Here is a 144,179-nt window from a genome sequence, read left to right as displayed (position 1 = left end):
ACGATCATTTCATTGTAAAGATTTGAGAAATAAATGGATATCTAATCTATCCTGCACCATCAGGCAGAGTCAATTTTACCCTAACTATTCCAGAATTAAGAATATGCAGTGCAAGAGAATCCACAGCTGCAGCTGGCATCCTCTTCCACAGCGTCACCACCATAAACAAAAACTTCCGCAGTTCCTTCTCTTTTGCTTTGAACTGGTGCTTATTTGTAAAATTCCCTTATTGAGTTTTTCAGCAAAATGAGACTGCAGCTGTGCCAGCAGATGGCACCAGCCTCCCACTACAGTTCCTGCTTTTGCTCCTGTGAGAATCAAGAGGTGGCTGTAGTAAGGTATCATTTACAAGACCTTGAAATGTGCTGAATCAAGATTTTCTGGGGGAAGTAAGCTCTACTTCATCAAACACTGCATGACAGAGCCGTAAACACCTGACTTTCCCCTTCTTCACTGGCAAGGTAGACCAGGGCCTGTACTGTACAGACTTTGGCACTTTTCCTACAGTTTTATGGCAGACTGCAGATGCTTCATAGCTAATACTTCTCAAAAACCGGCATAAAACAATAGGGACTCTTCAGCAAAGAAAATAACAGCCTCTTCGTGATCATCTAATCACATTATTTGGGCAGCATCAGAAAAGCTTTGAGCTTCAACGGACTGGTTTTATTTTCCAAGTGCAGCAGGACCTACAATGATAGGACTACAGAGTACTCTGTCTGGTGCAAAGTGTGGTTGTCTCCTTCCAGCTGGAGCTGAGTCATGGTTTAAGCTTAATTTCTTCAGCAAAGCAGTCCTAATGGTGATTCATATTCTTCTGAGAAACCCCAGATCCTTTGTTTGGAGCTGGACATCTAGAATCCTTAGTGAGCGCAATACCTTACCTGAGAATGCTTATTCCCCTTCCAGTATTTTGTCTCCAGCAATGGTGTAAAATACTCCAGAGTATGGAAACTGGAGTTTTAAACATGTTTATTCTTGTATGCAGAACTATCTTTAAGGTTTTCAATATTGGTTTGCTGGAACAAATATTAAAAAAAAAAAAAAAGACGACAACTCTTTTGAGTTACTTTCTCAATGCAATACTGTTCAGTTAATCAGGAAGTGTGCTCATTTGGGACATCTTCCAAGGAATCATTCTGAGCCCAAACTTAGTAACAATGACTGCTGTTTATAGAACTCTTGGTTTGTTGTCCTTTGATCTTGTTATTTTCATCTGAGAAGCTCTAAGCATTTAATTAATGTGAAATAACCTTCAGTGCTGCTTTCCAAAGTAGACATTATTATCCCTGGTTCACTGTGCCACACAGTGCTAACAGAAGAAGTGGGCTCATTCTGTGATTTAGTCACCACATTGAAATTAGGACAGTTATGTTCCATTACTAGTTTCACTACAGGCTGCACAGAATTCAGTCTTACGGGCGCATTTCCTCAGCTGGGAAAGGTGGGAATTGAGCTCCCATGCTTATTTAAGTCAGATCATCCAGGCCTGGGTAGTCTCTTTCTATCTGCACATATAGTACTTAAGACATCAGGATACGACCTCAGCCAAGGCTCTTAAGTGTAGTGCAATGCCAGTAAAAGCATAAAAAGTTGCTTACAGCATAAAGGCCTCAGGCTACAAAGGCAAGTAACTTAAGATTTATTAAATGCCAGAATGAGGTTTGCCTGTGCAACAAGCACAGCCTGCAGCGCCTGGATCTTCTGTTGTGAGGCAGTCCTGCTGAGGCTGTGGCTGGAGCCTGCCTTTTGCAGATGAAATCTTGGCAGAACAGAGTTGCTAAAATCTTCAAACAGTGTTGGCAACTTTCAATAATTGTATGAAGTCTTAGAGAGGGTGGGATCAGTGAAGTAGTTATGAATGAGAGCTACTCCCCAGTCTCCTGTGGATTTGCAGTAGATGGCTACCTCACAGCCTGCTCTTAAGAGATGCTCCCTTTCCTTTCATTACAGATACCTGTATTTTTATAAGCACACAGTGGACCTGCTGATAGAGCATGGAATTGTTTGCACTGAGGAGGTGCCTCTTCCTGAGGTCTCCACGGCTATTTCCCACCTCTGGCAAGAGCTTTCTGAAGAAAGGAGAGACAGCATCTTGCAGTACTGTAGCCAGAGAGATTTCCTCATGGATCCTGAGGCCGCTTGCCAAGAGCCAGCGTGCAATGAAGGTAGTGTGAGGGACAGCGGAGGTAACAGTGAGGAAGCCAGTGGTTCCTTGGTCTCCACACCAGAGGAAGTAAGTGCTCAGTAACATACAAGTCTTCAGATGCTAATTGGCTCTGCAGCTTTTAATTGGAAACATACAGTTGTTGTAATTAAGCTTTCCCAAGGCCACTTGAATGCATAAGTGCAGACAATAAGCAGTCTTTGAGTAAATGTCTGCACCCAGTTCTCTCACGGTAAGATACACAGCAAGCTATTGGAGTGCAGTGATATTAATCCTGCTAGTTTCCACTGACCTGTAGAGTTTCTGTGCTAAGTAACAATTACATTTGCTCTAACTTGCTCCAGGCGGGAGGGAGCAAGAACAAGAATTACACAGTTACTGTGCTCTGCAAACTCTCTGAGGAGCACAGATGAGCTAAATGCAGAAGGAATACCCAGTTTGCCAAGGCCTGCTGTGTTTTGGGTTGGGTGTTTTTTGTCAAAGCACTTGACAGCAAAGAGAAAGTATTTGTAGACCAGTTCCAGTGGTACAGAGCTAATGCCTGCCTGAGCCATGCACGTCTGCACAGCCAAGAAGTCAGCGACTGAGCAGACCAGGGCATTTGTTGAAACAAAATGAAATAACAGCCAACTCTTTTAAAACTGTTCCTGGAGCACTGATTATGTAAGTAACTAGCTGCTCAAAGTTGTGTAATTTTACTAGCTGCAAGGGAGGGAGAGATATCCACCTTTGGCATATAAGTAAATTGCATTAACAAGTTCTTTTTGAGTCACAGGACACAACTCATATTACTAACCTTCTTAGGAAATGTCGTGGGGATGCTGCATGTACTGTACTTTCTGGCACAGGAAATGTCTGAACTGCATTATGGCAGAGTGAACTAATGAGCTTATCAGTCTGTCAAAGGGAGCATCCAAACTCCCCTGTAAGCCAGGTCGCACACTGGGATCGGATTTAGGGAAGCTAGCTGGTACAGCTGAGATCTCTAGCCATGAACAGCAGCCCACAGTCGTCTCTAAAGTACTGATACAATTAATGTTTTTTACTAATTTTCTGGGGACATGTAATGTTAAGTCTGTTCCTGTCCCCACAAAACCCTCTTGGTTTACTCTGGCAGTAAAGGTACATGTTAAATGGAAAGAAAGAATATCATGCTTTTAAAAACTTCATTATTAGAAATTATGCCATAGGTAAAACTTTTAGGTGGCTTGATATGTTGACATCTGAAGTGTTTTCTCTGATAGGTAATGTTTGAAGATGCATTTGATGTTGCTGCTGGTTTCCTTGACAGAAGCGAGACTCAGGGAATGTCTAGCCAGAGGTAACTTAAAAACTCACCCCTTTTGATAGACAAAGTAAGTTAATAGCCCACTGTCGATACTCCCTAGCAAGTTTGCTGTGGAGTAAGGCAATAGCCTAGCTTCCTTTTTTTGTGCCTGATTTTTAGTCAATGGTTAGAATAGCAGCCTCCAGTGACTGTGCTCACAATAATATTGTCTCTCAAGGTGCAAAAGTGAAATGATTATTAGGTACTTATGGCAGAATCAGTAAGAATCACTTACTAAGACCACTCCATCACTTCAGGATAACTGGGGTCCTTCTGATTTTCTTCACCATTCTGCATAGCTTTCCATCTTTTCAAATTACAATACTTGTAATGTTTTTCCATTCCTCTCTCTCACTTACCAGGTCTATGAGGACCATAAGGTATTCCCTGGATAAGGCAGCTGACCATAAACTGTACTTTCATTTAATGAGATAAAAACGATCATTTTTTAACATTGTCTCCATTGCCTTTTCAAGTACCCTAATTCAATCACAAGGAGGTGATCAAGCTAAACTGTCATTGACCTGAACAGTAACACAGAGAAACACAAGATCTATTAAATAATAACATGTCTTGGCTCTGCAGGTCAGATGAGTTACCAAAACGAGAAAGCTGGCACTGCCTTTGATTTTTCCCAATAGACTAAAGAAAGAAAAGGGTTGCTTTCCTCAAAAGGAAAATCACATGATTCATCTTTTATTCATTCCTGCTACATTAGGATTGTTTCTCTTTGCAAGTAGTGTTTTTAATATTTTTTAAATTCCATTTTCTACTTATTTTTCAGTATTTAGAGAGTTCTTTAGTGTGAATTTTTTTCTCTTTCACCGCCATTCCACCTTGCACTTCCAGAACAGAATGAATGGAAATAAGATAGTTTTGACTGTTGATCAGAATATCCTTGAATACATAATAAAGCTTAACAAATATGTACCCATTAAATAACATTTATTAGGTCAGAATTGCTGTTTGCTTTTAAAATAAGATTAAGTATTATTTAATACTGCAATGTATTGCCATCATCTTTGCAATCTGTTTTAGGTCCCACATTAGATTAGTATTTCAGTAGTCAACATTTGCCCTATTCCCCTCCTTCCCTATCACTCTGTGCCTTGTAATTCTGGACAGAGGTATGATGGCAGAACTTTGTAAAATCCCAGGGAGAATATAGAGGTTAAGTCCAGAATTAATATCTTAGGTTTTTTGCCAGAGTTACCTGTTACCTGAGTGCAAACCTGCTAGAGATAGCTAATGTATCATTTCATGACCCCGTGTTACTTGAAAATTTCACAGAAATCAAAGCTTTTCCTCTGAACAACCTTACAAAATACACTACCAAATAACCGTTGTTGCTCTCTGTTACAATGGATATATACTTTTCCCCAAAGCACTGTTACTATAGCTGTCATGTATCAGTGGATCTTTGTTGTGTTACTGGTTTCTTGTATTGCTGTTCTCTGTTCTTACATATCTTCCTTGCATTTGTTGGACAATATCTTGTCAATATGCCCACTTCTGCTCCTCCCTGTCTCGCTTGGCTATTGTCTTTGATATCAGAATCATCTTGAAAACAATTTGATTCTTTTTAAATTTATAAATAAAATGTGGATGAGAGAAATCAAGTAGGAGGAGGAATGAGGGAACAGGAAATTAAATATAGTGTCTGGTTCCATTTTCAGTTCAGCATTTGCAAGCTGCACTTCTGAAAATCCAGAGGATCACCACAGACTCTATCTGCAGATCACTGACTTCCTAAAAAGCGTCTTCTTTGCTAATACACAGTTTTGCCAGGTAAGGTTTGCCAAAGGGTTCCTTATAGAAGGAGGAATGCATTTCTGTCATTGTCAGACAGAGATTTCTGTTCTCTGTGCTTCTGATCATATTGTCCAGAATTGTTGCAAACGAGAACTTGTGATTCATCACTTCAGATGTGTCATTCCAAAAGGTCACTGGGGTTGCCTTTGTTAAAGTGTGTTATTATTGCTTCTAATATTATTCAAAATGGCAAATGACATGAGGAATTTTCTGTTTGTTTGTTTGTATGAAAGTTCCTTGTGGAAAAGCTTGAGTGATCTCATCTGAGCAGGCGAAGCTTACTTCGCAGTTCTCCATTAACCCCCAGCCGTTTCATTCTGAGCTCAGTGGGACCACCTTCTGCTTTTCTGGGTGCCACGTTCCCTACCCTGAGCCCTCTGTTGGCAGGCCTTAGGAATAGGGTACCGTTGCAGGTTCACTGAGCCAGAAGTCATTGTGTTTGCAGTGTTTTTCCTTCCCTTCTTGCCCTCCTGCCAAAGAAGTGGCTCAGAGCTTGCATGTGGGTAGAGGACCAAAAGGGAGATACCCTTCAGCCAGAGCATGCTTGCTTGGGCTCAGAGTCAATTGTACCTCCACAGTAGCCACTGTTTTGCTATTTTTTATTGCCTAGCTTCCACCTGGTCTCTGTTACTTGAGCAGATGCTCCTTCCAAGGAAATAGAGTGTTTGTGACGAGCAGTAATTGGGACAGAAAACAAAGCAGAAACTACTGTTGCACGACTATCTGAATCTATCACATAGTGACTGCTGCGTGCCATTTGGTCCCCCCATCTCAGGGAGACAGTAGCACTAGAGGAGGTGTGGAAAATGGCAGCAGGCACAGCAAAAGGCATTAAACAGGAGATATTAAAGTAGGACTCTTCCACAAAAAGACTGACGGTACCACGAAAGAATTTTGGTCCTAAATGGTGTGGATTTGGTACACAGAATGATTACTCATTGCGTCTAACACCAGAAGAACTAGAAAGCACCCAAAGAAATGAAACAAACAACATTCTTAAAAGTACTTGAACATGCAAAATACCAGATTTAACTCATGGGGCATCAATCCATTGACAATTCCTAAATCTGAAGGTCCAGATACAATTTCCAGCTCAGAAGGTCCTCACAGCACAGTTTGCCATAATGCGAGAGCATATACTGTGGAACAGAGCACACTGCATGCACAGTTCTTGCACTTTTTGTCTAAACATCCACTCCTGGCTGTTGTCAGAGACCAGGCACTGATCTACACAGCCCTTTGGTCTGTGAATAGCTATGCTCTGTGTAAGAGCAGAGCTGTTCCTCTGTTTATCTAAATGACCATGAACTGAGCACGCTGAGAAGAGAAAGAAAAGCATTAGCCAGGATACAGTATTTTCCGGTTTTAAATTTCTTTTGTGAATGTCATGCCTGGCTGCATTAGGTGGTCCCATTTTGTCCTTCTGCTTGGCGCTGCATTGCTATACGTGAGCCCAAGTACATCTCACAGCTCCCAGATGAGATGGTATGAGAAGAGGTGGTGCTTCTTTCAGACTTTGAAGAGGGACATTTGAAATAAGACTAGGAGAATGGGAATGATGGGAAGATGGGCAGCAAAAGAAGCTGAAGTAGTGCAAATTGGCAGTTGACTGAGTTCTGTGGATCCAAAAGGAAATAAAAGGTTGTGCGTACTTCTTTTATGCAAGAACTTTGAGTTCTCTGTGATAAGACAATAAAAAGGGAGTTTGAGCAGAAATCACCCAGGCTAGAGAGTACTGATAATGTGAAGGTCACAATCTGTTTTGGTTTAGATAACTGCAGTACAGCACATCTACAGAGTCCTGCCAACAGGAAAAAAAAATATGACTGACAAGAATTTTTTGTTTTGAGAGCAGAAATTCAGCTCCATCTCAAAGCAAACAGATTGAGGCAGTTATGGAAGTGGTTGTAGAGCAGGGATAGGAGATGTTCCAGAGCTTGAAACACACCAACTCAAGCATCAGAGAGCTCAGTATAGGCTACATATCTTACCCCAGAAATTGGGCTACTCAGAAATTGGGCTATCAGAGCACCAGAGACTCTGGACTTGAAAGGGAAGGGAGGCCTTCCTGCTTTCCTTATGGGTGTGTCTGAACCCCTGCAGACCATTCCCCTTCCCTTGATGTAGTACCTATGCCGGTGCTACACTAGCCCAGGAGTTTGGGCAGTGCTGGGATAAAGTATCCCGAGGATAAAGTGATGTCCTGGTGTGCTGTGTGCACACCTTGTAGAAGATACAGAGGTGGTTAGCAAGTACAGTACAAAGGTAAGTCATGCTATGTGCACCTGACTGAAATACAAAAGGCAGCCTATGGTCGCCTTTCCTTTCCTCTGCAGAGCTGATGAGGTGTTGGGTTTTATTGCTGGTCATTACATGCCAGTGCTGTGTTACACCATTTCTGGTTAACTGTCCAGGTGCAAAGTACTATTGTTGGATTGTGAACCTTCACCATTTTGGAGTCACAGTGCAGCTCTGTGATCACTGAGCGCAGCTCCTCCTGAGCTGCTGCCCTGGCTCTTGAGGCTGCCAGGGGCAGGCACCTCACTGGTATAAAATGCTTGAGAAAGACTTACACAAGAGGAGGGAGGAAATCATTTGGACAAGGAAAGGGAGGGCTTTTCAAAGGACAGTGACCCAAAAATGAGAACAGGAGCATGCTTCCATGGTACAAGGTAGGGAAATATTTCAGAGCATGAGATTAGTTAACCAAGCTTGTCATTTTTCATGAGCTGTTGTCTTAAGGTCACATCATAAGAGATGCTTAGCAGCAAAGGCAGTAAAGAATTTAGACTGAGGTCCAAAGATTTTACAGTACCTAAGTGAAAGTCAGTGGGTTTTTCCCTAAATAGCATTGAGCCCCTTTGCATCTTCAAAGGCACACTTTCTTTTAAAAGCATGGATTTTAGATGAGTCACTTGAAAAGCAAGTGGGATTTAGTGCTCCTTAAGCTATACATTTTTTTAAACAGCACCTATTTTTAAAAGCAGTCTTGCCCTAAAGAGTCTTGCATCAATGCAGAAGGTGGACTAGATGGACTGCAGGCATGAACACTTTCATCTCCTAGACTTTGATTTCTCAAGAGCCACTTACTCTCTGTAAGCTGGTGAAAGAGAAGACCATTTCCTTCTGTTGCTAAAAGAGCAGCAATGCCTGAAGTCAGTAGAAGGACTCAAGGAAGCGCTTATCTTCAGAGCCTGTTAATGTGACCCACTTGATACCACAGTCAGTAACAGCTGTCTAAATGATGTGAATAGACACAGGGTGGAGCCCTTTGATTTTAGAAATAAATTGGTTGAAAATTTGAGCTTCGTCAGGCACCTCAGGCACTTGACAAGTGCTGATTGCTGATTCAGAGAGGAAGTAGGGCTCATGGCACATTAGCTGGCATATGTCAGCGCTTGACCAACCCACTGTATATTTGAAATACAATTGACTCCTGTGGTTTTTAATCCTGCTTGACTTTGTGGGGGCTTTCAGGAAGAAGATCTTCAGTTCGATTATGAGACTGTGATGCTGAGGTGCACTGAGACCTTCGATGATGAAGATTTCTAAACAGTATCTCTGTTTGCTAATGCTTTGCTAAGCATTGCTGAGTACACCAGGCACGTGAAGAGACTGCAGCTCTTTCAGTGAAGCATCTCTCAGAGCAGAGTGTGGAGACACTGTGTTAGTGGTTTGTTACCGTTGACTTCCCATTCCCTCATCAGTACTTCTTGATACATCAGTTGAGTAATTTATACCTTTAAAAGTTACAGGGTTTAGATATTTATAAAATATTAATAAATACTTTTGTCTATTGCTTGTTGATGTTTAACCTCACTTCACAAGTAAACTGAAGCATGCACAGTTAAGTGACCTTGCCTAGCATAAGCTGTGGAAGAGCTGCAGAGAGGTCACGTCAGTGACAGCCTGCACACCCCCATAGGGTGCAGGTCTCAAACTGCAACCTGAAAAATATCAAATTGCCCCACACCCTGGCAGCGATTACTTTTCCAGTGAAATTCTTCAGTTTGGGCTGACAAGGGAAGAGGGATTTCCTCACAGAGCGTGAGATGAGGTTTTTCTATCACTTTTTGAGGACAGCAGCAGTGGCCACCCACTGCCAAATCACCCAGAGAAGTGCAAACACACTAATACACTTTGGATTATGTACTTTTGCAAAGTGTGTAAAGCTGAGTGATCAGCCCTGTGCTCTTCTGCTACATCTCATTCTTTGATGAGCAGTGCTGCTCAGATAGTGTCATGGAATTAAAAATGCTGTGGCGATTAATAAAATTCTTCACAACTTGGTACTATCATTAGAGGCTCCCTACAGACTTGGACAAATTGTTTTGACAGTGGCTGTGCTAAGGTCATGCTAACAGCCATCACAGCCAGAAAGGCTAAAAGTTTTACTTCAAAATCTAAACTGAAGCTGGCATGCCCAAGTAGCCATCAGTCTACAGCAGCCAGGCTTTTAGGCTGAATCCAAGAGGGCTGAGCTGTGGCTGAGCACTGCCTTGGTGCATAAGAGCATGATACATGCAGCTGTATTCAAGCAAACAGATGTGGAGCCTAGTACTGAAGTACAAGGGGAGAATAATTCCTCCAGAGTGCCTTCTGTCCCTGTGGTTGAGGCTGTGGTAGCACTCCCCAGGGGATGTTTGCCAGCCTGCTGTGTTTGGAAGTGGGGGTGGAGGGTCCTAACTGCAGATCCTGTTTGGGTTTAAGAGCCCCTCTGAGTTCTCCAGGGTGCAGCCTTGCCTTTCCCTGGCCTTTCTAGTGTGCTTGAGGTGTACAGGCTTTCATTGCTTTGAGGCTATAAGCAATGCTGGCTCTCCCTTCTCTCCCTCTCATTCCAAAATGCCAAATATTTGAATCCCCTGGGCAGTCTGGGCTTTGGGATGCGTGCTGGTTGAAATACGTGTACAGACTTTACAGGGGATCCAAGGTCAAATCATTCTTTTCTTTAGCTAGTACAAGAAAGATATATGTACCTACAATAATAAGTGAGTGTTTACATTAGTTGCTTTGCCCGTGTTTTCTTATCTTTGTGTAGTTTGGGCGGGAAATAGGTTAGTTTTTCTCAGTATTGAGGATACTTTTTCTACAAGCTTTTAGCTGTAGAAATGGCACAGACTTCTGTCATCTCCAGTTCCATTTGCCACACAACTTTCAGTCAGGTTTGTTACATTAATGATTCTTTCACCACATCCATTTTAATCACTGCATCAGCTGAGGTCAAACTTGGCAATACTGGCACACCGTAGGACAGCCATGTAGGTAGATAATGTTCAAGGGTTAACAACCTTTTTTTTATTAGCCCTTCATAGCCACCATTTTGAAGGTCAGTCCAGGACAGAAGTTAAACAGTAGAATATCTTACTTTCAGAGTGCCACCTACCACAGGAGACAGTTTTAAATGGACACGGTACACTATGTAGATGCACACACGAAAGCTTCTGCTGATTCACCAGGAGAATTTTAGGTTAAGACTGGCCTGAACATTAATGTGAAACAAAAGGTGTGTTCAGGTAATGTGAAAATAACTCCTCCAAATGGTAGCAGGCTTTGTGGGAGGTGTTACAACATTAAGAAGATAAAAACCACATTACTTCAGTTCTTCCTGTCGCATGACCATAGTTTACAAGAGTGCAGGCCTGCACGTAATGTGGGAAGGCAGTTTCCCCTTCTGCAGGTCCAACACTATACACACAGACAATAGCTGTCCTGCCCTGGCCTGCGTGAGGTCTGCTCTCTCTTGGCAGGGAAGCAGCGTTAATGCCTCAGCGCGTTAACTGCTACGTGTGCGCGGGTACCGCATTGTCAACGCTCAGTGCTTGATCTGATGGAAAATTTTCATGAAAAAATCTGTACAATGTAGGCTATCAGGCTACTGGGGCAGGGCAGTGGGAAGGAGTTGGAGGCAGAAAGACAGCAGGGAGGGAGGAGTGGGAAACATGAATGCATCAGTGGAAGTGTGGCCACTGCAGGGGTTTGGGCAGACCAAGCTGAACAGGGCAGAGTGGGACCCAGTACATTACAGCTGTGCTGCAGCATGGCAGCCCCTCACTTTACAACACATTGAGCATAACACAGGACAGTTCTACTGCCCAGGTCATGTCTTCTTGTGAGAAAGCTGTGAAAATGAGCCGCTGATTAGCTGTTCTAGAGCCAGTGCACCTAGATACAAGCAAATACCCATCACCGGGTCTCCTCGGTCAGAAGAGCAGGACCATCTGCCTGGACTTCCCAATTAGCTGTCTGCCTCTGCAAAGCTGCAAGCAGGGTGACCCCACACCTGGTTGAAGTCAGTAAGTCTTGTGGCACTCAGGACTCAACAGTAGCACAAAGGGTAACACGGTTGACAGGTAGCTGGCTGTTCCCCAGGCAATCCAGAACAGCCCTTGAGTGCTCAGTTCTATACTTAAGGATCCTCTGATTTTAATTTATTTTCATTAAGTAGCAAATAAACAGAACCTGTGTCGCTGTGGTGCAAAGCCAAAGCTGTTTCCAAACCTCAAGTGGCCACAGGCAGCTGGGAGGAGTGGTGGCCCTGCAGCCTAAGCCCTGCCTACTTAATTTTAAAATTTGGAAACGTCCCCTTGAGACAAATAAAAGGTTATTTTATAAATACATAACAAACACACCAAAGATGGAATTTTAAAGGACATTCAGTAGCATGAGCTTGAAATAGGGCTGTAAACAGCTGCTGAAAACTACCTCTAAGCCTTAGCAACAGCAGACCCAGCTGCCCCAGACCAGCGTACCCTCCACCCAGCTGTCTGCACCTCCTGGGCTGTAGGATGTGCTGGGGTAATGAATGAGCCTCCACTGGGGATTCAGACCCCCCCTCATGCAAGGAGATGTAAAGTCATGCCCAGCTCTACTCCAGGGAGCTTGCAAGACAAATACAAGCTGGGGACACGCAGGCACAGCAGCAGGCTGAGTCTGCAGGAGGATGGCATAACAGATGAGCGCTGTTCTCCATCCTTGGGGTGGGGAACAAAAAGCCAGTTGGAGACTAATTTTTATAGGAAATCTGTGCCAATATGATTTTTCTTCAACAAGTCAAAAGCGAATATACACCTGTGGCACTTGCCAGCTTCCTAACACATGTAATACAAGAAGCAAAAAGATGGCTGCAGCCTCTGCAGAGCTGGTACAGAGTCAGTAAAACTACAGAGGGTTCCCCATTCGTACTTCCCACCTTGCTTTTTTCCATGTAGGGATCCGAACCATAGCACCAAAGAAAAGTCTCACATGGAAGATGGGGTATCTGAAGTCTATGTAGCACAGCAGGTTTTGGCCCTATTGGTGTTTCTTGTGTAGCTCATTCATTAGCTGTGCATCCTGTTCCCACCTAAACCACTCCTCCAGTGTGCGGCGGGTCTGGCCCCCAGCAGCCTGGCAGCTTCAGTACAGAACGCACGATGATGTAGACCAACAACTCGCTTTCACACATGTGCTACAGTACCAGTAAATTTAAGAATGATGATGAGTAAGACCATGGGTTTGTCTGCTAGATCCCCTAGGAGCATAGGCTGACTCTAAATGAGCTTAGAGACATAGTCAAGGTTGTGGAGGATTAAGGAGATATCAGAGCTGAGATACGGGGAATCAGATATAGTTAAATGTGCAAATAATTTTTTTCTCTGAAAGACATAACAACCAAAATCTTCCAACAGAGGCACTCCAACCTGCCCATAACAGCAAACTATTTATACCATAATGTTTCCTCCTTCAGGATCCCAACACTCACACAGTTCATCTTTCGGGCTTCATTCACTGCCAAAGCAATGAAATAAGCCACACATACTGTTAGAGCTGCAGGACAGGACTAAAGAATAGGACTGTAATAGGCATGAGGAATAAAGGCTTTTCATTTAAACCAAGCAGATTTTGTCCAGTCTTGAGACAAGAGGGCTAAGGGATTATTGTATCACAGCCCTCAGCTGTCCAATGGAGGGTACAGAGAAGATGGCGTCAGACTTGTCTCAGAAGGGAACAGTGACCCAACAAGAGGCAACAGACACAAGGTGAAGCATCAGAAATTCCAGTTAGACATGAGGGAAAAATGCTTTTCATCATGAGGGTAGTCAGGCACTGGAACAGGCTGCCCAAAGAGGCTATGGCTCTCCATCTGTAGCTCAGCTGGACACAGTCCTCTGAAACCTGGTCTAAGAGGACCAGCTCTGAGCATGGGCTGGCCCAGATGACCTCCAGTGGTCCCTGCCAACTGAATTACTCTGTGATTCTTTGAATACTACCTGCCACTCACTATGGCAATCACCCCGAGAACTATCATTACACTGTACATTTTATTTATTTTTCCCCCAAAAAAATCTAAGTATAAATCTCAATGCAGGAAACACAAGCTTATGCTACAGCAACAACATTATTACAAACACCAGTAACCAGCACCATGTGCAATCACATTATATATGGCCATATAGGTTAAGGCTGTTTCTGCTGATAGCGGAAAGGAGCAAGAGTGTGCAAACCATTTTCCAGAGAAGTGGTTGTCACTGCACAATCACCACACCGAACCAAACAGATATGGTGAGGGGGGACACAGGACAAAGCAGTAGCAGGGATGCATCAGATTGTGAGTAGAAGAGTTTTCTCCTTCATCTTTCATCACGATTCCTTCATCATTGTAGCGTTCAGTGCATTGGAGAAGCTGGATCCCCTGAGCGTGTTCCCAGCACCTCAGGTGGGATTAATTTCAGTGAAGCTGGGTTTTTCTGTTACATCAAGAACCTAAGTAAGGTCCCTAGATTCCCTCTGCGGTCTAAGGTGGAAGAGGCAGGTTCAGAAGACAACCCATCCCATTAACCTTAGACACCTCTCTTACAACAACATTCATTTGACTGACCTTAAATTATGGGAATATGGAATGAGAAGAATCATGATGTAGAGGTGCCCACTCCTTCCCCTTGAGGTGAATCCGCAAACTGAGAGATGACCATTGCTATTACAGGTCTTTAAGGTGGTAGGGATTAGCCTCAGCCCAAGGGATGCCTGAGAGCTGTACAGGGCCCACATCAGGGATGCCTTCTGTGGCCCCCTGAGCAGCCAGGACAGGGGACAGGAAGAGCTCTGCTTCAGCTAGACAGCTGCTGCTTGGGGTCCCCAAGGCTCAGTGCAAGGAAGGAAACTGAACATCTTTCCCAGGCATTTCTTGGGCTTTGGTGTTCCCCAAAGAGGGATTAAGTTCTTCCCAGAGGTGGAGAGGCAGGAGCAGAGAGCAGAAAAATGACTCCCTCAAGGTTACCAGTGGTACAGGCAGCAGAGCTGGGAAGAGAAAGACATTATCGTTCTCTTGCTCCAGCCTCTTACATCTTCCAGCTCACATTCAAATGCGGGGTCTGCAGACATGCCTTTCACTCCTCTGCTTCCGAGGTGAGTTCACCTGCAGGCCCAGTGCTTATATCCTTGTATCAGCACCTATCTCAGAGCCTCTGTCTGAGCTTGATTTAACACTGCTTCCCTGTCCAGCAGCCTTCAGTTCATCCATTCTCTTGCCACCATTTAGTATTTTGGGGCAAGCGGGGAGATAACGAAACCAAGAGACGGCACAGTATTTGGTGCCTACACCAAACGGAAGATCATAGACCTTGGAAATGAGCTGAGAGTTGTTCACCTCTCCTTTGTGGCTGTTCTTCCACGCCAGGAGCCCCTGCTCCTCCTGTGTTCCTGCAACAGAAAAAATGAGATTGCCATGTTTAAAACAGTGGGTGTTCTGAGCATAGGACTACCTTGAGTGCCTCACACCCTCTTTACAAATCCCAGCAGACCCAACACAACATACAGATCCTTTGCATTTAAAGCCTTCTAGCTCCAAAGCTCTTTACAAAAATTCACTAACAAGCTTCTAGTTGAGAACCGTCTTCCTGCAACAGCTTCCAGATAAGCAGACTTCTCCACTGCTTTCCATGGGAATCAGGTACACTAAGACAGGTTTTCACAAGCCATGGGGCATCCAAGAACTGTTCAAAGGAGGGGTCATACAGTGCTGGGAAAGCCAGGCCAAATCAAGGTCTATAAGAAAATTAATGAGCCAAAAGGAGACTGGCTTTCCAAGAAGACTGAGATGGTAAAAGAATCTGGTTAACAGTGTCCTTCCTGCTCTTTTTCTGTGGCAGAAAAGAGGGTTTCCTCTCCTATTCTTATGCTATCCCTCCCCAGGCTCAATGAAAATCAGAGGTTCTTTGAGTCTGTGAGGACCAGCTGCAGGTGTTATATCCTATCTTTGGTTATCAGCCTTTCCCTTTCCACTGTTGCACCTGTTAGGCCTCAGTTTTAGCAGCTCTCATAAGGAGGCGTGCATTGGCTCCTTCCACTTCTTGTAGTTGCCTTTCTCTCTCCTTTCAAACAGCAACATGGCTCTACACTGGCATTTTCCGTAAAAGACATTTTTCCCAAATCAACATTTTCCTCTGACTGGGTTGTTCCTGAAAAATGAGTTAGTTTTTGATAAGTTGCCGTTTTCCAACCAGAGACCATTCCAGTGATGTCTCCTGTTTCTCCCCCCTCTCTGGGAGGAGTTCAGTCACATGGTGTTTCATGGTTGCTAGCACAACCCCTACTCATAGAGCAGTAGTCATGAAGACAAAAAATATTAGGAAACAAACCCTAGGGCAGGCACAAACTAATTAGCTTAGCTCATTTCAGCAAATCCTACCTGGAATGGTGTTATCAAGGATAAACCCCAGGAGCCCGCCCACAAACATGCCAGTGGTGAGAAGCACCTGGATCACCTGGTCCAGCTGGATGATTCCTAGCAGAAAAACAAAACTCTGGATAGTGATGCAGAGACACGCATGTTTGATCAGCAACATACCCTGTGCCAAGAGGCTGCAAGCTGCATGCCTGTTTAGACAAGAGTTGCAAATCCCAAAGCAGAGCTTAAGATTTGGCAGCGCAAGGGAGATTGATCTTACTGCTAGTTTCGGACCTACAGTCTTATTCTGCATAATTATTCACTGACCCAGCTGCCAGTGGGCAGGAGATGACTCATAAGTACATTAAGACCACAGCACTGTCCCAGACAAAGCCGCCTTCTGCTCCAAACATGTTCTGCACCTCCACGACATAACACCAAGCAGTGTCCTACAAAAGCATGAGCTTCAGTTCCCAAAGAAATATAGGTATATTTAGCATGAGATTTCACCACAAATTAATCGGGTGTGATGTTTCTCTGTGAGGGCTAATTGAAATGAGCAAAATAGCCCAGTAATGTAGAGCATCTGATAGATCATCTATAGAGCATGTGATTTGTGGGCTCAGCTCTTTCAACAGCCCACCCAGCATGCCATATATACCTTAAGAGAGGACACTACAGCCTTTCTGACCAACACATTAGTCACACGAGACACAATGAAGGCGTAACTGCTGGAGGGCTGGAAATTTCTATAAAGGGAACTTGACGGAATTTAGTAGAGGAATCTGCTCCTGCATTTTGGAAGCACCAAGTTTTATTGTGTATGAGCACATAAGGAAGCCTCGTTCACTGAGATCTTGATCAGGATTCAGCCTCGGAGTATTCTCCTGCCCAAAGCCCCATCCTGGGAATCTGTCCCAAGGAAGAGCTCTGCAATCCGTAACCTGACAGGAACCTGGCGAGGTACAGTCACTGACCAAGAGCAAACATTTCCACACCAGAGCTGTGCACCAGAGCAAAGGGCAAGAACAGCCCTCCCAGAAAGAAACAGGCAACAGTCAAAGCACAGGTTTCAGGTTTTCTCAGAAAAACCTGCATTTTAAAAGATTTCTCTGGATTAGCCTTTGATTGTTTTATGCTAAACAAAACGCTTCTGATGTCGCTTCTTACCTGTTTCCAGCAGCGCACTATTTTTACTTGCCCAGTTGGGAACTGCAAGGCCAGCAAATAAAGAAAATCCAAAGATAAAGATGTTTCTGGAGGAGTTCATATCTGTGTACTGCAGAGAGAAATTGTGTACATTACATTTGGAATTACCCAGATGTGTGGATTACTGTTCTGTTCATGAGACATGCTTGGATGTAAACACTGGATGCAGGAATGGACCCAGGCAGAAGCCCTGGTGCTGCTGGGGCATTAGTCATCCTGTTGCCCCTGGAGCCAGCAAGTCCTGCCCTGAACAGGGAGCCCTCTGCGATTTAGCTCCTCTGGGTACCTGCCCTCACCTTCACCCGAGGAACTGCCAATGCAAATGCTTGCATTTGCTGCAGCGTGGCTATATCTGACTCAGCCTGGTAAGAGCCTGGCTTGAAACCAAAGTCTCTTTCCTTAGGGATGAAATGGTGCTCACCCATCTGTTACCTGCAAATTGGAAATCCCGACTGCTGTGATAACTCCGAACATCACAAGGAACATGCCTCCAATCACAGGGGTGGGTATGCTGGCAAGTATTGCCCCGACTTTCCCAAAGATGCCGCTCAGGAGCATGGCACAGGCACCAGCAATGATCACCATTCGACTCCCTACCTGGAGCAGGAGGAAGAGTAGGCAGTCACACACTGACCAGTGCAGAGAGGCAAGGGATGGCAGGCTTCAGCACCAATCTGCCAAGCAGGGGTTGCACCTCAGATCAAAGCACTCAACGGTACATTCAGTTGTAAGTTCAGATGCAGCCACCAGTGAGCTGGGATGCTCGCACTGCATGGAAAGCATCTGTATTTGCAGACTAGTAAATATTTATCATGAAAGGCACTCTGCAAGCAACCATGGATCCACACCTATTTACTTGATGTTATCCTCTTTCCTATTGTTATCAGGACTTTAATAGTTTGCTGTTAAACAAAGAGTTTATTATTTAATTAAGAGCACAATAACCCCAACGCACAGCCTTGCTCTCACTCCAGCCTAGAAATGTCTTGGTGTACCCACAGGCTGGAGCTGTGACGATCCAGTCAATTCACTGGACAATCCTTCCACCAAGGTTTGGATTGCCATTTAGAAATAGCTTTCAGCTAGGTGTCCCAGACCGATCCCTCCATTCCCTGGAGACAAAGATTTGGGAGAGGAGAGCTGGCCAGGCTGGCTACTTCTATCTCGAGCTCTGGGATCTGATATATCCTTTCCGTGGTCAACAAATAAGAAGTGAGGAAGTCTCTTGGTCTGCCCTATCTCTCATCACCCATCTAGCTTCAGTAAAACCATTTTTTTCTCTTTTTTTTTTTTTTCTTAGGAAGAGCCAGGGCGGCCTTTTCTTGGTTGGGTGCTACAACAAAGGCAGGATAAAGCACCAAGCCATGCCTTTCATTCAGATGTGTTAGAGCACATGAATAGGAAAGAAAAAAAGTATCTGCCAAACAAAGGGATGAAAGAGACATTTACAGATTATGGAAACTAAAAAGAAAACCAGCAATAGTTATTAGACGTTCTAGTCAAGATACACCTTACCACACCTAAACTTGGACAGCTTAAAGAATCATGCCAAGCTTTACAAAGTTCGTGTCTTGGGCAGAGAAATTCTGTAATCCTCAAACATTTTATAATTCAATTAAATATTTTAATCCCTGCCTTTAAATATCTCAAGAATGTCATATTTCCAGGAAGGGCTTTTTGTGATTGCTTTCAACAAAAACATTCCCAGTTACTAGTTAACTAGTGTCTCTTTTTAAGTACTTCTTAAACATGTCCCTTTAAAATACTTTTAGTCTTACTTGATTGTGGAAGATAAATGAAAAAGATTTGGTGGGGAGTTTCAAAATAAAATAATGCATTGCCTTCAGGTAGACTTTTTATGTTCCTTGGCTTAAAATCTTGAGACACCATCACCATCAAAACTATAATTTAATAAAAGCCAACAGATTTATTTGTTTCAGGATTAGAATGAAGCTTCAGATTCTTAATTTGCCAAACTGTTAAATTACCCAGTATATGGAGTTGGCCTTAAAGGCAAATTACCTAATCCACTGATACCACAATTGTGAGCATATGCTGCTAAAGCCTCTAGTTTAAAGCTTGTTTCAATCATGTCAGGAAGACAAGAAAATCAGTTCTCTTTCTTAAGGCTGATGAAACTGCACAGTTCCCTACTATCCATATGGTGACTCTGAGGTCTTTACCTCTCCTTAAAATCCTCCTCTTCTTTTCTTGGAAATGAGAGCTCAGTACTGGCACGCTGGGCTTGATCAAACAGCTTAAACATGGGTAACTGGTGCCATTTAAGTTGTTGCATCTTGGCAGCTTCCAGCAGCTTCTTCTTTGCCTCATCTGACAACCCCTGTGGATATCCAAGATATCCAAAGATGTTTCAGGCGGTGCTGGACACCTCTGTTTACGCAGAGGAAACAAGTCACCTGCATTTCCATTTGTTAGGGAAAAATGTGTTTCCCATGTGAAAAAATGAAATGAAATCTATTTTGTGCTCTCAGCATCCCTACCTATCCCAGCCAGAGTCTTTACACTGAATTAAGGTTGACTGAGATGAGACTGTATTTTGTGCTCACTTAAGCATGAACAAGATGAGCAGAGAGAGGATCTAAGGGAAACATCTCTCCTGAATCAGCAAGGACGGCATGTCCACCTGAAAGACTTAGCATACACAGGGACAACATGTCCTGTAATGTGATAATTATGAGTCTGGGCACTTCTGTACTATGCTACATCCCATACATGCAATGCATGCAGCAAACTACATGTCAGGAAGGAATGGGCTCAGGTATATGGTCGGTATGCACAGATTTCATAGTGACAAGATACATGGGGTGGCAGGCTAAACTGGACTCCATGCAGACATCCAGACAGCTCTTGCTGCTGGAAGCAGACACCTCGGTCAAACAGTAACACTTCAGTCTGTGAAAAAATGGATATTGTGAGTGACGTTTATAAAATCCAGTGAAATAAGCAATATTGTGTACAGTGGGAGCTATAAGTCAAATTCTGCATTTATATATTGACTCACAGCTCTGCTGACATGGCATTGCTTATTTGACAATGATTTAAAAATGTTCACTAGTTACCTGCTGGATGTGCCCATCCCCTGGCTGTAAAGCTTAGTGAAAATCTATGATCTGATTGTCAAGCATTTATCTGGACATTTCTTTCCCTTATAAGAGCAATAAGATACTGAAGGGATTCACAAAACTTTTAGAGAGGTAAAAACATAAACCTTTGCCATCACATTTTATAATCCCAAAGAAATAGTCCACCTTTCACATGATTGCCATCCTTGGGTTATAAAAATTCTGGAATTTGGAGCCCTATTAAATATTTTCTTTTTCCTTACCTCCTCTCCTCTCCTCTTCTTTATATTTAGGAAGACAGATAGACAGACAGAGACAGGCAGGCAGACAGACAGTCTTTGATAAAGTCAGTCCTCAGGGAGTTTCCAGGTTAGATCAGATGTAATGTGCTCTCTTTAGTCTCACCTAAGTCAGGAGCCATGAGTAACAGCAGTGTACACTTGTCCCATATGCAGACCATAAGCAGAGAGAGAGGCACCGACCACCTCTGTTAGGTGACTCAGTGCTGCTGAGGTGGTCACCAATGTGCTAAGGCACGTTTTTCTGGCGTGCCTTGGGGGAGGGTGGGCTAAGATCACATCCCAGGTCCAGCACATACCCATGTACACTACTGCTTTGTACCTACTCCCCTGGGAGAAACCTCCAGGAGGTCCAGGGCACTGCAGACACCCTGCTGCAGTGGGGCTCACCTTGGTGATGCCCAGGGCCCCCACATTCTCGCTATACGACGTGGTACCGTTCCCCGTCCCCCAGGCCCCAGCCAGGAGGCAGCCAATGCCTTCCACCCCGATCCCACGGTTGATGGCATGCTTCGGCGGTAGCGGGGCACCAGACAGGCGGGCACAGGCGTAGTAATCTCCCACGGACTCCAGCATAGAGGAAATCACCCCAGCTAAGATGCCGAATATTCCAGCTAGGCTGACGGTTGGCACTCCCCACTGGCCTGCAAGTAAAGAGCTCAGTTCAGGTTGGTGGGGCACATTTGCCCTGAAATCTATTGCAGGAGGGAAAAACAGCATGGGTGCTTGTGGGTGTTTTCCTGATTTTTGGCATTTTGTCTCCCCCTCCTAGCCATAAGCAGAGGTGTAAGCCGGAGCAGGGAGCCTCATGGTGGGATGGGGAAAGAGGAAGTAGTGGTACCTGGGTAAGGCAGTCGAAACCAGGGAGCCTGGGACAAAACGTCCCCATGGGTGTCCGTCCGGGCCAGGTGGCCATAGGCAGTGGGGTCCGCAGGGAGGACATTGGTCACCGTCAGCACGTAGCAGAGCAGCCAGCTCAGGGAGAGCCCCAGCAGCACCTGTCCATCAGATGCAGCAGTGGGGTCTAGTTAGGGCATGGCCACATCTCCAGCATGGTGTCTCCCTGCCTGACCCTTTTCCCTGCATGTAGGATGGAGGCAGAGGAATGGCAGGGGGTCCTGGTGGCCCTCCCTCCTTCCCTCCCCACATTCAGGGCCATGGGGACCTTTCCCTGTGCCACTGGCCATGCAGGCTGGGCTGGGAAGCATTAACTCAGCTGGACAAGAGTGGAAGGAGCCCAGGCAGCCCAGGGTGGGTGAGGCCAGTCCCTCTGCCACAACCACTGGGTCTCTGGGAACCCCAGCATACCGGGAAGATCTGGAAGAGGTAGACCAGGGAGAGGTGGCACTTCTTGCCTCTCTGGTAAGACGGCAGCGGCACAGGGACATCTTTCAGGTACTGAGAGAACAGAACTATGAAAGAAATAGTCCTAGGAGGAGGGAAAACCAGACCATGAGACAAAGTGGGTGCTGAGCTGCCCGCCTGTCCCCACATTAACTGAAGACCTGCTACTTGAGGACCCAGGACTCCAGAGGACCCCAAAACCCAGGCTCTCAGCACCTGAGGGTGGCCCCCCACTCCAGCAAGCCTGGGGTGGAACAAGCTTTCCATGACTCTCTATTGACAGCTCTGCTGTACTTGCAAATATTTTTTTTCCTCTTTTGTTTCAAACCCAACCCCCCTAGATGGTGCATCACTGAGTATGACACAGTTGTCAGAGTCTAAAAATGATACTTGAGTAAAAGAAAATCCTGAGAGACGTGCAAGGTCCAGGCAGGATATTTAGGAAACTGTCCCTGAACCTGTGTAATTCAGATATACTGGAAATATAGGATTTATTGATTTCATAGTTTCAGGTTTACTGTGCTGCTCTGCAAGTGGCAAAAAGTTCCTACGTGGCACAGGGAAAAGAAAGAGGATTTGATTTGTTTGTGGAAGTTCCTGTTTTGAAAGAAAAAAGCACGGTGGGACTGTGGGGCTGCACATGGTGTCCACAGAGCCCTCCCAGCCAGCCAAGAGAGGGAGAGCACGGCCCTCTGGTCTGTGAGGGCTGCGCAGCAGAGGGGTCCTCCAAGGCAGGGATGCTCACGTGTGCCCCTGGCAGCACCCAGGGCTCATTCTGGTGAGGGCAACCATGAGGTGCAGCTCCTCTTCCATCCCTCTTGTAGGACACATCTCCCGCAAACGGCAGCACAGCTGAGTGCACTCACAGCAAGCCCTGTCTGCTCCCGGAGTGTCTTCCCCACAAAAAGGGCAACCAGATGAAGCTGGAGGCTGCAATAGGCAGTAAGAGGGGAGGGACTGGGCACCCCACCTTGACTGCTGAGCAGGTAGGAGACCTTGGACATTTTCCTGCCATGTTAACCATGCCTCTGAAGGGCTCCTCATTTTTTTTATAACAAATCTGAACTGTATACATTAAGTGAATTATTCCAGATAGGATTTGGTGAGAAATAGGTTACACCAGCTGAAGTGCACTGACAGTGCACGGAAAACCGGTAGTTTTCCATGCATGAAAAGGTGATGAGCTACAGGTGCAATATTCATGGGCAGGCAGAATAACAGCAGTGCAAAGGAAACACTAACCTCACCTCTCTGCAAAGACCTGCTGTGACATACAGCCAAAGGTTATCTATCAATTAGGGTTCAAAGCACTGAATGACTGAAAGTCTGAGGAGGAACTGGTTTCTGTTTGTGGTTTCTAAAGCTACAGAGCCCAGCCAGATTGCATCAGTGTACATTTTGTGTGTTTGCATTTACAAAGGTGCTTGGCAGCCTTATGAATCACTGCAGAGCCCTCATCTACCTCAGGTAGGTGTCTGATTATTCAGGTTGCCTGACACATTCCATTAACAAACACTATTTTCAACTGTTTATAATTCTGCCTAACTTTACCCATTCAGGATGAGAATTTCCATGGAAAACATCTGCCTCAGGCCAAATATTCCTGGAAAAATATATCCCAAACCTATTTCAGAGAGTGATGTTCAGGAAATAGACATAGTATATAGCTTGTGTTGAGAAGGTCATTTTGCCTTGAGCAGTAGCTGGGTCTGCTTATGACCTGGAGCAGAAATTTGAGATTTAGTAGAACTTGTTCTTTGGGGTGAGGGATATTGCTCTTTCTCACAAAATTGTGCTCAACTACGATCAGTCTGTAACAATGATCATTCATCCCAGGTCCCAAGCAGTCAGCAGAAACATCTCAGGCTTTAGCATTTGCAGCCCATAAAGATTCTGAGCTTTCTGAGCCCATAAAGATTCTGAGCTTTTTGCCCAGTGATGCACCATCACCAGGGAGCAAGTGAGCATGCATTAGACCAGTTTCTTGAGGCAAAGCAGGTATCACACATCGTGGGGGCACTGGGTTGTGATGGGGCTAGACAGCAAGGCTGAGATGTCGTGGCTCATGTCTTCTGCCTTCTCCATCACCCCTCTCCCCCTTTCCCTAATGGCACCCATGGAGCCAGCAAAAGAGGATGCAGACAGCTCAAAGCACAATGATTAGGTTGGAGCTAAGGTGTCTGAGTCATGGAAGAAAGGACTGGGATTAGCACAGGTAGAAGATGGTACAGAAATGAACAGGACAGAAAGAGTGACTAGGGACACAGGCTGGAGGGCTGGGACCCCATTAATGGAGCAACAGTGTTGGGCAAAGAGGTCAAGCAAGGGACTGAGGTTAGGAGCCACTGACAGGAGAAAGGAGGCAGAAAACAGATATAGTCCAGACAAGGATATCTATTTTGAAGGGAAAATTCAGAGTGGCTAAGCAAAGGGGCTAGGACAAATCAGCAGAGCTGGAGAACAGGACAACAAGCCAGAGATGTGGCAGGAGAAACAATGGTGAAATCAAAGTTGGGGCCAGGCAGGTCTTGGGGTCATATGGCATGCTGGTGGAAGAAACCAGTTAAGCGAGGAACTGGAGGTAGAGAAGAGAGGTGGCTTCTGGGGCCTGGGAGGGCAGGTGAGGGGAGGAGAAGTGAACTGGAGAGAGGCGGACTGGAGCACGTCCCAACAGCACACTGCCTCCCTTGGGCTGCAGAAAGGCTGGCCCCTGAGTCTCCAAAGGCAGCTCTGAAAGCATTAGCAAACTGACGGGAGCCCATAAAGAGGATAACAGCCTACTCCTGTTGCATGTTAACCCAAGCTGAAGTCTGCATTAGGGACCTGAAGGTGCCAAATTTACAGGGGAACCATGCAGTGGCATTTTTTCTTTTTGGATTTGTTTCTGAAATACCAAGGAAATCCTGCCACTAAGTGCACTCCGTACACTCATACACAAGGGCATGCACACAAATATCCCTGAAACAGCACTCAATGCTGCAAAGCCACATGCACAGACATTTCCAAAGCCCCCCAGGCGCTCTGTGGAGAAAACAATTCCACCTCCTCATGTGAAAACAACACACAAAGCACCAGCTATTTTAACTCAATGAACACCTTCCTCTGTGTGCTCAACTTTGTCATTTTAGGAATGCTTTTTAACTTAAATAATGGGTGTGTAAGACTGTCTGTAGACAACTGTGAAGACTGTCCCCAGGAATCACACATGAGAAAGATTTGTTTTTCTACTGACCTATGAAATTTGGATTTTCACAAAAATCAGATTTTTTTAAACTCATTTTTGGGTTTTGCTTTGCTGCTGAGGGCTCTAACCTCCCCAGTGATGGGGGGAACTACGCCGCACTACTGCCTTGCACAAGCCTGCTGCATGTTAGTGCCCAACAAATAAATCTCAAACCCAGTGGAACCCTGCCACAGGCTGCGACACCTAATTTCATATTACAGGTAGGTGGTTTGTGTACGCTCAGCCTTCCCATGGGGAAGTGAGACTTACATGAATGCTATGCCCCAGTGCTGCCCAGCCTTATCCCCAGCCAAGTCAAAGAGAGGCAGTGCAACCAAGGTGATGGTGGGGGCAATTGTCAGGGGGCCGATGAACCTCATCAGAAATCCAATCAGGCCAGAAAATCCAACGAAGATTTGAAAGCAGGAAGCTACAATGATAGCTCCTTGCACCTGGAAAACGGAGGAAGAGAGCAGAGGTTGAAAAGAGCTCAAGCTGTTGAGCCTTTTCTTCATAAACCAGTGCAAAACCAGTGTGAGAGCCAAGCTTGGCCTCCAGTGATGGACCAGCACTAAGGCTTCCCACTGACTACAGCAAAGCTTGGCTGAGCATTACATGTGGGGAAGGACCACTAAAGTATCAACACACCAACCACCCCCTTGGCTGATGGATTTAGTTCTCACCAGGGCCAATTTTGTTCCAGAGACCCCCCTCCTCCCTGGCCTCTTCAGCCACCCAAGCATGCATCAGCTTCCCTGCTCTCTCTCTGCCTGCTCCCCCAAATTGCAGGGGAAAAGCTCTTGACTTGAAGACAGGAGCAAGGCCATGGTCTCCTCTCATCTCCCATCTGGGAAGGGCTTGGGCATTTCAGAACACTGGTAGGGCAGGTGGGTCATTACAACCTCTATTTTTTGCTGAGTATGGGTTTCCCTCTGGGGACACATTTATCACTCTGAACTTCCCTGTGTTTGGCAATCACTGCTAAGCAGACAGCAATTACATCCTGAAATGCAGTTCAGCTCCAGGCAGGGGATTCAGGGGTGAGGCCACTCTCTGCCTTTGCAGATTTGGTGATAAACCCAGGGTGGGTCCTCTGTGGTGTTCAGCACCTTCCCTCTCCTGACTCCAAAGGCAAGAGAAACACAGGGGCTGGGGTGTAGCACCCAGCCTGAAAGGAGAAGGCAGCACTGCCCTTTTGGCAGATTTATAAGTGTCAGTAGGGAGGGCAGCCTATTCTGCACAGCAAATCCTTCATGAGTTCACGCTTCCCAAGTGCTTTGCAAAGCACCCCAATGTATGGATTGACAGAGGCAAGTTTAGCCACCTACTCTGATAAGGCAGTAGGACAAGGCATTGAGATTCCTGACCTTTCCTCCTCTCTTTCGACTACCTAAGAATGCACTTTTCCTTAATATTTACAGTAAGGTCTGCCTTTGCATTTCTTTTTACTAGGTCTCCTGTGCTTAGACAGGGTCCCTTCCTTGGAAACATCTTCCCTCCCTTCCTTCCTCAAGGCTATCCATGCTTCATGGAGTAAGGATCTGGCTGGACCAGTGGAGACTTTGCAGAGGTCATAAATCACCTCAGGTCTACATATCCCCTGTTCAGCAACAGTGAAGCATCTGCTTTCCTAATGGAGACTAGATGCTTGGGAAGCTGCAACAGGGTGAGGGCCAAGGTCCATTGGGGATGGTGGGTTCTCCAGCACTGATGGCTCTGCCATGGTCAGGTGCTTTTCTGAAAGCAAACAGCCCTGATACAGAGCAGGTACCACTGAAAATCTAATATACCTCTCGCATCCGTGTCTGCCAGACTTCAATGAACTCTGGTGAAGAGGCATTCACCAGGGTAGCGTTCTGCGTCCAGGCAGGGCACTTCCACTTGGGGAGAGACAGCATGGCCAGGGTTGGTGTCAGGAATGCGAAAGTGCCTCCTTGAATAATAGGCAACCTCGAAGGAGAGCAGAGGGAAAAAATGATGAGCAAGAATTGTAGAAACCCAGCTCCATAGGTGTGAGTGAAAGGAAAGTGAAATAAGTTTAAAAATCGGTCTGCACATGGCCCCTGGCCATATCTTTTGAAATGTTCTGGCATGTTTCCATCACTGACCACGGGTGGGCATTGCTGCCCATTGCACTCAAGAGCAACATACCGAGGGAGAAGAGCTCAGGTTCAAACACTGCCAATGGAGAGGCTCATCAGTGCTAGAGTCAAAGTCTGCTAACCCGTGTTAAGGAAAAAGCATTCCTCTTAAAGTGTGACTAGACCATGGAGCTGCACAGAGTAAAACAACAACCAAAGGAAAAAAGCTGGAGGAGGGGAGAAGATAAAGGGAGAAAGATGGTGAAACTCTGAAGAAAAGCTTAGCATCAACCTAGGCTCAAATATTTCCAATATCTGGTTGCTTCCTCTGTCCCCTTCAGCTGCCTCAGTTTTCTTCACAACCTGCTCATGAACACAAGGACATGCACAGGCTACTCCCCATGTCACAACCATCCTCAGGCTGAGGGCAGTGGAATATGTAACTTGGCTTTTGGTACTGTTTTTTAAAGCTAATTACTCTGCCCCTGTTTCCACTGACACTGGAAAGGAGACCTGCATGGATAGGTCTGAGAGTGCTGGCTGGGTGAGACCTTGGGTCTTCCCCCACGCTATGTGCCTCCCGGCTTAGAGTAACCCTCACTCTGGAAACCCCTCAGGCTAGCAAGGAGCGTGCACCTCCAGAGGTGTTCAGCACTGGCTTTGCACAGAGTTTTCGACAACGGAGCTGGTGCTCCTCTGAGCTGTGCCAGCCTCTTCTTCTTCCACACAGGGAGAAATGGAAATACAGAAGTCAACGCTGGTACTAAACCCCCTTGTAGTGCAAGTTGTTTCAGTCATTCCTCTAGCATGATTGAAAAACCCAAAGCTCCCCGAGGGCGCAGGCTGGCACAGCAGCTTTGAACAAGCTGAGAGAAACCTCTGACGTGCCTTGGCTTCCTCTGTTTAGAAATCATCCCTGGGAGCAGCCCCCAAAGCAACCTCTCTTATAGCCAGGACCTCTCATGGGGCTTGCTCAGAAAAGGAGCAGGGCAGCGAGCCAGGTGAGTGCTTCAGCAGGGCACGGATTTCCCTGAACCCAAGGCGTTTCCACCATTTCTGGAAAGCACCTGAAAATAAGAGATGGCATAGATGTAACAGCACCACGTCTCCATCACCTAAAACAAATATTTATACCACTGCAATCACTTGTGCCACGCACAACCAACTGAAGCACCGTCACTGCTATGCCAGTAAGTTATATTTGAATATCAGTCATCTGTGGAGTCACTTATTTATGGCATTCAGCCAAACATTTTGCAGTAGTCAAAGGATTTTGCTGGGCAAGGAAAAAAAAACCAAACAAAAAGAGACAGAGGAGGCCTAGTGCCACCACTGTTGAATTAACAATAGATTTATAGCTCCTGCTGTGTTGGCCCTCAAGCTATTTCATAGCTGGTGCTGGCATGGGTGGGCTCAGAGCAAACTGGAGTGCCGAGGCAATGCATATGGGGCATGCTGAGTTCTTTCCAGGGAAAGCTGCAGGTTTAGAGAAGGAAAAGTTATGTACTGATCATCACTACACAGTGTCCAAGCATCTGCTAAGGGGGCTCGCCATAATGGCAAGCAAATCATGTGTCCCCTCAGGAGCCTCTTGCATAGTCCGTACAGTGACTGTCTGGGACCTGTCACTGCTTTTTCATGCCATGTAACGCAAACAATCTGTAGGTTACAGTGGGTCAGGTTTTCCCTTGGCTAATGCTTCTGGAGGGCTGCTCCTGAACCACATTCGCTCTTGGTGGGAACCTCCTCATCTCTATGGCCAGTTCCCATCCATTCATTCATGTGCCAGCATTGTCTTTTAGTCAAAATGGTTTCTCCCTGCCTGATCCCCCCCATTTCTCTGCCAGACTAGTTGCAGGCTGCAGCCATACCCATCTGAGGCACCACATTGCCAGGCTAACCAGGCCAGCCTCTGTAAGATGAATGGTCTCCCCTCCCTATGCCACATTAATAGATAGCCTCCATATCTCTTCTCCCCTGAATTTAGTCTTTCTTAAATATGGACACAGGGAAGGGGACTGTGCAGAGTGCTTAGCTGAGGGCCTCAGGGCCTCCGAGAGTGGCACAGATGTTTTCCAGGAAAAAGCATCCCCTCCAACTTGTTAATTACCATTTTTCTGGCTGTCTTTTGTGTATGCATGGTTATTAACTACTACAGCATTTGAGAAAACAGTAAAAGGAGAAGAAAAGATAATCTGCTTCTGTCTCCTCAGGCTTGGTTTGCCTCTGGCCACACTGCAAGCTGAGTCCCACCTTTCCAGCAGGAATGTCTCCACGCATTATAGTTGGGGCCAGCAACAAGGCAATTGTGTTCTTAGCACGGCAAAAGCCATTCAAGCTTATCCTACGGGAACAACTCCTTACCACTTAATTTGACCTGTGGTTCCTTATTTAGCTACTCAGCTATGGGAGAGGCTCCCTGCTACTCTTTCATCCTCAGCTAACAGTGAGCAGAGGATGTCACAGCTCTCGGATATTCACCCAGGTGTTTGGGGGATGCCTGGGAGGACTCCAGCCTGAATCGTAACAGCACTCACAGCCATGGCCATGCACCCCAGCCTGAATTTAATCAACTGAGAAGAAACAGATTCTATTTCGTGGCCAGGTAGTCCCCCCTCCCCCACTAATCCTACAGCAATGTAGGAGAAGGGGAGCACCCTCTGGGGAGAGGTTTGCCCACAGCCACTTCTTAAGACAGACAGAGATGGAAAAGTTGCACTGGGGAAAGGAACAGGAGAAGTAAAAACATTTTGTGGAGCTGGCAGTTGACCGGTGATTTGATGGCAGAAGAGTTTTAACCAGGCCCCTCAGATTCAGAAGCCAAAGAATGTGTGATTTTTGCCTTTGAAACAAGAAACGTGGGTTCCTACCATACTGGAGGAAAAAACAGCCTGTGGAAAAAGAGAGGCAGCCCAGAGTTATGACAAGGGGAATAAAAGAAATTTTGCAAGGCCAGCAAAGACACAGGGCCTTTGTGGCAAGGGGGAGTGCTTGTAGTCATGTCTCTTACTAAGTACTTAATTTTCTGGGTAGTGAACAGCAACTCCATGCTCATCTTCTTGTGACCAGCTCTTCAACAGCTCAGGAGCAAAGGGGATTTACCTTGCTTACATTCAGATTGTGCCATGAATCCCTGAGCATGGGAAGTGGCACGGGTTAATGGGATATGCCGCAGAGCTCTTCCTTGAGTCCCTAAGGTGTGGCAGATTTCTCCCAATTATCCCCTGCCCCAGAGTTTTCTACAAGCTCTGTGCTCCCTTGATACGGAGCCCAGATCAGAAGGGTCCTGCCTCAGCTGCAGGACCACTGCAGTAAGGAGCAAGCAGACACTGCTTACTGCATGTTTCAGTGCTTTATTATTTTGTAGGACAGATTCCTTATAAGCCCAAACAAAGGCGCATCAAATACCAGGAGATGCAAAAGTCAGAAAAGCAAGGCATCCCTGCAAAGTTATCACCTACAGTGATTTCAGGATGCTTTGGCATGTGCCCTGATTGCCCAAGGGTAGCAAATGACCCTCACTGATAGATAAACTCTACAGCAGACTCGTGGCCAAGCACGTAGTAATCATATCTACAGACTGTTTTGTCACGTGTCCCATTTCTTGCATTTGGCCTACCTGACTCCAAAGAGAACTTGCAACAGGGTGCAAATCCCTGAGACAAAGAAGATGGTGCTGATCAGGTGGCTCTGGGTGAGGAGGTCGTGCTGGAGGCAAAGCTCTTTGGAGAGGATCAGCGGGATGGCTACGAGACCTCCCATGGCTGTCAGGAAATGCTAGGAGCCAGAGAAAGACTGGGTGAAGAATGACACAGAACCAGCTGTATATTGTTACCATGTTGATGAGCAAAATCTATAAGTAACTCACTGATTTCTGTCTGGGCAGTGCTAGTACTACCCATTCTCTTTTTTGGCAGCTTTAATGCTCTGTTAGGGCCTGTTCCAAAGCACCTACAAGAACTGCAGTGCACCCCCACAAACTCCTCCTGCTTTCCATGCCCAAGGACCTTCTGCAGTGCTCTGGACTCCCCAGACCACTGTCAGACACAACCAGTTTATCCCCAGAACCTGCAGACAAGCTGTTGGGCCTACTCTTCCAGGAACGTGGGGACATCCCAAGCTAGGGGGAGAGATCAATCAGGCAAAGTAAGAGCAAATGTTTCAGTCCATCTCATTTGCACCACAAAGGATAACATAAAAAGTTGGCCAGTTGGAGCCACACATTCTTTGCTCTCGGTAGCTTGTCTCACACAGTGCAATTATGGGTAACCATAAAAAATGGATGCCAAAGAATGGAAAAAATACGCATTGCATTTTTCAGAAGAGTCACAGACATATTTCTACAATGACCTTCAGTTAATTACTAAATGTGAAAATAATTTTTCAATTTTTTTTTTTCTTTAAATATTAAGCTTAGTTGTTAGCTCTCATCTCAGAGTACAGGACGGCAGTGGTAGAACTGGTGGCACTCAGAAACTCACTGTGCTCATCAAAGGCATGTTTTATTAAAATTATGATGCAGATGTGTTCAGAAAACTTCGGTTTAATACGCTCTAAATTAGAGATGACTGTTTATGGAAACAAAGTACAAAATGCCCACCAAGCTCCAAGCAGAGGCCATCGTTACCTTAATCACTCTGAGGTCTCTCTTCCCTGAGGCTCCATACCCAGTGTGGCATTGGTGGCACTGGGTCATTTAACACACCTGGGCATGGACTCCAGGCAAAGCAGCGTTGGCCTGGAGCAGCTGCTAGTTTTTATTCCCGTGGGAAGGGAGATGTTCAGAAGCCCTTAGACATTTGGCTACCTTCAGCCAAGGTATCTATCTGACCTGTCCTTATTAACTATTTGGCCCAGCCCCAGGACTCTGTCTTTCTATTTGCACTTCAAGGGGCATGATGTAGCTGTGTGCACAAGGATAACAGTCAGTGCTCAGGAGGTGGTGGGAAGAACTTGAGTTCGAGATCCAGCCCTACAGCTCCTTTTATGCTCAGTGAAGGTGAAGCACTCCCAAATTCAGCTTTCACCCCCATTAACTGGCTGAACAGCCATTAAACTTCCACCCACTCCCAGACTCCACCTGCTTCCCCATCACACCTGAATGCCCAGCAGGATGCACAGGTACCAGGGGGGCACATCCGTGACAGCATAGGCAAGCTTGCTGCCACCATGGCTCGTACCCCTGCCTTCTTCTGGGCCTTGGGCAGTGCAATCTGGTGGGGGGCAGTGGTGGCTCCCATCTTCACCCTGGCAAACAGAAGAGACCCTTCGTTAGCCACAACCTGGCCTCACAGGCACCCAACAGCAGAAATTTCTTGTATGTTTTCCTCCACAAGGGCAGCATAAAAAAGAAGAGCAAGGGGGAAATTAAAACAGAGGTAAAAATACCTATGGAAATTTTTTATATGCATGTGTGTGTCTAGACCAGAAGAAACATTATGTGCCTCAGCCTCAAAGGGACAACTGGACAAAGTGCATTAGTATCATTTATGTCTAGCTAAGGATGGAGAAAATGCAACCAGAAGCAAGAAAGTGTGCAGTGAGTTAATCGGTGAAAGCTGCACTGTCCCCTGGTCTCTGTCCCTCCTGGCTGTCCCACCCAAACAGTGCTTTTATCTTTTATCAAAGATAAAATACACTAAAACAACTTGGCTGCCACTAATTACAGAGTAGAAGCATGTTTTATATTTCATTTTCTTAAGTCTTCTCTTTCCAATCCCCTCACACATATTCTACCTCGATAAGCACACCTGCCCTTTGTTTCACTAGAAAACCTCACTCCTACTGAGGAACTGTGTGAAACACAGAGACACCAGCAGATGTTTCAAAGGAAACAACTCAAAGCAGGGTACCGCGGTGCTGCCCCAGCTTGGCCACCAGCTGTCGGGAACAGCACCTAGAGGGGTGCCCCAGGGTGGGGGCAGCACCAGGGACCAGAAAAAGCCTCAGGACCTGGGCCCTCAGGGTGGTGGTGGGGTCTGAAATAGCTCTCCACGAAAGCTCGGGTCCCCTCCCAGGCAGCCAGAAGCATCAGGGGAGCTGTATGCCTTTCAGAGTTCATGCACAGACACGTTTTGCTAACGAAAGCAAAATATTGCTTTGCTTCGGTTGCCACAGCTTTTAAGTAAATCTCCCCAGTTGGTCGCTCCTCCTTCCAACCCACCCTGACCCCTGAGCACACATGTGCACACACACAACCATGCACACATTGCCTGGGCACACAGACATGCCATGTGTGCGCACACAGACATACACACACACATACACATCCTGCCTGTGCATGCACACACATGTATGTGGTAGAGGGAGGCTGCCTGGGAAGCCACAATGTTTTGAGCCAAATGCATAAACTAATTATGATCCCAAACCACATGTTTCATTGACCCTTCTCCAGCCGACGAGTCCTCCACATGCCAGCAGCAGACGGCTTTTCTGGGCTGGGATGCCCAGCTCCATCAGGCAGGGACAGAAACCTGCTGTCAGGAGAAGCTCAACCACTTTGTCAGTTTTTTTTTAATCTTCCAAGTCCTCCTGGAACCTGAAGACACCAAAATGCCCAGCAAAGCGAGATGGCTGCAGTAACGCTCATGTCCTACTTACCAATGGAGGCAAACAGCTAATGCTGCGGTCAGGGAATAAGGATGTAAAATTAATGTTACATTCAGTTGTAAATTTTGCAGGTGTGACAGATTAATCCTGAAGGTCTTAATAATTTGCCTGAAACCTCCAGGTTTCCATTCTCATGGCTGAATCTCCAAAGTCCCATTTTAGATCATGCTGTTGAAAATGTGCCATGTAATACCTTTTAAACACAGTGTATTTATCCAGCCTAGGCAGGCTGGGAGCATTACCAATACTTCCAGAATAGTTAGGTGAAGGCAGAGTTAATTCAAACTGAGCTCAGGCATGAACTTCAAGAGCAAAAGGCGTTCCTAAATAACTCCCTGTGGAGACATTTTCATTTCAGAATAAAAGAGCCTGAGCCATGGATTAACAAATGTACAGCAAGGTACTCCATACACAGAGTTATCTGGGGACAGCTACTCCTTAATAACACCAGGGGTAGATGAAACCTAAGCTAGGCAGACAGCCCTAAGCTCCTTGCCTTGCACTGCAACTTTTCCCCTTTTATCCAGGAGGCACATTCCAGCCTAGCAGAGGCTGTGCCGGTAACAGCCCCTCATGATCATCACATGAATGCCTGACCCTCCCCTGAAGCTGGCTCAGCTGGAGAAGGATGCACTGGAGCTAGCAGGACAAGGCAGCACCAGAGGCAATGGGCTAAAGCTGAAACACAGGAGGTCCCGTCTGAATACCAGGAAACACTATCTCACTGTGAGGGTGACCAAGCACTGCACAGGTTGCCCAGGGAGGCTGTGGAATCTCCATCCTTAGAGATACTTAAAAACTGTCTAGCCACAGTCCTGGGCAACTGGCTCCAAGTGACACTGCTTGAGCAGGGGGTTGGGTAAGTTGACCTCCAGAGGTCTTTTCCAACCTCAGCCAGTCTGTGGTGCTGAGATGCTGGCAGGAGGACAAGGCAGGAACAGTTCGGAGTGAGAATGGGGAGCCACTGCTGGTGGTTCTACGCCCAGATTCTCCCACAAACCCAGGGGACCAGGACACCATCCAGGTACCTCAGGCTCCAGGCACAGCATCGCAGCCCTCACCAGCATCTTAAAACAGCACATCAGGAAGGTGGCCAGAAACTGAGCTGCTTGAACCACAGGTAAAAGACCTCTGTCTTCTACCTTCTCTAGGGTGATTCAAACCAGAGGAAGTCACAAGGCTGACCTGCATTATGGCAGAACAGGTAGAAATGGAGACCATTAACAATAGCAAAAGAAAGCTGCATTGCTCTGAGTACCTCCCTGAGGCTCTACCTGCAGCTGGCACAGCACCCCCACTCCTCACAGCCAGCTCACCCAGAGTTATCTGAGAAATGGGAGACCTGGACACCAGGTGGTTAAATGCCTCCTCCAAGGTCCCCCAGGCAGGTGGTCTGTACCATGGTACAAAGACTACGGTGTCAGGACCCCACTCTCACACCTGCTGTCAGAACATAAGCAGCTCTTTTAGTTTCTAATGGAGGTGACACCTGCCGTGAGATAGGAAGGGGGCTGCCATGCCCCGGGTCCTTGCCCTATGGCTGTTAGATCCTGCAGCATTCCCAGTGCACTGCATACCCCTGAACTGACCCATCATTTACAGCTTTTACCCTGCTGTAACCCTACGGGGTGCTCCTCCCTGCTGACTCTCAAATCCTTTTTCCCCCCACCTCTCTGTCAATTTAGCCCACTAGAAATAGATCCAGAAGACAAAGAAACACACTCTTCAATAGGCTAAACTTGCTATCGTCATTTTACTAATTAATACATAAAATGCTTTACCCAGGGACACAGCCACAAGGAGCCACGAGCTCGCTTGCTTTTCAGTACAGATACACTTGCGCTGCCATTCATCTACACTATCATTTTAGAAATAATGGAGAGAAAAGAAGTCAAAAGGGTGCCAGAAGTAGAAAGTATGCTGATTCTGCAGCAGCAGGCTGTAGTGAGGAAATAATTCCTTGGATTCCTGTCAATAAAGGAGCCGAGAGAGACGTTTACCACACACCAGCATCCTTGCAGCCAGTCCAAGCCTCCTGGCTTTCCTTTTCTCCTCCTTTTGCAGGGCTCGCACCCGTTTATGCAAGCATTACCCTTCACAGAAGAGCAGACTCACCACAAAGCCGAGGTTGTCTAGCCCATTGAGCTCTTTGTCTGAGGAGAGGGTCATGCCTTCCACTTTCCTTCACCGACTGCCTTGAAAAAAGAAAGACCAGTAAGAAGAGGAAAGCCTCCCAGATTGCCACTTGTCCCAGTCAACACAGCTCTAAAGAAACAGGGTGAACAGGTGCAGAAGCTGGGCTTCAGGAGTCAACCAGCACTCAGTCCTAGCTATTCATGTGAGCCGTATCGCAGAAGCATTTCCTTTCCTTTGGCTTATATAAGTGACTCCTTTTCTCCAGCTGATTAGAGGTCTGGCATTCAAACCAAACTGGAAAGCAGCCCTTCCCTGGACTGAGTGAATCAGTAGCTGATGGCACAAAAAAACTTCCTCTGTAGGTAAGGATGCAAGGGGGTATCAGAGAGGTGAGACATTTCCATATTTTCCTGGTACAGCCTTAAAAAACTTGTTGCTTCATTATTGATTCAACAGCAACTTGCATGTTCTGTGTGGGTTGGACCTGTTTGAAGACCTTTGTGCTGATCTTTAGAAAATTACATTTCTAGATGGCTTAACTTATTCTGCCTGTAAACTGCAGTGTATTTTGGCTTAGGTACAAATGTCATCATCTTGTATGATAATCCTATTACAACATGAAAAGAATGAGGATATTACTGGGAACCTATTTAAGGCAGCAACCAATAATCAAGTCATCAGAACATGACACCAGGGAGGTATAAAAGACATTACTGAAAAAGGACTACTTCAGGCCATCTGATTATCTCCATTCAGCTAAGGATCCTAGCTAAATGGTGATCATCGGATGGCCTGAAGCAGTTACCCTTCTCTTAATAAGTAGCAAATGGTGTTAGTGCTCCATCAAGCCACCGGAGCCACACCACCCTAGCTCTCCTCAGATTAAGTATCTATTTAACTTAATGGCTTCCTGAGGCGGTGATCTTCCCAGACCAGCTGCAGAGAGCTCCTGCAGAGAGGGGCATGCTATCACCTACACACAGTAATCACCCATTGGGAACATCTGTTTCCACACAGGAAGCAGCATAACAGAAATAAACTCTGGTCCCTATTTCTCCTGTAGACCTTTGGTATTCTCAGACCTTCTCTCCAGACCAGGACTGCATTACAGGGCGAGACAACCTTGCCCTGAAGACCGTCAGTGAAGCTATGAGCTGCCACTCAGCCAAATCTTAAGGCACCAAAATAACACATGTTCACAGCTTTGCCAGATCTCCTCTCTGAACTCCCATTATATAGGGATCTCCCTGTATTTTTACTGCAGGGGATGCATTTCCAGCCCCACTGATCTTGGCATGAGGCCACTTTTTTCTGCAAGCTCTAAACAAGAATTCTTTTCCTGGTCAAACTACCCTGGACATTTTTGCCCTCCACTCTACCAATTCCCAGCACAGAGAGAGAAGCACAAAACCATCCTGTTTTACAGGTTTGCTCATCTCTTGTTATCCAGTGCACTGTATGGTTGTGATTCATTGCATATCTGTTTCATTGTATATATCGACAGTGTCCATTAAGCAATACCAGTGAGGATGCACCGTTGCAAGGCTCTAAGAAAATGAGCACTGGATTTTTCCATTCCTTTTCTGAAGGTATATTCCTGCTTGCATTTCTTGATGAATACAGTGCAGTCCTCTGAGCAGCCATCTAAATCTGCCCATTCTGATATCCTCCATTAACCCTATTCCACTCCATGAATCAGCCACTCTCTGTACCTCATAGTCTCTCTTGTGATTCTTTTTTTGTCAAACCACAGCACAATATTCCTTTGGGGCTAGTCTGTTTTCCCAGTAGACTTTTATAAGACCTCCCATCAGAAAAGTCCTCCACCTCCTATTTTCAGCCCAGCGTCTGTTCAATAACTCCTCAGTCCTGCCATAACATTGTTTTCAAAGAGACCTAGGCGTTCAGTAATCTGGTTTCTTCTTCTCTTTGGTTGTATAAACTTGTGTAACAACCCAAAGGCATGAGTGCATAACACCACCTTGTGCCATCTAGACTAGCATGTGAAACTGGCCATGCAAAGAATATTAAGTGAACAGGATAAGAAGAACAAAAAAATATTAATTTTTTAAAAATCAATAACAACAACAATCACTTTTCTCAAAAAAGCTGGGTAGAAAACAATTTTGCCATTCTGGGAAACTCTGAAGTGTCAAAAATGTGCTTTAAGAGTACCACGAGACAGCAGGTTTTCATGAAAAATGCAGGAAATAAGTCCTACCTAGCCAAAAGCCTGGACATCAGAGTAGACCTGTTAGGAACGAAAAGTTTAACAGTACCAGCCTCTGGCCAACAAAAAGTCAATGCCATAACCTGGAATCTAGACAAACGTTACAAAGTAGCACAATGTGCATGTTAAAGTAGAAATTTATGGAGTTCATGTGAAGTGTCCTAGCCTGGAACATCCTGCCCTTGGAAACAGGCAAAGTAAGTAGGAAGTCTCTGTGTGCATGCAAATGTCTATGTAGAACGTATGTGTATGTACATGGGTATATTTGTTTGTATATATAACAGGATTAGAAATAAATTACTAAACTGTGGGATTTTTCACAGCAAGGAATTATTCAGTTAGCAAAAATGCATGCTTAACCAGTAATGTTGTCACTTAATAGCAGCTTAATCAATTGTATGAATGGCTTTTAGGAATAAATGGGCAGGCATCCACTTGTTCAACTCATTCATGATGTGTTAGGAATTAAAACAAAAGAAGATACAATATGGATTCCCTTTAGACTTGTGTGTCTGGCATATCCCCTGCTATCAGCCAAGCTACCTGGCCAGCTGCTCATGTCAGTAAAGGCTGTCTCGGTTTATGCCCACAGGGGCAGAAGCAGCCAACTGACTTTTAAAAGCAACTAATCAAGGAAAAGCTTGGAGACATGGGAGACCCAGCTCAAATCTTCAGTCTTGACCCCAAGTGTTCTGTACTCACAAGGAGAGCCTGGACCATCTGTATCCTGACTCTCCTGACAGGGTCATTTTCTCTCTTACACTACATTTCTCCCTGAAACTCAAAGTCTTTCCCAGGCATGTTTCATAATGGATCAACTTATAATGCCACCCTGAGCTACAAGCCTGAACTGTCCCTGACTATGCCTCCATGACCAAAGTGCTTCCTGCACTCTGTAGGTGTCCCCACCAAATTGCAGTTAGGGTGGCACCAGCATGGCAACTTCCAAGGCCCTCCTGGTAAGTACAGATATGGCAAGTGCCTGCCACATGCAATCTCTCAAAAATCTAGGTAGCAACAAATCTGAACATGATGGCAGCACCCTCCACTGCCAGCAACTACAGGCAGGTATGGTTAAAGAGTCCTTCAACTGACCTGACCCATCTGCAATGCAGGCACTGGTACATGAGCTTCCTTTGCATTCAGCGGGCACCTCTAAAACTTCCACTGCATCTTAAAATAGGAGTCCGAAAGGGGCTAGATAAAACAAATCCCATTTATGTCCCAAACTATGAAACAACCAAGAGTGACTGGTACAGATGAAGGTGTCTAAAGTTGAGTGAGAGGAGTCCCTCCACATGTGGCTGTCTACACATACCCAGGGAGGTGCAGACTTGTTGAGTCAAGCCCCTTGCTGGGAGGGCACGTTCATCCACAGTGCTCTCATAAACCTGTGGTACTGAGCCCCAATTACTGAAGCTGAGAAAATATGGGTTTAGAGGGAACCCAGGGCTGTGAAGTAAAAGCATTGCAGTACAGAAGAGGTATGACATGGAGACCTTGCACCAAAAAAAAAATGGAAACATCTTCCTGGAGAACGGTTTGTTCTTCCTGGTTGGTTTGTGTAAAGGATGGACTAGCAAGAGAGCTAAGCAAATGACTTGCAATGAGTAATGTAGTCACAAAATACTTCTATGTGCTTCTGTTTGTAGAACCTTCTGAAAGCAAATAGGATCACCCATGGTCACTGACTTGAAATTATTATTTGTGTGTTCAGTAGTGGAAGGTTGGCTTCTGCAGAGAAGTTCTGCACTGCTCACTAACAGACCTGGGTGAGCCCAGTGCTTTTAGCCTTGGCCTGCCAAAGTGCAGAAACACTATTTCCCATGAAAAATAAGTCTTATCACTTCAGTGCAATGAGTGCAACTCACTGCAATGTACTCGGGGTATGCGACAAAATGTACCTGAGAGAATGTCTGATGAAAACACAACAGGGGAACAAACACGACCAATGTAAATTCCCTTAAATAGTCAGGTATCATTCCTTTCTATTTTTGCACCAGGATCTCTATGGCAGAGCAAGAAATTGAGTGCAGAGTCCCAGACAGAGAATTACCTGTGTGCTCGCCTTTCCCCCTCCCACGTCTCTCAGTTCATTTTCTCATTCAAAGGACCTGACATATAAAGACAACTGAGGCAGTGAGGCACACATTTACATTCCTGTCATCAGTTCCCCATGTAAGCAAAAGCAAGTGTCCCAGGGAAATCGCACAGGCTGCAGTCAGGCAGTAACTCCTACCAAGCTGGGTGCAACGCATAAGCTTCCCCAGCTCTCTCAGCAAGTCTCCCAGGGCCAACAGCTGGGGCACACTGTGATTCAGACCCTACAAGGCACAGCACCATGTAGCCTTTTCTGGTTATCTTTGCAGTTAATCTACCTGCGCTTCTCTGGGACCCTCCTCCAGACATCCTCATGTCACAAGAAAGAAGAAAAGTGTCTGTTCTTCGCCGGGGCTGGTGCCTTTTGGGGTCGAAGCAGCAGAGCAAGATACTACAGAGCTGACAGGGACTGTGCCAAAACCAGGAGAATGGTATGAGGGTGTGGGCCACCCCAGCATGGAAAAAAGCACTTACAGGAGATTAAAAGAGGGATCTCTTAAGAGTCATGGTGCTGTGTCGATGACAACACACCTCTGCTTGGCTGCCTGTGCCACTGGAATAGGAATGCTGCTTTCTCTGGCTGGGCGCACTGGCACGACACAGGGATGGGATAAGGTGGAGGATGGTCGTGTGCCATCCCCAGGGCCAAGGGCATCCTGGCCTAGGGAGGCCATGACACAGGAGACAGCAGAGCCCCAGCAGCTGATCTGAGCTGGGGTGCCAGCTTTGAAGCTGTAGAGCAGGGGCTAGAGGAGAAAATTGTCCAGGTCAGGGTGACACTCATGCAGGTAGGAACACGTGAGGGGCACTTTTGCAAAGGGCATATTTAAAAGGTTCAAAGAGGCACCACCATGGCTCAGCAAAAATTTATCTTTAAGTGGATGCCCATCAGCCAGAAGGGAGATCTGAGTGCAGGTGTGAGACCTTTGAGCCAGCCTTGAAAGCCATCAGCTGAGCTTTGCCTTGCAGGCTGCTGTGGTGGAGGGGAAGGCCTTGAAGGAGATCACCCACAGATGATTGCCAGGAAGGTGGGAGCCCCCAGCCAAGACTCTGGGGCTGGGAGAACTTCAGCCCCTCGGCTACACCAGCCCCTCTACTAGCCCTCCCTTCTTTCTTGCCTTCCCCACAAGGAAAGGTCTTGCTGAGCCCAGGGTCATCCCCTGCCTCTGCCTGGATCCCCCACTCTATGCAGACAGCCACCACCAGAAAGCAGGGTGCAGGGACCAGTGTTGAAGTCCTCCCCCCAGCAGGATATTGATTTTGCAATAATAAGACCCTTTATATCCCTTGGGCCCAGGAATAGCTCTTAAGAGCATTAGCAAAGGAATAATCCATGTCATCTACTAGGCATTTTGAGCACAAGCTCAAGCGTGGTTATTGTGTCCCTGGGCTTTTGCTGAGCCCATTCATTCCCTGGCACATGTGACAAGACTTAGCACCACCAGCTCCACGCTGAAGGCCACGCTTGCAGCATGTGCTCTGTCCCCAGCTGTTTAGCATTGGGATACATCCAGCAGCTGTGAGGGGGCAGAGGGCACTGCCCTTGGTTCTTCCCACCATCCCCCAACCACCTGCAGCAGTGAGGCAAGATTGTAAGCCCCAGCAGGAGAAGGCACATGCAGCACAAGGCTCAGACTTGGCACAGGGGCCACTTCAGGGTTGGTCCCATCTGATCAGGTGGGTGCATCCCCAGCACCCATGGGACTGCCTGCACCCCAGCTCCCAGCTGCCCAGACATGACTGTGTTCCCACCAGGGACATGCCCTGGGGCTGGCTCCTCTGCTGTCAGTGTTACGCTCTCAGACTGCCCAGACGGCCTCAAAGTTTACCTTCATTGCACAAACAAACAGCAAAATCCCTGCAATCAGAAGGTGAAGAAAAAAAAAAAAAACCAACCACAAAACCAGAACAAGAAACCTGCTATATTCACTGAGCCGGGGAGGACCCCCCTCCTCGGCCCACTCTCCATGGGGAGCTGAGAAAAACTTACAGTTTAAGGATTAACCAGTAAGGAGAAGAAATTAAAGCAGGTTTTGAACAAGATTATTATGAGCCATGGGAGGTTGAAACAGGTTTTCCTGAGAAAGCAAGAAAATCTCCTGGAGAGGAGCCCAGAGAGGTGCCAGCACAGCCAAAATGAAAAGGGAGTGCCTGAGAGATAGATGGACAGACGGGGTAGGATTAAGGTGTTCCCAGGTCCAAAGGACAAGGAAGGAACAAAAGGCCCCTCTGCAAGTGCAAGGAGGGACGGAGCACTGCTGAGCCACCTTGGGTGCAAGTGACACAGGGTCCCAGTGCTGGGGAGGGACCACAAGCAAGGTCCAGCCAATGCCCAGACCTGCAGCTCCCCCTCCTCGATGCAGACCCCCTTGGCTGTACCCCCAGCATGGGCCAGGGTAGGATGGAACAGGAGTTTGATTCCACCTGACATTTTTAATTCCCCTTTATTCACTGTAGTACATCACACAAAGACTGTAAGACCACTGCTTGGTTCTACAAACAGGAGCTGCCCACACATCCAAGGCAACATTTTGGCCCCCCGAGATCCACATGGGCAGCTATGCTCACCCAAGCACATTGGCTGCAGCCACAGGCCACAGATATAAAAGAGGCAAACATAAACTGACCCACAGAGCCAGAACATCTCCCTGCTAAGCTGTGAGCACTTGCAAATGTCCTCACACCCAGCTGCTGAGGCTGCTGTATTTGTGCCAATGTCATTAATGAATAGTGGCCTGGGCTTTAACCCTTTACTCCTGCAGTAAGTCCCAGGTTGCCCTAGGACAGGCAAGGATGCAGGACAGGAGGGGTAAAGGACACCCACAGGATGAGGGAAGCTCCAGGGGGTGCAAGGAGGGAAGAAGACAGCCACAGCAGGGAATGATCAAAAAAAACCTGCAAAGTCCTGCTGGCAGCACAGCTTGTGTACTGGCTACTGGGGAAAGCCTTGGCACAGAGGTATTGGCTGCAACAAAACCTCACTGCCTTGAGTGCTTGGGCAACACAGGACACCTCACCTCTTCCTGGGTGTGCACAAGGGGCCAGGCAGGTAGGGGCAGATAAGAGCAACCTCCATCCCAAGAGCTGGTCGCTACTGCAGCCCCTCCAGCTGTAAAACATCAGAAAACATCACAGCCTGAAGTGACAGGCAGAGAGACGCCACACGGAGGGAACCCCAAGGAAAAGGGAAAACAGATTTCTCTGAGGTTCCTGCAGCAGCAAAGCTGGTGGAGTTGCTGCTATGTAACTCTTTTGATTCCCATGGCACGTATCCCACTCCGTTGCTGCTTGCAGGAGGAAAGAGATGAACAGTGGAGGGTCTGCATCTCAGGATTCTCAGCAGCAAGCTCGAGCATGGATTTCAGCAGGCAGAGGAGGAGGAGGGTGCCTGATGTGCGCCTTCAGCACCCGGAGACATGGTGACAGCCAGTCCCTGTAGGAAGGAGCTGTAAAAGATGGATCCCTAGTGCTTGCTGCTTCTCTCTCCCTCTCCCATGTCTGGTTTCTCTGCAGGGCTTCAGAGCCGCTCAGCCGAGCGGCCAGAGCAGGGCTGGCAATGCTAGGAGCAGGGATGTGGGGTTTGTGCCGACGTGGAGGAGAGGCAAGCCCTGGGGGAAGAGCGGCTGCTAGCTTTGTTGCTCAAGGCTTAATGCCCTAAGAGCCCAGCTGACTCCTGCTCAGAAGCAAAGGGAAACTGCAGGCACTCAGGACAGCTGGACACATGACAATGCTGTGTTTCTCCAAACCATGACAGGACAAAGGTTTGGGAAATGCATCGCCTTTTGCCTGCTGCGCTGGAGCTGCCTGAGCTTTGCCTGGAGTGATGCTGCTGGGCCCGGGACCGCCTCACCCGGGGCAGGACACGTCAGAAGGGGGTTGCCCAGAGACGTTGCCAATGGATCCTACGTGCACAGCAACATCTCAGGTACTTGAGTGACCGATTGCCTGCCTGTCCCTCCGTGGGGCTGCTTGGGGTCCAGTCATACAGGCAGACAGGGTGAAGGGCACGGGGACATGATGGTGCTTCTCCTGGCGGGGACGGAGGCATGCCTAAGGCACTCATAGGGGCTGCAGGGCTTTGCATGGTCCTCATGGCCACAGCAACTTCTGTGATCTGGGAGAGATGTATCGCGTCAGAGGCAAAGTCAATAGGCACAGGGAGAAAATTTAACGCTTGACTGTCTTCCATTGAGAGTAAAGTCCTCCTCCATGTTAACCTCTATGCATATCATGATGGACCAGCTTCCTGGCCAGGATATGGGTGCACTGAGCACAACCCTGTCCCCAAGGGCTGAGCTGGGACCCTTGGGAAGAAACGAGGATGAAGATTTTTTTAAAAGGACAACTCATTTCCAAATGCTGCGGGTGATTATTATTTTTTAATCCACTTCCTAGAGCAGAGTACATGCTGTTCCCCTGAAAGTGGGGCACGGCATGAGGGCTGCCATGGGGTGACTGCCTGCCCAGTACAGGCAGCCTGCCTACCCCCGTGTGCAGACAGCAGCGCAGAGCAGCCTGCAGCACACTATTGAGCCCTTCACCTTCCCAAACCTTTATGTACTACATGTTATTTCCAAAACGCCTGTTGGGAATGGTCCCTGGACCACCTTGTCTCCAAATCATGGCAAGGGATTGTTGGGGAAGGTGCTGGCCAGTGCCAGACAATTTAACTGTACAACAGATCCAGTCCAGGCATCCCCTGGCACTGCTGATTTACTCATATAGGCATCTCCACTACCTGTTAACAGTATTGCTGGACCTGGAGAAAGTCTGATCTTACTCAACCTGATTTGTTGTTGTCAGCCACCTCTGGAGGAGAAGCCTACATCATCTCAGCTAAAGCAGAAGCAAACCAAGCCTCTGTCTCACATTAGCTTTACTGCTGCACTCGGAATTTCCCTCAGAAGGTCCCCCTAAGCTAGATAGAGCACATTTCTGCCTGCAGGTTTTAAGCTTGACTTAACTAGAGTTGATCAGAGTATTTTCCTTTAATTCAGAATATTGGTACCTGCGATACCTGTTACACAGAATCTACTCATTCATGTCTTCATGGCCTTGCAAATCCAGCAATCACACAGTCAGAGTGGCATCCCTTTTGGAGCCTGCTTCACCCCCGCTCTTGACGGGTACTAGCAAGCTTGAACAAGGACGCAAAGGGTGCAGTGCAGAAAGGATGATCTAAGCAGAGCAACTGAGTAGCTCTGAAGAGTTGTGGGTAATAAATTAGAAATAAAAATAAAGGCTGGGGTGGAAAAAGTATCTCTCTATACCATAGAGAAGTATTTTTATTGCTTTGAGTTCCAGCCAAAAATGCCTGTCCTCTTCATTTCCTTCATAAGAGTTGCTATCTGCACATTGTCCCCATCCTGTACCTTTCCTGTCCCACTTCCACTGTTCCGTAGCTGCTCACATTGCAGAGTTTGCAACTAGAAGGCTTATTTCCCAGATAAAGCTACTAGAGATCCTTACACCTCTCCTTTAGGATTACGCAAACAAAATTTCACAGACTTGCAGGACCTGCAGGAGTGATGCAGGGGCCAGGCAGCCTTTTCAAAAGCATCACCAGTGGGTTCTTTGTCACTACCTCCGCTTAATGTCTCCCCTTCTCCCCCAGCACCGTGCACAGCTCTCCCACCACCACGCTATGGATACTACTATGTGGACAGAGGCTCAGGCATCTCCTTGGGCTCCGTTCTTGTGTACTGGTGCCAGGAGGGGTACCAGCTGGTGGGCAGTGAGAGGCTCTCCTGCCTCCGTCAGGAAAGCACTTCGTCCTGGAGCCACCCCCCACCCCACTGCCAGGGTAAGGAACCCGACAGCGTGACCCAGCCCCTGTTCCCACTTATAGGGTCTCAGTGCAATGCAGGGAGTCACCACCTGATTGCTAACTCGGGAGAGGAGGCACAGCGACCAGCCCTTGCATAGGGGTTTCCTCACCCCGGCCAAGCCAGTAAGGGCAGGAGGAGGAGGTAGAGTGCCCCAGCCACCCCAAAAGGGGACAGCAGAGTTCCAGCTTGACCCGGTCAGTGGTCATCAGCGTGGGTGAAATGCCATGCTTCAGTGGGGTCCCTGCAGCAGCATTTCATGAGCTGCACAAGGCAGGGGGTTGCCTAAAGGGTGAATTCGCCTGGCATTGGCTCAGCAGATAACCAGGCCATATCTCGCTCCCAGTAACTGGCACAGAAGTCACCAAGCTGGATCAATGCCTGGTGCTGGCTGACGCCTGGCTCCCAGTGCCAGGCACAGGGACTCCAGGGCACAGCCAGAATCCTTCAGCAGGAGGAAAGCTGAACTCCATAATAACCCAGCACATGGTGTTTGTGAAACCATACACAGGCCAAGTGCCCATTGCAATGGCCCTTGCATTTTTTGTGGTACGAGTTCATTGAAAATGAATGCCTGAACATCAAAGGAACAAAGTTTATTGCTTTAAAAGCGATCTCATCTCTCATGCAGCGCATATTGTGTGCATACATAAAATAATTTCAGGAAAATTTCCCTCAAGAAAGTCATATATTTTTGCAGTGGGAAGCAAAACTGCAGAAGTTCTAAATACTGTATATCTTGCGCGTGAATTACACTGCTCATGCTGGACACTGAGAATTAAAGACCTGGGGCCCTTTCAGAACCAATTCATGGGCAAACCTGTGGTGCAACAGCTAACTAAAAAAAAAGTTTGAAATGGAAAAAAGGTCCACCACACCTGCTTTTGCCGCTTCTCTTCCGCTTGCTCAAGATAAGCAAATCCATTTTAAAAAGGTAGCATATCACGAAGGTCAAATTAGAAACCAAGATGACTCAACCATAGGACGTCCCTGCAGGTGCTTCAGCTCAGATGCACCCAATGCAGCTTGCCTTTTAAAAATGAAAACAAAAATAAAGGAAGTTGCCTCAATTCAAAGCTGTAAAACTAGTGATACACAGTCAGTGAGCATCTTTTGTTCGTAAAAAGTAAACACAGCCAAATAAAAGCAATGAACTTTGTTGCAGTAAGTTACAGGTACTCCTGTAGCAAAACATTCATAAAGCTCATCAGCAAACCTTGTCTTCTCAGCTCTAAATTGAGGCTGCAGTTTCTGCACTGCTTAATGAAGACACAACTTGGGTGAACAAAAAAAAAAATCCCAAACCTTAAATCACTCATCAGTTCCCCAAAATAAAGCGGTTTTAAGGAAAAAATCCCCACACACTTGTTCTCTTTGAAACAAAAAGCAAATCTCTGTACTTGCAGATGTCTTAGTTTGATTATTTCGCAAGTGTCATAGGGTTGGCTTCTTTTGAATCTGTGTGGTTTATTACCTAAAAAACCTAAACGTACCATTTTTGCAGAGGTTAGTGAATTCTTTCATATTATTTTGCCCTTGGGATGGGAGCTATGTCCCTAACTTTAGACATTTACGATACAAACATCACTTAGGTTCCCTTTACGGTTTGATTAGGGTGTAATTCATCTGCTCTTTCCAGACACCCATCTTAGAGCAGGTAGGGATCACAGACTTGGCTGGACTGTACACCCATCCAAGAAAATTCTGAAGGAAGTGGCTATTTTTTACAATGAGGGAATGGGTTGCCCAGAGAGGTGGTAGATGTCCCACCCCTGGAAACATTCAAGGTCAGGTTGGACGGGGCTCTGAGCAACATGATCTAGTTGAAGATGTCCCTGCTCAATGCAGGGGGGTTGAACAAGGTGACCTCTGTAGGTCCCTTCCAACCCAAACTATTCTACAATTCTATGATTATGGCCATCGGAGTTTTCAATTATTTTTAATTTCACAAGCCCATTTTTTTTCTTTCAAATACTCATGCTTCATTGATCCATTTCAACTTTTTTTCCCTTTTCCAACTTTTTTTTTCCCTTTTCCAACTTTTTTTTTCCCTTTTCCAACTTTTTTTTTCCCTTTTCCAACTTTTTTTTTCCCTTTTCCAACTTTTTTTTTCCCTTTTCCAACTTTTTTTTCCCTTTTCCAACTTCCCCCCCCTCTCCTTTTTCCCAAGGAACCGTTAAGCAAAAATATATCTTCCAGATTAAAAAAAAAAAAAAATCCTCAATTTAACATCTTTTATTCAGGGCTCAATCCCCACTCCCTTTTTCTGTGCTTTGCTCAAGACACATCCAACACAATATGTTTTCTGCCCCACGTGATTATTTTACTTTAACTACCTGAAGAAAACATTAACTTTTAATACCATTTTTTTCTCCCATTAACTTTCTTGTCAATCGAGCTGGGGCCGCGTCACCCACTGTTGTTTTTTTTAAATAGTTATTAATAAAAACTATAACTTTAGGTTACCCACACAGGGGAGCGGGGTCGGGAGCGTTGCGGCCCCCGCCCCGACCCCCGACCCCGCTGCCCCCGGTGCCCGCTCAGCGCCGCCCCGCTCTGCCCCCGCAGCCGCCCCGCAGCCCTCGGGCACGGGCTCCCGCGCTGCCGTGGCCGCCTCGCTGCTGAGCGGAGCCGTCATCCTGGCCCTCTCCGCCTCCTTCGCCGTCTGCTGCTGGCGGGACAGGGCGAGGAGGAACCGCGGCGGGTGAGTACGGAGGTGCTTTTCTTTTTTTTTGGGGGGGTGGGGGTGGGGGGAGTGGTGAGGAGCGACCAGGGCTGCTGGAGCTGAAGGAGAGTCGCTGCTGCCATCTGCTGTGCCACCCAGCCGGGCGGGTTGAACCCACTCGGGACACGGCGTCTTGCGATCTACTTCTCCTGCGCCACCCCTCCCTTTCACGCATCTGAAACCAGCTGCTGCTCGGCAAGATCGCGCATAAAAAAAGTTATGCCTCTAAAGGTATGCCTGGCCCCCATACGGAAGACTCTCCGTTACTCTCCGTAACGGAGGAGGAAGGGAACAGACTATACGTAGAGAAGAGTCAGTGGGAGCATCCCTTTTTCTGAGGCTAAGTCCAGTGCAAGGGCCTGTGCACAGCCCAGCGAGGGGAAAGGAGGAGCATCCTCCTCTGGGAGAGAAGCCGCCGTGCATAGCAGGGCTGGGTGAGCAGAGCTGCCACCAGCCAGGACCACGCTCACTGAGCAGCATCTCTGCAGCAGCACTTCCCTGTTTTCCCAGCCTACGGTCCAGCATGACCTCTTCGGTTTTGCCAGCAATAGTACCCTGAACAAGGGATTGGACTGACAGGGACCATGCAGGAGCCTACCTGAGGATGCAGCTTTAACCAAGAGCCTAATTCGTTATTATGAGACGTGCACAATAACATGAGTCAAAAGCCCTGCAAGAGATAACATCTCAACCTCTCAGCAGGCACCAGCCATCCCTCTCTGTGCTGGCCTGCTCTTCCCCAGGCTGGGCCCCTTTTCTGCAGGGATTCAGCAGCAGCACAGCTTCGGTGCTTTTCTCTGGGAGTGGAGAAGGGGGGTCAAAACCACTGGGTGAGAATTTTGCTTTAGGATGCAAACATGCAGTCTTTCCAGGGGGGTCAATGAAAACAGCCAGCCAGTGCACAAAGTACAAAGAAAGCATCTGTGTGGGCATCTCTCTCTCTACCTTGCAGGCAGCAGCATAGGAGGAAAGTCAGAGGAGGATGGAAATGTGACTCCTCCACCTCAGAGAGGAGAAGGAATGCTTTTGGGAGACTGAAACACTACCACCGGCGTGATTACCACCTCTCTACCCTCTCCAGCTCTGTGTTCCCAGGGGCGTTTGCAGGCTGCAATAACCTGGCTTTCCAAAGGTACCGCTCAGCCCCCACACTGGCCCTGCCCCCCCAGCTCCTCATGCAGGGGCAAGAGCCACTCCCAGACCACCTGGAGGCAGGAGCAGCCAGATATTAAAGCCCATGTTGCTTGGGCATTCGAGCCCCTACCCAACCCTCTTACGTGCTCCCCACCTAGCACCTAACAGCAATTAAACCCTTGCACCCACTCTTTTTCAAGGGGTAGGTGAGCCAGAGGACCAGGGCTCCCCTTTGCACTGCCTCAAGCATTGCATGGGTGGGCTGCGGGGTCCCATCAGTGCTGCAGCCCCCTCATACTACCTCCTCTCCCTCTTGCCTTTACCAGGAACCCAGAAAATCTGCCAAAGCTGCCCCTGCAGAGCTGGCACCCCAAAGCGCAGGTCTTGCCCCAGCTGGTGTTGCAGCCCAGCACACCACCCATCACCACCCAGCTCAGCCAGCCGCCCCGCAACGTACTGCTGCCCACCATGCCTTGCTGCGCTGACCTCCCTGGGGACCTGCTCCCCCTCTACTACAGAAGCTATGAGGAACATAAGGTCTTCAACAAGGTCGGGAGGCCAATTTGAAAATTTAAACCACCATTTGACTTCTTTCCTTTTTTCTTTTAACACCATCAATGCCTTGAAACTCTGCAGAGCTCAAGAAAGAATTTCACAGGAGCCAGTTACTGTACCTGGGTTTTCAAATGGAGAAAATTTGACACTTCATGTTGAAAGGCTTTTTTGATATAATCCTTTTATTTCTCCCCACCATGTCCAGAAGTGCACATTTCAAACAAGAGTCCCTGGGTTACAAGCTTCTTAATTGATCGTTTTGGTGAGATGCATAAAGCCAAGACTCAGCAGCTCCAGCTTAACCTACAGGCTGAGCCTTGCAGACTTTGAGGTTTTAATCACCAGAATCTGATTTTCTGTTTAGGGCTCTTTTAAAGGCTGAAAGTAAAGACAGCCAGTTACCAGGAACAAGGAATCTATGCCATTAGATAATTGGAAGCATTTACAATTCATTGCACTTGAATGTAGGCTGAGATTTAAAGGGTTTTTTTTGTTGTTGTTATTCAGAACTCACCCTATCCTCCCATTTCTACAGGCAGTTCTAGACTTGCAAGATGCAGTGACAAGTACGCAAAGGTAGCCAGTCAAGAGGAAAACAGGAATTTATCTTTTATACAAAGGACCTAGCACATTGGGGGGGGGGGGGGGGGGGGGGGGGGGGGAGAACAACCAAACCCCAAATCTTGGGGTTCTTCATCCCTTCTCTCCTGCATTAGAAATTCACATCAGGTGTATCAGGACCTACAGCCACACCTGAAGAGCTAGCCTAAGTGCCATCATTTGCATTCAGAAAGCAATGACACCCATATTTCTGTCCAGGATTCCCTGGGTAGCAATACAGGGGTGCATTCCAGGCAGTGCACGCAGAGCCTGGCCAGCAGCTTCAGGACAACTTGTTCCCCTGTTCACACTGCAGGACAGACCCATGCATGCATAGCATGCCTGACACAGCCTGGGCACGCAGGCCTTGTTGAGTAACACAGCATCACATGTGCACAGAGATGCTGTTCTATCTCGAGAGGCATTATAGCGTTACTCAGAAGAGGTGCTGGCAGCCCCAAGAGCTGCTGCATGCATGGGGCAGGGAATAAAAACAAGCACCCGGAACAGGAACCCCCAACATCACCCACCATCCAGTGCTCAAGGATGCAAACTGCAATACTCAAACAAGCCTGCTACAAAGGCTAGGAGTTTTAGTCTGACGACTTCATTTCTACCAACATTTGCATCACATCTCAAGGAAAGAAGCCTTAAAGATGCAAGGTAGCACATTTTTGTGATAAGCCAAGACCTACTAGTGGACATCTGGGAACTATTGCTGCTTCTCCCTGGAAAGAGGGTAGGACCACTGTTTATTCTACTTCTAACAATAATAAAGGAATCTCTCCTCATTCCACATCTTATGTCTTCTTTTCACATTGTGAAGCTTTGGAAAGCCTAGTTTGGGGGCCAGCTCTTGACGGGGGAGGGAGCAGATGGTAAAGCTTTTACCAATCCCTTGCAAAAAGATGACGAAGTCCACAGTGGTGATCTACCAGCAACTGCACCATGAGAAGGAGAAAACCTTTCATTCTCCTAAGACAACTGAAGCTGTAGAAAGGACAGGAAAAACAGGACCTGCTCTGCATTTCCCTTCGGCTCACGTCCTAACCTTACCTTTTTCTCCTTCCTCTTTTTCCAGCCAAGGCTAATCACCCAGGGAGGGGAATAATCCTGCTTCAAGGTAACCTGTTCTTCAGTCCCCTTCTGGATGCTTGTGAGACTGCCCAGAGTATTGGCAGAAAAAGGCACTCTGCACGCAGACTTGCCGGCAGTGAATTCGGACACAGCACTACAGGCATTTTGGGCTCTTGGAGTGCATCGGTGCCATACCCACAGACTACACTTCCGCTTCTGTCTCAGAGAAATAGGTTTCATGGCTGGGAATTCAGCTCAGGACCTGCCAGGAACAGCACTGTCCATTGTCTTGTTCATGTAGGAAGGAGTTGTCTTGTTAAGAGATGAAACCAGGAAAAAATGGAAAGGAAACAAGAGGATGGGAATGAAATTTTTCGTATTTTTCCTTTTCTGTTCCTCTCCCAACATGCTTTAAGGAAAAAATAAAACTCACTGATTTCCCCTCTCTCCAAGGAGATTTTTGTAAAAAAAAAAAAATTACATTTGGGACAGAGTTTACTGTTCCTTGGATCCAACCAAGGCTTCAAAACCAAAAGTGGTATTTTTTGCTACATACGATTAGAGATTGACACCTGCTTTCACTGCAAACTGAAATGACGCACATTTTAGATATAAAAATCTTTTGCCAAACACGTCCAGAAAGATGCTGATTTTGAAGTGTCATAACAAAAAGTTAGCATATTCAATTAAAAACTGACACAGTAGTTTTTCATAAAGAGAAAAATGTCAACTTGAAACAAGCAGTTTATACAACTGCTGCTTAAAAAAAAGTATTTACTTGACAAAATTGAAAAGTTTTCTGGGGAAAAAAAGTTGCGACAACGTTACGTGTGCAACGTTAAGCTTTCTACTACAAAATACTGATCCCCAAAACCTTGGCAGTCTTAGTCAAGTTCCTCCAGTGGGGAGAAGCTCATCCAGGTCTTCCTCAAAAGTCATCTCAAGCTTGCAGGAGACTAAAACCAACAGAAGAAAGATGGGTTAAGGGCAGGAAGCCCAACTCTACCACAAGTTTTCCTACCAAGCCCTTAGTCTTTGCCTTAATTCCTTCTCACCTTGGACCAGGCACAGCAAAGAGCTGAGTTAGGGCCGTGAAGAGCCAGTCAGTTTCACCTCAGGAAGGCATCATCAGTAAGGCAACAGGAAGCACCATTTGCATTTATTTGCCAAAAGAGGAAGGGGTAGGAAGGTAACTATGTAGAAGCTTTAAGTAACTTGTAAACAGGAAGAAACAAACGTATAATCCCACACATTCTCGCTACATCACTCAGTGGTTCCTGTTGGAGCCACTATCTACGCAACCCTTCTTCACCAGAGCAGCACATGAGGTGCTGCCTTCCCCACTGTTTCCCCCCTACAGACCACCAGAGAAACTCCAGCTTCGTCCATTCTACGGAAGATTTCCAGCTGTCAAAGATCCAGGCCTCCCTACCGGGAAGGTGAAGCTCCAAGAGGTTTAGTTGTAACGTTTTATGCAACACCAAATGCAATATTCAATCATGCAATACAGTCTATAACATATTTCTACTTTTTTTTTAAGTTGAAATTATATACATCCAGTATCCAACAGAAAGGTGGGCCCTGGAAGTGGAGGAAACCATCTGAAGATGGACAGAGATAGCTGCAAGGCCAGTTCATTGCTAATTCTGTCCCAGGCAAACCTCACAAGCAATCACTTTTTCCTCAGCGTCTGAACAAAGAGAGAAATCACCCTCAGGTTTTTTTAAAACAGGATTTTAAGCTTCAGACTCCACACTGGAAACATCGGCCTGCATGCTTATTTAGAAAGAGCTAAACCAGTTTTGGTCACAACTTTAAATTCTTCAGTGAAGCTCAGCGTACCACCCTCCTAAGGCTCTTGGCACTGATCTCTGAAGATCTAGGGAAGGGTCATACTGGGACCTGTAACATTCAGATGCTAAAGCCATGAAACTCCATAAAGACATTAATTGTGATCTTGAAAAGAGCAGCCACCCTCTGCCAGTACAAGCTTTGTAGACTACCATTTGAAGTGTGGCTGTGCTGGTAGAAAGAAGAGAGCTCAGCGAGTCCCATCCTCTCTCCAAGCATCTCTGAAATGGAGAGGGATTTGTCAGATTTCTAAGTCTGAGAACTGGGGGAAAGAGTAATCTAGGAAGGTTTCAGAGGAGAAAGCAACAGTAATTGTGCAATGACAGTATCCCACTGAAAAGACTCCACCTCCTCAGTGTTGCAGGAGATGGGCTCCTCGTGACCATCACAGGTCACCCAGATCACTCTCCCATCCGCTTTAGATTAACACAGACTTTTCTATGCTGTTTTCCTCCATAGTGACACCACCTCTGTTCAGATGACCTCCATACCTAGTATCACTGCATCAGACCTTCCTAAACCACTGCTTTTCATTAGCAAAGCTCATAACAAGCCTGTTGCTCTCAGGATCACCCAACTCACCTCAAACCTCCACCATGCACCAGCTCAGGCTCCTGCATCCCCGCAAGTCACTCTAGCTCCCTGTACTCCTACGGCAAGAACTTCATTTGGCCATTTGCACCTCAGAGGCCTTCGCTTTGCCACATACACATAACAGTGGTACGCCTAGGGAAAAGGCAAACCCCAGAAAGACGGGAAGATGAAGATCTTGCTCATATACAATGGTCTCACATGTAGATCAGAGCATACTGAGGCCACACAGTTTCTTACACTGTAACCCAAAGCTATGACGATACTTTACATTTTTCCTCTTTAGGAGCTTTGTCACAGCCATGAACAGAAGAGGACCTGACAGCTGTTTCCGATCAGTGGAACATCCCAAAGTAGGGAAAGAGAGATGCCAGGATTTAGGAGAAGAGGAAGGAGCACAAGTTCTTACAGTTACTACATCCACATTCAGCCCAAACGCGTCATAAACCAGTGTAGTGGAAAGCACTTCTGTTGCTACCCATACAGCCAAACATTGCTAGAATACGTAAACAACAACTACTCCTAACAGTCATGCATTCACAGCAAATAGCACTTCACACTATTTGCTTATGCGTGCTAAGAATTCGTGTCACTAGCAGCTGGACTGGAGGAGAGCTCATTCTCCTCAAGGAGTACCTACAACCACTTCAAGTAGGGTTGGTGACAACTCCAGTCCCCTAATCCTTTAAGCACTGTGCCACCTCTCGCTCAGTGTTTCTCAACACACCTCGGTTCTGAGCAGTATCAGTTTTTATTCTAGCACTACAGCCTTTCCTGGAGGGAATTAGTCCCAGGCAACACAATCCCACTCGGTGGATTTACATACAGGGGAGACCAACACCAAACCTAAGCTCCTTTGCAACTTAAGGCAACTTCCACGCACCCTCAGGAGAGGGATGAACAAGAAACACCCACGTAAATGTTCCACAATCTTTTCATATCTATTTTTCTAAGCTCCCTTGCAAAGGTGAGGGAGAAAATTGGTGCATGACCCCTCTTCCCCCCAGAAGAAAAAAAGGTGTTCAAGCCAAAAATCTCCACAGCACCATGGCCAGCCCTACAGAGCTGTAAAAAAACCCAAACGAAACCAGAACAAAAACACAAAACCAAAAAAAGCCAAAGTCACTACCAAAATAAAACCACCACACCTTCCCCAAGAAAACACAAGCACACTGCATTTTCCTTAAAATCCAGTATCTTGAATGCCTATGACTACGCGACCATCTCAGAAAAACACTATTTGGACAACAGAGGGGAAGGAAAATGGAAGTTTGGAGTTCAGGAACTAGAATGCAAACTCAGCTTCATGATTAAAAACTGTAATGGAAATTAGCAATGGTGTTTTAAGTATGGCTAGCGCATCCCTGTCAAGACACTGCATTTATAAGGACACATACCTGCTCACACTTGGCTTGCAAGTAGGAAATGAAAGTTATAGAAGGAAAAGGAATGTATGCAATGACTCGTCACCTTACCTAGAAGGTGGCATTTTACTCTCTGCTGCACTCCAGACAAACATCATTCCCTTACTAAAAAGGGAAAAAAAAGCAGCCATGAACCCTTAGGACCACTCCTGCACTGCTGCCCCCCAAATTACTACACTTGAATTGAGAATCCATTGAAAATGCAATACAACTTCTTGTACCAACACATTCATTGCTAATAACTCCCTCCCTTCTCTCAACACACATTCATATCTGTTTTGGAGGAGGAGTCTGGTCCATTCTCTTTCTCCAGTTTCATCTCCACCAGACACCATCTACTAAATGTGTCGCTAGTCCTGAGTCACCAGCCTTTTAGCCAGGCACTGTTCTTGGCTTAATGCAAAGAATAGCTGCAAATCTCTCTACAATTTATAAAAACAACAGAACGTGCACTGAGTTGATCACATGGACAAAGCAGACACATGGGTGCTCTCCTTTCAATAAAAGCTCCTGTACAGAGTTTCTTGTTGCAGGAAGAGTCCATCAACAACAAAAACCTCAGGAAAAACTAACTGATCTCCACACAGCTGAACAGAGTGAAATGTCAGGTTGCTTCCTGACTGGGGGCGGGGGGGGGAAATGCAGGAGTCTGCATCAGACAGCAAAGCTAGGCTGAAGGAGGCAGAAGCTGCCCCCTACGCCAATCAACACCCACACTGATACATTTTAGTGTTACAACACCAATGTTACCCGATAAAAAGTTGGGGTTTTTTGGGAGGTGGGGGGGGTGGGGTGGGGTGGGCATGGTGTGTTGGACCAAGGGCACCATATAGAGAAAAAAATAATTCCAGCTGCAAACCTTTTCCTTAAGGCTAAGTTTAGTCAGTAGGCTGATCACACAAGCTATTGTATGGCAGCAGGGAATAAGTACTCTCCTGAGCGGCCGAAGCCTATTTTCTAGTGGTAACAGACCACAGGCATCGTTTTTCTTCCTAAACTGCAGCAAAGAGACGAATCAAGAACCAAAGAAGGTGGCAGCTTTGGGAATTGCTGTGGTACATAGGAAGCTATTACAGCTGCTTTGGTAGACCTGCTTATTTTCAGGGTTAGGAAATAAAGAGAAATGTTATAAGGTTGAAAAATGTCTTCTCTAACAATTGGGGGAAGAAAAAAAAATTATTAAAAAAGAAGCAGAAATCCCATTGCATCTTCACCAGCACCTCCAACAGCCTGTTCCCACTGGGTGGCTTCACAGTGCCAGGAGCGGCAGCAGGCATTACCACAGCAGAAGACATTCCCAGCCCACAGCCCCAGCAGGCAGCTCTTCTCCTTCCACCACCAGCAGCTACAGCAGGGGATTGTGCAGGGGCCGACTGCGTGGGTGACAAAAACATTGTTTGCTTTGCAGGGGAGCGTTGGCAAAGGGTGTGTGCATTCACCCAAGTAACCAGGGCACACGACTGATCTGCAGCAATGATGCCTGTCCAGAAACAGCGCACGCGATTCCTTAATGCAGACAGTAAACAGCACTAAATGGCAACACAGGTAAGGGAAGAGCAAAAGCAGACAATTGCCAACAAGCGACACTTTACAAAGCGAGAGTCACTTTATGCAGTCAATGCCTAGTTTCCCTATCCAGCAATCGATCGAGGACTTGCTCTCACTCCCTGGACCATGAAGGGCCAGTCCCCCCCACCCATTAGGTGCCCACAGTTCAGCAGGTGAATTCCCTTCCTTGCTCCTGCCAGCAGCAAGGATTTTAGGAGGGCAGCCAGCCTGAACTATACAGCTCACACCAGGTGAGAAATCCTTCTGCACAAGCAGTTCTAGGATTTCAGGCTCTCTGCCATCCTCATGAGCTATGTCAATCCAGCACCCCAATCACAAGGTTGTTGGTTTTAAGTCTCTGGCTGGACATATAAGGGCTTGTTGGAGGCCTTCTGTATGTTAAGAGCTCTTCATCCCCTGCCGTGCAGTGACAACTTTAAGCAAGGATGCTGACAGAAACAGGGAGTTTTAACTAGAATGCTCTGCCACACCTTCAGACACATTATTGCATGCTATCTGTCCCAAGTGTCATGGCATTTAATTCAGGAAGTATAAACAAGTTTTTCATGCTTCAGATTTAAAAGGATACCACCAATAAAAGTTAAAGACAGACAGCCTCTCACTACTGCCATGAATAAAAACACAGAATCCCTTAAAAAAAAAAATCAGTGTGTATGCTTTTTCCACCCTTCAATACGGAAGTCACCGTGCAACGCAGTATTTCCATGAAACAGTAGCTCCAGTATAGATAAAGAGGAAAATAACCCCACATGCAATGACGTATGGTTTTACCAGATGCAGTAATTAAAAAAATCAAAGTTTAAAAAAAAATCAAAGGAAAAGCAAACACAAAGTCATCATCAAGTTTTCTGGTTTATTTAAGATTTTTAGTTTTAATTCTGAAGAAAGAGGTACATTTCCTTGGTTTTAGTTTTAGCATCAGGTTATAACCATGTTTATTTATCTGTTTCTTTTTTCCTGTCTTTTCAATACTGCACAAACGTCCAGAAACTACAGGGTTAAGTAAAAGCTGCAGGCAGAGGAGGTCAGAGGTTGCTCCTGATGGTGATCATGTGGCCCCAATGCAGTGCTATCCCAGAGTGCCCTAATCAGGTGAATCTTTGTTTTTTCCAAAAAAAAAAAGAAAGAGAGACTGACAGAGGAGACAGAAAGACTGAAGTAAATATCACTCGTGTTTCAGCTGCTTATAATTATATTATGTATACGCTAGGTATTAAATCTGTGAATAATTTTAAAACATTAAAGTTTACTTTAAATCTAAAGCCAAAATTAAAGAAAAAATCTTATTCTCCCCTCTTTAAACCACTCTCTAACACATGCCAGTTACTCATAGCTGTAAGTATTCTGTCTTTCAACACACTTCATGTCGAACTCTGATACAAAATCCCCTTATGAAAAAAAAACCACCAACATAGCAATTACCTTGTGTAGTGCCACACTGAATGCAAAATAAATGCTAGGCCACTGCTTGCCCCACATGTTCAGTAACTCCATTTAAATTAAATACTTTTTTCATGTTTCTGCATTTGATTCTGCATTGCATTTTTTCCCCTACTGCAGACTGACACTTTTCCACTAGGCAAAAATACTCATGTGCAAAAGACATAAGACAGTAATATTCTCCTTAAGCATTGAGACTGCATTTTGATCTCTCTCTCTTTTTTTTTCCCCTTAGAATGGTTAGAAATATTTCAAACAGTGTATTTCAAACACTGGCTCAGCAGAAACTAAACAAAAAGATACGGTCATGACCCTGTGATGGCATTGCATTTGGGGGTGGGGGTTTGATCAGGAACTGGATTCTTCAGAAAGAAAGATATGACAGGGAACAGTAGGTGGGCATGGGGAGGAGTCAGGGTGGGACACTTCCTGCATTTCTAATGTTTTGGGTTTTATTTTTCTTTTTTTCTTTTTCCTCCTTTCCTAATGACGATCCAGCGCTGAGCTCTGTAGTAGATCTGTGGGGGTTTTACTGGGGGGTCTGAAGGCTGTCTGAAAGCCTGGGGGTGGGGAATGGAAGCTGGTGGGGTTTGAAGGAGGAGAGTAGGGATTCCAACTGGCTCTGTGCAGAGGGATCTGTGTGCCGAAGGGGTTACTGTGGTGCGTCTGTGATGGCGCTGCACTGGGGCCGTCCACCTCTGTGAGGGCCTGAAGAGATTTTAGCCAATGTGGAGGATTGTCATCTTGAAGGGTGTCTAAACTGTTTCCTGTGGAGGCTGGGATACCTATGAAGAGAAGAAAAAAAAACAGGGATACAGGCACGTCAGAACAGAAGCAATAAACTGAGCACGAAGGAGGTCAATTTAACCTAACAAAAAGCAACAATGAGAAAACATGATTAGTTTATACAGCGAATGCATTTTACATTATTATGATTACCCTGCCCACAAAACATTTAACATTAAATCCAGACAGGAGAAAGTTCCCCCTCAGAACACTTCATGGAACACACATTTTTCTATCCAACATCCTGCGCAAGGACTGCATCCCTGTTGACGTGACCTTACCACACCAAACTACCAGTACACTGCATGCTTCACCTCCTACTCTGCCTACTTGAATCATGCTTCAGCCTCTCTAACAGGGAAACACAACCAGCCAGCCTTATAAAAGAGAGCTTTATAAACAAGTGGAGTACGTCCCTTTTTAAATAAAAAAGTCCAGTGAATGCCTTCAGTGCCTCAGGACCAGCGGCGCACATACCGGACATGCCATCCAGCAGAAGGGACACCTAAGTTGACCCTATAGATAAGCGCTGATCCGCCTGACTGCCTGCAGAGGTCCCGGGCATGCATTGCAAAGGCCTGAGTGACGCTTTATTAAACCTAGCGGTTCCACAAAAATTCCTGGACCCTTGAGGTTTTGTGGATGGAAGCTGGAAGAGACCACCGCATACTGACTTCTTCATTTTTTTCCAGATGTAAATCAGTTTGTGCCAAATACCCATTTGATGGTTTGCCAGCAGAGCTGAAGGAGTGAGAAACGGTTACCTGTGATGATTGCGGGGTCCATCCAGCTGCCAGGGCTGTCCCAATTCAGGCTGTCGGTGGTGGCAGTGTTGGACGTTGGTACACTGTGGTTGGCGTTGGAGGGGGAAGAAGCATTGGGCAGTCCACCAAAGTTGATGTTAATGTTCGGTAGAAGTGCCCTTAGCCCGTCCTGCCATTCCTTCATATTTAAACTCTCTACAGAACTGCTGTTGTCTGGGAGATTTACCAACAAAAAAAAATGAAAGATAAAAAAATAAAAAGCTGAAGTTAGAAACAGATGTCCTTCTTTGGTGGGGTATGGGATTTTGTTTTTACTTTTTAAGCTAAGCATTTAATACTTTCCCTGTCCAAAAACTAGGGTCAATAATTATGATTGATGAATTACTCAGCAGGGGTGGCAGGTTTTAAATCAAGCGTATAGGAGTGGGAGAAAGATTTAACTCCTCCCCCAACTCATATTTCTCTGTTTTTTTCAGTTCAGAGACTCAAATAATCAAGGGCACAGTGGCTTTCCCTCTGTTACTAACAGGGGAAAACCTACCAGATCCTTTATGAGAATACCTCTGTTGCAAGCTGGATAACCCAATTCGGCTGCTTTATTAATGGGCAGCAGGCTCAAAAGGGTTGTTTTCTTTGAAGTGTATTGAAATGAAGAAAGGCTAGGTAGGGCTTTCCAATAGAAACCGAACATGAGGAACCAGGGAGGTGGAGGAATATCACAAAAGTTTTTGTTTTGTTATAGCTTGCTCATTCACAGCCCTACAGATGTTCTTCCGAAGGAAATGGCAATTAGGTTCTCATGAAGTTGGAGAGAGTGCAATTTCCTCTTGCAGTTGAAGAACAGTAGTGAAAATTCTTTAGAGACCTTTCAGAATAGTTCCCGACACAGCAACATCCTCAAAACTTTTGGTTAGAAGCAAACCAGGTGAACACTAAAACAGTCCAAGTGTCAACTATTTGCCTAAGTGTTTCAAGGGCGTGTCCTGAAAGGACAACAGGATAACATGGCCATTAGCACTACAGCAAACATTAAACCGTGCTATCCAGAACAGACTATGAGGTTCTACAATCCAGCTCCTGATTTAGGTATCTCAAAGCAAAACAAACCAAGCATAAGCATCCTAGTATTTACCAGCCAATACAGAAAGTCATACTTAACTAACTTCTGGTCATAGAATCATAGAATCATTAAGGTTGGAAAAGACCGCTAAGATCATCAAGTTCAACCATCAACCCAACACCACCATGCCTCCTAAACCATGTCCTAACAACAGTGCTTCTAATAACATCACATACCTGCAACAACATATTTTGTTACCATATTTCCATATTTTAATGTGACTTCTAGTCAAATATATTTGAAAATAAAGCATTGGGTAGTATGTTCGCTCTTTTTGACAAAAACCTAGAACACAACTACTTATTTCAAACCATCTCTGCCTGTCCTAATTGAAGAAAGTACCTTGACATCAAACAGAAGCGTTACAGTGAGATACTTTGATAATACTGCTACTGCTTCAACAACGGAAGAGATTTAAGTCTTCATGGAAGATCAGAGAATATCACTAACTTGCAAGTCTGTATGTTGGAGAGTGAAGAAAGCAGTCTCACTTGCTATCAAAACCCACCTTGGCAGTTTTTGTAAAGCTGAATGCTCAGAAAGAATTGATGTCTTGAGCAGTTAACTTTTTGTAACTAGAGGGGGGGAAAAAAGCAAGTTCTTGAAATCCTGGGCTTTCATGCAGAACTTAGCTTCCCCAGACCAGAGTATTTTTTTTAAATACACTTTATATAAGATTCTGCTTCTGTACAGAATTACAGCAAGCATCTTCAATCACAAGTCACGGCAAGTCATACCTCAGTCCATGTCACCAACTGAACTTCAAAACAAATTACTATGCAAGTCTGCTATATCCACTTTGCCTATGACGACTGTTAGAGCAATACATTTGTTACTGACCCTATGCATGCCTTATGCAGCTGTTCTAGCACAAGCATCCATCTGCATGCATAAATGTCTCCATATAGCAGGACAGCAGCTGACACCTAGAATGTCCGTGGCCTGACAGAGCAATGCTGCACGTAGAGCCTGGACTGGGATAACAGCACAGATGCTAAGCGCATACTATGAAAATCATCCTGTGTGCCTGGGCAAGGTTGCAGAATACATTTGACCACAGACTCTGGAAGTTTTACAGTTGACTGCTGTTATTCTCACTCCCTGGCTGAGGCATCACTCTTCCTCAGAGGTTACAGCATGAGGTACCTCCATGGGGAAGACAGACAACTCCTAAGCATTCCCATAAACAAAGAAAAGACAGGTCAAAAAATAGGGTAGTGAAAGTAAACCCCAAAACCTGCCCACTACTATGTTACATCTAAAGATCAGAATTTTAAGTGCTACAGGAGGCAAAAAATAGCATTAATAGAACTGCAGCTCTGTCTCAAGCAAGTAACCCAAGATCAGCTTTTTAGTAACACCTTAACACACAGATGCAATCAAACCTCCAGACCTAAGTGTGACCATATCCACACGCTGTGTGCAGCAGTGTGCTCTGTGGGGCCTGGTGAACAAGTCACTTTGGGTAAAAATAAAAAAGCAGGCTTATCAGTGTTTTGTTCTGTGTTTGTTTAGCATTGAGCCATAGTGCATACAACTGGCTTTCACTTCTACTTTCATTTCTCCTGCTGTATATTCTGTTCCCTCCAGAGCTCCCATTTTTTTCTTTGCAATACTAATGCATGCAAATAGTTTTAAAGAGTTTGGTGCAATGCATTTTCAATTCTAACCTATAATCCTGGGGTTAAAAAAAAACCCAAAATTTTAAGTGTTAGTCAGAAATATTCTCAATAGATATCTGCTCACAAACCTCTTGAATATCCGTTAGCCTATTTGAGACAATCTCTAAATTAATTTTTTGGAACAAAAGTAGCCAGATCACCATCACAGAAATACTGCGCAACAGATTCTGCATGGTACACCATTAGTTTCCTCTTTATTTTCTCACAGCTGCTTCCAACAGCTTGTGCAAAGAAATGCAGCTCAGTTTAATTACTCGCTTCTATTACAAGGCAAAAAGCACACACAAGATCCTTACTAGGGTCACAGATGAGTGAACATACTTATCACAACACCTGTGAGCTGGGGATCTGCAGTCTCATAATGATCTTAATCTTGGACATTACTAACCCCCAACATGCCCTCAAAGCTCATGTGCAAGAAAATAAGCACGTGTATTAACTATACACCTGCAACGTATTATTGAGGAAGTCTAATGAAGACAAAGCCAGCAAGATGTCGTAAGGAATGGGATAGGAAAATAAGTGTAGCAGGGCATTAGGCCGTGTTGGACTAAGAAAATACACTTTTTTTTTCATGTTATTCTCCATTTTAAAAAGACATAATACAGCATGCAGAAAAGTTCAGAAAGATAGGAAGAATTCCAGAAGATTCATTGTTTTTCCTAGACAGCTGGGTTTCTGGGGATGAAGACAAGCTATGACAAAAACATTGCCTTCTGACATGAAAGAAAAGGCAAGCAACACATTACTCAGGTGTCTGTAACAGGGTATTCAAACTTGGCTAATAAATGCACAGATTAAAAAAACAACCCAAACATGACCAAAATTTCACACCTTTGTCAGATTCCAGCCTCTAATGAGAAATACTGCAATTAAATTATTATTGTAACATGGGATCTGGTAAGGAATTAAAATGCATTAAGGTGTTAAAGTAGATGGGATCAATAGAAAATGCAATGCTCTACAACACTCCCTGCACTGCCCTTGGAGGCCTCAGTTACTGGCTACCATAGGTAAGACACCCAGTTAGAAAAACTCTGGATGCAACCCAAGTACATGAGCAAACTCCAGGCTCCATACAGCAATACCCAAACCAAATAATTAAATCATCATGTCTCTGCTGGAGTCTGAAAAGTTTTAAACAAGAGCTTAAGTGAAAATGCAAGTCCATCCCAGAAGCAGGAGTTACTTCCACCCACCTGAAGAAAGTAAGTATCTTCAGAAGAAATTGCTACTCATCCCTCAGCTAGTTTGTCCTTTTTAAGTTTATGCTTCACCATGAAGCTAGTACTGTAGTTAAAAATGAGAAAAGGTTAGCTCTCAGTTAATACAGATCTATTAAAAGGGGCATTTGCCTGTTATCTTTCCCTTCAACCACTTAAGTTTGGAAGTAGGGAGTAATTTTTTGACTAGCTAGCAGACTTCTCAGTTGGACATCATAACATAGGAGCATGAGCACCAATACACCACTTCCCTCTCTAAGAATGGAAACCCTATCTTCTTCCATAGCCTCATCAAATTTAAAGCAGTATGTCCACAGACAGTAGGAAAACATAGAAGAAAACAAGTTAAAAGCCAGTTGACTGCAATGTAAGGATTTTTCACATAAAGATGAATTGGAGATTCCTCCCCTGCCCCCATGCCCCAGCTTTGTCTCTGATAGGAGAAAACCTGGTGAAGTGTCACTGAAACCACCACTGTTCACATGAAAAACAGGCTCAAATACACATCCTGAATTCCAGTCTTCCCTTGATGTGCATTTCATAATCGTACCTGGTCTAGTGGAAACTTGTGTTTACAGAGGTGAACAGATCCCAGTTTTAGCACTGAATTTTTTCATGTGCCTGAGGTAGTATGCCAACATGAAATAAAAGCACTAGTATGTAAAATTTTCAAAGTCAATCCCTGCCTTAAAGTGAGCCAAGGCAAGGAAAAAACACTTAATCACAAACTTAACCTGTCCACCCAATTTCAATGAAGAAATACTTAAAGTTGGCTTAAAATAGAATACGATTGAGAAACCTGAACAATCATCCGTATAAGAACTGGTCACTTAATGAATTTCTAAATAAAACCATTGCCCCATCATCCTACCAGACAGTCTGGTAGTGTTACTTCAACATCCTCCACCTGCCATGCCTTAACATTATTCCTTCAAATCAGGCAAAGCAGTGTGTATTTGGGGGAAGAGGTGGCAGAGGAAGATGGCCAAGCCACACACACTGTTCTGTTGTACTTAATCAATACTTAAGACATTTGCACAAGCGTCAGTTGCACTAACACATGTTTCCGTGACTTCATAAATTCTGACAAATGACACCACAATGTAGCCCCAAAGGTGTTTCAGATTTGGCTGCACCACATTTGTGATGTTGATGCACTTGATCTCTTATATTCAGGGTAATGGGATAGCATGCCTTACAGTTTACTTGGCAGGAGACAAGCCCACTAAAATGAATATCCTACAGAGACTAGACCATTTCAAATTACTGCCCCCATTCTGATACAAGTCTATGGTCAAGTCCGTATCAAAATTCACACAGTACATGCTTAAATACAACTAATAGCAAAGATCACAAGACCACCACATTAAGTGGTAAAGCAAGCATATTTCTTTGCTCTGCCAAAATGATACACCAAGCCATTACAAGAGCTTGATTTCATACTAATTGTGTAAAATCATTTATGTCAAGAGTCCTAAATATTCTACTCCTCCTGAAAAGCAAGCAGTCCTGAAAATCTAGGTTGCAATTATTTATTTCTTTTTTAAGAATCCATCAGTATGCTATGTGTGTGACCAAGGCACACAACGGTGCTACAGAAAAGCTTCAAATAAGCTGAAGAAATTCAGAGGAAGACCATCATATAAGACAAAAAAAACCTCAACAACTTATTAGCAATGTCACATACCTGACTGCAGAGTAGCAACAAAAGTGACGAGACTATCAAGGTATATTCAGTATAGAAGGCTATTGCAGTGACCTACTTGTAAGAAGGCCCTTGTGAAATCTTCAGGGACACTGTACAGTGACAGTTTTGAAGCCTTGGCAAGACAACCAGAATGATAAAGTTGCACCTGCGGTGGTGGGGCGTAGGTAGAGGAAAACAAAAAAAGGAACAGAAAAGACTACCAGAAGGAGTTCACAAGGTGTCTTCCAACTTGATTAGAAACAAACAGGGCCATGAGAAAAGCACACCCTTTACAGCAACATCCCTGTTGGGTCCCAGACCATGCTTTGAGCTACCATTTTCACAGATACCACAGATCGTCTGTGCTTTCCATGAAACAGCCCATTACCCTGTTCCGAGAAGTGAATGGGGCTTCTCTATTTTAATCTCAAAATGACATTCCGCTATTGGTATTTGTTTTGCAAAAAGTTGTCCAATATTTCACTCTGAGGGGGAGGAAGAAAAGGGAAGGATGTTTTGCCACATCCTAAAATGAAATGATCCCCATCACATTAGATAAACTCAAAAGCCTTTCATCCAAAGCTTATATACTTAACCATCAACAAAACAGCTACGATAAAAGCTACCTGTGTCACTTTAATATGAATAAGCTTGTTCGCTCATGGCATTTTTAAAACCATGAGTAAAATTCCATTTAAACTGCTATGGTCTGAAGGATTTCACTCTCAGGCTTCATTGCTTCTGTGTATCTATGGTTTCTAGGAATCCCACAATGCTTAAACCAAATGATGAAGCTTCACCCATTCACAGAGGCCTAAGAATGTCACTGCTAGATTAAAGATGATGGAATCTGCCTACATATAAACAGCAGCGCTGCCCATCAGGAATACAAGTAGCCACTTAATATTAGGGAGACACCAAACGACAAGAACACTAGAAGATAAAGCTGTTTGAAGGGAACATTTAAAAGCCTCACTGACATTCTCTACACACAGGAAGCAACTTGGCAATCCATGAAAAAAGCTTTTAAAGTACCATTCCATGGTGCAGATTTCAAATTAAAAGTCTTATGGTCATGAGAGCTGTGGAAACCAAAGATACATACATCCATACACATACACACACCTACAAAATTGGCTTCGGTAGTCAAGAGACACCAGCCCACCCTCAGCTTTAAAATAATACAAGTAAAGCAGCTTTTATCTTCATTCCACATTGATTTCTAAGGTTATATTAATTCCATATGTACCCAGTTAAAAAGATAGCCATGTAAATAAAAAAACGCACTATTTTTCAATTTAAAATAAATCAATTCCAACTTCACTTGCCAGTAAGCCAAACAATCAAGTAGAGGAAGAATATATTGAATTATAAAGTATACACTTCAAAGGGGAAAATAATTTTTCTTTTTGATGAAAAACTTATTTAGAAGATCCAACAGTACAACTTTTAAGCTTTCTATGACAAAAGCAGCATTAAGAGTCAGAAAGTTTAATTTATTTTCAAGGGAAATCCCTTATACATCATCAGTGAGGGGACAGCTTGTCTTAGATATTCAATGCAAAGATTCATATTTTTCTTGTATGTACAATGTCAGAATTTTTTCTTTAAGAAAATCAAAATTTTATATTAGGTATTCTTGAGATTTCTTATGATTGACTTACACTTACCGTGGCTCAAGAGACCAAATCTAATACATAATTATCACAGCCGGCCACCCAATTTTAAGCTATAAGTAAATTTCAAATTGAGATTCTAACTTGCTTTGAAAAACATGCTTGACTTCATAGCTAATATTTCCATAGTATCCCACCATTTTTAATTACTGATTTTTTAATTGTTTATTACTAAAAATAGTGGTCAAGCGCAGGACTTAAGTTGGTGCCCACTGTCTTGCATACAAAAAAAATATAAGACAATAACCTGTAATGCTTCCACCTTAGGTCAATAAATTAAATAACCTCTTTTTCATGTGAGCTAAAAAGGTGCTTCTCATCAAAAAAAGCACCCTGTAAGAAAATGACCACTGATCATCAGTTCTTGCCACTGATAACCTTAAGTGTTAACATAAACTAAGCACACAGACTGTTAAAATACTGAAACAAAGGAAACAGATACCTGAATACTGCATACAGAACAGTTTGATTAAGAATCTCAGGAAGAAATGCAATTCCATTCACGTGAGAAAACAAAGTTCATTTTAAGCTAAGTATACCTGCTGCTTATTCTTAGATCCTGCATCAGGGTAGAATCTCACCAGGTTACCCTATCTCTCAATAAGAAAAAAACTTTGACCTCAAATGAAAATCCTGTGTGTACAAGTGTACTTGTGGGTACACACATAAATATATGCATAAAAACCAAAATATATGGAATTTGCCCTATGGCCAATGCAATAGCTAGAATCAGCAAAGAAAAATCAGATCTTCAAAGCTACATCAATAATTAGCAAGAGCCTATCTAGTTATGAAGGTTCTGGATTCCAGGAGTACCCAACCAATCCTCTGACCAAGGCTGTGAGACCAGTATTAGTACAGTGAACTCATACTCTGAGAAATGAGAAACACATTTTTAATTTTTCAACATCTGTAACAAACAATTAAGTCTTATGTGTATTTGTAGATACTTCAATCATTCTGTAGGAATATTAGATAAACTGGAAGAAAGCTGAGGAGAAAAACCTTCCATGTCATAAAAGTCATTTGGATTACTAAATGCTGTCTTCCAATAGAGGTGACCCACTTAAATACATGGGGGTTTTAAAATTAATACCTTTGGGAACAAGCTGAAGTTCAAATGAGGTTGTGATGTAGAAGGAACCAAGAGATGGCAAAGGATAGAAAAGATCAGATTTCCCCACCCCAATGTGATTTGTTATTGCTGGAAGGAAAAAAACACTTCTTGTAAAGCTGCTCTTTTAATTGCTGTTATCCCTTCAGGATATTTCATTTATGCTCCTCCTCCAATACATTTTAAAAAGAGATTATGTTTGCCCTTTCTCAATGGTTCTTCAAGTTGGTGCATTTCTAAACATGTTTACGCAGAAAGCTTATGAACTGTCTGTGCTTTTTGCTAAGATTCATCAGTCATAATTTGTATTTTGTGAGATGGACGTGACTCAGAAGGAGCCAAAGTTTCAGGTCCATGCCCAAGGCACAGCCTCTTGTTACACTGCTACTAATAGGGAGCACTGCCAAATGTACTGACTTCCAGACTTTAAAAGGAAAAATGCCAGGTTTTTAGCATCACTAAGTCAGTTATGTCTTTTAACTCATGCTAGTGGTTTACCGCATATTTTGAAGTGCCAGTTTGTATTTTAGAAAAGCATCCAAGAGAACACAGCACCCCTCTTACATTACTGCAGAGCCTTCCCAAGGTCTTATGGGTTACCTATGAAAGCAAACAGCCCTTCTGACTTTTGGTGGACCAGCCCTAAAGAGGAAGGGAAACATTCTTGTTCTATAGAACTTGTTCTATTGCTTATAATTAATAAATGCAGTCTTCCATCCCTAAAACACAGGCAAAAGTCCAATATTTAGTGCAGCTGAAGCTCATTTGTGACAGTAGTACAGACACAGTCAGGAAATCTGATGTGAAATACCTCCCATGTGCTTGACTCCCCGTTTCTGGGGAAGAGTTACCCAAAAAGCTGTCAGGACTGATGGTCCAGAATGCAAATTCGGTCAGCCACTCAGGCCACCTCTTTCAGCCAACACCACATTTATTTCAAGTCTAGCAGTGTTAATGTGATTAGTCATTCCTCTGATGTACTGCAGCCAAGAGAAGTTAGAGGATTTTTTTAAAACACTTTTTTCCTTTATATTTTGTCACATTTTCTTCTTCTGAAATAAAATGACACATTTAAAAATAGATATCTTACTACTCAAAATAAAAAAAGCAGGATGCCTGTCTTTTACACCATCCCTAATAATATTACAATCAAAGATTTTAAGAAATTTGTAAAAGCTTAAAACCAAGCTCCCAGAGATGAGGGCACAGATATTTATATATATCAAGCTTTATTTGGAACAGTATCTCCTATACAATCACAAGAAAAAATCCCACAGGGTTTTAGAAACAGTTGCAATATTAGCACTGAAAAGGCACTGGGAGGGAAGGGTGGGTGAGTGAGATGAGATTTCTGGAACAGATGGAAAAGTAGCAGGACTTAAAGGACAGGTGCTATGGATGAAGTTCTCAGAGATTGTGACAAGATTAAGCTAAGGAAAGCAGGCCATAGTAGCAAACGTAGAAAGTGTAAGCGAGTTATGGGACACCAGAGATAGGACAAGGAATATCCATAGCAGATTGCAAACACTAACTTCAATCTTGACACTGATTTAATATTTTGGAAATTAATCCAAAATCCCACTTCCATTTGCCTTATTTTAAACCCAGCAGTACCGCCCTGGATGCATTAAAGAAAACTAGCCACTTCCAGAGCAATGGAAGCAAGCAAGCCAAAAGCTTATTGTCAAATTGAAATTGTTCCATATTTTGCTGAACACTTCACCTCTTCACCAGTGAAATAGAAAATTAGTTATGATGGGCAATAGAAGGAGAATGACTTTTGTGGGTGGGTGGGGTATACATAGACAGAAAGCACCTCTTAAAGAAGGGGGTGGAGGCCTCAGAACCTCCATGGAAAGAAATGGGATGCAGCAGGCACAAGGACTGATGAGAAGAAAAAATACTCAGTGGCAAAGGCTGCATTAAGAACAGCCATCTTTGTTGAGGAAAACAAGACAATCAGGGTCTATACAAAGGTCAGTAAAAACAATACTGGAAACAGCTGAGGTTTGTTTACAAACAGTACTTTTCATTTTACGATTTCAAAGCAGTGTGCAGGTCTTTATTTTCCAATGAGGAGAGAACTTGATATCAGGGTAATGCATCCACTTCTGAGAGGAGCTGCTCTGCATTCTAGAAAGATTAAGGCCTTCGGAGATGCCACAAGTGGCACCTACAACTAATAGCTGTACCAGCCAAGATTTTCCACCAGATTTCTTATTTTCAATATTTGTACCTAATCAGAAAGACTTCCGCTATAGGCAGCCACAGATCCAAGCAGAGGCACAGAAAAGACAACATTCAGCTGCCATGCTTTCTGCCCAGCTGCTGTTGGAAAGCCAAACGTCAAGTAAGACCATCAAGTGAGCAAACAGTCTTTAAAGAATTAAAACGAAAAACGGACTAATAATTCACTTACTGTTAAGAGTAAGGCCATCAATACTTGAAACCAGCATTAAACCTTTCACATACTGTCAGGTCAAGAGGAAAAATAGCAAAATGATCTTTCAACCACTGCGTCCAAATAAAGGGATGTGAGGCAGCACTGTTTAAGTCACATTGCCTGGTGCTAAGGTATGAGACTAAATGCATTTTGTACTCAGCATTTGGTGAATTTTAAGTGTTACAACATGCTGAATTCAACAGCCGTACCACAGAGGCTAGACCCTCTCTTAAAAAGGCACAGTGGCAGAAGCACAACCCCCACAAAACCCCATACCAAATTATTATCCTGAGATCACAGAAGTGTCAGCTGCTATGTGGCAAATTCAATTTTCTTGGTTCTGCAGCTATATAAAACAAGCTGTGTTTTTCTTTGTTCAGGAGACAGAATCAACTATCAAGAATCAACCCAGAGAGAGGAAACAAAGTCAAAAGTAAAAAGGTCAACTAAGAAATGTGTGCCCCAAATGGCAATGAGGCCGCATTTTGAGAAAATACTAAGTCAGACAAGGACTCTTAGTATTAAAGACAGAGCACATCAATGCTAATTCCAGTATCTCACCCTTCTCTGTGGGATAAAGACTTTTTAAACAATATGATCATAGCCAACATATAGGGTTCCTCCCTTGTTTTACTAACATGTTGTCCAAAAGATAGCATTAGGCAAGAAAGGATTTGATGTGCAAGACAAGTTCAACAGCTGGGGGCACAGAGGCCAGAAAATTTAAAGTGGGAGAGCATACAACACTAAGCTGTTCAGATATGGAAGAGCTCAGGACTTAACACAAGTGGGAAGAAGTTGGACTTCCTTAATATAACTTTCATTGCTTTGCCTTCCCTGCTACCAGCTATTGCTTCACAAAAACCTAAATGCAGGCAAGACTCAAAAATGTGCATGCTAATCAGTGTCTTGATAGGGAATGCAACACCGCTACCAAAGACTGCTGGATGGCACCACACTTAGAAGAACTGTCTACCTCTTTATTTTCTCAATCTCAACTTTATATGCATAATTGCATCAGGCTGTGCATATTCAAGATATATAAGCCACGACATCAAAACAAAAAGTCTTGAGAAAACAAAATTTTGAAAAAAAATTTTTTTGAGAAAACAGACTTATGACGTTCAAGCCCCAGTTCTGAAGTTTCAGGAACAGTTCACAGAAGTCTTCTGCCATCTCCACACCAATAGGCTTCACGACTAAAATAACTTGATGGATTTTTACAGTGGCTATTGTCAAGGAAAACAGGTAAAACTTTTTTCTTCCCCTACCCTAGACAGGGTTTAGTTCTTCATGCTTTCTACCTGTCTCTGTGTCTACTTGACTATTTCCTCTATCTTAGATTTCTAATATATGCATGATATACATAAATTGGCTGTCGGTGTTCAAGAAGCATTTGGACAATGCTCTGAGATGTATAGTTTAATTTTTAGGCTGCCCTGTGTGGAGTCAGAAGTTGGACTCCATGATCCTTGTGGGTCCCTTCCAACTTAAGGGGTTTCAGTGATTTATGTGGGAAGAATATATACTTGGTATTGTGTAGCATTAGTCTTGGACGAGTTCAAATTTCAAACACTCATTATAATTGTAAGAACTTAGCAATTCAATAAAGTTCTAATTTGGAATTATGTTCAGGATAATTATGGAATTAATAAATGAAATAACAGCCAGCATTTCAAAATTTCAAGTACTTCATCTTGCATAGAACTGACAGGGAAGGCGGACTAACCATTTGCAACTTTTTCCTCATACTTTTAACTGAGTGAATTTCTTCTTATACTTTTTCTATGTAATAAATTCAATGACTAGCAGCCATGCAAACTCAAGAAACAAAACTATATATTTCTAGTTTCCCATTATTAATACGCATGCATCTCATTTTATAAGCATCTGTCTCAAAACACACTGTTAATCTGAGACCTACTTTACTTTATGAACCAATACTATACCTATTATTTTAGAACACACCACCAGGCAGTAGGGTAGCAAAGATGATAGTATATGAGCTATGAGATTACAAAGTTTCCTGTTATCCTGAAGTAACATAAAATAAAGGCACACACCCACACACGTTGCTGTCAGTGGATTTTTCCTTTGGCATTATCTGCAGAGTAAAGGATAGCTGCTGTCCTATATTCTTAGGACACCTTGCACACGATCTAGGGTAAAATTGCTTTTAGCAACAATCATGCTGTCCACAAATAAGTCACTGAACTTTTCTCCTGAAGCACAGTTACACAGTTATAATTACACAGTAAATCATCTAATCCATCCCACACCAGAGAACAGCAACAAGTCTAAGTTGTCCCTTACAATGAGGACATGCAACATCTGCTACAGTTTGCAAAATCACACAGGTGGGGGGAAGAACCAAGAGTTTGAGAATCAGTCAATCAAATGTTTGTTTAAATAGGGGTTAGAGACAAATGTACACCCGATGAATGACACATTTCAAGTATATGCATAATGAAATTGTGAAGGCAACCATGTATTATTGTGTCATTTCACTGGGAACTGCCGAATGAGTTTAATAAATACTACTTCCTCTGAGAAATAGGCTACCAAATTCCATATAGAAATTATTTTTAAATGAGAGCTTAAAACAAAAAAAGTAGGTAGCACCTGTGCCCACCCCCATTTAAATCTGGTGCACACTACAAACCAGCTTTACCCGGAGTTGTGGGGTTATAAGTGTAGCACAGCTCATTCTCGGCTATACAAAAGGTAGCTGCAGAATATTACATTTAACATTACACATGAGCATTTCAAATTCATGTGAATAGTAATGCCTATCTAAAGCACAAGCAGCAGCAATTTAAAAAACACTGTTTTCTTCATATAGGCTTCCAAACCAAATACACTTAGTGAAGTGAACTATGATTGGATTTAGAAAGCCTAGGAAATAGTATACTAATCTCATATGAAGTTATGACAGTTTTTAAATCTGCTTGTTTTCACATAAATGAATAGTTGAAAAGGGTTGATTAAATAGACCAGGCAAATACACAAAATAAATTAATGTGGTTGGGTTTTTGTTTGGTTGTTTTTTTTAATGACTGGTGCAGGATTAACTGCTTTAGGAAATCATAGTCCTGTAAAAAGCTATGATCAAAAAATCTTAGGAAACAGCAGTTGAGGGTCTCTGCTAGAAGGCAGAATGTAATGTTTCACCTGCACCAGGTTTCTTTTGCTGTTACATCCAAAACAGCCGAGTTCACAACATTTTCTAAACCATTCTAATACAGACAAGAGAACTATCAAAAAGGAGCTTCAAATATACTAAAATTAGTCTCTCCGTACTGCTCAACAGCTATTATGATACGCACTGCCTTTCAGGCAGGTCAGCTACAGTCTGTTATAAAGCGCTGTAATAAAGTCCCATCGACATAATTTCTCTGTACTTGTACACCACTTTCCTCCTCTAACACCAAACAGCTGTACCTGTAAATCAAATGAGGAAACTAAGAAAAGTCTATAATTATATACCCATGACTGATAGATTAAAAGCAAGCAGAAAGAACAGGAATTAGTCTTTCAAAAAAGAATACAAAAGGAATTTGTTGAGAGACCTGTACACTAGATATGGATTTGAAAAGGTAGAACAATCAATAAATTGGAAACTATTAGGTCAGCACACAAAAAATATAAGGTATGAGGGCATCTCCTGGCTTTCAAGTTCTTTGTAATTCTGAAGCAGTCAGATCACTAAAGAAAAGCCTAGGCACTAAATACCATACAAATAATAAAAATGCATAACCCAGCAAACAAAACCAGAACTATCTGAGATTTCAGCTGATTTCTGACAACAGAAGACAAAGGAGTAATCTGTGTTTGTGCAAATGATTCTTTTATCAAGCTCTATCAAAGCTGCCATGTAGATCAGCTGAGAAGTGTTTGCACCACCACAACTGCTGCTATCTGTCAGCCAAGAAACTAACAATGTTTTCTATAAGAAGAGATTAAGACCAACTCAAAATAACTCTCCATATAGACTACAGCAGACACTTATATAGACAAACTATCTGCCAAAAATATTTTGAGATTAATTGGTTCTAGCAGTTGCATACAAAAAAGGATATACTTAAATTTCAACTCTGCTGCCTTATAGGCATATGAGGGAAGTACATGGCATGGGCTGCGCATCAACCAACACCAAACAACTGGCTCTTCAGGAGTTGTGCCAAGGATCTATGAGTCTTCTACAAACACAGAGGTCCACTCTCAAACTGCCAAAGGCAATTGAAGCAATGCAATTTAAAGAATACTTTCTCAAACCTAGAATCAACCAGTACTACAAACAGATCTTTTTCAACTCTAAAAGATTCTTCTGGTCCCCCTAATACAGAAGATAGTCTTGTTACTGGCCCCTTGAACTAGCAATTTTTAGAACCGAGTGGTAAAGTCAAAACTTGAAGTCTTGCTATGTTCCTGGGAGTTCTATGTAGGTTAGAGGAAGTGAGCAACAATTTGCAGTCCTATCAATGCTATATTTTTGACTCCACACCAAAAATAAATTGCTTTGGTTTTTTTGGGGGGGAAGGGGAGCGGGGGGGTTTTGTTTAGTTGGTGTTGTTTTTTGGTTTTGTGGATTTTTTTTTTGTTACACTAATATCACTCATTTTAGTCTAAAAGCTTTACCACTGCCAGTATAGAGAGTTTTGAACTACTTGCATTTGTAGTCTAGACCAAGTGTTTATACTATGAATCAGCCTAAGGACCCTACAGCAGTACTGTATCTTCTACAAGCCTTCAAAGAGGACAAAGTACAGGGAAGTAACAGCTAAAATTAGGTCTTGTACTAGAGCATCAAACACACAGTGACTTTTTTTAGGTCACTTTCTTATAGTATAGCTAGTACTTCTCAAAGCCCATGAAAATAACACTGGCAACATCTCAAGAAGCAGTTTTCTCCATCTCAAGGCTACAAAGAGCTTACAGAAACTTTCTACATGTAGTTCATTATACACTTCATACAATTTTTTCCCTGCTAGGAAAAAGGAACTTGTTTGGGCTAAGCTAAATTGGAAGCATGAAAGGACTTCAAACTCCAGAAGTAAGTTTTTAATTAAGGAGGTAATTGTAACAGTAACTTAGTTATGTTTGCAGCAAAAACCTATCAATCCATTCAGGGCAGCCTGAACTGGCCTGACCACACATCTGTTTTCCTCCAACATCACAACCCTCACAATCAGGATGAATCCTCTTAACACACATTGCAAGCACCCATTCAGTGGAAGATTAGCATAATATTAAGGCCACCTGAAGTACAGAAACAAACAGCACTGAATGTTTTATTGTGCAGACATTTGGTTATGCGCAAGACTGAACAACCCAGCCAAGACATCTCGCACAAATTACCACCATTACAATTTTTTGCACAAGTTTAAGAACCCTGGTCAGCACCTGCATGTCAACATGGAAGTCACAATGCACTTCCAGGGCCTACTCTTAAGGAAAGCCAGTCTGGCAAGACTGAAGAACCAAAATACCAATTTGATTTGGCACAAAATTAAGCGGGCACAGAATACTCCACCTTCCTTATAAAGCTCAATATTACAAGGCTAAACATCCAAATACATTTTTTTTAAAATGGAAAGGGCTTGTTTAAAACCATATTCCTCCCTCTGTTCATAAACCTCTTATGACAGTCAAGAGAAACCACTCTACCACTTGTAGCTGGCTATTCTCTTTTCCTGTCCTGCCTCAGAGAAGCTGAAAATCTGAATTAAGTCATATTCACAGCTGTCCCGATTCACCTACCTGATATAGGGATCCCTCCCAGACCTGTGCTGTGTTGTGGTGGGAGATTCAAGTCCAAGAAATTACTATTTGAGGTGGGATTTGCTGTGTGGTTCAAGTGCATGATGCTATTGCGTGGGAAGGCCATCCAAGGATAGCGAGCTGCTTGGCCTGGAAAACTGAAGGAGTTGTAAACTGCTCGATGTTGTTGAAACTGTGGGAACCTCTGTGGCATGACTGGAAAGGTGCTACTGAGAGAGTTGGCATTTGTGGGTGCAGCAGGATGCAGGAATCCAGAGCCTGGCCCTTTGGCAGTTGTAGTGTGTGGGGTAGGGTTCTGAAGAGATGCAGGCGAGAGGGAAGGTTGGTCTTGGACTGACAGTTCCTTCTCAATCAGGTCTGCTAAGGCTTTGCGGGTGATATCAAAGGGGTCAAACCCTAAGTCGTCCTCTTGCTGTTTGGAGGAACCAAACCCAAAAGCCGCTTGCCAGTCTGTGGAGGAGGATACTGGTATAGTTTCTGTCAGACAGGAGAGGAACAGGATTTAGAACAAGTACTTATCCATACAAAAATTTCAGCCTCAGTGTATATGAATCTATGTTGCCAGTTATCTTTCATATGGTACTTCTTAATACATTCCCCCAAAGACATCTTATTCATCAGCTTAGAATGCCATTTTCAGATCAAACTGTCACAGATTTCTACTTAAGGTGAAGTGGAACAACCAGCAAATAGTATTTTTACTGCAGCATTACTCTGTTCCTGAACTACAGAAAAGCCTTGTCAAATAAGTGTTTTCAGTAACAGCACCAAGTACAGAGAGACCAATAAATACTTGCTTAGTACCTTCTTTACACCCATATTACTTGATGGAAGTACAACCAAGCACAGTTTAAATAAGACTGTTATTCAGCTCAGTATTTTGCTTTGCTTCAGCTCTGCTGCATAAGAAAGATGGGGAGGTGATGTTCCCTCTCAAAGGGGGAACCTCTGAGCAGTGGTTAAAAACCAAAACACCCCGCCACCATCTACCATTATGAAGAAAAAGAAGCCGAGTAGACACCTTGAAAAACAAAATGAAATAAGGAACTGCTTTACAAGATATTGTTAAATATTTTAAGGCAGCATTGCAAAAAAAGAAAAGGGTTATCATCAGAATTCCACTGCATTTTTGATTACTATTTCATTATACTGTTTAAGTTTCTTATTCAGGTTCAGTGAATGCTGCATCTAGTTTCACAGTATTTTCCCTCAGAACTGTGGTAATGCAAGCTGATGAGTACAAAGTAGTATCACTCAACATTAACTCCCTCTGCTGGTAGGGAACTTGGTCTGCTGCTTTAAGTAGTTAAAATTAAGCTCAGTATTCTCTCTTAGAAAAAAATTCTACACTTCTATTTTCACTCTAAAATCCATGACAATAGATAAAAAGAGTTGTTAGACAAAAACTTGTCATTTGTATTCTTACTTAAATCGCAACCACACATTTTTATATTAATTATGAAACAAACAAGATCTCTACTGCCTGGAAATAGTGTCTCTCTGCTACTTAATCCTCACAAAACTGGTACGTATAGTACCTTAGCAGCAAGTCATTTCCTTGATAGTAAATATTGTTTGCAAACAGGATTATGACATCCAGAAGTCAGATAAACATCAAAAGAAGACTAATCACTAAGTAAGCCAATGGCATCCTAAAGTATAATTTACATTTTATTAGCTACTGATACTGTTTCATTTAATTTTCTAACTACTCCCTCAGATTTATAATTTGTGAGATATTAAGATACTGTTAACCATTCCCAAGATTATAAATACACTTAAAATGATGTTTCATTCATATGAAGTGGTATTTCACAGGAAAGTACCTGGAAAATACAGGTGTCTTTCACTTGATGAAATTAACCATATTTTTATCTTTTCTGAATGTATATAACCTCACTTCAGAAAAGAGAATGATTAGGCACCTTCAGATAACTGTGCAGGATACTAAAATTTCTGAATTCCACTGCACAGCTTCTGATATTAGAATTATAGATCATAACACATGATTACACCAACATATACTACCACCACATATTTTCCCCACTCTTGGTAAAAACCTGTAACATTAAATATTAAGCATACATGTCACGTCCTATTATTTAGGCAGGCACATGGCTAAGAAAAACTAAAACAGGTACTCTGATAATTTAGCCTTGCAGCTGGAAAACTCTAGAGTTTCTTTTAGTAGAAACCCTTATGTCAGTGCAATTCATTTGTAGTTACAAGTTTTGATCATTCATGAAGGGGGGGGACGGTATGGAGCAAGTCCTAGTGTTTGTTTCTACACAGTTTTAGACATCAGTTGCAAAAGCAAGCAATCCTCAACCACATCATCTGCATACATACATACCTGATGTGAAGAGGCTCTGTGGTTCTGGTGCTGTGGGCCAGTCATTTGAAGTCTGTGGAGAGCTGGGGAATGGAGGAAGCCCACTAGGGATGGGGTTAGGGTGCCGAAAGTTGTCAGAGAAGAGTGACTGTGATTCTGTTACAGCCCCTTCAAAAGGAGACCGTGCACTGTGATTAGATGAACTGATGGGTATAACTGGATTGGGTTTTGTTAAACCAGGCGGTGGTGAAGGTGTGTCACTGTTTGTTATCTACAGGCAAGAGAGAAAGAAACACAGTTAGGACATGACTGTTTTATATAAAATATTCTTCACTAATACAGTTCAAAAATCTCCTCAGAGCTTTTGTCTGCAGTTAGGTTGGTTAATATATTGCTCATTACCAGGTCAAACATAAAAATCACCTTAGCACTAGCATTTTTTAATTTTGTTTAAAATTACAATGCACTTCAGGAAGCACTTGCTTCTCCAACTGTGAGGTGTACCAAGCCCTCAAATTCAGTTCTTACTGTCACAGCATTTATCTTTGTGTCTTACCTGCTGGGAGCTGTCACCATTTCCTATACTGAGCGAATCTGAAGGTTTGTCGATAGGGCTGCAAAAGTGGGAGGGGAAGAGAGACAATAAGACGCTCAAGTACTTAACGTGAAAATCAACATTTGCTTTTGTAGTGGTAGAAAAGCCTTGAAAGAAAGACAAAGCGAAATTAATTAGGAGGAATTGAGAAGGAAAAAAGGACACTTATAAGACTGTTTTTGTTTTAACCATAAACATTCCAATCATTTGCCATATACTGCAATACTTCTTCCCACCACTCTCCACTCTGCTTGTTGACTGCCCTGTTAAGGAACAAAAGGAAAGTTTTAAACATGTTCATGGTAACTCTATGCCATTCAAAAAGACCCAGGACTCTTACTATGGCAATATTCTGTAGCGGTCAGTTCCATCTATGCTATTACTGGAATTAAACTTGGGAACATATTTGTTTTCCAAATACCCAAGTCGTCAGTTCCCATACTAAATATATCTGGGGAGAAATAAAAGATTAAATTAACTATTTAGTCCTGGTGGCAAGTTAAGCTTCCCACCAGCCTTTGAGTTTCAACTAGCAGAAAATAGTTCCAAGGTAAGAAACTGAGTTTGAGATGACAGAAGGGGAGGAGTACAGGAAAAGACATAGCATAAAAAACCGCCAACAAACATAAAGAGAACCAAATATAAGATACAGCAGAAAACCACCTCAGAAAGCTATTGACTGGGAATTAACATGACTCAGCTGAAATGGCACATCTCAGGATTCAAGATTCTGACAAACATCTGTGAGTTGCCTTAATTATGCTAAACACCACACTAATGAAACAGTATTACTTCAAGTTCAGATTAAAATCTCTGCTCTGCAACTTCAGGGTACTTTCATTTTTATCTACCCATAAAATGTACAAGCATCGGGCTGCACAGCCCAAACACTGGTCCTACAAACAAGGACCAGAAGTAAGAACGTAAATTTCAGTTCCATTAAGAGGCCAGAACACAGTACAAGTCAAATTACAATCATGATGTGATAGCACAAGACATTATATAGAGAGAGTAATTATTTTAACCGGGTGCAGACTTCAGATTCTAGCTACACCTTGTTTTCAAACACCCTTTGCTGCTGCAAAGTTTAAATATGGCATAAAGCCACATATCAAGGTCAAAAATTTACAAGATGGCTCTCCCCCATATCTGTTCTCCCCATTCCAGAAAAATTGAAGTCAAAACCCATGAGAATTAATTCTCCATTCTAAGGAAACTGTACAAGGGTAATCCATGAATAAAAGCAATTTTTGTGCTAAAGAACACTGAGTCAGTATCTCAAAAAGATAACTGAAGCTGAAGTATTTATGACTATAAAAGAAAAATCAGAGGAATATACTTGCAAACAAACATTACTCCAGTGAAGATTTACAAATACTTTCTACTCAGTGGTCAAATAGTATTTGGAACAATCTTCCATTTGGAACAAACTGCCTTAAATTAGTAACTTCTGAATACCTATCACACAAAAGTTTTCTGTAGATTCTTCACTACACAATCATTGATTGTAGAGCTGATATTCCAGCCAAATTCTTTTCCCAAAGGCGTTGACAGAAAGTCACAATGTTGCAGTTTAAAAAGTTATGTGTAAGAATTTTTAATGACAGTTTAAGTGCTGAAAACATTTATTATACTTGAACATGCATAAAGAGCCTTTAATTTTAAGACAGGCTTCCAGCCCTCAGGAATTAACAAGATTCACTATCTATTAGTTACAATATTTTAACCTACATTTAATACATTATTTTCAGAAAAGATAAGGAGGAAGCTGCACCTCACTACTCAGATGAAACCACAGGCTCTCTGATCACACCTCAATGGGACTGCTATTAAGCCTAACAAGAAGGTACCACTTTCAACAGCACTCACAATGTTAATGCATCAGTTCAAAATTGATTTAAAATTAAGATCAGCTACCTAATCAGCAGTGTCACTTCTTGAAATATTAGGGTTTACCTTGCTATTTGTCCATCCAACCTCTGAATGAGCCCAACTGGTATTACCTAAGGGGGCCCATAAAAAAACAAAACAGCACGACTACCAACTACCATCAGAACTGCAAGTGGTGCTTATGATGAAAGACTACACCAGTTCTATTCAAAGAGGGCACCAAAAGAGTAAATATTGTTGGATAGCAGTGAGGAAGTTACTGCAAGCAGATGAATTACAAAAAAGCCTCTGTTGAATCTGCTGACCTGTTGCTCCTGTAACTGACTGATAATCAGGGAACCCAGAAACACAACTGCAGAGCTAAGGAACACATCATTGTAAAGAGATGACAGATACTCAGTCCTAACATTTAGCTTCCTTCTGTTGAAGCTTTTCCAAGTGACAAGCCTCCTGATGTATAGCAACTAGCATGTTACTTTTGTGGAAGCTTCTGTATAGGAAATTAAGGGCTCAGTTCTGGCTGGGACCATGCAGCTATATAAGCTGTTGATCCCCTACTTATTCAGTTCCCCACAGCCCTTACCTGCACCATCACTTACTAACATCACATTAGGGATCTCCTGCACAATCTGCCAATCAGTCTTTTTGACATGGGCTAGGCTAAGCCCAACTTTGTGTGACCTGATCAGGATTTGAATCCAGCTCTCCAACCAGACAGAGAGAGACTGGAGAATCATTCCCTCCACACCAATCAGTGAGAGAGAAAGCAAGCTATCTGAAGTATAAAAGGCAGCACAATTACCCGAAATCTGAGTCTGCACCATCTGGAGTCATGTGTTCTGGGTCTGTGCCATTTTCTAATATAGGAGGCGTTTTCCTGTGTTCCATTGTTAAACCGTTGGCTGATTTACTTGAACTCTGTAATGATGGCCAGGCATCTTTGTTATTACTGTTGGGTCTGGAAAAAGGCAAGAGTAAAAAAAAAAAAGAGTTCAAGTTATGAAGAAAGTGTTTTTAAAAATTTTAAGCACTGGGGGAATGAATCCTTGTGCCAGACAATCTGTAAGAATAGATTTATCTGGATATTACTTCTCAGATTTTTAAATGGTGATGACTTAAAAAAAGAATTAGTGGGGTAGGAAGGGGAGAGAAAACTGGGGGGGGAAGGATTCTGTTTTCTTCACTGAATAGATAGCTGCTCTGCCAACATTGAAGTCTCAACTTGTCCATTTGGGGTAGAGAAAAAAAAAATTAAAAACCCAAAAATCCATTGACAGCTTCAATTATTCAGACCTACACACACCTCACTTAGAATTACTTGCTTGATCCCATAAGTATTTTTAAGTTCTGTAAACCAAGAACTAAACTTTTTTCTTTAATAAATATTTTATATTCCAGGCCCTATCAAGCCTGGCCCTAACAGATAAAGTTTGTGGTTTATGCCTACACAATGGTCCACAGCTTTACTAACAGAACATGAGACCAGTCAGACCAACACACTCTTCAAGTTCCTGCTCCTTTCATTTCTAGTTTAAAACCATAATTACTTCCCTTCTATAAAGTGACTATAAATTTCATTTCAGAGTGCACATTAGATCTAAACGAAGTTCAAGAGGACTCAAAGCCCAAGTGTTTGCTGAAAATAGTTATTTTATACAAATTGAAGTGAGCTGAAACATCATCTATAACTGAATGCATTCAAATACAGTGTCATCTGCTAACCCTACTATAAAAGATTTGCCTTTGTGTTCTTCAGTTCTTTTAGCTTTTCATTTGCCTCAATTAGGATGCTGTTTTTAGTGTCCAAGTGTCTTCATAAGGAAGAAGTCTTCGAAAAAATTGTTTTCAAATATATATGTTCCTCCTGATGCCTCCATTAATATATTCTTATTAATGGTCCAACATTTACTCCACATCTCTAAGTCAATTTAGTAAGTTCACAGTCAGAATCTGGAAATTCCCATAGCTGCATATAGCAACACAAGGGTTTCCTACTCCTATTCAGATAAAATTGGTATCGCTAGCTACCCTGAAATCTCAGTGTAAGATTTGCTTTTCTACCTCCATCTTTTCCTCATATACCTATAAAATATGTACACAGATGAACGCCTTGATCTGATTTACAGATCTTATGTGCTTTATACACATTTGAAATAAGTCAGAGATAGCGAGTTAATCAGATTGAACACCAAGGAATAAAGACACATCATCATCAGTGCAATGTCAGTCATTTAATATTATCACCCTTACAAAAATGAGCTGTAATCTAGATATAACAAGACTTTCAATCCATTAACAGATTTTAATATCAAAATTTATGTCTGCTGCGGTGCAAAGCGATCGCTATACTGAAAATATCTTTAAAACGTCACAGTTAAAAGTCAGTGTTGCATCCAAGGAGAAAGGTAAAGAGAAAGGAACTGTTTTGTTTTGGAGTGGATTTTCATGCATGTGGGGTTGAGTTTTTTTGTTTTGTTTAAGTTCAAAGCTGGATGCTTCTAAAGGGCTGTTCTCTAACAGACCAGCAAGTGCTTAACAAGTGTATCCACTCACAGCATAAGAAAGCATTCATTTCAGTTCTTTAAGGAAAAGGCCAGCAGGAAAAAAAAATAAAAAAGGAGAGGAAAAAAAGAGCTTGATCCATTTTAAATGCTGAATATACCTCCAATTGTAAGAGAAAGCAGTCACCACGACTATTAAGTGACAAACCAAGAGGTAAGTACCCATGTACGCAAAATGGCACTGGGGGATTTTAACATTTGCCTTCAGCAGCAAGAACAAAGGCCTGTGAGTAGAACCTCGCAGATTAGAACACAATTATGAAAAAGCATTTATGCACAGTTTAAGAAACTGTTTTCTACTACTGCATATTTATAATTAAACATCTACTCTTTAGAACTCAACTTCTGCTCAAAACCAGACTGAAACAGAAACCCTGCACCCCAGAAACACAAGAACAACCACAAAATTGTCAGAGGCTCTCTGACAAATTGCCAGAAATATTAATACCATATCAATGAATCGGACAAAACCAAGAACCCAATTGGGTAGAAAGCTGTGAAGGAGAATAACACGCATTCACCAGCTTCCAAGCTACATTTTGTACCAATGAGATGGGACTTGAAGAAACATTTCAAAATCCCAGCTGCAAGAAGAAAGTAACTTTGCAACCCAAAAGGTGGTGCCTAGCCATTAGCAAAGAACAAAGTCTGTGTTGTGATGATGCTGGTCACAGCTGACAAGAGAAATTACCTCCAGACCACTTGTTGCCTTTAGAGTAACATGCCATTTTTTCTACAAGTGCCAAAATGTTCGCACCACAGACTGGCCAACCTCCAATTCATAATTGCTTTCTGAAGGCTTAGAAGTTTGCTCACTTTCAGATAGAGCATTCTTTCCTCACTGGTATCATTTGCTTTGCAAGGATCTAATTAGGTTTCAAATTAAGATTACTTCAGGCTTTGAACATAAAATAATCAATACCCAAATGCAGGAAATGGTCTATTTGCTTTTACTCATGGTAAAGCAAATAGTCTATAGGTAAAGTGCTTTACTTACTACCTTCCAAGTCAATATTGAACTGGTGGACAAGAAATAAGAAGTGGCACAGTCCTTAAGAGAAGATCAACTGGAGGTCCTGACCACTTGCAGTCAAATAGCATATGACGTTTCCTCTAGTAGTTCAAGAAAATAATCCCAGTACATCAACTGGCATATCATTTTTTACAATTATATTCTGCTTATTCAAGCTCCATTGGCAATATTCTAGATACAGTACCCACTTTCTTGCTTAAACTGGTGTGCAGTGATGCTGCCAGTGTCAAATTATTGTCTGAAAAATTCAGTAGTGGATAAAGCAGCACACAACACAAACCCTGATTAAAAGGCCAAGATGCATGCAAAGTGCAATCTAGCTTTTACATTCCACTCTGCCCATCACATTATTAAAATCCTACCAAAAAGAAGAGTGGAGGAAATTGTTAACAGTTTTTATTTCTTTATCTTAAATATGACATTTGAGTGGACAATTCACATAAGGACTGAGGACCTTAGGCTTTCATTTATCTTTGTGTGACTATGTACTCATATGGACAGAAATTTTTCTTAACTTACTGAACAAACTAGTTCAATAGAGTGTTATTTTAACAAGCAGTAATAAGTGATACTTGCAATTACAACCTAGTGAAAAAATATATCATTTAAAGTTTACTAGATGGAAACAAGAAGTCTTACTTACATCTTGTGATTTCTTACTCACAAAAGAATGATTTTTACTTGCAATTTCCAAGTTCCTCAATAACTAATGTGAGGACTGCCCTATAAATCATGACATAAACCGCACATATCGAGCCTATAAGGTGTCTCAGTTGTGAGAGTACAGACTGCATTCATCATGGCACCATACCAAGAAAGCAGACATCTGGTCTTTAACATTATGTGTTTATTCAAATATAAAACACAGATCTTTCCGAATAAGAATACCTTGTTCTGAACTAGTGATCCAAATGCACACAGCAGAAAAACATTTCTTTACTAAATAAGACTCACACATACTTTGTATTAGATCAAAGCAGTCCACAGAGAAAACTGGCATAAGCGTTTATCATATAATAGCCAATAAAAAGAGCCGGCAACTTTGGGGATGCAACAGGAGTGAGAAAGTTCTCTTTGGGAATAACCAGGAAGCAAGCATAGCCAGGCAGTCCAGCATCAGTACTTACGCATCATACCTCTGCAGTGCTGTCACTTTGTTCTTGTTCTTGTCAACTGTACCCGTAGATAACTGGAGAAAGTTGGGGTTTAGTTTATATAATTCTTGCAGTAGTTTCTGTTCATATTCCTGGTGCTTACCCGCCTAAGGAAAGAGAAACTCACAATGAATGAATACTGGCTTAAAATATATCTTTATAGATGTAAAAAGTATTTTTTGTATATAAATATATGTCCCAAAGCTTACTAACTGAGCTTTAACAACTCAACAGGTCACTCCTAACAAACTCAAAAGAGTGCATCTCGGCACAGACTTGATCCTAACAAATCTAAAGCTTGACTAGAAATGACTTGGATGTATTTACTAATTTATAATTTCTTTGGAGACTTCTAAAGCAGAAAAATAGTTATAACCTTATTCAAACTTGTTCAGTTCTAATCAAGAGTTTCATAGTATACCTTCTAAATCACAAACAGCTGAATCTCCAAGGCAGCCTGCATTTGATACATCAACAGGAAGGAGCAAGGAGTCTATCTTTTAATTCAAATGTTCCAAAATGGAAGCAATTTTATGTCAGCTTAATGAAAACGGCTGAGGTGGTCAGACTGGTAACTATCATGTGACAAGTAGTACATTCTGAGCAACAACTGATCAATCATTCTTTTTAATAACTGAGAAATCAAAATATTCTTTTACCTAATTGAATTAATTGAGAACAATTTTTTGCTTTCAGAAACTGAGGCAGCCCACTCTAGCTCCAAAATATTATACCTGGCAAGTGAAGGAAGAAAGCATTTTTCAGTCTAGCTTACCTATAAGGTTCTGTGACAAAATATTTTAAGAGAAAACCAGCAAGATCCATCCACCCTAACATTTAAAGTGACATTGGAAACAAGTTCAAGATGAGCATTCACCTTTTTGTAGGTTGTTATACCACATACACCACACCAACCTATGAATTACTATTTGCAAGTTAAGTATTGTAATGAGTTGAATAAAGGTGCAAAATAGAACAGTGAATTTGAGGGTGTCAATAGCTTTCATCTAGAGTTTCCAGCTACTAAGAAATGTCCTTTAGCAAAGGAAATGAGTGCCAAGATTTATGGTCAGGCCTTCTGAACCTGACGACTGGAACACATATGTTATTATCTATCGCATCTTAAGTATTGATTTAAAAGCTCTCACACTCCTTGTACACCTAAAATTAACATTTGTCCATTCCTTAATTCATTCCCTTTATAAATGTTTTGTTGGAACAAGAATGGAATTTATGCACAGGCAATGTGGACATCCTCAGAAAAATACTACAACCTAGAAGAAAACTATTACTTGCTTTTTGAGAAAAAAATAAGTAGGAATATTTGACAAAATTAAAAAAAACAGTACTGCTGAGAAACTAAATTCCCTTATGGGCTCATTTAGAGGGACAACGGCATATCCCATTTGAACACCCCAAGTCACTCAAACACTATAAAGATCTCCAGTTTTTTGCTACTTAATTCTCCAGATCTCCATTACTGGTTAATTCTGATTGCGTCTTTTTCTATGTAGTCAACCCACACAACCCTCAAAAAAGGACTCAAACATCTGGTGTATGCATCATCTTACCCAACTTTGTCAGTGTCTACACCCAAGCTACTACAACAGTAGAAGAAAGCGTGGTTCTAGAGTGTGGTTCACCTCAATGCTTCTTTCACCAACTGCTATGAATAGAATATAAGCAGCTAGCTCAGATCCACAGATCTGCACTGCAAACATTAAGCAGCTGAGTAAGAACACACACACACACCATCCCCAAGTATCTCATCTTGCTTAAGACTTCAGTGGCAAAAGACTGAACATCATGGCCAGGAACCTCAGGCCAGTCCTAAGCTCACCTACCTGTCACATAAACGTACAAAAGAAACAAGATTAAAATCCTACATAGGAGCTTGAAGTAATCATGCTTTATTTATAACAAGCAATCCAGAAGCCAAACGTAGCATCTCCAGCCTACCTTACCTAAACTCCCAACCTCACTGTCAGAGACTTTCTTCAGTTAAACTGAAAAGAACCAGTAGATCACAACAGGGACTATTCACCTGAACCAGCAGGGTATTTTTTTTTAATTTATGAAAAGGTAGCTGAAATCCTCAGAAATAACTGCTAATTTGTGAAAAAAAAAGTTTAATGGATATGGACATTCTTTCTCATTTTCTGGCTTACATCAGCCTACTAATTGTACATTTTTGCTAGTACCTGCTTCACGGACAGACCACATGCAAAAACTGCAGCATGGACACATGGCTTGCATACTCAAGATTGAGTTTAAAAGCTTCATCATACCTCATAGAAAGACAGACCCAGACTTAAAAGAACTCAGACTGCACCACCTTTAAGAAGCAAAAGCTATTCATTTACTTGCTTCCCCACTCTAGATAACAAGCATTCTAATGTTGAGATCATTTTAAAAATCCCTATATCCGTATTTATGCTCTACTACAGTCACCCTCATGTTTTATTTCCAAAATGTTTCTATATCCTTCCTGACATCCTATCTGATATCCTAAAAGGATATCCTAAAAGGCATATCAGAATTCAGATGGCATGGTCAAACAGCAGCACAATAGCTAAGCCATGATAACCAGCCACAAACATAAAACCTACAGGAAAACCCAGATCTACTGTAACTTCTTTCACAGAGATTTAAAATAACATATGTTACCTTGCATTGGTATGAACAAAGGGCAAGCGGCTAATTCAAGGTTACTTGAGTTCTTGGCTAAGAGTTTATCTCCATCTTTTTGACTCATGAACACTCAGTGGACTTTTCAGCCTTAAAAGCAGCATGCAATGAAAGAAATTAACCGTTCACTTCCAATATCCAACTGGTTGGTCACCTTTTGGATTTCAAAATTCAGCTCTGCCATAACATTCAGCAAAAGGCTACCTTATACACATATTTGATTAAATTATATACCATAAAATACATACATGCCGCATTTCCTGTGTTTCCCATATTACACTTACCTGCATTTCTTCTTTTGTGAAACTGGCTGCTTCATCTCCCAGCTCATGTAGATACATGCAGTCTGGTTTTGGACACTGCATATTTTTTAGAAAATAACTGCAATATTTTGTTGTACCTAATGATGCCTGAAGAAAAAAATAATTATGTAAGTACTGGGAGTTAAAAATGCCTTTCGCAGTGTAAGGGGTCAAAAAAACTCCAAAACGCTGTATTTGCAAAAAGAAGAGTCCTTCCCAAAATTTGGAGTTCCATCATAATGCCTTTTTATGCAGATGGACTAGGAGATCCATTTCTGAGAAATCTACATACATGAGGATTAGAAAACTAGGGTGTATTTCTATTTTCATTCAATCTAAACAAACACCAAAATAAGAGCCTCAGTAAGTGTTTGCATTCATAATCATAAGAAGCCAAATAAGTAGTTATGAGTTTGTACTACACAAAACTGGTTAATGTTTTGTAGTAGGGTCAGGAAATTAATACTAAACTAGATTTTCTATAGGCACCAATTTGGCCAAGTCAGCCTGAATACCTGTTTATACAGATATCAAAAGGAAAAAACTTGCATTTGCCAGGAAAATTTTGAAAGGTGTGGTGTTTGGACTACAGAAATGCTCTGTAAAAGCAAATAATCAGGTTTTCACACTGTGCTATTAAGCTATACAACAAAAAAGCCACTGTGGGAAGGGGGAGGTGGGCAATCTCTTTCTGTCTCAGACCTTTGTTTCAAGAAGTTACCTGCTAAACCCCTAAAACATTGCCTGCTGGAAGCTCACTGAACTTCCATGTTGGGATTAATGCTAGGGAAATAGGTCAAAACCCAATACCCAATAAACTGGACATTTTCGTTCATCAACACAAGCATATCCATACAAATAAAATTTTATACTATGCACTGATATTAGTGTCCTAGCACATACACATAAGAATGTTAAAAAATATTACCACCTTAAGTGTTCTGCCGTCTACCACCACATTATTGACACACTGTATGGCTCTGAGAGCATCTTCTGACCGGATGTAGGTTACATATGCACTGGCACTTGGACCCTAGAAAGAAAACATACCATTTTGGTGGTGTTTTTTTTTCTCCCCCCAGACAGATCTGAACATTAAGCTGTCTTTTTAGCAGCTTGCTTCATAAACTGGTATATTCACAGCTACATGTTTTTAACACGAAAACTGACAAATTCTAGAATTCATAAAAATCTAGATGTGATGCATAAGGAATGGGGAAAAGATGACATGCATCAAAACATTGCTTGAAAGTTGTAAAAATACTTAAAGGTGTTTTATCCCTGAAATGCAGATTAGTGAATAAATGCCACGTTGCTGCTTTTTTGAAGGTTCTCATCCCATCTCCCAGTTTTTAGTCTTTCTACATTGTATCGTGCATCCAACTTTCAGAGTCTGATTGGACGATACGTCAGTAACTTAACAGTAATTTGATTTTTGCAATGCTGTATTTTTCTTCTTACTTCTTTAATCTATGGCTTAATCAGAAGTAGGGGGCCCCAGATTCACTCTTCACACTATTTCTCTAAACAAATAAAAAAATAAGGGCCTCTGACTTACCTGTGAGCCTGCGTATGATGTGCTGTTATTAATGACAACTTTATGTATTTTACCAAACTTCCCAAAATATTCTGGTCGTTTCAAAACCTACAAGAAAAGAAAGTTAAAGTAGTATATTGGAAAGATAATTCATACAGGGCTGTACTTATTCTTCTGTGTAACTGTGCAACTAAAGCCTTTAACTAATAAAAAACAGGTCTCTTCTACAAAGAAGAGAGCATGTAGATGTATGTTTGTTTTCCAGCATAAAACACGGTTACTTGCAATACAGAGTACGTTGCCACTGCAGTAACGAAATTAAATGGCGGATATTCCACATTTAACATTGTATTTTTAAAATTTTGTTTGGTACTCAGATTACTCAAACCCTACCCTGGCAAGATACATCCCATTCAGCATGAAATATTCCCATATTTATCTATTTTATAAATTTTTATTTATTTTTTTTTGGGGGGGGGGGGGGGGAATATCACATTCATTCCAGTTTTAAAATAAATAACCACCTTAAACTTGCATTCAGATATATTAGCTGCTAGGAACAAAATGCTGAATCCTGATTCACTTGCCCCACTCCAAAGAGAATAAACCAATTAGCTCAAGATAGCCTCCAGTTTTCAGAAGACCAAGCTATGTACAGGAAGACAATATATGACACTTCCCAGAGGCAAGAAAAACCATTTCAGAATCAACATCATGCTGAAATGAATATCACATCCCTGAGGAAAACAAAAACAAAAACCACCCAAAAAACCCACTTCCTGTCTCACCCTTCCCTGCATCAGGCAGCAATGACACACCATTTAGGGATCCTGTGCAAAGCAGGAACATCTCCAGCACATTAAGCAACTCTGTTGAATAACTGTTACCTGCGTACCAATGAAATAGGTAATATATCTGATACATTTGGTACCAAAAGCCTTTCTTTTTCTGTCCCCGTGATGGAAGCAGGTGCAGAAGTACTGACTACTCAAACTGAAGCTAGATAAGCTAAGGGTATTTCTAGTTCTAGACTCTAACCTGAGATGTTAAAAAGGAAGATTTGTTTCCCCAGCTCTGTTTTCATATTAACACTGGATAGTACATTTAAACTGTATCGATCCAAGAACTTCTTTACCTAACCACCTCCTCTGCCTTCGCAAGGAAGCATCAACATCTTCAAGATCTAACAGCATTAACCACATCTGGAACATCCTGTAGAACTACAGGGCTTGTTGTATAGACAACCAGCCACTCACTGGTCTCTTCTAACTGCTCTTCACTTATTCTACACCCTCCTAAAAGATCCTACACCCACCCGCAGGCATCATTCCAGAGGAGACTGACAATCCTGAGTAAAGCGGAAGAGTTTCTTCAAGTGTCTTGCAGATTATACTCCTGATAAGATATGACAGCATTGCCGTCACAATTTTCACAAGAGCATGTCAAGAGAAGTGGATCCATCTGTACTCCATTACGATCCACAGATCTATTTCCAGAAACAGCAAACAGCAGCCAATCTCCCATTCCACAGTCTTTATTTGTGCAGGATTTTTTTGCCTGCTGAAGTGGAAAGCTTAAATTGATTACACTGAATAGTTGGGGGGTTTTTTTAAGCTCTCTCTCTCTTTCAGGCTAGGTTTCTTGGAAATCAAGAAATCTTGGTGCTATGTGTAAGATTCAGTAGGTATACATTATCTTCTGGTATGTCAGTGAGAATGCTGCTACCTCCAATCCTAGCATAACACCCCCACCCCTTACTACACCAATAAACCCACTTCTAATTACTTCAAGTATTCAGTGTGGAATTATCAGAGGTTAAAAAAATTAACTGTATATACTATTACTTCTATTACTCACAAATCTTTTATCTGGTCAAAGAAACCAAACACATTTTTCAGTAATAAATAGCACCAAGCCAGTATTGACAGCTGCTTGCAAATACTTGTTGCTATATTCTTGTAGAAATGGACATGTTACATGCCAGATCAGTTTAACTTTGACTTTTCTCTCCCCTTCATATCCCCTCCTTTTTTCCCCTCCTCTAAAAGCAGCTTTTTATATTTGTTCTTTCCTAGTCTACCAAAATGCAGCCCATACTCTTGAGTCCTCAGAAACAGCCACTTCTTTGAGACTTCTCCAGACAGTTTAGTCCAATCAGTTGAATTTAACTTAGCAGAGTAGTTTTGAAGATCTCTATCCTATCCTATCCTGCAGCACATTCACTCTATATTTTAATTCACAGTACTTTGTACTCATTAGCACTAATTCCATTAGCCACCTGCAGCTGACTCACGACAGAAGTAAAATATTTTAAAAACAATCAGTTTTCTCAAATGAAAAGCTTCTTTTTGATGATGCAGGGTAGCAAGCCAACTCTTTCTTGGGTCTTCCTCTTATTAATATTCCCCTCAACTGACATCGCTTTTATGCTCCTTTCCAGTTACACTTCAAGCATTGGTTTTTTTCTTCTCACCCTACAAGTTTGTGCTACACTTCATATTTGTTCTTTATAATCCAACCAAGCTCCCATTTTCGAATTGGTGATGTATGACACAGCTGTATATTGCCAGCCAATCTAGCCTAGGAAAATGAGCACCTTAAAAAAATCCTGAAGCTTATTTTTCACTTAACAACAAGGCATTTTTAAACAAATACAAAGAAAAATTTCCTAAAAAAAAGAGCATCTGTACTCCCAAAAGCAAAGACAAACACTTACTGAAGTTATTTTGGAGGAGGAAGCTGAGTATGTTCCATTAAGAGGGGACCTCAGCAGCAGTGAACCGTTTCAATGCTGCTTCATTTTGTACCCATCAGGGAGACAGCAAGTGTGGGGAAAAGGGTATTCCCATGGCTCCACTACAGTAAATTAGGAGCAAGATCTGCAAATGTGAACCCTCTTACCTCTGGATCTGCTAGGCGCTGAGACAGCCCTACCACGAAGACAAGGTTCTTCTGTACAACCCGTACACTGGCCAAGTGTTTGCGGTTCTCTGATATCTTCTGTTTCCTCTCATTTTGTTTTTGTTTCTTTTCATTTTTTATCCTTTGCAGCTCTTCCTGGGAGAGTGGTTTGTACACTGCTGGATCTTCTGGATATGGCTAAATATAACAGATACCATTAAAAACAACCCATGTAAGAAAATGCATTTGAAAATTATTAATCCTGAAGTTCTAACACACTAATTTCATTTGTTACACCATTCTGATTGTTATAGCCAGCCACACTATAAAAGTAGCATATTCAGTCCTTCTGGAAAGGAACATCTTGAGTATTTTTACTTCTCCTCTTTATATATATAATACTGATTTGGGCAATAGCCACATTTTAACCCAGGTGCCTAGTCAGTTTGGTAACACTGCAAGCAGCTGCAACATGACAGCCAACATATCTTGTTAGGATTTCAGTAACATAGCATAGGAAGCAGGGTGAAAGCATGCCCTGCATATTCACTTTATATTTAGTTGTCTGATACAGATTTGGATACTTAAGTGTATTAACAAAGTAAAGACTACAGGATAAGAAATCAAAATAGAAACGTGATTTCAGTGGCCCACCAAGTTCCAGACAGTAACACCATTACATGGCTCAATCTTTACATAGTTAACTTCTAGTGAAGAGACAGATTTCAATACAGTTACTGTATACTGACTTAATAGTATTCTCATCAGGTTTATGTACCAGTTTGAAACTTGGGCTTTGTCTTCCCTGGACAAAGGTACATTTTTAACGTCAAGATTATGATGTACAGATAACTCCTCAAACACAGACATAACACTGTAGATTTTAATCTCAAAAGTATCCAGCAGAAGTACAAGTGTCCTCAGTGTTACCTAGAAGGATTGCTTTATTCACACAGAGCATTGTTGTAAAGGCACTATTTTAGCCTGGTCTTGCAGACTACTGAACACTGTCCTCTGGTCCTGATTACACTTCAAAGCAGCCCCATATTCCTTACCTGTCCCAGTTTCTCAGACTGAAGAGTTAGATTTCACACTTTATATATAAAGCAACACTAAGCACAGAAGCAAGTATATTAAAATACATCTCAAACAAAAAGAGTTTGTAAACACTGATACAAAGTAAAAAAAAAGTAGAGTACAGGAGATGTGCGTTAAGGTAAAGACTTAAGATAAAGTTAAGCTCACCAATATGTTGAGCCAATTTCTTTGCTTGTACTACCAAAACCAAAGGTTTCAGTGTGCAAGTCCAACAAAAATGAATTTAACTTTTTCCTTACTGTCCTCTGTTAATGGTAGAATACATAACTAGTCGTACTAAATGACCTGAGAAAAATCTACAACAGCAGATAAAATTAAGGTTTAGGTTAAAAGCATATATTCCTCATACTTGCACGATGCTACTGAAAAAGCCACCAAGTGCACCTAATAGTCTTTTGAGTACATTCCCAAACAAAACAAGATCCATTCTACAGTTCAAAGTTTCAAGTTCAGCATCATTTTGCTATACTTGAGACATCTTCTGAAAAGATCCTGCAGTTGACTTCAGCAGATGGCATCTCATGGTTAAACACCAAGTCCTCTCGAACATGTATTTAGTATCAAAGGAATTTACACTTGTAAGATACTTTAGCAGTAGCCAAAGGAACACAACTAAGTCCTTAATGTGAAAAGACACTAAGGACTCCCGTTACCCCTGAAGAACAGTTAAAACTACGATTTCTTAAAAAGTTATGTTATTCACAAGTAACACGGAATAACTTATGCAGATTTCACAATGTACCTGATGAACAGCAGTGACCTGTTAGTAAGGTCATTTGAGATAAGATAATCATTGGCTATAGCTAGAGTTTTAACACACGTACACATGAGGACTTGAGAGACACAGAATAATTCTGCAAGGCATTTCACTTATTTAAAGAGCTTCTCAAAGTCTGTGTTAGTCAATCAGGTAGAATAAAGAGTAGATATTGTTTTGGTTTAGGGAAGATTAAGACTGCTTGGCAAAAAGATAGTTAATTCAGTTATCACAGTCAAGCTGAGTTCAGATAGGAATGGGAAGAAAACAAGTGCACCAGTGTAAGGTAGTTACAGTTCCAAAAACAAAACGGCTGGCCCTATATCAAGTGATGTGGTACCATACCCACAATCCATTTTTTCAGATTCTCCACATCACATACTACACAAGGCAAGGCTTGCAAGTGTGCTGCTCTGGTACCGTGCAAGAAATGAAGTAATAGTGTTCAGTAAGGCTCCTGAAGGTCCAAGAAAACTACAGCAAACTGCCAAAGTTCATCAGCTTCTTTCCTGCCAAGTAGAGATGCATTTGGAGCATATTCTCAAATCAGAAGCAAGCAAGATGGTATGCTCCTTCTCTGTACAGCTATGTGCTACTGGAGGTCCTGAACATTAGTCAGGAAACATCCACGGTAGCTCAAGCATAACCCTGAACAGAACGTTTCTTTGTCCATAGTAAAACTAGTAGCTTGTATTTGTACAGGAGAGCACAAGAACTGCTGAGAGGCACAAAACTACACAGCAACTTCAGAATCAGGGAAGAGAAATCTCAGCAGAAAGTATGAGACTGCCTGAATGAGGATTTCAGTCATTAAGAAGTAGCAGCAGTTGATTTGCCACCATGGATAACAGACTTGCTTGAACAACAGAATCATCAAAAGTTCTTGCCAGATACTGTAGAGCTGTTTCATATATATACCACCTAGGATGTGTTTAATGAGTAGCTGGATATCCTGACTTGCAAGACCTGTAAATGAATCTGCATGCACCTCTTGAATCCCCAAAATAGATCAGAAACCCTATCCTAAGCAGTGACAGATTATTTTCCTTTCTATATATGATGTGTGGCAGGATGACAGATATGAGATATTGTATATTTAAGGAGGGAGGAAAGCACTTAGGCACAACACCAACATTTCAGAAGCTAATTTTGAAAAAAGTATTATAAAGCCTGCTCCTTTCAAATAAGGACATGAAGGCAGTCTACAAATAGGACAATAACTTATTTCATCTTCAGAGTGATTCCTTCCCACACTGTTGAAGTTCCTGAACTCAGATAAGTTCAACTACAGAAAGAACTCATGAAGGGAAGGCATGGCTCTGAAAGCCAATCAAGGTGGACTAACTGCTGGTATATCTCACAGTACCAGTTCATCTGTTGTTTACTGTGTCCAACCCTACAAAATAGGGGTAGGACCACAGGTACCAGAAGCTCTCAGGTCTTGCAAAAGCTAAAGTAGCAGTGCTACTGTCATGACTTTTAAAAAATAATTTAAAAAATTTGAAAAAGCATAAAATACTTGTTTAACCTACTATCACCAATTTGTTAGCTGGTAGAGGATTTGAGATCCAAGCAAAGTAGTTACATCAAATGTTATCAGCATTTACATATTCGCAGATGCAAGACGTTAAAAGATTCACTGACTAAGTTTAGTCACCAATTCACGAAGTTTAGCTGACACCCTCCGCTGCAGTTATACAGTCCTCTTCAGAAAAAAACACAGAAGCCACCTAAACAAGATGTGCCAACATGGCAAATGACCAGATTTTTGTTTACACTAACTGCAAGTTGCTGGTAGTCCTACAAGAACTTCGTCAAAAGTTCGAGTGTCTCTTCTGTAGTTTTGTTTCTTTAATCAGAGACGGCACTTGATGAATTCTCAGTCTTTCTGACTATGTCTTGTCACTTAAGTTTTATTTCAGACTTTTTTCCCCCACATTTTCCCAGTTGTTGAAAGCTGAGCTGGGATTTATCAAGCACTTTGCTTTTGTCATTCCCAGATGTGTCACATTCCTTCCACACAATGGATGTACCAACATTTCCCAGTTGCTGCCTTGCTACCGAATACGTTCTGAAATGAGAAATACAGAGACAGTCAGTAATGTTTATGCATAGTATACACCATATTACTTCTATCTAGAATTAAAAAATTGCGATTTCCTATAGATTTCTAAATATCATTTGTTGCACCAAACTACTCAGTTATGGGATTAAAAGCACCAGAGGAAACAACTCACATTTGGAGACTGCATTAAGACCAGGAGTTCCTTTTACATAGAATCAGAAGAAACATGGACAAAAACATGCTTAAAACATGTTAGTTTCTTGGTCATAAATGTGGCAGTTTACAATCTCTATATCTCTAACACAAGGTGCTAGGAGGAATAAAGCTCAGTAAGTCAAGGAACTGGAGAACCAGGGAAAGCTACACCGCAGGAAAAAGCCATGCATCAAGTCATATTATTTAGTGGAAAGGCAAAGCAATTTAGAAATGTGAAGGAGCTAGGCTTTTTTTATTGTTAGATTTAAGAACTGCAACAACTAACACTAAGGTCTGAGTGTGCTATGCTCTATTAATGCAACACAAGCAACTGAAATGGTACATATTATTCATATGACAAATAATACCTGGGCCACTGAATTTTAAAGAAAAGTTACTGCAAAAATAAAAATCACTGGCTTCACAACCAGAACCAGCAAGTCTGGTGACCTGTAAACCAGCTTTTGGCTACAGAAGTCTCTTTTGAGGACAGCATATTTTCATTCTAATTTGACTAGTTAGCAGCTATTTCACTCACAGTTAATAAATCGACTGGAAAAAACAGGAAGGCTTGCTTAGCATCTTACAATTGACTACACCTACAATTCTGAAGGACATCAGGAACTCAAAGCAGTTCACTTCTATTAGTTAAGAAAATACCTTTTGTAGTTAATGAATTAAACGGGAACAATTTAGAATCTATTTCAGAAGATTCAGACAAAGTTTAGAAAGCTTTGAATGTGTTAAGACTAACAAGTACTAGCTTCCAACCAGCATTCAATTTAAATTCATACTAGCACCTCACTTTCACAAATCAAAACAAAGTGTCTACTACTGTTAGTGACAGGATGAAACTTAAGACTTCCTAACTCAATTGACTGAAACCCCATGAATATATTCTGCCCATGCAAATGTTAAGCTATAACAGTTCAAGCATGTAGAAGTATTTACTCCTTTGTAGAAAAACTGCAAGCTAACATCTTTTCAGTTAGAAGTAAATTAGAGCAGCTTAGGAAAATAATGGTATATATACAATGCACAGTTAAGAGCTATGAAAGTAATGGCATAGGCACTACTATTATAGACTTCTCCAAAATCTCTCCCAAACCATTCAACCAAATTCCCTAGATAGGGAACAACTTTGTTGCTCCTCTCCACAGACTAGTGACCAAACCGCCAGCGAGCTAGCATTGCATTCAGTACCATTGGCGCAAATAGCAGTTTTCTATTATGTAATTGGGCATAACATACTCAGCCTTGCTTTAGTATATGTTTATTCACAGTCCATTTTGCAGTAGGTATCCTGCACAGGTATACACATTATAAACATGACATACCTGCTGAAATCATCATACCTACTATAAACTTTGCTGCAAAAGTTTTGTTGCTTTACCATTTTCTGTGCTTCAACATTTCACATGGTCACAACCAATACACACCATAATAGATATGAATTAGAAAACTGCTTAGAAATTTTCCCCAGAAACCTCAGTACACAGATCAGAACTATTAAGATACACTGCATATATACAGATATATATACACACACATACAGATACACATATACCTGGTTCAGAAGGTCCAGCACACTTCAAAGGTATCTTCTTGAGATCTATTTGATGCAGCCATCAGCTGTGTAGCTTGAAATGATTTATTCCCAAGATGTTGATGGGGCCTCTGTGCACAGAGTCTTCGTGTATGCCATGAAAGGCACATATTCCTCAGCCTCCTCCATGCAAATCTCCTACAATCCAGTGACAAAGCTGCAATTCTACTCAACATCATCTTGTAGTCCATGGATGAAGACAGCATCAAGAACATAATCCTCGTCCATTGTGAAAGAAGAGGCATCCTTCCTCTCCTGGAACAGTCCATGTACTTCATTCCAATTGTGGCACTCTAGCTTTTTTTCTGAAACTTTCTGAGCAAACTGTATCCAATTTGGCAAAATATTTCCACATCCAAACATAAACATATTTATTCCACATTAAGAAGTTCAGCTGTGGCAGTATCCATATTTCAAAGAATTCAGACACCCAGAGGCAGTGAATAGCATGCTGCTTCTGTGATTTTTTTTTTAGATATATTCCACAAGCTTCCAATAACGAACAAGCAGAGATGAATCAAATAGTTGTTGGCAAGAAGTAGCGTAATAAATCCAGGTAAATGAACAAGGAAATTCCAGAAATCTCATGTTGTACCAGAAGAGTAAAAATTTGCTTGTACTATGACATTTACTATACAGCATGTGTCATCTACAGCAGATACCACATGTGGAGACTGATCTGGCTGATGACAGGTGGATCTTCCTTGTAGAACATACAGCTCAAATATCACAGCAAATTTGCACAATTTGTTAACATATATATGTTGCTGTAGGACAACCTTCAGGCTTGTAGAGGCATCCAAACACAGGTTAGGAGTGATAGCTCTAGTGTAGCCAAAGCCCAAAAGAGCAGCAAGAAAATATGAATGGAAGTACTTATAGAAAGCTGTGGCAATGAATAAAGATAGCAAGACCAAGTAAGATTACTTGGGGTCTGAAAAGGGAGCTGTAATACGAGACAGGAAGCCAGCAAAGGCAAACTCAGCACAGGATGACAATTAAGTAGCAGGAGAGAGAGGGGACGTATGCAGCTGCAATTACAAAAAGAGGAAGGCCAGGCAAGAAGGTTACAATCAAGGGAAGTCATTAAAGAGAAGAAGATATTGAGAGAGAATTTTATTAAACACTGAAGATAAGGAAATAATGAGGTTAAGCGAAATACTAAGAGGAGGAAGAAAATAATTCAAGGGAAAAAAAGCAGGCAACTTAGTGAAGCTGAAGTTTGTCATTGTGGTCAACCAAAGTACCAGCCAGACATCAATTAAAAGACAGGGAGATATTAAGTGTGACTCTCAAAGTACTACCTTTATGCATCTGGCAACAAGATCAGAATATCAGACAAACGGATTTAGCCTAGATTTTGAAATGCTTTAAAGTTTAACACCATTGGATATGTTTTCCACAGGTTTCACATGTTCAGTGTCCAGAAAAATACAGCTTCGGTGCCACAAACAAAACAAGCAGGTGCTTTACAAGCTTGCCTCAGACAGTTCTGCTAGTTTAGCTGAACCTTGGCCCTCAGCAAACCCCTGATGCTGGAATCCTCACTGTCCTTCCTGAAAAGACTTTGTCAATGCATGAGCACCCCAACTCAAAGGATTTTTTTTTTTTTTTGCAGTTCTCCCAGCATCAACATGCCTTGGTTCTGATCCACAGCCTTCCCTATTAATCCAGTTCTGAATTTAACAAACCATGACTAGCCATTGCACAACAGCTTCAACACATATGCAGACAGACTCTGAAAGATGCAACACCTCACCCTTGATCTAGGCCATAACTAGACGAATGTTTCCCTGAAGGAAAAGGATGTCTTTGGTACCAAGACAATGCAAGAGCCTTGCGATATGTGCAAGACAAGCCGCTGTTCCAGGATATTTACCTTTCTGCAAGCAGGACAAAGTCCATTCTCATCAGTGCGGATACGATGCCAACAGAAACGACAGATTTGGTAGCCACAGGTGCAAGGGAAGAAGTTGATGTCATCAATTTCCAGAGGCTCCATGCAAAGGGGGCATTCCACAGGGTCTTCCTTAGCATCAGGGCTGCGAGACATCTTTGTATGTTTGCAGAGCAGCAAAAGTTTATAATAACTTAGTAGACCAAGAAGGTCAGCACTTGACAGTCTGCTGGGGGGTGGGGGGAGGAGGGAAGAAAAAAAAAAAGAGTAATTAGTACTTTTGACAATCTTTCTTTTGCACCTTTTCATATTTCAGTTCTTCACCGCTTCCCTTCTCTCCGTGCAAATTATCTACTAACACACAAGTTACTCCCCAATAAACTTGGGTGTCTCTTCCTACTTGTGAGTCACAAGGGTAATATGAACGATGGTACTGGTGATGCACCTCCCTACCTGGACAGGCAATTGGCAGGTCACTAGCCTATTTGGGTTTCAAACTGTACAGCTGCAAAGAAATGCTTAACACCCTACACCATACATTGCTTCTAAGTTGTGCCAGCTCCTTTAACTATTGCTTTCTTGAAATCTACAAATCCAAAGTCAAATCCTTGAATGCAGGACTTCACATTCAAGATCAATTTATTATTTATGCTCAGAGACTTGGAACAACATTTAGCTCATCCATTCAGACTTTTCAGTAGGGTTACAGAATTATCAAACAAAAACAATGAAAGCTTCTTACTCAGGAGGATTCATTTCTTTGTCCATTTCAATTTTTCAGTTGAGATTGATCTCCAAGATCATCCCCAAGACCATAGTACCAGCCAAGATTTGTCAGGTACACAGCTTTCTATGTGTGTCAGACAATTTCATCAAGTCATGTAATGCTTTTTGTCAGCATCCAATTCACACCAAAGCCCAAATACATGCATGTGGTCGAAAAAAATCCTAAGTTTTAGAGTGCAGTCACAATAAGGTGTTTCTGGATGAGAATTTTTGAAGAGAACCAAAATTCACGTCACCATATTCTTAACTCATTTCTTTTACTCAGCCATTTTAGTATGCTTCCATTCTGCCAGTTTAAGAAAGCAGCACAAGAAAGTTACTTCCAGATCCAAAATAAGGCACACAGAGTCATCACTGAGATATTAAATCTGATTGGGGTTTTCCTTCTTTCATTTAAGTACTGCTGTGGATGTTTAAGGTTGTGAAACAGCTGGCTGAGATTATCTATCTGCTGCACAAGACATGCATGTAGATGGGACAGAATTAAAAGGGCAACAGCAGAATTTTTAGGTGGACCTGGGGGGAAGGAGGGGAGAACACACTAGAAACCCAGTGAAAAGCACTGAAAAAGATATGACCAGCAATGATAGAGTATGACCATCCACCACTTCTTTACAAATAAGCAAGCTCAGAAGTTTTTTAAAATTCCAAAATTCTTTTTACAATTATGCCTTTCCGAAAACATCAGTCATGCAATTATAATTTAACCACACACACAAAATCTGGAGTCCCCTCTAATTTCCCAAAGAGTTTACTGTTTCACTTCTAACCAAAAACTACCAGATCGTGTACTACCCCCTCTTTCTCCAGGCTTTTAGGAGCAAGTCCAGAAACAATTCTCACATCCACCTACTTCAAGAGTGACATTTACTCCTGTCCTTGGAAATAAGATGACTGAATGTTTTGAGATCAAACCCTTGCTCACAGATTTCTAAATGCTGTAGTGTTAGCCTTACCTATCTGTGGTTTGATACTTTAACAACCACAAAGAATCCTTTTTATAATCTTCCACATTCTAAACCATACTTCGTTATATGAAGTCTATCTTGTAAAGCCCAAGAGGTTCCAGCTCAAGTCAAGACCTTCCACCTTACAGGATAGGATCTGTTTAGCATCAGTCTGCAGTACTTGTCCCTGTCCAGCATGTCTCTTTAGGGACTGAAATTCCTCTGCAAGCAGCCAGGAGAGAACCCTGAAGAGTAACAGCATACATGCACACAACCAAAGCACCATCCAAGCACACGGCAGAGAGTATATAGCCTTGTTCAGGAATGGTTGTGTTGTAGTTATGTTAACCTGTGTTCACAGGCTGATACCAGAAGCCTAGACTAACTACAATATCAACTGGTTTGGTAGTGAGCATAGCCTCTAGGCACAAAGTGCAGTTTTGGTAAACATATACCACTGCCCTAGGGAGAAAAAGTTCTACTGGATGCTCCCATAAAACTACGCATGAGAACGTGTTTTAGATGTGGTAAGCATAGTTTCTTTATATGGCATGCACTAGGAACAACACTGTCTTCTTTCTGACCTTCACAATGATTAAAATAAAGTTAAACTCCTATACAGCAGGTTCTAGTTCACTATCTATGCTTTCAGTAGTGCTATATTTACCATCATTTTGACAGGCTCAAAACCAGATTCTGGGACCTTACCAGTGTTTTCTACAGAGAACACTAGCAGAATCTGACCTGAAGGAAGGAAAGGATTAGTTTGCTTGGGAGCTTTGTCTTGTTTTTAAGAACACATTCCCACTGGCTGAAGAGTGGGAGGGACTGTTCAAAGGCCACAGCACATTATTTAATTGCTTATTATGCAGATAACTTAACATACATTTCTACAGCAACCCTTACATTTCCTGTAAACTTTTCACACTTGCATAGCAGCAAAACCATTACAATGTGAAAGTGACTTTAAACTGAAGCATGGGATAAACTGAACAGGTTTTGTTCAGTTTAGATTTGGATTTTACTTTGTCAGATCTCCAAACAACAGGTCAGTAAGCAGACAGCATACTCCCTTCGACTGTGTAATCATTCCACCACGTGCTTAGCAGCTTTGAGCCTACTGAAACATGTCTAAATAAGCCTATACTAGTACTAGTGAAGCTATAGTTAAAAGTGCCGTTTTGAACAAACTTCAGCTACCACAGTAAAACTGAATTATGAAATTACTGTTTGGAATCTCTGCTAAGAAACGTCGTCAGCTCATGTGAAAAAAGTGTGACATATTAGCTAGTGCCTCTGGGATATGTAGACAAGCTCTAACAAAACTGCAGCATGATTAACATTTATAAGCTGTTTAAGTTAGACACTAAGAGTTCAGCAGCTGCTAGCAGTAATGCCAATAGCTTGTTGCAGTCAGCAAATGGCCCATTATTTTACAACAAGGAGTAAAGAGCAGCTGTGTGCCATGTTTCTTGAAACTAAGTAAGAGGCAATATTTATTTACTTGGAAAAAGACCATTCAAGCATCCCATTTAGAGATTCTCCATTGAAGTGTGTCTCCATTTCAAGAGGGTTTATATACCAGGGTCTGTGTCTCAACTCCACATCAGAACAATGCTTGTTTTTTCAAAACCAAACACCACAGTAAGGCATCATTAATGCATCGTTCATATAGCAATACCAAGAAACAGGTTAGTCAGCTCTAAGGCTATTGCAAGCAATTCAAGATTAATGTCACAGGAAAAGTAACACAGTGATGGCAAAAACCAAAAGGCAGTATTACATGCTGCGTTTAATCCAGAGTATTTGGTCTTTGGGATCAAGTTCAAAGAGATTAAATTAATAGCATCTCAGGAAAAGAAAAGGAAGAAAGATGCACACGAGTACACAGGCAGTACAAGCAGCTAGAATTTGTCCATACACTTTCCAAAACACCAACAACTGCAGTCAAACAGGGCCCTGACAGCTCCACATCCTGTTTACAGGAGACTCTGCCAGAACATTCATACACACAGGGATGGAGCAGAGGTGGACAGTGTCCAGCAGCATCTTTTCGATTCAGTGAATTTGTAATAGGTAATAACCAATATATAGAAATAATATAGAAATATATAGTTGTGTGTCTTATCCCTTCCACCATATTAATGAGTAAGTTCCTTTCTTTCCCAAACACATGCAAAATGAAGAAAAAAATAATTTTTCATTAACTTTCAAAAGTGCTTACTTAGTGGATTTGACAGCTGTGTCTAATCAGCTTCACTGTACAATTGTTTCTCTTGATTAAATCCTCCAAATTTTGCAGTCAGGAAAAAGAGATCCTACTATTTGAGGGTACTCACCTAAACACAGTTTTACTTCTAATATAGCTAGTGGTTTCAGTCCATTTAGGATGCAGACATTACCTTTACCTTTTTCACTTGAGGTAAGCAAGTTTAGCTTCCAGCATTTTATCTTCCCCATTTAATTTTAAAGGGGTCATTAAAAAAATGGACAAGGGAAAAAGAACTAGCTTGTTATCCATTCTTTTTCCTCAAATGCATTTATTTGAGTCTCGGCACACACTCCCCCCATCTCCCCACAGTAGACACCAGAACATTTCCACTTGCTAGCAGTTCATTTTAGTACATATGTCCCTTAAACTTTAAGTGCTCCCCCAGGAGGGCAGCTAGCTCCAGGGGATACAGACCCGATCTTCCCCTTACACGATGGGCTGAATCCAGCCTTGCCACTTGCTCAAAAGGTAATAAAAGTGTCACAGACAAAAGTTGTCAAAATCTAGTCATGAAAAACCTGAGTAAAGGACTCACATCCCAGAAAATATTTGGAGATTTAGGGCCTCTTGAAGGAAAAAAAATATGTGTTAGCTAATGTTCACTTAAAGTTCAAACATACCTGACGCTTGAAGTGAAACAGGTCAGGGTCTATGCACTGAACCTTTAGTAAGGGCTCATTAAACTTACACAAACAGAAACTCATACTTTTCTCATGGCCTTTTATCTTTTGCAACTCATCAGCTCCGAGAAGCCTCAAAAACACACAGCGGATGTAGCCTGTGTAACACCACAGGGAAGGCAGCCCCCCGAGACACCCATTCCCACCGTGCTGAAGGACCAGTTCCCTTTCCACACTTCACAGCCTCGTTTCAGCTGGGATACAGCTAGTTTTCCTCCCAGTAGCTGGTATAGTGCTGTGTTTCAAATTTAGCATGAGAACAATGTGGTACCACAATGATGTTTTAGTTGTTGCTAAGCAGTGCTTATACAAAGTCAAGGACTTTTCAGCTTCCCGTGCTCTGCCAGCAAGGAAGTGCACAAGAAGCTGGAAGGAAGCATAGCCAGGATAGCTGACCTAAACTGGCCAAAGGGATATTCCATACCATATGACATCATGCTCAGTATACTAACTGTGGGGAGTCAGCCAGGGGGCAGCAATTGCTGCTCAAAGGCTGGCTGGGTATCGGCTGACAGGTGGTTAGCAGTTGCATCACTTGTTTTTCCTGGGTTTTGTTTCTCTCTTTTGTTTTCTTTTTCATTACATTTTAAAAATTATTTTATTTCTATCATCAAACTGTTCTTATCTCAACCCAAGGGTCTTCCTACTCATGCCCTTCCAATTCTCCCTCCAATCCCACAGGTGGGAGGAAGGAGGGGGTAAGCGAGCAGCTGGTTTGTTGTGGACTGGGGTTAAACCACGACACTTGACATCTGTGGTTATGCCACATAACCACTGGAGGTAGGAAAGCAAGCAGACTGCAAGCAGCAGCTACAATGGGTTACCCCTTCCTTGAACCAGGGGAGCAGAGGCAGTTTTGTCAGCCCAGCGCTCTCCTCTAGGCTGGCATGTGGGCATGGCAGCCTGAGGCCCACGCTTGGACTACCTCCTCCCATTACTGACTGCTGAAAGGAAAGCAACCTTGATCCCCTTTGGTCTCTGAATGCAAGAAAGGCTACCACTTCATTGAATGGCAGTGACCACTGGAAGGTTTACATCAAAACCTTTCATAGGCAGGCTGCAGAGAAAAGCTCATTTTTACTTTAAGCATGCAGAACTAAGGGAGATCCAGCAATTTAGTCATTCAGAGCCCCACAGAGAATCCATATGGAAGAAAGTTCACATATGCATGTCCCAAATCACAGACGGATGGTCTAGTCATTAAAGCATCTGGTCTTGTGTCTTAAGTCATCTACACAATCCAGAGGCAGTCTGGGGAACTTCCCTAGGCCACATCTTTGACAGGCTACCCTCCACTTGCCTGTCATTTTTTGAAGCACTACACAAGGACAGTGATCCCTTTCTCACACCAGCCCTTCACTCACGTCAAAATACAGTGATATTTTACAATCACCTGGTTAGCAACACTAATATAGGAGACAGCAGGAGTGCTGAAAACAGGCTACGCTTCTCTAAGTTTTATGGCGCCGTTACTGACTGAGAACAAAGGCACCTCAGTGGCAAGCAAGCAGGCTCTTGAATTCATCCAAGTTAATTTTCATTTGAGACAGAGGGAAAGTTCACTTCCTATTTCTTTTTCCTGATCATTCTGAACATTCAAAGCAAACTGCACTACTAATTGCAAAATCATGCCCAGTAACTGCACAGTCCATTTTCTCTCATGTCTTCTCTCTGGTATAATGTTTGTTATTCTGTCTGTGATCTGCAGCTACATTTTGATCACAGTACAAACAACATTTAAGAAAAGTAAGAGGTAGACAAAGTCACAAATCTTTAGAAAGTATTACCAAGAATCAGGTAGCCATCTCAGTATTTCTAAAAACAGTGTTACGCTGATTAGGATTATCCCCAAGTTATCAGCTCAAAGAGGTCAATACTGAAGTCTAGAGACTCCTCTGCTCTAAGCCTCCCTGCAGGTGCTTAGGGAACTCACTGACATCATTTTAGATTGAATTCTGCCAGCATAAACAGCTGTACTGTCACTTGAACTGACAAGACCAAAACAGTTATTTTTGCTGGGTTGTATTTTACCTAAATCAATCCTCCACCCAGTTCATCACACAGCCATGCAGGGGCTTGCACCAGAACAGTGAAGATGTAGAAATGAGCACCTAGGGGTAGCAACTGCTCAAGCTCCATATTCAGCAGCATTGCAAAAATCAGCTAAAGAATTCACTAGATAAGTTTCGACCTAGTGTCCTCAAGGCACCCTAAAAACAAAAATAGAAGCGTCAGTGTCACCTGCTAAGTGAAAGGGGAACTAATCATCTTTTATAAACCCAGTGTGAACACAAACTATGTCAAGACAGTTATGTGGCAAAAAAGTTCAGTACCACTAAAAGATGCTTTCCTCTCATTTAAACTGAGCCAAGAGTTGGTCACTGTAGGCTTGCATAGTAGCATTTCGAGCATTTATGCATAAAGGGCTACATACTACTAGTGACACATGAATGCCAAGTAAGATTATTTACTAAGAAAATTACTTTCTTACAAATCATGAACAGAATCAAGGTGTTAAAATTTATTTAGAAGAAAATAGGCCAAATAAGATTCTGACAATTTCATCCACAAGCACATAAAGCTTTGGGCACAATTATCCAGAGGATGACTCTATCCTAGCATCTAGGTCAACTCATTCAATGAAATTAAAAGCATATATTGCTCTGTAATTGTCTAAATTAATCTCCCACATTCATTCATGTTAGAACTTGAATGCTAGTGTTCCTTACTTTCTCCTTCTGCATGTCCCCATTTCATTTTTGTACCCATAGCACAACTATATATAGACATGATATGCCAAAAGCATTTCAATAATGAATTGGAAGTGGGCTACACAATTATTAATTTAAATATTTTAAAAGCTGTCACAGACAGTGACCATTTGATAGTGTTGTACATATTCCACCATAATTATTTCTAACTCAGGACACAAGCAGGAGATCCTCAAGCAACAGGTGAAAAAAAAATAGCTATTCAGTTTACCGTATAGAAATATCACAAATTGTTGTCAATGTTGCAGAGACCATAACATACCATGCAAAAAAATCTGCCAAAACATAGATCCACCAGCTCCTGTTAAATATGAAATATGTTTCATCTGAACTATCCTGAGTTCCCTAAATCTCTCATTACTGGGAAAAAGGGTGCTACTCCATTTCTTGCACTTTTTCTTCAGAGCACCTGCTAACAGTCGCTGTCAGAAAGAGGATCTAGATAGATCACCTTGCCCGTGATACAGCAACCACAGGCAGCTATTAAACAGGCTATTTGGGGAATGGAGTCTCTATTCTGTTCACGCAGCACCCTAGCACAAAACACTCATCCTGCAGTCGGGGTACCTACACATTAGCATACCATATTGCAATTTTTCTGTAACACTGATCTATTCAGTCCTTCGTAAGGTGATACATACTGAAACACATACACTTGTCCTCTTTGTAAATCTGTAAAGCACTACTACCACTGGAAAAACCTCTATTCTTTCCACGTCCTAATAGACTAGTTTTCTCTGTGTTTGAAGACTAGCATATCGATTTAATTGTAGAAGGCTTGCATTCTAGCACAAAAGCACTATCAGACAGTTGGAACAGCACTTTGGAAAGAACGAAGTGTTTTGTAAAAGATAGGTGACTTAGCAATTAAAAGCTTTGCTAATGCACGTACGTGCAGTAATTAGTTTGGGATATAACAATATTTAACTGTAAAAGGTAGTCACTAACATAATAAAGTGTATTCAGCACCAGTGCAAAGTCCCATCAGACTGACTTTTTTTGATGATAACGTAACAGGCTAACACTGTTCAGCCACTCAAACTCCCTACAGCAACGCACAGAGGCTGGGTGAGTGATGGCAGCTTGACCTCACTGACCTGAGCTTCCATCTGTTTCGCAGAAGCTTCCAACATCCAGTCTTTCCAGTGCTTTTACCTCCACAGATTAAAAACCCCTAGACAGATGTTTTTCATTGGTGCTATCCCTGAGTAAATTTGGAGACACCAGCTGGAACAGCTTTAAGCTTCAATTTATCCCATGTTGCAACCCCTTGAACCATGACTTTGTGCAACTGAAGCATCTCACTTTTCTATTAATTTCTTATCCTTCTGCTGCCTTTTAATTACTGTGACTTAAGATCACTGATTTTAAGACAAACTGCTAGTTAGCTCTCCCCTCAATTAAAACTGGTTTTAATTTTTTCAACTAAAGTATAAAGTAGTTATCAATAGAAAAAATATGTTGATCTACAACTAAACAGAGCTCTTTTTTTTTTTTGAACTCAGCAGAAAGTCGGCATTACCCACACTTAAGCTGTTGCTGTTTCAGTATGTAATATGTTCCTCTGATTTTTGAGCGTTTGTTTCTTAATCCAGTATCACTGGTGCATTTAATAATTTTTAAAAGTCTACATGGAATTGTTAAACTAGCAAAGTGTAAAGAAGTCATACAAACTCTTAGATGTGCTTGTAATATAAGACAGTATGTTCAGAAAACTTGAAACCAATTAAGTTATCTAAAAGTAGCAATGTTAACAGTAGGTTATATCTCCAAATCCTTTAAGATTTCAGAACTAGTATAGCATATCCTCATTTTCCTTTCCTGTGGGTAAAAAAAGAAAAAACTTTTTCACCTTAAGAGAACTGGTTCCTCCAGTGAAAGTGAACACATCATTGAACTAGTAAATTAAAGTGACATGGCCTGACTGTGCCTTTAAGAAAAGTTGGTACAGCAGGTGAAGGTATTTCAGTTCTGTAGCTAGTGAACTCTAGTAGTATAACTAATGCTAGAACTCAGTACTAGTACCAATCAATGTGTATTGATTAAATGTTGAATATGTTGACTACTAGAGGAAATGCTAATTTAAGTAACAAAGATCATGAAGTAGAAGACTTAACACTTGCCAAACTGATTTTGACAGTGGAGTTGAGCAAACAAACCTTAAGAGACATGATCTACAGAATCAATTTAAAACTTAACCCAAACCCCACAACCCAAAAAACTCACCCTGCTACCCAAGTCACCACACTAGTGCCACCTTTCCCCTCTGTGCAGCAGTTCAGGCTGTTCTTGTCCCTCTCCTGTGACACAGCTCAGCTCTCTGCCTGTCTCCTAGGCAGCCCTCTCACCATCTCCCACTTTTCAGTCTTCCCAGTGCCATTCAGCCTATTCACATTTTCCTAGGATGCTTTCATCCAGAAGATGAAACCAGCATTTGCTCCAGGCTTCCAGCTTCTGGAGTTATCAGTCTGTTCCTTTCCTCACTGAAGAAAAGAGGTAAAAACATGCATTCTGTAATGAAAAGTTCTTGTGCTGGCTTGTATTAGATAGCATACTTAATAATGGCCAGTGTTCTCAGACCCAATTATAAAGAAAAGCTCAGCTCTGAAGAGCTCCACAGCCTTTAAAGAGAGACAACCCAGAAATTCTCACACACACACACAAAAAAAAATCACCCCACTTGAGCTTGCAAGACTGCATTTGAATATAACCCAGTTTGCAACATCCTGCCGGTAGCCATCATCTTCTGGATGACTTATCAGAAGGACTTATTTTTGACCTGCTGCTCCAGCTGCATGAGCTCACATACACTTTAATATTATAACTAGTCTGATCTGAAAGGATGGCTGAAGAACAAAACTCATACCATCACTGAAGTACAATCCAGCACAGACAGCCATCAATGCAGTATGCTCAGAAAGAAGCATATGCCATTTTTTAAAAAACTTGCATTAAAGGACAGCTCAGCTTTCACAAGAAACCTCTCATTTGCATTTTCATGGTGCAGCACAAAGGACCACTGCAGCATCTTTAGAAGTCCTTGCCTGCCTGTCCAGCTGTACTCAGTAATTACAGGAGTTGTACTATCCAGTACAAAAGCCTTGAAACGAGTTTATTAATACCTGAGTATTTATGTTATCCAAATGAAGGAAAAAGAATATTCAGTTAAACATCCTGCAAACAGATGCCCAGAGATTTTTTTAAAGTTACCTATTATATAACCACTTTCTTCTATAGTAAAAGGATTGTATTATTTGCCCCTGAAGCAGTTACAGAGACCGTATCTTCCACAGAAAGCATAACTAAGGAAAATGCCATTGCAGCTAAGGCACAGTACACTAAATTATTCTCTTGATTTTAACAGAAATTCAAGGATCTTTAATGGTTAAAAATGCAGCACTATCTTTTGCTCTTAGGGGAACAGTATCCAGTAGTTAACATGCACACTTCTGAAATCATCTTGGGAGTAATACTAAAAGTTAAAGCTGCTGGGGACACAGGGGGAGGAAGTGCAGAAAAAGGGGATAAAAGATGATCACACCAAAGAGTTAGATTCTTATATGTAGCACCATACTATAAAGGCACACATATATACCTTTAGCCCATAAGAATTCCCAAAGTTACTTGTAGAAAACTAGGCATAAAATAGAAGAACAGATGATCAGGTCATGGCTTCTTGTCTCTACCTGCTAAGCATCTCAGGAACTTTCCAACCTCCTTAGGAGTTGTCACAGCAATAGTTAGTGAGAACAAAGCAGAGAAGTATTATCAGCCACATATTAGTACTATTTAAAAAACCCTCACACAACTCACATGGCCAAGTAGCAAATTTTCCATTTATGCATAAGCAGGGGGGAGTCAAAGACCCCACCTGCCTTGCCTCTAGCTGAGAGTCCCTTGAACATTGATCTTAATTCCACAGACTGCTTGAGATGCTTTTCTTGAACAGGAAGAGCACAAGTGAATGTTCCAGGCAACCCTTTTTCCATGTTACCAAGACATGAATAAAACTAAGAATTATTCACTCTGAAGCTTAACACAGCTGAATACACTTCTGATCTAGGGAATGGGAGATCCAGCCAGTGTCAGCAACAACCCCTCAGTTCTCTTCAGTAGCATCCCTGAAATTAGGAAAACATGAACTAAGACACTAGAAAATCTGAAAGAGAACACATTTTAAATAATTCTCAAAGCCCTTTTTGGAAGTATTTAAAATTTGTTTAAAACAACCTTCAGAAAATGGATGATAAATTACTTATGTTAATTTGTTTTCTCCCTACCTTCTCAATTAAGGTGTGTTTATTCCAGGCTTCAACTTCTGCAGCTGTTCAACATTTTCAAAAGAAAACAAAAGGGTAACTTGACCTTTAAGTATTACAGAGCAACAGACCTATTATGCACCTTTAAAGTCATTTCAAACAGCAAACATGAACATAATATCAGTCTACTTATTGTTGGGGGTTTTTTGGTTGGTGTTTTTTTAGCAGCAACAATAGTATTCGGTCTCCCATGTTATTCCATAATCCATGAAAGAATAAAAGACTTTTTAGTTGGGTTGGAAGGGAAAGAAGCACCAAAACAAGTCTAAGACTGAGAAATCTGCACAGAGAAAGCCTTATACAGCTCATCTATGGGTTCTGGATGAGCAGTGATTCCAGCTTGAGTGCTTCTGCTAATCAAGTAATAATGCAAAGCATTGAGCTCAGAAGAATAAAAACCTCTTTGTCAAGGTCCATGCACCCCTCAGTGCCTCCAATTCTTATCTTGAAACTCAATGGCAGCTGATGCCAGAGATTAGAGGACTGGCATGAAGTATGCTGTATGACACACTGATTAACAAATCAACAGCCACATACAGCACTAGATAGAATATGCCTGGTTATTCTTATACAAGTAAAATACAAGCCACTACTTTGTCACTTCCCTGGTCAGAAACTGTGAAGCACCTATGTCAGTGCCTCCCCTTAGTTCTAGCAGTACCTTGTACTTTAAGTCTAACCTTAACTTATGAAAAAGATAAACCACAGTAATTCTTGACCTTCATTTCACTCTGGAATTACACAGATCCTTTACAAAGTTCTCAAGTCATCTTCTCATTCTCCAGGCTGTAGCTTCTTTCCTGACAATTCAAAGTGTCCTACTGGATGCCATGAAGCAAAGAAGCTTTCACAGGACTTATTTAAATAAGAACTGTGCTAACCAGAATAGTCTCAATGGCACAGATTCAGTATCAGCAGGAAGCATGCCTCACTCACAGAAAACAGTAAGGGGAAAAGCAGCCCCATATGTATATAAGAAAATCTGCATTCTTTAAAAAGAGTCAGAAAACAATGGAGAGAACTCCAGAGACACCTCTCCTCCAGAGCTGAAACTGCTCCCCTGGAAAGCTAGCAGGAACCACGCTTCACCTCTCTTCAAGGCTGTTTCCGTACCCAGGTCAGCCCTATGAGCAGGAACCTCAGCAGGTGGCTGCTAACTAGACCTCTTGGCTTTAACTGACGACAACAGCAAGAGAGTAAGAAAGAAGTCATATGATCAAAAACCCAACTGCTAATCACCACACAGCCATTCTTGAAAAGGTCAGGAACAGAACAGAGACAGTAGAAGTTAAATCTGAAAGCTATTAAATCACTTCATTTCTGGACCCAGAGATATGGTGTAGGAGCAAGAGCGCAGCTGCTGCCACTCCTCTGTACAGACAAGAGTGCGAGGAAAACTGCTGGAACAATAACAGCTTCTGACAGCTTGTGGTTTACTCTAACATCTTTTTTGCACTATACCAGTTAAAGCATTTCCAAGGCTAAATCATGTACTTTACCTTTTAATGACTCTGGTTAGACATGGTCAAAAATAAGACGCATAGCTTATTTTCTTTTTTCTTTAATCAGGTAACTCAGCAGTAATTTCTTTTCATGTACACCACAGTTTTTGAATATGCTGTAGTCTGGACCTCAATCGTAGAGAGCAGACATAATGCAGACAACTGCAATATGTAACAACGTGAATTTCCAAATTCAGGCCTGACATGAAACTAAGCCATTAAGTTTTGTTCAGTCATTTCTTGAAATGTGACTTCGGTGGGGGTGGAAGGGGAAAGAAATTGAACAGCTCCCCTGGTTGAAAGTGTTCCTGACTCAGCAGAGGAAGAACAGAGCAAGAATTTTCTCTTTAGGAGCACCAAGCCAAAGTTAATGAAGCTACGTTTTGGACTTAAGGAAAACTTGCAGTTTGGGAAAGCCAGTGACAGCCAGCAACCAGTCACAGAACACTGACATGTTAATTGCCATTCCCAGTCATTACTTAATTTATTACAAAAATCTTGAATATACTAAGCAGCAGTCTAGAACTAGGATTTCTTACTTCCATTTATTAGACTATAATTGCAAAAGCACCAATGTTTTAATATACATGACCTGAAAAACTGGCAAAAGTCTTCCCCTCAATACCTGCACATTTATTCTTTATCTGGTAAATTTTCTCAATACCAGCTCTACTTGGTACAAATGAGGAGTGCAAGTTTATAAAAATCTAACAGAATGAATGCTTGATCAGACAATTCTGAATCAAATATCAGTGGCAAAAAGGACTAATCTCTTCACAAATATTTTATGCAAGAGAGCTACAAATTCTAGTCCATATTTATTTTTAAAGTAGTTTTGCTTAAGAGTTTGACTGGGTCTATCGCTAGAAATTTTGTTTAGAAGTTATTTGCAGGTTTGTTTTCAGAGTCTGGTCAGTCATACATGTTGATCAGGCAGCTGGGAAGGAGCACAGTTCTCACCTGCTGAGCCTGTACTTCAAAACTTTTGCTAATGAGTTTACACAGATGCTTTTTAGCTGGTAGCTGCAATAGCACATTTTTAAGAACAGGAATTGATAGTAAATACATTTTAGAAGGGACTTTGCATACTTGTTCTTTACTGAAAATAAATGTTTTGCTTAGAAAAGTGTTAAGATATTTCAGAGAAAATAAGTAGATTTAATTTCTTTGCCTCTCCTCCCATTGGGTTTACAGAATCAGAGGAACATGGGTACTTGCAGTACTGCACACTATTTTAGCTTCCAGGCAGGTATTAACCATCCATAGAAGCATCCATTCATAAACAGAAACACATCAGATTCTCCAGGTGTGAACAAATACCACAGAGCCTGCAGCGTTGAAGATTTAGTCTGTAATCAAGTTCAATATTCATGCTAGTTAGAGCTAGAGTTAGCAGGCAGTCAAAACAAAAAAAGAAAAAATATCCAACTCTTCATGGAAAGACAAGTCACCCCCTGTAAATAATTTTTTTGAGGAAAGTCACCGATCATGTGGATCAGAACAAAATTCTTTACTTAAATTTCAAAAAGGCTTTCAAGAGGGTTCTGCTGAGCTCTCTAGAGAAACTAAGCTGCAGTAAGAAGCATCTGTCCTCTCAGGGATTAAGGATTTTAAAAACTTGGAAACAAAAGAAGGAACAAGGGAAGTCAACCATGGGAGCTCCACACAATTCTCTGATATCACAGACATAAGTCATCATTCTATCTATTTGTGATCTAAAAAAAATGTAAGAAGGAAGCGAACAAAAGTTACTACACTAAAGGACTTAATATTTAAGACCAGCACAGAAATCTGAAGGAGCTCGTGAGATTGAGGAGCAATAACAGAGTTTGAAATCTATTGTTGCTGAATGCCAAATGATGCAACCAAGGAAAAACTTCTAAAGGAGCACAATGATGCACCTATCTACCTAGCGATTTTAAGGAACAAGCTCTCAGAGCTGTCATAAGTATCTCCTGTAACATCAGCTCAGTAATCAGTCACAGTCAAAAGGCAAACTAAATAAAAGGGGGGGGAGGGATGGGGATCACAAAAACATCATCACTGTAGAAGTCCATAGTGCATTTGCATCCTGTACTATGAACAACTCTGCATTATTCTCCCCACATACATGAAGAACTAGCAAGTACAGAAAGAACAACAAGAATTACCAAATACATCATAAGGAACAAAACTGACCCACTCAAAAAAGGGTACCGTAGGTACACAAGTAGAATGAAAGAGAAACAGTACAGCAGTTCTTGTACATGGTATTGGTCTAAATTATTACAAAGTTCCACACTTTTAGAAACATAAAAGGAAGGGGAAAAGAGCCATTAATACATACCACTGCATTTGAGTGGTTTTGGACCCTGGATTCCTTCCACACCTTTTAAATTTTATTTTCTATCCCTAGAGCTGACTTTAGCACTTTTATAAAACATGCTATTACAATGACTACAAGCTGACAGACCAATTAGAAGCATAAGCAGTTACCTACCTAGCATCTGCCAAACACAAAAAAGTGAAAGAAATGCACCATACAGAAAAGACAGTGCGAGTATGAAGACATCCATGTTTAACAAATCAAAAAAAGTTCTCCCTGTGTTAACTTCATTGTAAGTCCTGAAGGTGGTTACCAGCAGTTAGCCAGGTAACAGATAGACACACTCCGTGAAATTTCACAGCTCTTTGCAGAAGTGCATCAGGAAATTATGTTGAACTGCTGAGAAATATTCCCCAATTTTGATCAACAAAACCTATGAGAAGCTAATTTAATGTTACAAATCTCTGCATCTGCCAGGTATCCACACACATGCCATATGAGCGGAACCACAGCTGCACCACTTATTTTCACACTACAGGTACTAGCTGAAGTTCCCAGAACTCACTGCTGAATAGTGATGCTTTCAGTTACAAGCCTTTAAAAGGCATCATGAGCAAAGGATACAGAAAAAGTATTTCTGAGTCCAGTGATATCAGGTGTTATGAATGAGAAACACTTAGTCACAGCACTGAGATACTGTCCATAAGTACCCTTCTAGACTCTTGTAAGTGAAAAATTTGAGGAAGACATTAGTTAGATCAAGATTGGTTTAATTTACTCAAAGTGGGAGTACAGAGCTGTTTCTGTAGTATTACCTGAACAACTCTACACAAACCAAAATAAAAAGCTATAACCCAGCTCTGAAGCTTCAGCACTCATATTAGAGACTAACTTACCTACTATCAATATCACCTGCAACAAGCTGTGTGCAACCATACTATTTTTGGTTTGTTTAAAGTTTTGGTTATAACAACAAGTATTTCTTGACACAGCAGTATCTCAACCACATCCAAGCACCTCAGACCTCCTAACGTACTACAACTTAACACAATCTGTAGTGGCAGACAACTGGACTCTTAACCATTTGAAGGAGAAAAAAAGCAACATATCTACAGTCAGTAGGTTTCTCAGCCTCATATTGCCTGGTTAGAAGGACTCTCTTCTAATGTTTTTCTACACTGGTGCTACCCCTTCTCATTAACAAAGGGCTTTCAACAGCAAAGAGAGTATGGTTTTAATCTAAAGAGTGACTGAAGTCAACTCTGGAAAAGAATAGCATCAAAACACAGAGCTCAGAGTTGCAAAGAATTACAGGTACTGCTACGTGGGAAATGTGAAGGGAAAAACAACAGAGGCTCTGTAAGGCCAGTTACCACAACCACCAACCACAGCCCAGAGCCACAACTTTAATAACTAATTCAATGTGTTCCAAAATTTTTCATTTACAAGAAAATCCTGTAGAGAAGTATCACAGAATTTCTCCAACAAGAAAAGTCAGTATACAAGAATTTTGTTTTAACATTTAAGAGGCTGCAGTTAGCCCTACCAGCTAAATGGCACTGGGCATCAAGGTGAGGTCTTTTCCCTGCCTTCCCACAACGCACCTATACTGTGGAATAGCAACATTAAACCTTGCAAGTCAGGCATGTTACCCTGAGTTGTAAGCTGTTTGCACAGTTCATTTTACAGAAGAATTAGTCACCTCTAAACAAGGTCTACTGTGCTCAACCATTCCATTAGACAGAACGGAGACATCATACATTATGTCTACAGACTCTGTCTTGCAGAACGGAAATTCAGAGGGCTGGTGCTAACAACAAAGCTGAGATGACTGTAGTAACACTCCACAAAAACACCATGGGTTTTTCCTGAGATAAGGCTACACAACATTTCAAGACCAAAGGAGGATAAACATTTGCTTGTTAGGGGAACATAGTCTCTATAGTCATTGAATGACTAGGCTGCTATTGAAGCAATTAAGATTTGAAGCTACAACAGAAATCTTGTACCAATGTCAGGTCCCATGGCCCTTATATCCAGAGTCAACTTTCAGACTGTATTAGCAAGTACGTTCCATTCCTGGAAAATCTGTAACTCATTCCTTAGTTGTATTAGGGACTGATGCAAATAGACTTAGGAGGCTGTTTAGTTCGCAGTAAAATCTAAATGCACTTGTAAAATATTTTGTACCTTTCTACAAATTAAGCTGAATGGCTTTGCCACATAGTCTTCCCTAGAGGTTGAGATCCATGCCTTTGCAAAAGGTAGTTTACTGCATTAGGGTTTCACACCATCCAAGCTAGTATGATTAAAGATTGTGGAAGCATCAAAAAAAGGCAAGGGGGGCAGGGGACAGGCACACACACACAATGACCCCCACACTAACACAAAACCTAGTTCGTCATCATGACTTCTTTGAAAAGCTGTTGCTCCCTCTGAAAATCCTTGGCTTCATTATCACAGTCCTTTTTCACCCTATTGGAAGAAGCACAAGAAGAAAAACACAGCTGCTTACACTAGTAACAGTGCAAGGGTTTTTTGTTTTGGACCAGAAATGTTAGCATCTCAAATTAGGAACGGACTTCTTCAGGCTGTACCCTTGTATCAGCTCCAAGTTTCTCCACTCTGAGACAACTAAGAAGCTTTGTTTATTGTTATCTGTTCCAGTGCCAGACTCTGCACAGCCAACACAGTGATAATCACCAAAGTCCTTGGTGTGAAACAGTGCCAGAAGCATCAAGGTCCGCTCCAAATAAAGAGAGATAGTCATGAACAGATATTCAAGAGAAGTCTCAAAACAGTAGGTCTACAAGATTAAATGCAGGAAAAACATCTTAGTTTCTTAATCAGTATAGCAATCCATCATAAGCTTTTGAACAGAATGCTCCTTTCTCTTTCAAGACATTGGTCATGGGAGAGACACCTCTATAGGCTCAGGGAGGCTCTCCTATCATTCCTTCTAGAGAAGCCGAACTCATACAAAAATGTAAAGCAGGCCATCAAGAAATAAAGTTATAAGCTGCAGTGATTTCTTAGAATAAAGCACCTGACTTCTTTTTATTTGAAAAGTCTTTCGCACTGAACAGTGTTCTGAATGAGCAATATATTCCAAAAAAGCCCCACACTAAACAGCCATATAATCTATCACACACATCTGAAGAGTAATTCCTGAATTAAGGTGAGAGCACCCTTACTTTTCTTTATTCTTTTAGCAGCCCAGGCCAAGTACAGCAGCTCCTCAGGACAGAGCTGTTCAGTGTCTCCAGACTCACGTACAAGACCCCTGAGAAGGGAATCCAGCAAGCATCAGAACAACTACCTTTTCCCTTGCTGCAATCACGTATTTGAAATGCGTTGTTATTGACTCTTGCCCTTCAGTTTTCAGAGCTTAACCATTTATGACTACTCTTCTGACAACATCATTCTCTTTTCGTTAGGACATTCCACTTAGTAAGCTTTATAATATTTGAGTCTTGGACGCAACTATAGCATTACTCGCACATGTCCTAAAACTTTCTCAAAAAAACTCAACTGACACTTCTAGTTTAAAGAAAAATAATTTGCAAACCCAATTTTGAAAGGGAGAATGGCTAGCATACATGGCTATTATAAGCAACCACATACCCCCGCTAATCAAGGTATTTGAAATATTAATATGCAAACAAACATAAATCAGCTCAGCAGTTGCACTGAACAAGAAAAATAATCTATTCAAGTCTATTGTTTTAGTGTTGAGAATTTCTAGGGTCTTGGCATCAGGATGCCAAGTAATAATGAACGAGAACAAAATACAAATGCATGCTTTTTACGTTTATGCTTACCCTGTGTATTAACTACAGGACAGACAGCACTAGCTGGTATCTGACATGCTATATTTGCTTTAGGAGAACAGTTAAGCACGAAGCTTAATTTGATGAAAAAAAGTCTTCCAAAATTAGTCTGAAAACCACAGAAGCTCTATTTGAAATGTGTGTGCAGAAATAAGAAAATAAAACAATGGGTCATATTGCACTGCCACTTTTGTGTGGGATAGTGTGTGATTATGAACCTATAATAGAAACTATATAGTGTGGTTTAGTCTTCATCTGCAAGGTGCTGAATAGTAATTAAGCATTTTAAAGAGCAACCAGAGAACCTTTATTAGTGTTCCTACATCAGAGTGGAGTGGTTTCGCTGTCTTTAATAGAAATTTCCACTTTCAAAATAATGCTAAGTCACCACACCAAAGACCTACTCCCTGGATTAAAAAAAAAAAAGATATTTCTCAACATTTACCTAGTAAATAGCATAATTATAGAAGCATCTTTTCCGGACTTGGAGAGGGAAGGGGCTATCATAGTATTAATAATTCAGGGAAATGGCACCCAGGTGTACTCATTTTGGCTGGGACAGTTAATTTTTTTCATAGCAACTGGTATAGCACTGTGGTTTGGATTTAGAATGAGAATAGTGTTGATAACACACTAATATTTTAGTTAGTATAAGCACTGCTCAGCAACAAGTCAAGGACTTCTCAGCTTCTCACACTGCCCTGCCAGCAAGGAAGCTGGATGGGGACACAGCCAGGACAGCTGACCCAAACTGGCGAAAAGGGATACCCCATACCATACGGCATCATGCTGAACAAGAAACTGGGGAGGTTGGCCAGGGGGGAAGGACCACAAACAGGAACTGGCTGGGCATCGGTCAGCATTTGATGAGCAACTGCACTGTGCATCATTTGTTTTGTATATTTCTTTATCATTATTATTGCCCCTTCCTTTTCTGTCCTATTAAATTGTCTTTATCTCAGCCCACAAATTTTACGTTTTTTCCAATTCTCTCCCACATCCCACTGGGGGAGAGTGAGCATCTGAACACCACACAGCTGTTGGCCTGCCAGGCTAAACCATGACACCAGGTAATCTGCTTCCTGACAAGTGCTGTAGCCACCTCATAGGGAACATGGTACACATTCCAAGTTCTTTTAATACCCATCTGCATAAGGGCTGGATCCATACAGTAATGAAGAGGGTGTGAAATCTGTACAGACCACACCACCACATACAGTAAGTATCTTTGCTCCTCTGACTCAATAAAATGACATATTTCATCTGTTTTTTAAGGGGGGACATTTTCTTTAAAAAGCAGGTTAATGTTTTCTCCTCAGCTACTGTAACAAAAAAGGCTTCTCATCAGTATTGTGCATGCAGACAGGTAAGTGACATGTTATCAAGAGTTTCAGTTGATAACATAATGCACATAGAAAGGCACGGGTAGCTCAGATTGACCATAAAGCATTAACATGGCAATAGTTAGCTAACAATAAGTAGTCAGGGTGAATAAATGGCACCTTTGGTTTTGGGGGTTTTCTTTCCTCCCCGTGTTTTTTTTCCATTCTGTTTATTAAAACTTGGTTATGTATGCACATCTCAACTACATCATCGTTCCCAAATTTACACTAGATTGTCAGTCGGATAAATTCCCAGCTCTCATACAAACAGCAAACCTTTGGAAAGGGATGAAGCATTCCTGCTGCTGCTGGAACGTCAGCAACTCAATTCCCAGACCCTCTGGAAGGAAATGCTCGTTGGGTGGAGTAGGTAGTGCAGAGAAGAAATCCAAAGTCAGACGGTAACAGAAAAGTAACATCCTCTCCCAGGAGGAAGAAAGCATGGTGACGTCAGCAGCAGGAACGTGCTTCCCACTGCCCCATTCCTTAGTGTTACACATCACAGCAGCTGCCAGGTTAGCTGCCTTCTCTGCAAGGCAAGAGCTCCAAACCGACCACATGCAGAATTCACATTATTCCTCCCCTGCAGAGAGTCCCACAGTAAAGTACTACTTCCCAGGAATGATCTTTCAGTGAAAACTCCAGTTTAGCTTTTCAACTTTCATACAAACATAGTTTCCATGAAAGCTTGAAAACTGTCCTAAATGCTTTTAGAGGGACATTTATAGCCACAGGGTTTTTTAATTCATTGAGACACACAGCTATGCATAGGACTAAGAATGCTAGAGCACACGGAATACCCTCTCGAGATTAAGATCATAGACAGCATATAATAGTGTAAAATATCACTACGCAGAATTAAGGTTTTTGACATGAAGTCACAAGTCACTTTGTTACGCCTGAGCATAGATATCAATACCAAAAGACCAACCATGTGACCACAGAAGCTTTTCTTAAACAGCAGAATGCGGATCAAGGATGGTCACAAGAGGAGATGAGAGTGAGCATGGAGGGAAAGAAAACTTCTTTCTTCTAGCACCACGCACCTCTGTGGAGTCCTGTGGCTGCCAAAGGTGAAGAAACCACATCATTGTGCCTCACATACACTTCTGCGTTCATCATGCTCCAAAGCAGTCACGAGGTTTGTAGGGTGAGATTAGATCTTTTATTAGACCAGTACAATATAATGAATTGGTATACTGGTCTAACACAAGATACTATCTCTGCATCCAACGAGATACCACCTGTGCATCCCCCACCTTGCACAGGGGGACAGGATGACTAAATCTGACACTTCCAAATTCAGTAACTGACGGATATAAGTTATACAAAGACTCTTTAATATATCCAGCACTCGATCCCAAGTTCTGATGTCCCAAACTTTCATCAGAATTAGAGAAGTTTCTGAAATTTAAAAATTCTTCTTCAGATGTGCATAAGAATTAAAGTTAATAGTAATTCACCTTATTATTCTCAGGGCACAGCAAAAGGAGAAGCATGCTCAATTTGAAAGTAAATTGATTAAGATCAACTAAGGCATAGCAGAGGAAACCAATAACTACACTTAGGGGGTGGGAGGGGTAGAAGAGGTCTTTAAGATACTCGTAGTGGGTAACTTCTTGTGTCTTTTGTTCTACACCAAAAGGTCTTTTCAGACAAGGTAGAAGAGGGATAGAACCTTTGGCATACTATATACGAGCAGTAAAATAAGGCATCTTGCACCATTTTAAAAGGGATCACAAAATCCCTGAAATATCTATTACACAGACAGCACATGGTGTCCCTAGCAGGCAGCACTGTGGTTGCTAAACATCCCAACTACATTTGCTTCCTATTTAAATGTATTTACAAACCTTGCATTTAGTCTTTTCTCATAGTTCAGCACAAATTTGTGGTATAGGTGGCAAAATCCATGATGTATGGGTATGTAAATAATGCCAAGCAGTTTAGGCAAAACTGCAGTCAGGTACTGTCATCACAATGCACTTTGCACAGAAAAAATATTAATTCACACAAGCTTAAAACGTAAAAAGCTTAGGAGTTTACTGCTCTCCACAAAACACAGAGGGTCTGCTTTTTGGCTTTTTTCAACCTTTAAAGGCCATTTTGTCTTTCAGAATGGTTCTCTTATAATTAGTATAAGAGGACTATGATGCAGAATTGCTTATATTGTATAAGTAGCTTTCACCCTCTACCCTTCAAAATTCTTATTCAAGATAAATGTTACACCTGCATTTTTAGATAGGAGAAAGGCAATATTATTTGAATTTTATTTTCAATATATCTAGCAACAGTCAAAGTACCAAATGTAATTCACTGATAAATTATATAGGAGGCAAACTGCAACAACCCACAACAACAGAAAAGGTACTGTTATGTTCAACATTTCCAAGAAAAAATAAGATCATACATTTAGGTGAAGAGCCTGTCCATCATTTCTGCTCTTACAGCAGAAAGACAAAATTACGTTGCTTGCAGACCACTTCTCCAGTAGTCAATGAATATTTTAGAACTCTCACCTTTTAGCTTGCACCTAGATCTAGTTCAGGGTTAGTGGTGGCCACAACACGTAAACTACTTATTATAGCTGTCAGCTAGAGTCCAGGTCTCCGGTACCCACAGTACCCCAGTTTACCCATACCACACTAAGTTCCCAGATGTGGGGAGAAGCCAAAGAAAGGCCAACCTGAAGAATGAACTACCTTCGCATTCCTCCAGGACAGAATTAAAGTACACTGCTATGATTATTTATTACTCCTGCTAAACCTGTTTGACTAACAAAGAGCTGAACAATATTACTGGACACACAAAAGGCTCTCTCAAACACGCTCTTTCTTTACAGCATTCTATAAAGGTATTGGATTGTTTACAAATATCTATATTAGTTCATCAGTCCCTAATTAATTTTAGTCTGCAAGTGCCTTTAAATTATCACAAGTCTTCATATGTAAGAGTCAGAAGAGTGGGAATTATTGTCCAGTGTTGTATTTTTAAAAGAAACAAGTAATAAGGTACTGAAAAATTATGTGTCCTTTAGCTTTCATCTAACAACAATATCAACATAACAAAGGGTTAGTTTAAAAATGCTTTTTTAATTACCCAAACTAGATTCCCAAGCTTGAGAAAGAATACCTGCAAAACCTAGAATATGTAGGGTAACGGACACTATCCATAGGTACATTGCAAAGATGAAGAACATAAGTTTTGGGTTCTAGGACCAGATTGTCTTCATTGCCTGCACTGTCCCAGGGGACACTGCAGAGGCTGTGAACCACCATAATGATGTTCCAACACCTAATTTTATCTTCATTTGGGACTCTATTGATAATCCTGCTATCACTAGGAAGCTACCTCAAAGGTCTTAATTTGAGCAGAAAATTATTACTTTAAGCCATGAGAAAAATTATAGCGTACTTGCAGTTACAAGTTGAAGAAATTATTCTGGATTTTCTACTATAAAATTGTGCTTTTTAGCCAACAGAAGTGAAGTCTGTCTCTCCTACTTTTCAGAGACAACTACAGGAACAAGCATTTAGCCACATACAGTGCTGTTACTACTCCTGAGGCTTTGAAGAGAATTATCTAGCCCAAAGGACAAATGAAAAGAAGAAACCTTACAGGAGAGTGAGGAAGAAAAACACCCACAAAAACCCCACCATACACACAGCCTACCACAACTTCAATACTAAACCACTTTTATTCCAACACATTCTCAGACTGACTACCTCTGTGGAAGGGCAACGCCTGCACCTGCAGTACCATGGACAGTGTATGGAAAAGTTCTTCCACTTCTGAGAATTTCATCACTGGTTTTTTAAGCAACCAGGCCAAACTTTAAGGAAACAAACAAACATCCTCTGACAGTGCAAGAGGCTCAGCAGTCTTCTGTATTACATTCATAAGCTTCAGTATTTACATTAAGGAATACCTGTAAGTTTAAAAACCTTCTGGCTTTTCCACTGAAGCCACACTAACTACATTAAGGCTTTTAATATAGGCCCATTACTGATACCTAGTTTCAAGCTCTAACAGGGACAACTTCGTATTTGTGAAGTTGAGGATTTTTACTTTTTTTTTTTTTGCTACAGAATCATAGAATAATTCTGGTTGGAAAGAATCCATAGGGTTCTCTAGTTAAGCTACTGCTCAAAGCAAGGTCAGCAAGATTACTCTAGATTACTCAGGACTTTACCCAGCTGGGCATCAAAACATCCAAGGACATCCAAGACACTGTACAACCTCTTTCACATGTCCCAATGATTGTCCCACTCCATGGTGAAACATGTTCTTAAACGCAGTTATTTTAATGCAGACCTGCTGTCTCTTGCCTGCCTTCCACACACTGCTATAAAGAGCCTGGCTCGGTATTCTCGATAGCCTACCCATAGGTACCAGAAGGTTACTATTAGTTCCCCCATTTCCCAAAGCCTTCTCTTCTACAGGGTGAAGACTCATTTCCCTAACAACCGACAGAATTTTAGCAAACTAACTTCTCATATGCATCTGCTAGGCTTGAAGTCTTCCAATTCAATGTAAAGTTTTGATTCCAAGTGGCTTTTGTTCTTCAACCCTGCACTTCCCCAGATAGAACAGCAGAAGCTAAGACCTCATGCGAAAACCTGTTCTACTACAAGCTGAAATTGAAATGAGTTGTACACTGTCTTTCCAGGCTCACTATAATCCCTTTCTAGGGCATACCTCAACTCTAACGAGACAGCATGTCCTGTTCAGCCTGTAACACTGTTTCTAAACTAGAATTAGAGTTATGGAAGAACTTAAAAAACACTGCACAGCTGAATGACAGTTCTGCAGGGTAGAACAGAAGTTTTACAGGCTTTTATACATACACACACGCTTGGATACATGGGAAGAAGATGTCCAGAACTGAAGGGGAAGGGGGGAACCCTCAAAGTACGTAGATCAGAAATATCTCAGGAAGGAGAATAAGAGTACATCACTAGGGCTGCTGTCTAAACCATTAAGTCGTTATAAAAAAGTGAAAGACATTAACAGAGAAGCCACAAGCACTACAGCATCTCAAGTAAATTTATGGTAAGGTACAACACCTCACTGACAATTACAAGCAAAAGTTCCTGTATCAGTTCTCCCAATCCTCTGTCCAGTCCTACGAAGTTACTTATCAGGCTAATGGCAAGGTATTTCAGGACAGTATCAGCTCTTCAGACACACACACTTGCTCTTTAGTGAAGCAAGTAACATCTGGAATTGTTAGCTACTGGAAAAATCCATGTCATGACTAGACAGTCAATGAATCCCAGAGACAGGAGGGGAAGGAGTGAAGGAGAAAAGATCTATCTAAAGATTTACTTCAGACCTGCTGGCAGCGGTTGATATGTGTCACCCCTTTTTTCTCAAAAGAAAGGTAGCCGGGCCAGGGAGGGGGCATGTAGGGGGAAGAAGTGGGGTGATGGTGCTACAGAAACTGGAAGCAGCAGTGATGCTTCCTTAACAGAAAAAAAGGAATCTTTCCTACAGACCTCCATATTTCTGAAAAACCCATAGCTTTTCTTTTATTCCTAGCTGAAGGGGAGCAAATATATCAGAGAAAGGCCTATACTCCTCATCCAGCCTCATTTTTAAAGAAATACCTACAAATAAATTCAATCTTTGTGCCTACTTAAAAAAAATCTTCAGAATCCTTGAGAAGCTAACACAGAATCGCACAGCAGGAGGAGGATTTGGTCAGTCTCTTCAACCTGGTCCCGAAACTTGGAAAACAGCAGTCACTGCCCCGAGATTCACTCTCAGCCATTCACACTCTTAGTAACTTTACAGCCACAGGAGAGCAAAAGAAAGCAAACCTGACTTTTTCAAAAAGTGACGATGCTTGCCTCTCACCACAGAGAAGCAGCCAAGCCAGTTTAAGCCACAGGCAAATGAACGCTTAATTTGGAGATAACATTACTTGAGTAACTAAGTGGGGCTCCCAGTGTAAGACTGACATGGAACTGCTCGAGCAGGTCCAGAGGACCAAAGATCGAAAAGATCCAAAGATCAAGCAGGTCCAGAGGTCCAAAGATCACCAGGGGGCTGGTGCACCTCCCCTATGAGGACAGGCTGAGAGAGTTGGGGTTGTTTAGCCTAGAGAGAGAAAGTTCCAGGGAGACTTTATAGCAGCCTTCCAGTACTTAAAAGGGGCCTACAGGAAAGATGGGGAGGGCCTCTTTATCAGGGAGTGTAGTGATAGCACAAGGGATAACAGTTTTAAACTGAAAGAGGGTAGATTTAGATTAGATATTAGGAACAAATTCTTTATTGTGAGGGTGGTGAGACACCGCAAGAGGTTGCCCAGAGAAGTTGTGGATGCCCCATTCCTGAAGTGTTCAAGACCAGGTTGGATAAGGCTTTGAGCAACCTCACCTAGTGGAAGGTGTTCCTGCCCATGGCAAGGGGGTTGGACTAGATGATCTTTAAGGTCACTTCCAACCCAAACCATTCTACGAACTTGCTTCTACTTTCCATTTTAAACCTAGGGCAACACAGCAATGCATTAGAACTTAATTGCATTTAGGCAGTGCTCAAGGCAGACAAACAAAATACTAGAAATTAAGGCCCTGATCCTACAAGCATTTAGGTAGTAAACTTTACCCAATGGAATAATCTATCAACTATACTGAAATTACAGAATGTGCTTGAACAAGAGAACCAAGCCTACATTTACAATATTAGGTGCAAAAATTTAAGTTCTATTAAAACCATTCCCTAGCATAAAGACTGCCATTGCACAATCTAACAGTCTTCATGTGTAAAACCATGTGGTACAGTGGAACTGTAGAGTTACAATAGAAGTTTAATAGATGAGAGCCCATTTCTACTTTAAAGGGACATAACAGCTACACTGAGGTATACACACACTTAGAATTTATCAAGACTGCACAAGCAGCTAAAGCATTAGCCCCTACGGCTAGTAACTGCAAAGCCTGATGGAAAATATAAGCAAAGCATTTCAACTTTCTTGATGTATATCTGGAAGGTAAAGCTGACCGCAAATACAGCACACATCCCTTGTCCAGATTTGTGGCACTATCAGGAAGCAGGTGGAAATTAGGCCTCTGGCCTATTTCTTGTTTTATGCTGAAAATGGCAAAGAATGAAGCTTCTCTAAAATCTGGAATTCTGTAACACATACAGTTCAAGACAATGAAGTATCTATTTTAGCAATTTAGGAAACAGTTGGATAAAACACAAAGTACATCTAATTAAAATGCAACATCAACTAAACCCAATGATCTATCAGTTCTATTGGCTGAAGCAAAATATTGACTCAGAGTTCAGTTTAATTATGGAAAATACAAATACTGTGCTTAGGACATCCTCTGCTTGGGACAGACAAGAGCAGGATGCTGCTTCAAAGAGATTCACCGACATCCGAGTCAACAGAAAATAGTACAAATGTCTACCATGTCACAGTCACACTTTGGGATTATTGTTGGTTTCTGAAGAGAATACTTAGAATTTTATGTTCTGAGGGAAAAGAACAAAAAAGACACAACAACACACCACCCCACAAATGCAGAACTGGAAAACAGAACAAAACACCCTAAATCTCTCCCCCACCTTCACTTTTTTCTGGGTTGGGCTTCAGAATCTTAGACACCCTGAAGGCACTGCTGGGACAAGAAGGAGAAATATTAGGAATTATAGGGTGAAAGTCACTTCAGAAGTAGCCACTCCATTCCCAGCCTTTCTGCTACTACAGCATACACTGTAGTTTTCTATAAAATATACCTTTCAGAAGGTGGAAGATTACACTTAATTCAGCATTCTTTAGCCAACAAGATTTTCTTCGTAACAGATCTACAAGGCAACAACTCTCATAAATTACTGATTATGGTTCAATTTTATCAGACAGAAATAAGGATAAGAAATTCTAAAATCCAAGCAAATTAAGATAAAGGTGGAAACTACAATCACAAGACTGTCCCAAGGGTAAAAGTTACATTACAAGGAAGTAAACTCCATTTCTTTGGGGCAGAAATTAGGGATAACCTTGAATTATTCAGAAATTGATATTTATTATACCAAAACACAGGAATTTAAAGACTCCAGATAAGACTCTTATATCACTGCCTTCTAGTGAAGGTTGCGTCCCCCAACAGGATAAACACTAGAAAATTTTACAGATTCACAGATTAACAAGAACAAAGTATAACCACTTAAACACACTCAAGTCTAAAACTGGTCAAAATAAGCTGCAGCACTACTGTAGACATCCATTTAGTATCTGCAAAAAAATTGACTTTTATTTCAAAAAGCAAACCAGAGTACAAACATTTAACCTTGAAGCACGGGAAAACTTCAGAGGATGGAAGAATCTTTATATCACTCCACACGCTTGCTAGAAATCCAGAGAGGTAATTGTTTTGTGCAGTATTCACTCACATCGTAAATCCCAATTCCCATGTATCTCGTACACAAGCTACAACCTTCTGCTTCTACTTTTCAGGGAAATACATATTTGTTACTAAATGAAATTGAGAAAGATCAGGACCTGCATTCAGGGAAGTACCTTTATCTCAATGGGGAACAGAATGTGTAACTGCTTGAAGATAACCTATATGCTGTAGTAAACAAATTCTAGAGACAGTCACATACAAAGTAATTGTCTTAAAAGAAGAAAAAAAAAAAGGAATGGGAGAACATTAAGTAGTGTCCTGGGGAAATAATCTTCCAGGTCATTTTCTAAAAAGGCAGGGCAGAAAGGTGAAGCTAATTCAGTATTCTAAAAAGAAGCAATCTAGTAAAATACTCAAAAGCAGTGCATTGGCTTCCACAAACTTAAGCACTATGTGTAGTATTGGTTTTAGACAAATTCTTTCTACTGCTACCTCAACTATATGGAGCTGCATTAACTCAGGCAGATGAAGTTAAAGAGTCATTCGATATGTACAAAGGGCTGAATTAAATCCCAAACAAATAATCTGTCAGACTATGACAAATATATGCTATAAAAAGCACAGAAGTTGAAGTTGACTGCAAATGCACTTGCCCAGCTTATCCTTTAAATGCTTTGATTTTCTAATAACAAAGACAATTCTGAGTTTTCACTGATCAAGAGCAACTGAATATAGCTCCTTCAGAGAAGCCTAGGCCCATGTGAGATGCTAACTAACCAGAACCAATATGAAATTCAAATGCCTGCCTTAAGAGAACTGGCTATTAGATTTAAGTTTCTTTAAAAAACAGAAGGAAAAAAGTACAAAGGTAAGACAGTATTAAGGAGGCCTCAGAAACATTCATGCTGATGTCAGCTCTGCTTGAGGGGATGCTCTCTAATATCTGGCTTTACATTTAGTTAAAAAAAACACACACACAAAACAAGACACAATCTGGAGAGTGACACCAAGTCCATCTACTTTCTTGTACTTCTACAGACCAGGGTCTTTCCTGAGTCCATTATAAGTCTCGGGGGGGAAAAAATGGTACCATCTGAAGATGCTGCACTGCACCTCTATGGAATTTACCTTCATCATGCTTCAGAGTTGGCACACACTGAATACAGCAGAAAGAGCAGCTGGTTGCTCCTCTCAACCAGTAAGTGGCTCATTTATTAAGCATGGATGACTACAGCACTGCAAGTGCCAAAAGGAACCTGCCTCTCACCTCATCCTACCAAATTACATTTGTTTGAAAACAAATTTTGCTTCACCTCTACTCAGTAGTCTAATATATATCTGTCTCTGTGTGTGCAAAGAATTTAAAAAGACTCATGGTAATTGATATTAATTATCAGTAGAGACAGAATAAGCATTTTACTTTTAAGTGCCTGTTTTCTGATTCTTCACTTTAGTTATACTCTATATAACTAAGCTCAAAAAATAAAAAACTGCCACTGCAGGCTTCCTTGTAAAGATGGCTGTATGGTCATCTCTTTTGGTTACCAAACCCAGCAGCAGTTAGCTCATTTCCCAGAAGAAGATACTGTTGCCTACAGAACCAATTCTAAGCAGTTTCTGCCTGAGGTAGAGTGTTTTCTTAACACTGTCAGAGAGTCATATGGTCACGCAACACAGCTGGCTCTTACCAAGTTTCACTGTGCTATGTATTTATACAGTAGTAACCAGAGCAATAGTTCTCATACAAGGTATGACACTGCCCCATCACCAGGCAATCATGATCCTCAAGGTTAAATCGGAATGAGACCACAAGCAAAAGAATTAAGAAATTAATGGCTCAATTAGAGCAGGAAACCACTACACTGGTAAAAACGTGTAGATGGACCTACCTTGAAGCATGCTTATGATTACAACTACTATTCAAAATAAAAATGAAGCTAATCCAGCCAGAAGATGACACTACCCATGTGCAGAAGACAGCTTGATGAGTATAAGAGCTGGTATTTCCTTAAACTCCCCAGCTGTTCTTCCATATTTTCACCACACACTAACAGTTATGTAAAAGAAAACCAGTGATCATCCTCTAGTTTCAGACTTACCACCTGATGTTCCAGAACCAGTTTCCCACTAACTGTGAAACCACAACATTAATATGTTAAATATATGCTTTACTGAATGAAAGGATTAGCAAAGAAGCTTTCAAAGACGGGAAGAAGCTGTAATTTCTCAGACATGGTTCCTCAGTTATAACTTAACCTAGGATGAAGTTTTGTAAAAGGAAAGCTTACCTTCTTAGGAAAAGGGAGTCAACTTGCTAAACAACCAACAGAAGCACATGCAAGCAGGCTCCTTCAGAGAAGCAGCAGTTATATGACAAATGGCAGTAAGATTAAGTCCCTAGACAAATTGGATTAATGCTACTGGGCCTCTCATTCAGACCAGTGCTTTTAACATAACTCCAGCAGTTTAGGGACCCCTACAGTTCACACTGATTGGGGGAAATGCCTTCAAATTAAGTATCAGGCAAGTCGACCTATAAACACTAATTGTGACCTAGCAAGTTTTGGCCTTTCATTTTATGTTAGTTTAGGAGCTCTCAGAGGACACTTTTTATGAATGACATACTGAAGACTAATTCTAGATTTCATTCAATAAAAAAGGAAGAAGTCACTTGTAATGAAGCAGCAGCTATTCAAAGAGAGGGAACAGCTTCTCCTTCTGCAATGTCCAAGAGCCCAAGGTAACTTCTATAGATCATAGCAAAGCTTTAGGTTTTTAACTGACAGCACAGCTACAGCTACACCTATCTTCTCTCATCATATTTGGAGAGAAGGTAGAGAAAGAAAAGGTAGCTGAATACTAGATATGTTGAGAAAGTGATTACTGCTACATACTTCCTTCCCCATCCCATTTTTCTAAGTTTCTAGGCTGTACTGCAAAACAGAAACCCTGAACAACAGCCACGACATGCTTACCTATCTGGGACATTACCTCCATCAAAACTTCTATCACTTAAACTCCCTCAGGTAGGCAGTTCCAAAGCACATATAAATATAATCGAATTACTTCCTCTCCTGCACTCAGGTTCTGTTAATTTTTTTAAGATGGTAAGTTATTGTAACATGTAATAGGAGATGGGTGTAGAAGTAATAAAATTACTCCACCTGCAAGTACAGTATTTCACACTCTAGGTTTCTTAGCCCATGGATTTGCAATTTAATATACACACCATTCAAACGGGATTCACATTAAGTCTACACCAGTGATAGAAACTTTAAACCAAAACACAATATGTAGCCTGCTTTCAGATAAATCTCATCTGTTGAATTCAGTGTTCCTACAACCAATTGCCCAGCTTCTCACTTTTCCACTGCATTAAGCCAGGAAACTGGTAGCAAGTCTTCCTATGCAGTGTATTTTGTCCTACAACGAGCGAGATTGCTACCCTTTTAGTTACTATTTTTCTGTATCTAATCTTACATGGAAGAAACCACTATAGGAACACCCACACTGGGAAAAGTAAATGCCCCTTCTGTTAAGCAAGGAAGAGATTAGCGCTCAGTAGTCCGAAACAGAAGATTAGGTTGCAGTCTACCACAAACAAGGCTTAAAAGTGTGCCAAAGTAAAACCAGGGATGAAGCACTACTTGAAAACCATAGTACACTCTCACTCCTGTCACTTTTTTGGTCATTCCTACAAAGCTCCCATGATTCTGTTCAGAATTTGAATAATTCATTAGGAGTAGTTCAAAGTCAAGAAGGGGAAGTGTGCTGTCATTTTCAGAGTTTCTTTCTCTATCCACTTCACCTCTTTTGGAAAAGAAAACCAAACACATCACCCTGAATTCCTAGTGCTAATTATTAATACTTGCAATCAAATAGAAGATATTGCAGTGTTACCTTCCAGAAATCAAGGACTGCTAAGCTGTGATGAGTAAAACACCCAAGGACCAAAACGGGACAGTCCAAGGATCTGTGCTACAACAGGGGACCCTCCATCTCACAACAAAGATGTGTAGAAGTACAGTTACTTGATATCAAATATTGCAGACAGTTGGAACCCATTTCATATTAGGCATCTATTCTTCTTGAGATAGCAGCAAGAGAATTGATGCTGGGATCACAGTACGTTAGAAAGCCACTCACAGACAGCTGAAGTTTTCCCTCCTTCCCATGCAAGAAAACAGAACCTGATCAAAAACAGACAGCTCTGCTCAGGGCACAAGCCTCAGCCATGAGCTAAGCTCCCTTTCCACCAAGTTCAGTAGCATCCTTACATCCACCTTTAACTCTGTGACTAGAAGATAAAAAACAAATCCCCCTTATGCTGACCCAACCCACCTTTTCCTAGTTTGAACACCAGCAACACACAAAGTACCTAATAAAAATACTCAAATTATTAATGATTATGAAACTAACACTAACATATTCTGCTCAAGGTACACAGAAAGGGACAAGAAGGAGCATCATTCTCTTGGCCTATACTCTCCTGATGGTTTTGGATACAGGCTTCCTCAAATTGCTAAAGCACACGCACAGTGTAGTTTATGAATGCATTATTTTGTACATGTGTGTTTAGAAAACACTTGTAAGCTCCATTTAAATGACAGACTCCTACAAGAAATACCTTGGAGTTGTCATGTTCCCAGAACAGCCAAGAGGAAGGAAAGAAAAAAAACCACCACAAAACCTACCTGATCTTAGTACTATGTGGAAATCACTAGTTAAAACACTAATTCTTTCCTTTAAGCTGGTGTAGCCAGTCTAATAACAGCTAGCCAGAAGTCAAGAACATGTATTCTGAATGTTCACTAAATTAGTAGTATCTTGATAAAATTTTGAAGTAAGAAAACAATGAGGGTTCCCTTCTCAATCTCGCACAAGAAAAATGTCATCTGACAAAACCAAGCATATCATCAGCATTCCTGGTATGACATAACAAAACTCAATTTGATGAAAAGATGCGCCTAACTGATCCAAATAGTTTAATGCAAATACGCATACATGTTTTTACTTACAGACATTATACTCATATTTTCTGCTGGATACTTCTGTTGCTCTCCCAATTTGCTTACAGGAAGAACCAGAAGGTCTGAACAGCATCTCAAGCCATACCACACCATTTGCTGCTATACTTCATTTTCCAAGTCTGATAAGTGTTTACACTTGTTAAAATGTTAACAAATGTTAACCAATCTCCTGAAAGGAATAAATTCCTGGACTATTCTCCAAGAACCAGAAAAGAGGGGCCTGGAGTGATGGGGACTCTATTTATTCATAGAGCTCTGACTCCTCACACTGTTTCCATCCAATAAAAATGGACAAAGCACACAGAAAGATACACAGTAGAAAGCAAAGAAAGCATCAACATCTTCAAAGAGCTGAAACATTCAGGACATTAAAGCAAGCTAAGTTATGCCTTGCATACACACACAATGTACATTAACAACAACTAACATACGCACTTACTCAAGTTATCTCAGCAATACTGCACAACTGCAAGTGGGACAAAAGGTGGTTTGTGCATCCTAAGACACCATTCACCACGTGAAAGTTTAAGAGCCCTTGATCCTAGCGGTCTTGCTGAGCAAGTAATTTCCTTCCAACATGTGGTAAGGCCTATAGATCAGCCTCATCTTACCAGAACAACGAATTCGGTTGTCCGAGGCATAAGGTGCAATCTATGATCAGCCACTTAGACAGTGTTTTGTAAGCACAGGTAATTGCTGTTTGAAATAATCTCATTTATTTCAAAGAGGTAGGCAAAATTTTGATATATAGTTGCCAGAGTTAAGCCTTCAGGGCCCATACTTAAAGTCTTGGTCAGACTAGTTTCAAAACATTTCACTCAAATAATATCCTAACTTTCCTGAACAACAGCCATGAAGGACAACATGTATCTGTCTATAATGAATATTTTTAATTAAACAAAAGCCACTTATTTGTATATATTCTCTCACCAGCTTCTTTAACCCAAGCCTTTTATTTAGTGGGTACTGTATAGCTGTTCTTAAACTTTCTGAAGAAAAGGTACCAAGAAATTAACAGAGCAGAATTCCTGACCGTCACTCATCATATTTTTTTCTGTAAGAGACTCATCATTTTAAAAGCTATTAAAGAGGCACCTGAAAAAACATGAAAGTTAAAACCAGAGATCATTTTATCATTGTATTCCCCCTTTCCAAAACAATCCTTTCCCCTAGAACGAACTTTGTTTGCAATTCAGCCAAGTTCAATTGCCAAGCATTTCTAAATGCTTGCATGTGTTTATCTTGTTTATGAAATGGAAACTCTATCACAGAATCACAAAAGCCTAAGGTACAAGACATCTGAATCCTAGACCATGCTCTAGTTCACTATGTTATTAGAGAGATGCTAAGATACTAGAAATATATTTGAGTATTTGTAGGCCATCTAAAACTAATTCACCCTCTCAAGCCAAACACCTAGTTTATTCTCGGCTCTTCATAAACCTGTATTTCCTTTTTTTTCAAGCAGGGAAAGAAAGGGCCTAGAAGGAGTTTCATTCTTCTACATATTCATCTTCTGTATGAGTTTCTCTTCTGTCAGTGCCAGTCATCACATTTACAAGAATATGAAGTATAGGGATGGTCAAGTTGAGACATTTTAAAACTCTACAAAAATACAGAGTTAAAACACAGCAAGTTGAAATATGTACAGGAACTTTGGGGCAGGAGTAAGCTAACATCTGCAGGCTTAGAGTTTCCATAGCTAGCTGATGGGTTTTGCTTACATTAACATATATTCTAGAGAGAATCGCTTCTCCTATGAACTATGCACTTGATATTACGATATTAACACAAATATATAAGCCATAGACAATTAAATCCTTTCAGGTACGGTAAGGAAGCATTTTGAGATAATTATCTAGTGTATTTTCCCTCCCCTTTTACTGTACAGACGAAGGCACAGGCAGCTCACTTTTAGACTGGCAGGTAGAGCTGTACGACCGTCACTGGAAGTACGATGGGAGCCCGTACACAGCCTTGTCATTTGCTTCTGCTAACGCACAAAATGGAAAGAGCGTCTAGTATTTTGCCAGTAAGAGATGGAAAGTTACACACCGGTTATTTTACCGACAGACAAATCTTGGGAGGTTACACGGACTGTCCAAAATAACACCAAAAATAAGAGGCTGCCATTTACCATCTGTTTGCCTCTCTCTCAGGGTTAAAAAAAAAAAAGTGCAGATCACAAGAACAAATGGAGACCGGCTCCGGGGAGGAGGAAGAAGGGAAGAGAGGAAATTTCCACGCAAATCCTAAGTGAATCACGCCGCGCTGCCCGTGCCCGGCCGCGCCGGCCTCCCCCGGCAGAGGCGACCTGCTCCGGGGGCACCGTCCCCCCGCGCCCCCGGCCGGCCGGCGGCCCAGCCCGGCCCGGCGTCTCCCCCGCACCGCGCCGGGGCGGCGAGGAGGAAATAGATACAGCCTCCCCCGGGCCGCCGGACCGAGGGAGCCCCCTTCCCCGGCGACCCCCAGGAGAAGCCACCCACCCTTCCCACACGGCCCGCTGTCCTCCGCGCACGGCGGCGGCCCGGCGCGTCCCCCCCCCCGCCGCCAGGGCTGGCACCGGGGGGTGGGCTGAGGCCTGCGCCGTCCCAGCGAAGCCTCGGCGCTCTCGTAGTCAGAGCGGCCCGGCTCCCCCCCCGCCTCCTCCTCCTCCTCCTCCTCGCCTCTCCTTCCCTCCCTCCCTCCCTCCTTCCTTCTCCGGCCCGGCCTTCAGCTCGCACTCACCCGCTTTCCTCCTCCCTGCCCGGCCCACGGTGCGTGTGCGCGGCTCTCCCTCACGCTGCCCGGCGCGGCGGAGGCCGGGTGGGTGGGTGGGTGAGCGTGCGGAGAAGGAGGCGAGGAGAGAAGGAGGAGAAGGGTGGGGAGGGAAGGAGAGAGGCGGCGAGGAAAGAGAGAAAAAGCGGGGGGGAGGGGGAGGGAACCACACACACAAAACCACAGCAACGCTCCTGGGGCGGGACCTGCAGCGGCGGCCGGCCGGGCGCTCGGGCGGCTGCTACGACGACCTTTACGCGAGAAACGGGTAATCTCCGAGCTCGGGGCGCTCCGCTGCCAGCCCGGCCACCATCTTACATTTGGGAGACTTGCCCTGGACGCCGCCTCCCCTGCGCTTGCGCCGTCGGCAGTGGGCGGGGAGCAACGGCGGGACTGGGGGGGTCGGAGCGCGACGGCAACGGCCGCGACGGCGCGAGGCGTGACGGGAATTGTAGGCGGCGGTGGCGGCGCGGGGGCAGGCGACCGCTGTAAGGTACCGGGCCGGCGGGAGCAGGGGTAATCCCCTTCCGCCACCCGGATGAGCCCGGGGATTCTAACCCCTCTCCAGGGGCAAGGGTGACCCACCGCCCAGCGCCCCGCTCCGGGAAGTCCCCGGCCGTCAGCCCGATGCAGTTTCAGCCACCTGTTGCTGGCCATTAAACCTGCGCAGGTTTGAAGTACTGGCTTGGTTATTTCCCCCCGCCTCACGAATGTTGCTTTGGGTTTTTCTCCCCCGCCAGGACGAAGCGACCCCGTCTCTCCACGCACCGCCGTCCATCCCCCCCCCCCACACCCCACACCCCCCCCCCGACTTTGCCGGTTGTTGGCTGTAACGACCGCGGGGGGAGGGGGTGTCCTCCCAGAAGCCGGCTTTTAGCAAGCACAGCTGTCACGGCGCTTAGGTCGGGACTGGACGCGGCTCCCACTAAGTGCAAGACCTTTAGTGCTCCTCACAGCCTGCCCTTTCCCCCACCCGCCGGGAGGGCTGTGTCGTGACCCTGCGCTGCCCCAGACCCCCCTCCCGCCGCCGGCGGCGGCCATCGCTCCGGCGTGCCAGCCCTGTCCTCCGGGAGGGGACCCGCGGGTCCAACCGTGAAGGCCTGATGTGACAGGATTGCTTCGCTAATGAAGACATTTGTTTCTGAAGTTGCAAAATTCGGAGACCCCTTCCACGTCCCCGCGGTTCCCGGGCCGCTGTGCTGCTGTCCTGGCAGGCCCAACTTCAGCTGGCCAAGGCCTCCCTCACCGGCCCTGCACCTCGCCTGCCCAAGCACAGCTGTGGCATGGCAACAGGTGCTCACATGGTGCTGCCCCTCTGCTGAACAGATTTTTGTTATTATTAGGATTTTCCAAGTCCATTCCCATTTGCAACAGAAGCAAAAAGCACAAAAAACCCCAGTGTTTTCTCTCTTCACTTACAAAATCTAGGCAAATTCTGTTTTCATGCATAGGGGCTCTAAGTAATACTGGCAGAAGCAACTTCCTGCAAATTCACAAAGAGAGGATCTCTCCCCACCAAAAGGCTTCTCTTTTTTTTTTTGTATTTCTGTTGTCAGAAACTCAAACAAACCACATTGCTTCTGTCTCCTCATTCTACTGCAGACACCCTGGGCCATAGGCCTGTTAAAACTGAACCCGCAACTCTCCCTTCCTTTTTCCTACAATCCCCATGCCACACGAAGGACCTCATCACCTCAACTAGCAGACAAAAACAGTGCTTTCACTCACTGCCGTTAGAGCTCTCCAGTGACTCTCCTGCACCAGCATCCTTAGCTTTCCGAAGAGGCAGCCTCATCCTGGGTGTTTAATTACCAGTTATCTCCAATGCACAAGCTATTACTACTTTTGCCATGAGAATACCCACCTGAGAATTTTACTTATTTCAGCAGTTGTTAGGAAAAAGAGGTGTTCATCACAGCATGCACCGGCATTACTATTTTGTTTAGTGGCATGTTTTATTTCTTTACTATTGTGTCTTAGATTGAAGTGCTATACTAGCGCAGCCTCGCACAATATGCTCGTTCCACTAACGGTAAAGTGCCTTGTGTTGGCGTAGTTTATTCTCCTTCCTAAAACAAGTTAACATTACCTTGTGCATATTAAATTTTATATTGAGAGATATATATCCACAACAGGAAAGCTCTATGAATTAACTTTACCACTTCTGGCTGTAGGCAAGATCCAGGTCTGCAAAAAATAAATGCTGTTTTCAGTAGTCATCTTGACATGTGAACACAAATGCATGTTCCTTTGAAAACAAAACATACAATGGAATATAAACACCTATATATGTGAGAAATTCCATGCTTCTCTGCATATAGATTCAACTATAGCATATACTTCATATATATAGCTATGTATTAATCAAATTCATATAAAATAACACCAAAAAGGTGATAGTTTTCACACTTTCATATTGCATATGGGACTCATAGGTTCCAGAAGTATCCATTATGTAGGTAACTTATATAAGTAATGTAATTGTTGACACACCTAATACGTGGCAATGTTTCCTATTGAATAAAAGCAAGTACTCTGACTCAGAAAGAAAGATTAAAAATAATGTATCTAAAAGCTGCAATTCTGCAGTTGAGGCTGTTTATTCAGTGAATTCTATGCATTCTCTTAATCCAGTATTGAGGAGTCGTTCCCTTAGTAAGAGTCAGTTCGTATCCCTTTGCTGAGCACTGGATGAACTCAAAATTCAGCAGCATCCAATAGTAAAAAAAAATCTGCACGACTGAAGATTGCTTCGGTTGATGTTACTGAAGGTTACTCATAGCCCTGCTTCCACCTCTGCTTTAATCTGGTAAGAATAATTCACCAGGCCATCATGTGGCCATTGTAAAATTTAAGATGTATTAAATTAATTATTTTTCTCGCTTTTAACTAATTGTAATAGTTTTCATTAGATTAGTTTTCTCCCGGGCAATGCTCCATGGTTGCTGTCTTGTGGAACAAATACAGGAACCTACCAGGATTCTGCAGTTTGGGGTGAAACCAAGCTATTTTCAGGACTCCTCCAGTGTTAAGTCACCGCCATTTCAAATGGCTGTCAAGCCGTATGGAAGAAACACAGCAGAGATTAACAATGGAGTGTCCTGAGAAGGGATTACAGAGAGACACAATGGTGGTATACCGATACTGGCAGCAAAGGAGGAGGTAGAGACTGAGTAATTCCTATGCCTGGTTGGGATGAAAAGTAATTACACTGGGACTTCAGGATGGTGAAGTTTGCAAAGCATCCGTACATACTGCAGTCTGAATATTCAGTAACAAAAAAACAATACAGCAGCACCTCTGCAAGTGGACATGTGTAACCATCAGTGCCTCAGTGCTTGCCAGGAATCCAGTTGACTCGCTGCTCACTGGATTGATGCTGGTCTACCAGTGTGTGCTGGAAATACATATTGTGTGTGTGAGTGTGCTGGTACTGAGAAAATACTTGAAGATTTGGAAAGTTCATGATCCTGAGTTATGCTGGAAGCAATGGCTGGATGTGTGTGCCTATATTGCAGGCTGAAAGTCAGGTTTCATAAATAGAAAAAAAAAGATATTTTTGCAAGCTTCTGCAAAGCCACATTGATTACTCTTGAAAGTTCATAGATATTTTTGCAGAATGATATATAATAGTTGATGATAATTTTTTCTAGAAATTCAGCCTTATTTACTACAACAGAAATAAGAATTGCTCCCCAGACTGCAATGGATGTTAATAATGTGTCCATTCCTTTTGTCACTCTGGGAGATCCAGATATCTTTTTGCTTCTCTGGCTAATGAAGCCTTTTACTGGGCAAATGTGTTGGAGAAAGGAACCGTATGAGTGTTCTGAGTAACTGTAGAATAATAATGAAGGGCTTTGTTGGGAAATTGAAGGGCAGGTTGAGGAGCCTTACAAACACTCTGATCAATATTTGTTGCAAGTGGCAGATGTTCACCATGTCTTGTTTGAAATCCATGAGAGAAAGAGGAGGTGTCCATGCTGCCCAGGGAAACAGCATGAGGGACTTCTGCTCTTTCTTAAATGAAGAGAATGCAGTGGTGAAAAATGAATGTATGATAGCCAAATATATGAGAGAGATACATCTTTATTAATGTTTTTGTGTTATTAGGGGAAAATGAGAACTTTAGTGGGATGCCTCAGCCAATTTTTTCATGATAATCTTTACTTACTCAGCGTAACTTTGGCACAGCACTCCTTATCTGCTAAGTGCACCTATCTTTGCAAATGAAAGCAGAAATCGCTTCTGTTTCCTGGAAAGGGTGCAGTGGGGACCTCTGGGAAGCTACCACTACTCTTGTTAACCTCAGGGTGCACTTGAGGTAGTGGTATAATGTCCTAATATTCTTCAGAGGTCTGTTTCCTTCTACACAATTTACAGCAAATTTTCCTGTATGTTGTTTTCCTTGTTCCAAACTCCTCTGAATCTAGACACTTGTGTGAAAGTCAATACAGGTTGTCACAAGCATCCTTCCAGCTCATTTTTTGCCTTCTGGCTCCTGTGCTGAGATCCATTCACAGACTCCTTTGACTTCTCCTTTTCTTTTCTGAAACATTTTTTATGCATCAAGCAGCTTGCAAGCTCATGTTCCTCATCATAATGGCACCTTGGTTGCCAGAGACAAATTGCAAATATTTGTCATTTCTACAATGAACTCAGTGCCAATGATAATAGCTTGCTTTTTTTTTTTTTTTTTTTCTCTTAATTTTGGAATGTCATTCCCATCTGTTTTTCCAGTCTGGGCTTCCTTAGGAAATGGATGTTCCCAGGGAACCCAGTAATGTGTAATAAAATAAGATGCCTCCCACTCTACATCTCCTTTCCACAGAAATCCTGTGCTGGTGTTGGAATGGGAAGGAGGGAGGAAGATGCTGGGCTAATGAGAGGTAAATAGTAACAGGATTCAAGTTTGCAGTTCTATGTGCACCTCTGTAGCAATGTTACCTTGAAGTGTGTTTCCAAGAGATGAGAAAAAGTCATACTGAAAAAGGCAATGGATAAATCAGGAAGATATGCAGCATTGCATATAACAGTACTGAAATATATTCAATTGCGGAAGTGAGAGAGAGACGCCATGCAGATAAGCAAGCAAGAAGGCTGCATTACTTTGCTCTATGCATAGTAAAATGGAGTGTAGTCTGCCTTAAGATCTCCTATAACACACATAGGTCAGCATCATGCGCACTAGAAGGGAACAGACTTTAGAGCAGTTGGCCTGAATCCAAGAATTTTATATTGCTAAAGATCTGATTATAAGTGTCTTACAATTCTCAGCATTTTGAAATGTTTAATTTT

At 42.3% G+C, this 144,179-nt stretch overlaps 4 protein-coding genes across 12 annotated transcripts in view; 2 read left to right on the top strand and 2 right to left on the bottom strand.

The window, feature by feature from the left end:
- Window positions 1-9,096, top strand: part of STRA8 (stimulated by retinoic acid 8) — a 14,961-nt gene extending 5,865 nt beyond the window's left edge. Inside the window, exons 5-8 of the mRNA XM_064452066.1 lie at window positions 1,954-2,236; window positions 3,412-3,488; window positions 5,171-5,282; window positions 8,784-9,096. Coding sequence (XP_064308136.1) covers window positions 1,954-2,236; window positions 3,412-3,488; window positions 5,171-5,282; window positions 8,784-8,858 — 547 coding nt within the window. The 3' untranslated portion in view covers window positions 8,859-9,096. The remainder of the gene's footprint in view (window positions 1-1,953; window positions 2,237-3,411; window positions 3,489-5,170; window positions 5,283-8,783) is intronic.
- A 4,198-nt stretch (window positions 9,097-13,294) lies between these two features.
- Window positions 13,295-35,968, bottom strand: LOC104053554 (solute carrier family 23 member 1). The gene is made up of 12 exons (XM_064452408.1): window positions 35,915-35,968; window positions 32,288-32,437; window positions 30,810-30,967; window positions 26,900-27,059; window positions 25,380-25,561; window positions 21,851-21,971; window positions 21,384-21,540; window positions 20,933-21,186; window positions 17,593-17,757; window positions 17,122-17,230; window positions 15,973-16,068; window positions 13,295-14,984 (listed from the first exon to the last, which is right to left on the bottom strand). Exons 1-12 carry the CDS (start codon window positions 35,966-35,968, stop codon window positions 14,716-14,718), a joined length of 1,875 nt encoding a protein of 624 aa, XP_064308478.1. The 3' UTR covers window positions 13,295-14,715.
- Window positions 35,969-40,053: 4,085 nt separating this feature from the next.
- Window positions 40,054-51,127, top strand: LOC135313233 (uncharacterized). Its single transcript, XM_064451123.1, has 4 exons — window positions 40,054-40,118; window positions 48,552-48,794; window positions 49,768-49,947; window positions 50,276-51,127. Exons 1-4 carry the CDS (start codon window positions 40,054-40,056, stop codon window positions 50,514-50,516), a joined length of 729 nt encoding a protein of 242 aa, XP_064307193.1. The 3' UTR covers window positions 50,517-51,127.
- Window positions 51,128-58,449: 7,322 nt separating this feature from the next.
- Window positions 58,450-139,243, bottom strand: CNOT4 (CCR4-NOT transcription complex subunit 4). 9 transcript variants are annotated; one of them, XM_064451986.1, is made up of 13 exons: window positions 138,852-139,243; window positions 101,926-102,172; window positions 94,326-94,523; window positions 91,446-91,532; window positions 90,819-90,920; window positions 89,870-89,995; window positions 86,871-87,004; window positions 82,952-83,107; window positions 80,221-80,278; window positions 79,686-79,935; window positions 77,312-77,809; window positions 60,607-60,819; window positions 58,450-59,841 (listed from the first exon to the last, which is right to left on the bottom strand). In XM_064451986.1, the coding sequence occupies exons 2-13, from the start codon at window positions 102,097-102,099 to the stop codon at window positions 59,540-59,542; spliced, it is 2,298 nt and encodes a 765-aa protein (XP_064308056.1). In that variant the 5' UTR covers window positions 102,100-102,172; window positions 138,852-139,243; the 3' UTR covers window positions 58,450-59,539. The 9 variants fall into 9 exon arrangements, with proteins under 9 accessions (XP_064308056.1, XP_064308047.1, XP_064308086.1 ...); XM_064451977.1 differs by having other exon boundaries at window positions 101,926-102,169; XM_064452016.1 differs by having other exon boundaries at window positions 86,880-87,004; window positions 101,926-102,169; window positions 138,852-139,242.
- Between the last annotated feature and the right edge of the window lie 4,936 nt (window positions 139,244-144,179).

The sequence above is a fragment of the Phalacrocorax carbo genome, chromosome 1 (assembly GCF_963921805.1).
Source record: "Phalacrocorax carbo chromosome 1, bPhaCar2.1, whole genome shotgun sequence".
In the NCBI taxonomy this organism is placed as follows: Eukaryota; Metazoa; Chordata; class Aves; order Suliformes; family Phalacrocoracidae; genus Phalacrocorax; species Phalacrocorax carbo.
Note: the sequence above shows the minus strand (reverse complement) of the source record. Positions and strands in the feature narration are given on the sequence as shown.

What these genes read in the sequence shown, in the direction of transcription:
- CNOT4 (XM_064451986.1), bottom strand. Translation starts at nt 102,099, where the DNA reads ATGTCTCGCAGCCCTGATGCTAAGGAAGACCCTGTGGAATGCCCCCTT. An exon ending in TTTGTCCTGCTTGCAGAAAG is followed by an intron (nt 94,524 to 101,925) that starts GTAAATATCCTG and finishes TGTTATATTTAG; the next exon opens with CCATATCCAGAAGATCCAGC. An exon ending in GGGAGGGATCCCTATATCAG is followed by an intron (nt 60,820 to 77,311) that starts GTAGGTGAATCG and finishes TAAATCTCCCAG; the next exon opens with ACAACAGCAGTTCTGTAGAG.
- LOC104053554 (XM_064452408.1), bottom strand. Translation starts at nt 35,968, where the DNA reads ATGACCCTCTCCTCAGACAAAGAGCTCAATGGGCTAGACAACCTCGGC. An exon ending in GCATCCTGCTGGGCATTCAG is followed by an intron (nt 30,968 to 32,287) that starts GTGTGATGGGGA and finishes TCTGGCTCCTAG; the next exon opens with CATTTCCTGACAGCCATGGG. An exon ending in TAGTGCGCTGCTGGAAACAG is followed by an intron (nt 16,069 to 17,121) that starts GTAAGAAGCGAC and finishes TTTTTCTGCTAG; the next exon opens with GAATCATCCAGCTGGACCAG.
- LOC135313233 (XM_064451123.1), top strand. Translation starts at nt 40,054, where the DNA reads ATGCGACAAAATGTACCTGAGAGAATGTCTGATGAAAACACAACAGGG. An exon ending in GGGGAACAAACACGACCAAT is followed by an intron (nt 40,119 to 48,551) that starts GTAAATTCCCTT and finishes CTATAACTTTAG; the next exon opens with GTTACCCACACAGGGGAGCG. An exon ending in GCGAGGAGGAACCGCGGCGG is followed by an intron (nt 48,795 to 49,767) that starts GTGAGTACGGAG and finishes TCTACCTTGCAG; the next exon opens with GCAGCAGCATAGGAGGAAAG.